This window comes from Erythrolamprus reginae, chromosome 10 (genome assembly GCF_031021105.1).
Source record: "Erythrolamprus reginae isolate rEryReg1 chromosome 10, rEryReg1.hap1, whole genome shotgun sequence".
NCBI lineage: Eukaryota > Metazoa > Chordata > Lepidosauria > Squamata > Dipsadidae > Erythrolamprus > Erythrolamprus reginae.
Genome location: NC_091959.1, coordinates 695,781 through 835,712, shown reverse-complemented (window position 1 = coordinate 835,712; position 139,932 = coordinate 695,781). Strand labels below are relative to the sequence as shown.

The 139,932-nt window shown below is 51.3% G+C and overlaps 3 protein-coding genes across 4 annotated transcripts in view; 1 reads left to right on the top strand and 2 right to left on the bottom strand.

Annotated features, from left to right (window-relative positions):
• Window positions 1-26,439, bottom strand: part of VPS13C (vacuolar protein sorting 13 homolog C) — a 63,541-nt gene extending 37,102 nt beyond the window's left edge. The window contains 29 exon segments of the mRNA XM_070762754.1: window positions 131-287; window positions 1,587-1,646; window positions 2,366-2,442; window positions 2,704-2,857; window positions 2,989-3,134; window positions 4,064-4,142; window positions 4,356-4,485; window positions 5,453-5,570; window positions 5,831-5,954; window positions 6,520-6,656; window positions 7,594-7,708; window positions 7,830-8,022; window positions 10,340-10,482; window positions 11,037-11,131; window positions 11,997-12,129; window positions 12,552-12,614; window positions 12,737-12,908; window positions 13,249-13,355; window positions 13,997-14,124; window positions 15,064-15,121; window positions 15,812-15,892; window positions 16,881-16,940; window positions 17,239-17,298; window positions 17,736-17,845; window positions 19,617-19,718; window positions 21,481-21,576; window positions 21,885-21,927; window positions 23,286-23,329; window positions 26,256-26,439. Of these exon segments, the coding sequence (XP_070618855.1) occupies window positions 131-287; window positions 1,587-1,646; window positions 2,366-2,442; window positions 2,704-2,857; window positions 2,989-3,134; window positions 4,064-4,142; window positions 4,356-4,485; window positions 5,453-5,570; window positions 5,831-5,954; window positions 6,520-6,656; window positions 7,594-7,708; window positions 7,830-8,022; window positions 10,340-10,482; window positions 11,037-11,131; window positions 11,997-12,129; window positions 12,552-12,614; window positions 12,737-12,908; window positions 13,249-13,355; window positions 13,997-14,124; window positions 15,064-15,121; window positions 15,812-15,892; window positions 16,881-16,940; window positions 17,239-17,298; window positions 17,736-17,845; window positions 19,617-19,718; window positions 21,481-21,576; window positions 21,885-21,927; window positions 23,286-23,329; window positions 26,256-26,355 (3,085 nt within the window). The 5' untranslated portion in view covers window positions 26,356-26,439.
• A 20,270-nt stretch (window positions 26,440-46,709) lies between these two features.
• Window positions 46,710-48,670, bottom strand: LOC139172743 (C2 calcium-dependent domain-containing protein 4C-like). The gene is made up of 2 exons (XM_070761965.1): window positions 48,591-48,670; window positions 46,710-48,096 (listed from the first exon to the last, which is right to left on the bottom strand). Exon 2 carries the CDS (start codon window positions 48,069-48,071, stop codon window positions 46,800-46,802), a length of 1,272 nt encoding a protein of 423 aa, XP_070618066.1. The 5' UTR covers window positions 48,072-48,096; window positions 48,591-48,670; the 3' UTR covers window positions 46,710-46,799.
• Window positions 48,671-54,354: 5,684 nt separating this feature from the next.
• Window positions 54,355-126,148, top strand: TLN2 (talin 2). 2 transcript variants are annotated; one of them, XM_070763571.1, is made up of 57 exons: window positions 54,355-54,460; window positions 79,837-80,005; window positions 80,498-80,595; window positions 81,631-81,760; window positions 83,330-83,482; window positions 84,941-85,083; window positions 85,859-85,986; window positions 86,851-86,914; window positions 89,984-90,088; window positions 92,573-92,728; window positions 92,824-92,925; window positions 93,744-93,820; window positions 94,187-94,325; window positions 94,469-94,582; window positions 95,533-95,641; window positions 95,922-96,130; window positions 96,306-96,404; window positions 96,500-96,667; window positions 96,867-97,161; window positions 97,506-97,672; window positions 97,810-97,938; window positions 98,762-98,875; window positions 99,719-99,832; window positions 99,920-100,054; window positions 100,199-100,327; window positions 101,094-101,196; window positions 101,786-101,994; window positions 102,503-102,622; window positions 102,948-103,145; window positions 104,387-104,526; window positions 105,042-105,135; window positions 105,465-105,554; window positions 105,714-105,836; window positions 106,362-106,505; window positions 107,386-107,547; window positions 109,339-109,479; window positions 109,613-109,794; window positions 110,031-110,163; window positions 111,208-111,309; window positions 111,572-111,742; window positions 113,569-113,715; window positions 114,619-114,720; window positions 114,994-115,113; window positions 115,922-116,068; window positions 116,169-116,335; window positions 117,524-117,707; window positions 118,238-118,363; window positions 118,626-118,742; window positions 118,986-119,171; window positions 120,672-120,779; window positions 120,976-121,081; window positions 121,644-121,768; window positions 122,907-123,032; window positions 123,954-124,016; window positions 124,201-124,383; window positions 124,511-124,636; window positions 125,357-126,148. In XM_070763571.1, exons 2-57 carry the CDS (start codon window positions 79,870-79,872, stop codon window positions 125,483-125,485), a joined length of 7,587 nt encoding a protein of 2,528 aa, XP_070619672.1. In that variant the 5' UTR covers window positions 54,355-54,460; window positions 79,837-79,869; the 3' UTR covers window positions 125,486-126,148. The 2 variants fall into 2 exon arrangements, with proteins under 2 accessions (XP_070619672.1, XP_070619671.1); XM_070763570.1 differs by having other exon boundaries at window positions 94,187-94,367.
• The last annotated feature ends 13,784 nt before the right edge of the window (window positions 126,149-139,932 follow it).

Here is a 139,932-nt window from a genome sequence, read left to right as displayed (position 1 = left end):
CCAGGCCTCCTGAATGGGGGAGAAAAGGGCACCCAAATATTTATTTATTCTATTCGTTTATTGGATTTATAGGTCGCCCGTCTGTCTACTCACGGACTCAACGCGGCCTATAAATAGGGCTGCCCGTTACCTTCCTTCCACGCAGACCCCGTCGCCTTCTGGGCCTCTTGTCTCCTTTGCAGGGCTGTCGTTGGCTTCTCCCTTGCTGGCACCACAGCCATGAGATAGGCCAGGGCCGAGAGAAGGGCCTGGGTGTGGAGGACCACTCGGAGGGAGGAGAAGGTCACCTGCGGGGTTTGGGGGAGAGCGGGGGGCAAAGGCACCTCTTCAACAGCAGGATCCAACCCATTCACCCCACCAGAGTCGCTTCCTTGATGCCCAGGGATGGCAGTGTTGGTTCGGGGGGAGGGGGGAGATAGGGCACCCCTGATATCTCATCAATTTATGTATTAATTTATTTATTAGTTGGAGTCCCCTGTCCTATTGCTCTCCTATATCTCCTATACCTTTCTTCTATTCCTCTATCTCTTCTTCTATTCTTTCATTGATATGTTCTATTACTATATCTTCTTTTCTATTCTTTCTTAGATATATTTTACTATGAGTATCTCCTCTATAACCTTCGTCATGTATTTTACTATGTGTATACAGATATATACCCACTAAAACCCTCATTGTGTATTGGAATAAATAAATAAATAAACAAACAAACAAATAAAATAAACCATTTTCTTCAGTGTAATTTGGGTTCTCTATTCCTAGACTTCCTGTCAAATGTCTTCTGACACCTCAAGATGAATAAACGGGACTCAAGGCCCCTTCTTCCCCTGACTTAGTAGGCAGGCTAATTTAATTTAATTTACTGGATTTATATAATTAATAATAATAATAATAATTTATTAGATTTGTATGCCGCCCCTCTCCGTGGACTCACAACAAAATAACACAGTATAACAAATCTAATATTAAAAAACATTTAAAACCCAACCTTAAAACCATGCAACACAATCACTCCATGCATAAACTATATATGCCTGGGGGTATCTTAGTTCCCCCATGCCTGGCGACATAGGTGGGTCTTTAGCAATTTATGAAAGGCAAGGAGGGTGGGGGTGGTTCTAATCTCCAGGAGGAGTTGATTCCAAAGGGTTGGGGCCGCCACAGAGAAGGCTCTTCCCCTGGGGCCCGCCAGCCGACATTGTTTAGTCAACAGGACCCCGAGAAGGCCGACTCTGTGGGACCTAATTGGTCGCTGGGATTCGTGTGGCAGAAGACGGTTCCAGAGGTATTCTGGTCCGATACCATGTAGGGCGATGCCACCCAATCCCGTAGGACGCAGGACACAGCAGGCGATTTCAAAATGAAGGAGGACCAGAGGGAGGGCAGCACCTTCCCGACATGGCCAAGAGCAGCAACACAAAACAAGGGTTGACCAAAAGTCCGGCACTGGTCAAAAACCTGCCTAGTCTTTTCTGTCCAACCAACCCACTCTCTTGGTAGGGAGTTAAGGGGTCTCCCTTCGGAACAAACCCAGCAGCATTATTTACAATTAAGGTGAGGAAGAGTTTTCTTTAAATTTTCCTTACCTCCATTCTTTGTTCGGTATTGTCAAAAACTGTCTGAAATTTTGGACCATTTTTATCAGCCTAAAGAGAAATATAATCAATATGTGACCAAAAATTGAAACACAATTTTCATATAATTTATTTATTAGAAATATTTTTCTATCTATCTATCTATCTATCTATCGATCGATCGATCTATCGATCTATTTATTAGAAAGCTTGGAAGTGTAATAAATAACTAAATAAACAAACACAATTTTCATATAATTTATTTATTAGAAATATTTTTCTATCTATCTATCGATCGATCGATCGATCTATCGATCTATTTATTAGAAAGCTTGGAAGTGTAATAAATAACTAAATAAACAAACACAATTTTCATATTGTACAAAAATAATTGCAAAAGCCATTATCATAGAAACATAGAAGACTGATGGCAGAAAAAGACCTCATGGTCCATTTAGTCTGCCCTTATACTATTTCCTGTATTTTATCTTACAATGGATATATGTTTATCCCAGGCATGTTTAAATTCGGTTACTGTGGATTTACCAACCACGTCTGCTGGAAGTTTGTTCCAAGGATCTACTACTCTTTCAGTAAAATAATATTTTCTCATGTTGCTTTTGATCTTTCCCCCAACTAACTTCAGATTGTGTCCCCTTGTTCTTGTGTTCACTTTCCTGTTAAAAACACTTCCCTCCTGAACCCTATTTAACCCTTTAACATATTTAAATGTTATCTGCCCCTGCAGTCCAGTAGGTATGATTTGGTAACTTCATTTTAAAAGTCTTTACCTTGGTATATTTTACTTTCAAAAGGTCTAATCCGGAGACATCCGATGAAGTAATCAAATGAACTTGCTGCCGTTTACCTACAAAAATATGGGATATCTAAGAAATGACAGATTACCGTAGGTAAAGTCCGCATGGTTTTTTTTAATCTAAGCCTGAGCTCTTTTAAGCAAAATCTATAAAAAATTTGCTTCTTTTTTTTAAAGACTAAAACTTTAGACTTCTGGGGTAGAAAGTTTTCTTCTATCAAAAACACAAATCAAATTATTATTATTTCTCTCTCATCCTCCCCCTGCCCAAAAGTACATTTTTGTAGCTGCTTAACTTATTAACCAAACTACCTTGAATTTCATGATAATTCAGGCTGATCTTTCTCAAGTAAGTCTCCGCTCTCAGGTCGAAGGTTCTAGCGACGGCTTCCATCCCAAGCTGTTGCACGTTGAACACAAGGATTGTTTCTTCCCTCTGCAGCTGCTTGGTCAGTTCCAAAATCACCTAAATTAAGAGACGCTTGTTGAATTTTGAAAACCAGGCATCTTCAAATACAGGCAGCCCTCAATTTATGTCCACATGGGAACCAAACCTCAGTCGCTGAGTGATGCAGCAAAAAACCCCAAACCACTTGCCTCCTTAATTTCAAATTTTAACTGCAGGTCTGTCAGCTCTTCCTGAAGAGCTTTGGCCTCTTTCTTTAGCTTTTTGGCTGGGGAAGAAGCCCCGTTCGCTGGTTGCTGGGGATGGTCCTCAGAATCAAAATATTCATCCTCAGATTCTAAGGAAGAAAGGGAGCATTGATTATTAGGATATTCTGTGGGCATCAAAGCATTCACTTTGGAATGGGCTCATTCATCAATGTTAGCCGCCCCGAGTTTTCGGAGAGGGGCGGCATAGAAATCCAATAAAACTTGAAACTTGAAATAAAATTGAGTCTGTACAAGTCATTTGCGGGAGGGGCGGGGGGGGGGGGTTCCACTTACCATAATTTGATTTTTATTTTATTTTATTTATTTATTTATTTATTTGTCCAATACACAAATACATAGGAAGAAAAATAGACATGTGATAATATAAAAGAGGGTAAAAGTGAACTTAGAGGAGAGGATATATGAGAGGAAGAGTATATATGATAAGTGAGAGAAAGGAAAGACAATTGGACAGGGGATGAAAGGCACACTAGTGCACTTATGTACGCCCCTTACTGGCCTCTTAGGAACCTGGAGAGGTCAATCATGGAGAGTCTAAGGGAGAAATGTTGGGGGTTAGGGACACTATTGAGTCCGGTAATGAGTTCTACGCTTCGATAACTCGATTGTTGAAATCATATTTTTTACAGTCAAGTGTGGAGCGGTTCGTATTAAGTTTGAATCTGTTGCGTGCTCTTGTGTTGTTGCAGATGAAGCTGAAGTAGTCATTGACCGGTAGGACGTTGCAGCATATGATCTTGTGGGTAATACTCAAATCATGTTTTAGGCGCCGTAGTTCTAGGCTTTCTAGGCCCAGGATTGTTTGTCTATTTTTTAATTGTCCCATTTAAAGATTTTAACGCAAAGTTGTCTGAGCCACAAGTGTGCCTTCTAAAATACTCCAATGCAGCCACCCCGAGTCTATGGAGAAGGGCGGCATAGAAATCCAAACAAATCAACAAAACAAATAAAGTGCCTTGGATTTGCCATAATTTTGGCTTCTTGTTCTTCTTTTTACCTGATTCTAATTCTTCCAGCAACAGCGTGGCCCCCAGGAAGTCTTTCCGTCCACCGGAAACCACAGGAATGGCAGGCGCCTGCAAAAGAATGCGAGGCAGTGAGAAACCACTGGATTATGTATTTTCATATTAATCAACACACAACACTTTGGGCTGGAATGTTCCCACAGCAGTGCCAAGCTGGCATGAGTGCTCCACTGGCATTTATTACACTTTTGACCTTTCGGTGTCTCGGAAATGCCAACAATTGTGGTGACTGTACTTTCCCCAAACGTACAAAGACTTTGATACCTTTGCACTTGAAACGGAAACACTGGACTTCTGTGGGAGGGGGATGCTGTCAATGATCTCAAAAATCCCTTTGATCTTCTGGTCAGAAATCCTCAGGTGGACCAAAGGAAGCTCCCCGGACACTTTGAACCTGAGGGTATAAAACAGGGAGGAGAAACAGAACAAGGCTGCCAATCATTCTGCTACACTCTTGATCTAGACAGGGAAAGCTCACACACATATACACCCACACAGACGAAAACCCAGCAGCACTGTGAAATTGGCACAGGAGAAACCATCAAAGGTAGCACAATTAACACCTTGTTTTTACAAACCAACGCACTGGCCTCTGGCTACAAGGATTATGAAGTGAACCATCAGCTCACAGCTTTCTTTCAATTGGGCCTGAATTAACGATTTTGAGAAACAGCCAAGAAAGCTTTTTAAAAGACCATTAGATGGTCTCCAGGGAAACTGCCCAGCTACTTTGTCCTGAGAAGATTTGGGTAAGTAAATTGCATGGCCTTGACCAGTGTGCCAAAGGCCCCGATTAAAAATAACTCTTCCAAAGAAAACCAAAATGGAAAAACCAGCCACTCCTGCCCCTCGTTATTTTATTTATTTATTTATTGGATTTGTATGCCGCCCCTCTCCGCAGACTCGGGGCGGCTAACAAGAGTGAAACATCATATAACAAATCTAATAATTAAAATAATTTAAAAGACCCTAATTTAAAAGACAACCAAACATACACACAAACACACCATGCATAAATTGTATAGGCCTAGGGGGAAGGGAATATCTCAGTTCCCCCATGCCTGACGACAGAGGTGGGTTTTCAGTAGCTTGCGAAAGGCGAGGAGGGTGGGGGCAATTCTGATCTCTGGGGGGAGTTGGTTCCAGAGGGTTGGGGCCGCCACAGAGAAGGCTCTTCCCCTGGGTCCCGCCAAATGACATTGTTTAGTCGACGGGACCCGGAGAAGGCCAACTCTGTGGGACCTAACTGGTCGCTGGGATTCGTGCGGCAGGGGTCAGTCCCTCTACCAACATCAGTAGCAGCAACAAGCCCCCATGACCCAACTGAACCACGTTTACAGCTTTTAGAATTGCTACGTTACTTTGCCATTCTGACGTCTTTCTCCACCATTGATTTGGCCACTTGGACACGCATGTCCATGGGACGCAATATGTGCAGCAGGGATGCGGGCTCAGAGCGGGCTTTCTTCCAATCTTCCCCTAAAATACAATTAAAGAGTTGCTTGTATTTTGGTAAATTCTAGCATGATAATAAATAACATTGATGCATAAAAGTCTACTAAGCCCTTGCGATGCCACAAAAACTATGTATGAAAGATTCAGTAGGCGCACCTCCGGAAGGCCAGAGGAATAAATAGATTCAAATTTCAAAGCCTAGAGAGCTGAGACTGCGCCATTTCTGCCAACTGCTTTCAACTTGACGTGCAGTCAGGAATGTTATGGGTTCAGGGGCCTCCTACCTGATCTGCCAAACAACAGCTGCACGTTCTTGATTTCTACATCGAATCTGTCGTAGGCCTTGTCCATGATCTCTTCCAAGGAGCTGCTCGAGTTCTGGTGGTGATCTTGGCTGATGCTCTTCAGCTGTTGAATGAGAAGTTTCTCCACTGCTTAACGTGCAACTGTCACATCACTGTCACAAATGTATCTGTAAACACAACTGGCCCACGGCTGCATTCATCAGCCCTTGACGGGACAAGGTTACACCTGAGAGGTTGACTCAGCCTTCCATCCTTTCCAAGGTGGATAAAATGAGAACCCCGATTGTTGGGGGCAAAAGAGGCTGACTCTGCAAACCGCTTAGAGAGGGCTATGAAGCGGTATACGTATAAGTAAGGGCTATTGCTATTGCTATTCTCATTTATTTATTCATTCATTCATTCATTCATTCATTCATTCGTCCAATACACAAATACATAGGAAGAAAAATAGACATGTAGTAATATATATAAGGTTAAAGTGAACTTAGAGGAGAGGATATATGAAAGGAAGAGAATATATATATGATAGGTGAAAGAAAGGAAAGACAATTGGACAGGGGACGAAAGGCATTCCGCCAAGCTTTAATTTATTCAATTTATTTATTATTAATTTATTTAATTTATTAATTTATTGCCTTCAATCTTTAAGAAAGGTCATCTTGACATACCTGGAAAGTACCTAGGTCCAAAATGAGTAAGTTTGACTTTTCATGGTGGAAGCCGGTTTGTGGGACCAGAAGATAGGAAGGTTTCAGGTTAATCCTGAGGTCCAGGACTTTTCGTGTTTCGATGATATGCATGAGCCCTAAGACAGGGAACAGAACGGAGCTGAGATGGGCCCCTTCCCCTGATGGAACAGAATTCTGCTTAAAATGCAACACTACACACACACCCAGGGTGGGAGCAATGGGAAACCCCTCTGCACCTGGATGTTTGCCCCCAGGGCCAAAAAGGGCTATTTATATTTTTAAAAATACCAAAAAAATATGACTAAATTTCTAATGCAGTTACGATTTAAATTTCTACTCCACAAATCCATTGAAGATCATAAGTCAAGATTTTATAATACGATAGAGCATAGCAGTAGGATAGAACCTTTTTAACCACGATATCAAAACCAAACATCAATGCCGTACATTAGTATATTTGAATAGAAAAATAGTATATAGTAGAACTGTAAAACAATGCATACAATGAATTATAGAGGCTGTGTGACAGGATAGTCAACAGAGAGGTTGACATGTCTTTGAAATACACTGCTCAAAAAATAAAGGGAACCCTCAAAGAACCCACCCTAGATCTGAATGAATGACATATTCTCATTGAATACTTTCTTCTGTACAAAGTTGAATGTGCACAACAGCAGGTGAAATGGATGGTCAATCCGTGTTGCTTCCTAAGTGGACAGTTTGATTTCACAGAAGATTGATTTACTTGGAGTTATATTCTATTGTTTAAGTGTTCCATTTATTTATTTATTTTTGAGCAGTGTAGATTGATGTATATATTATTTATTTATTTTTATGTCTTTATGTTTTTCTCTTTTTTTTCCCTTTTCCTTCCTTCTTTCTTGATACTTTTTAGGTAAGAGACTCAATGCAAAAATTACATATCTGTATTGTCTATATGTTTCTCTTTTTTAACTTTTCCTAGTTTTGTATTTACTTTCAAAAAAGATATTTTTTTTAAAGGGAGGGGGCTATTTAATCCTCTGGGGTTGACCCGAGATGTCCAAAACAGACCTGTGGCGGTCCTCTCTTTAATTTCTTCCAGTTTCGACAAGGTAGCCGTGGTCAGCCGTTCAAGGTCCATTCCCCGGCTGGTTTGGAAGAATTCAGCCAGGGCATTGATGGTTCTCTGAGAAAGAGAGTTATCGGTTGTTTCTCTTTTGCCCCCCCATCACGGAACAACTGCCCACACAAAAACAGGACAGAGAGACGTTGGGGACGGAGAAGCATCTCATGCCGATCTCACTCACCGCGTCGTAGATGATTTCCACGGGCTGCGACTGGACAAAGAGGCTCTGGTCAGCCACGCTGTCCTCCGGGTTGGTCTCAAACTTGATCTCAAGCAGAGACGACTCAGCTGCCCCAATGGAGGCCACGAGGGAAGGCACAACGTCCTCCTGCCTCAAGCCCGTCATGTACCAGTGTTGGAGCTTTGCCTCTATCCTGCAAATGTATTTATTGTTAATGTATTGTTTGCTTTATTAATTAGATTTCTATACCACCCTTCTCAGGTGACTCAGGGCGGCTTGCAACAGAATAAACACAATTAGAAACATAGAAACCTAGAAGATTGACGCCAGAAAAAGACCTCCTGGTCCATCTAGTCTGCCCTTATACTATCACTTGTATCTTATCACCCATAACCACAACATCTCCCTTTACTGCCGTTTGGGTAATTTCATCCACCATATTGTTGTCATATTTATTTATTTATTTATTCATTCATGTGTCCAATACACAATACATATGGAAGAGAATAGACATGAAGTAATATATATAAAGATAATATGTAAAAATAGAGGAGAAGATATATGAAAGGAAGAAAATATATATGATATATGAGATAAAGGAAAGACAATTGGACAGGGGACGAAAGGCACACTAGTGCACTTATGTACGTCCCTTACTGACCACTTAGAAACCTGGAGAGGTCAATCGTGGATAGTCTAAGGGAGAAATGTTGGGGGTTAGGGGTTGACACTACTGAGTCCGGTAATGAGTTCCACGCTTCGACAACTTGATTGTTAAAGTCACATTTTTTACAGTCAAGTTTGGAGCGGTTAATATTAAGTTTGAATCTGTTGCGTGCTCTTGTGTTGTTGCGGTTGAAGCTGAAGTAGTCATTGACCGGTAGGACGTTGCAGCATATGATCTTGTGGGCAATACTTAAATCATGTTTTAATATTCCTCAGATTGTCCTGGAGGCCTATAGATCTCCCCAAATCTAATGACAGAACCTTCTTTATTTTGCATGCAAACCCAGAGAGTCTCCAGATCTTTACATGTATTTTGAATTAGTGTGGTTTTTAGACTTTCCTTAACATAAATGGCTACTCCACCTCTCCTTCTCTCTATTCTATCCTTCCTATAAAATGTATATCGTGGTATGGATATTTCCCATTCATTAGAATCCTTAAACCATGTCTCAGTTATGGCCACCAGATCCAAATTATCTCTAGATATTATGGCCATTAACTCACAGAGCTCGTTGCTCAAGCTTCAAGCAATCGTGCACATTACCTGAAGAACATTATTATTATTATTTGTTTGCCCCTTATTCTCAACAACTACATCTAATATTAAAAAACTAAAAATTTAAAACCCCATTTTTCCTAAAAACACAACCATCCCCATTCATCCAACTGGATTCAGCCATTCATAACGTCGGCTGGGGTTAGTTCGTAACATTCACAGCCTCTTGTGCCTGCCAGCAAAGAGGGGTTTTCGGAGCTTTGCAAAAGGCCAAGGCAGAAGGGGTGGTATGAATCTCCAGGGGGAGTTCATTCCAAAGGGCCGGAGCCACCCCAGAGAAGGCTCTTCCCCTAGGGCCGGCCAGAAATTGCCTGGCTGACGGGCCCTGGAGAAGGCCGGCCCTGTGGGACCTGACTGGTTGCTGGGATACAGGAGGCAGAAGACGGTCCCAGAGGTCATCTGGTGCTAAGCCATTAACAGGCAATTGGTTTCTCCTCCCCATACGATGAGGAAGCGGTTGTGCGAGGTTCTGTCTTAAGGAGGAGAAAATGATTATGATCCCGCTGTAGAGAGTGCTGGTGAGACCACATTTGGGATAATACTGTGTTCAGTTCTGGAGACCTCACCTACAAAAAGAGATTGACAAAATTGAACGGGTCCAAAGACGGGCTACAAGAATGGTGGAAGGTCTTAAGCATAAAACGTATCAGGAAAGACTTCATGGACTCCATCTGTATAGTCTGGAGGACAGAAGGAAAAGGGGGGACATGATCGAAACATTTAAATATGTTAAAGGGTTAAATAAGGTCCAGGAGGGAAGTGTTTTTAATAGGAAAGTGAACACAAGAACAAGGGGACACAATCTGAAGTTAGTTGGGGGAAAGATCAAAAGCAACGTGAGAAAATATTATTTTACTGAAAGAGTAGTAGATGCTTGGAACAAACTTTCAGCAGACGTGGTTGGTAAATCCACAGTGACTGAATTTAAACATGCCTGGGATAAACATAGATCCATCCTAAGATAAAATACAGGAAATAGTATAAGGGCAGACTAGATGGACCATGAGGTCTTTTTCTGCCATTAGACTTCTATGTTTCTATGTTTCTATGTCTGTACAATTAAGGAAAAATAAACGGAAAGGCTGGATCCCAACTGATGCAGGAGTAGGAAGAGGGGCCCAAACTTGAACCCAAGCCACGAGATTCTGCTCTTGCTCTGCCAAACCAGGATGCCAGAGAAGCCCAGATTCACACAACGCACGTGAATGAAATTGGTACGGTCACTTACTTCAGGGCTTGTGCGCCCGGCCTCTGCGAGAGTTTAGTGCTTAAATCGATGATCTGAATTTTCAGAGTGTCCGGGACACCCCTGTCCTCTCTTATCGTAAAGGAAGTGCTGAGGAGCTTCAGGGACACCACGTGGGCCACGTACTAAGCGGGAGACAAAAGGGGGCATGGCGGAGCATTAGTCGTCTCAGGGAAGGGGCCGTTTTTATTACAAATCTCAGGAGGCCCCCTCCCCTTCCCAACACAGGGTGGGGAAAGACAGGGTGTCCAGGGCGAAAGCATTTTGAAATTGCCCGATATTTCCCCAACATTTCCCTGTAACTTGAGATCTGGGGTCATAGATGACATCATCCCAAACGGCCAAGCCCTGGAGAAATACCGGTAGCCAAGGAAGCAAGATCTTGCCACAGTTATGCTCATTTTTGCTTGACTCTGCCAGGCAGCATGATCCATTGTTTTTTTGTTTTTTACATGATTTTCCCCTGACTTTTAAACATTTTAATACATTGGCTTTTCCCCCCTGATTTATTCTGTTTTTTTCCACGAATTCCCTGATAATTCCCTGATATTTCCCGAACTGCCGATTTCCCTGATAATTCCCTGATTGCTGGACCCCCTGGAGATGAATTACAGCCCACTTGTAAGTTTCACCCATGAAAAACGGGAGCTGCTCATTTTCTCCTGTGAGGCCCCGTTACCTTTTTGGGCAAAGTGAGGTTGTGGGAACTGTCGCTGTACCCGATGGCGGTGAAGAGCTTGGCCTTCTCTTCAGGGGTCATCAGGTCATCGATCGCTGCAGAAAGGGTGGAAGGAAGGTGTTACCTTGGGGGACCCTCCGAGCAGGAGGAAGGGACGGCATTTTGCCCCCCAGGTGGGCTGGAGGCTGAGCTGCTGGTAACAGGGTTCATTTGCCTAGAGCCGGGGTGGCACAGTGATTAGAGTGCAGCCCTGCAGGCAACATCAGCTAGCTGTAGTTCAGCAGTTCAAATCTCACCGCCGGCTCCAGGTGGACTCATCCTTCTATCCTTCCAAGGTGGGTCAAATGAGGACCCAGATTGTTGGGGGCAAGAGGCTGATCTGTAAACCGCTTAGAGAGGGTCGGAAAAGCACTAGGAAGCGGTATAGAAGTCTACGGAGAGGGGTGGCATACAAATCTAATTATTAATAATAATAATAATAATAATAATAATAATAATAATAATAATAATAAATGTGATTGCTATTGCTACTCCCTTCAGCTGTTTCCATTCCGTTTTGTATAGTGGTTCTCCACCTGGGGGTTGGGACCCCTTTGGGGGTTGAAGGACCGTTTCACAGGGGTCTCCCAAGACACAGGAAAAGACTTATTTCCTATGGTGTTAGGAACTAAAGCTTCTATTCCGGCGCCTGGGAATATATTTTTACAATCCAACCAATCAGGCATTTACAGTGGCGGTATCCCTCTGACCTTCCTGCCAATCAGCTTCAAGCTCTGTTGGGAGAATTGGAGCTAGACTTATGGTTGGGGGCCACCACAACATGGGGAACTGCATTAAGGGGTCGCAGCATTAGGGAGGTTGAGAACCACGGGCATGGCAGCTCCATTCCATGGCCGGAATTCCTGGCTTAGTGCTCAGTCACTCTGTGGTCTCGGGGCTGCTGGGCAGACTCAGACTCACTTTCAGGGACCGACTTGTCCTCTTCGTCGTCCTTCTTCTTGGACTCCTTCCTGCCCCAAAAGCCAGAGAACCAGCCACTTCTCTTCTCCCCATCTGAGGACTTCTTGGAGAGTTTTTGTCCCGACCTCACAACCTACAAATCGGAGACGAAGGTTCACAGGTTCTGCCCTTTCACCAGCACTCAAGCTCAGCTCACAGAAAGACATTTGATCTTTATACAAGCTAAAAAAAATCCCCCAAATACTAAAACGTTATGAAAAATAATCAAAAACGGCCATTTTGCAAATGTTGAGTCTGTATGTTACTAGTTAGTTTATGATCACTGCTGAAGAAATGAAATGGCCAGATTCCTTCGAAGGAAATCGTTTGCAAAGGGCCCAAAGTTGTGTTATTAAAAGCAGCTTCTCCACTCCATTGTCAACACTTTTGTTGACAATGGAAGTATTTCTATCCATGGTCAGCACAGACATTTCTAGAGCAGGTGTATAAAACTGACTGTTTTAAAATCCTTATAAAAGGAACATGGGGGGGGTAGAGGGGTCAGACGGGACCTACCTCGGTTTGTGCTTGTTGCCTTGCTAAAACGATGTTGAAAACGTCAAGGGCCTTCTCCAAGTCCTGTGGAGCAAAGGCAGAGAGGGAGTTCCTATGACCTTCCTCCGACCCTCCTCCTCTTCCTCCTCCTCTGACTAAGGCTCTGGGCCTGCAGGGTCCAGCCCTTCTGGCCTTGGGTCAGTTACCTGGATTTGTTTCTGATTTTCCTCTGACAATTTAGTTTGCGTCAGTTTAACTTTGTAAACGTTTTTGTAACTTTTCAGAAGTTGCCTGTGGCTCTTTATATGGTCCCACGACCACATCTGGGTGTATCGCTTGATGTGAAGGTCGAGAATGCAATTCCCTGCGTACTTCCACCTGTCAGGAAAACAATCACATTATTGAGCCCTGGGAAATAAACAAGAAACTGTTCGAACTAACGGGAACAAGACCTGGGGCAGGCAATAATTTCTAAGCCTAGCATTTCTTCAACTGAAGGAGTTTGTCTTCCCAGATGTTCCTCTGCAAAAACCTTCTCTTAGTTTCTGTGGCCAAAGCAGGCAAAATAATTCTCCCTTCAATATTTGAAAATACTTTTGAAAACGTCGCTTGCTTAGAGGGACTTTTCCGCCCCTCCCCTTTGGGCTCCAACAGAGGCTGCCCACTGCAAGACCCTTGCAACCAGATCAGAAGCAACACAGAACTATCTGGAGCTCACCATCGTTTGCCATTCCCGTGCAGAGGTACTCCGGGTCTGTACTTTCTATACGGGGCATTTCGGACCATGTAATCAACGGATTCCAAGAGGTCAATCATGCTAAGGTACTAAATGAAGGGGGGGAAAGCACAAGAGGAATTATTATTATTATTATTATTATTATTATTATTATTATTATTTATTGGATTTGTATGCCGCCCCTCTCCGCAGACTCGGGGCGGCTAACAACAATGATAAAAACAACATGTAACAATCCAATTTAATAAAACAACTAAAAACCCTTATTATAAAAACCAAACATATACACAAACATACCATGCATAACTTGTAATGGCCTAGGGGGAAGGAATATCTTAACTCCCCCATGCCTGGTGACAAAGGTGGGTCTTGAGTAGTTTGCGAAAGACAAGGAGGGTGGGGGCAGTTCTAATCTCCGGGGGGAGTTGATTCCAGAGGGCCGGGGCCACCACAGAGAAGGCTCTTCCCCTGGAGCCCGCCAAATGACATTGTTTGGTCGACGGGACCCGGAGAAGACCCACTCTGTGGGACCTTATCGGCCGCTGGGATTTGTGCGGTAGAAGGCGGAATCTCAACAAGAGGCACACAATTTTGAACATTGCCGAGGAAGATGCATCGAATGTTTCTAACAACTGAAATCTGCCCAGGGCCCCTGGAAACACCCGCCCTCCACCCAGGAGAGTTTACCGAAGTCGCCACCTGCCTTTGTGGGGGACATGCACCCCCTTACCTGAGGCTTGGTCAGCTCAACGGCGATGCTCTGGATTTCCATGGCCCAGTCAACCTTGGGCGTCTCCAGTTTTTCTTCGGCGTGAGGGTTAAGGAAGAGTTTTGCAGAGGCCGATACAGGCTTGAATACTTTCAAGAGAGAGAGAGAGAAATTAGGAACTAGTCTCTTTAAAAATCAAAGTAAAACCATGGCTGAAATTTGCTGAATTAAAATATGCTATTCTACTCATTGCTAGTTGGGTTTATGCTAGTAATGCTACGGCTTTGGCACAGGATGCCTCTCATGCTCTACCATAAAACCTGGCTTATGAATCACAATTCCCAGAGGTGAGCTCAGAGAGCACGATGGTGCCAGAAGGGCTCACCTGCGCACGAACTCTCTCTGACCTCTTTGTTTCATCAGAGCCTCCCCTCCTGTTTCTATTGCTATCCGAATATTAGACTCCCTGGCCAAATACTCCGTGGCCACAGGAGCCTTAACCGGCCCACCCCCATTTTCTTCGACCGATGGTGAAGCCCCTACACAAACCACACACCCTTTGTGTAAGCCCCAGCTCCATCGTCACAGGTCAGGGATGGCAAACCTTTTTTTCCTCGGGTGCCATAAGAACACATGCGCGAGTGTCCATACCCATAATTCAATGGCTGGGGAGGGCGACAACAGCCTCCCTAGCCCCCCAGAGGCTGGAAACGGCCTGTTTCCCAACTTCTGGTGCGCCCAGTAGGCTCATGTTTCGCCCTCCCCAGGCTCCAAAGGAATCCCTGGAGCCTGGGGAGGGTAAAAACGCCCTCCCCCGTCCCTCTGGAGGGTTCTCTGGAAGCCAAAAACACCTTCCCAGAGCCTCTGTGTGAGCCAAAAATCAGCTGGCCGGCACACCCATGCCCCTTGGGGCTGATCTAGGGCAACAGCTCGTGTGCCAGCAGATATGGCTCCGCATGCCACCTGTGGCACCCATGTCATAGGTTCACATCACTGTCATAGGGGGACTGAGGTTTGCCCAGCCTTCCAGCCCCTGGACCATCTGCCATTCTGGCCATCGGCGCCTCCCGTTCTGCCGTCTCACTTACTGTATTGATAGTCAGGAAGTTCTTGGTTCATAGAAGGGACTCCTTTTTTCAACCGCCCCTGTACACAGCAAGAAACCAAGTGTATTTCAGGCATAAAACGCGTAGGACAACAGAGTCTGGATGACCATTTGTTTGTTTGTTATTGGATTTCTATGCCAACCCCTCCAAAGTCTCAGGGCGGTTGACAACATATAAAAAACAGCAAGTTACAATAAAAACCAATCCAATTAATTTAAAAATTACATAACTATTTTCAAATTCTTAGCTATATTAAAATCGACCACGCCCATTCGTACAGCAGTCATACCATCATCTGTTGGCCAGGGGCTGAAATCTAATCGGCCCAAGCCACAGAAAAGGCCCTGCCCTGTGGTCCCGCCCACCTACATTGTTTAGTCCAGTGTTTCCCAACCTTGGCAACCTGAAGATATTTGGACTTCAACTCCCAGAATTCCCCATCCAGCATCCAAATATCTTCAAGTTGCCATGGTTGGGAGACACTGGTTTAGTCAACCGGGACCCGGAGAATTATTTATTTTATGCATTTTATTTCATTCGACTTCTATGCCCCCCCATCCGGAAGGGCTCAGGGCCCATTCTGTGCGATCTGATGGGGGTCTGGGTGGGAGGTGGCTGTCCTTGGCTGATGGCCAACCTCACCCTGTATTGCGGCCCTATCAACCTTATCAGTGAAAAGACAGGAAGAAGCCGGTTCACAAGCATAAAAGTACCATAAGATTTGAATTACCAAGATTTGCTCCCGGGAAGAGCGGTAATACATCTCGCTATCCACGTTCCAGTAGACGGTGAGGGAATCTAGGCTCATAAGCTGAAAGGAGAGAAGTGCAATGGGTGAGGGGCTGCCACGGAAGGGGCCAACCCAGAGGAGCCTCTGCAGGAGCGCATCAAAAGACAAGACATCTACCGAGGCAGATGCAAACCCAGCCAGAACAGTTTTGCTTTGAGGGGAACATTGCCTTGATCTAGACAAGCTGCCAAAAGCCCTTCTGGGGCTGGCAGCCAATCAAGGGGCTGCTCCTGCTTGCCGGAGGGAGCATCAAAACATGCTTTCAAAAGACCGAAGCACAAGCCAGCTTTCAAAAACCGGCACCTGAGCTTTTGGGGAAGCGAAGAAGAAACGTAGAAACATAGAAACACAGAAACATAGAAGACTGACAGCAGAAAAAGACCTCCTGGTCTATCCAGTCTGCCCTTATACTATTTCCTGTATTTTATCTTAGGATGGATCTATGTTTATCCCAGGCAGGTTTACATTCAGTGACTGTGGATTTACCAACCACCTCTGCTGGAAGTTTGTTCCAAGCGTCTACAACTCTTTTAGTCAAATAATATTTTCTCCCGTTGCTTCTGATCTTTCCCCCAACTGACCTCAGATTGTGACCCCTTGTTCTTGTGTTCACTTTCCTATTAAAAACACTTCCCTCCTGGACCTTATTTAACCCTTTAACATATTTAAATGTTTCGATCAGGTCCCCCCTTTTTCCTTCTGTCCTCCAGACTCTACAGATGGAGTCCATGAAGTCTTTCCTGATAGGTTTTTTGCTTAAGACCTTCCAACATTCTTGTAGCCTGTCTTTGGACCCCTTCAATTTCATCCATCTCTTTTTGTGGGTGAAGGTCTCCAGAAGAAGCACCCAGAATCCCCCATTCGCAGGGTAAGAGATCAAAAGCCCAACCGCGGTGGGTCCAGCCCTTCAGGCTCATGCCTGAGCATGCTGGCCATTAACATCCACCCCAGGAGCCTCTAGAAGCTGCTAAAGAGCCAGGGCCGGGCTTGGGCCCCAGGACAGCTGTACCTTGTAGATGACCTTCGCAGCCTCGTTTAGAATACAAGGGGTCCAGTTTTCATTGGTGGTCTGGAAATAAAAAGAAGGCATTCAGGTGATCCTGCCAGCTTCACACTTCCTTTAGGTGTCTAGCATTTCTCGCAGCTGGAAGGGAATTCATTTACTCAAAGTCTCACAGCTGGAAATGTCTCTTGAACGTCCCCACTAATTCCTCACTTGTTAATAAAGCTGCAATGGGGGTTCCGTGGTAATTAAGCAACATTTGTCTTTAAGAATGGCTTCCAGTGTGAACATAAACACAGCCTAAAATAAACTGCCACTCTTTTATCAGGCCACCAAGACATTTAAAACCCTTTTTTCCCGTTACCTGTAAGCTGAGCTCTGCCAGAGTCATTCCTAAAGAAATCGGTCTCTTGGGATCTGTGATCTACAAGCACAGAAAACCATAAGGAAAGTTAAATACCTTGGCATAAATGCATTTGCAGTTCAGTTGCACGTTAAAAAAAAAAATCCAAAATGGGTGCTGGCAAATAAAATAACCGACTTATTTGCACATTTATTTTCACATATTTTGAAGCAAAAACAACCTTCTGTACATTTTGCACAGGAAAGTTGCCAGCCTCTTCAAGAAACAATGTATTTTATATTTTATTTACTTTTTAAGCCTCTTCAAGAAACAATGTACAGTATTTTATATTTTATTTACTTTTTAAGCCTCTTCAAGAAACAATGTACAGTATTTTATATTTTATTTACTTTTTAAGCCATCGTTTACGAAAACTATTGTGCTGATCCTTAGATAAGCAGCCCAACCCTTCGTATAAGAGGCTGTGGTCAGTTTTGCAGAGGCTCCAGGCCACTTACATCATCCTCGTACTTGATGTGGATTCCCGTGATTTTGACTTGTACGTTTTTGATGACCTGGGTTGCAAGCTTTTCCAAGAAAGTATCTTTCTTCTGTTCTTTTGGTTTATCTAAACAACAATTTGTAAGTTATGTTTCCTTCTCATTCCTTCAATTATCATCTTAAACATCATCTGTTTACTTTTCATCCTTTCTAAGCATTCCTCTTGTTTTTCCTCTTCTTTGCTACACAGCAAAGTCTAAAGAAGGTCTTAGATCTTAACCTAACTTATTAAATCATACAACACACTCCATAGAGAGGTTAAACCTTTTATATTTTTTGAGAAATAGCCAACATGGAAAATATCAAACAGAACACACAACTGAATTGTGTATTAATTAAACAATTTTCTCCACAGTGCTATGAGGACATTTTTTTTCCAAATGTGCAGGCCTCTTTTCAACATCATGTACAACATGAAAAAGCTTTGTTAGTTTTCCTTTTGTTTCTCTCTCTTTATATTCATTTGTTATTAGAACGACACTGGCAATGATAAAGTCACACATATTACTGCAGAATTATTAAAATCAATTTTTATTTATTTATTTATTTATTTATTTATTTATTCCAATACATAGTACACATTGAAGAGAATAGATATTTAGTAATATAACTAAAGAAACAAATAGAAGAAAAGATATAAAAGTATAGTTTTATGGAAAACAGAAGCAGCAAGCAGAAATATTCAGCAAACACCTACCTTTTGAGTGCTCACGAACTTTAAACGGTTTCTTAAAATGTTTTTTAGCCTTTTTAGACTTACGTCCTTCATAATGTAAGCAATTTTACAGAAAAAGGATAAATTAAAGTTAGGAAAGTCTTATAAAGCAAGCAACAGAAATAAAGAGGGGGAAATTAAGGAAGTAATTGAGGAAGATATCATTTTTTATCAGAACTGCTAAATTAAATTTCCACAAGTGCCAGCAATAAAAAATTCATTGCAACGTTTATTGGAGTTTCTACATCTTTCGTGTAAGTGCAAATAAAATGAAATAGAGTAAGTTGGTAAGATTAATTTTCTAGCTAACGAATTCTGAAACATTAGTGTATTTTTAAACAATTTCAATCTGCATTGAGAGGGTATTTGACTAGCATTGCTTTTTCCCAAATGTCCATCTAAAGAAAGATTTTGTCACCAGAAACGGAGAGAGGCCCAGGGCAGGCTGGAGAATTCTGGGGGCTGAAGTCCAGAAGCCTTAAAGAGACCCATTTCCCTAGTGGAGACTGCTGATCTGCAATCCAGCCCTTCCACCCACCACCTGCCCTCCAACTGCTTGACTAGAGTGGTCAAGGCATGCATACCCACCGGGTGAGTGGACCATGTTCTCCAGGCCAGGTAGGAGATCTGAAGGAGCCCCTTCATCCACACGGCAGCGTAATCAAAGAGCACACATTTAAAAGCAGAAAAGCAACTCTTCAAGCGGAACGAAAACATGTTTTTGAGCATTGAGACAAGAGAGCCACTAAGGCAGTTCAAGAAACGCAACTGTGTCCCACCACCTTGTGTGTCGCTGAAAGCTTCAAACTTTACAGGGAGGTCCCATGCTCTGAGGGAGCAGACCCTCGAACACATCTGGCTTTTAATTACGCAAGGCAAGGAAGGGGCTTCTATCTGAAGGCGACGTAAAGGAGGAAAATGAAAGCCTAACATTCCCCGAATGGTGATATTTCTAGAGCATGGAGAATTGAGATTTTCAGGCCCTTCTCTCTCTCTCGTCTGTAAAATTAATAAAAGCGCAGTTATTTTGCCTTTGGGGGTTTTCCAGGGCTGCTCGGCTTCACTAGGACTTTGAAGCAGCTTTGAACACATCAGTCACGCGCAACTCTTAAAAACAATCTACCTTTTTCCGCTGATTTTTGTAAGGCCTCTTCAATTCTTGACAACTCCTTTTGCTTATTATCTTGTAGGTATTTTTCTTCTTTTTCTGCATCATATTTAATGCCTGCAAGGGAAAAAAAACAATAAAGGAATCATATACTGCTCAAAGAAATAAAGGAAACACTCCAAGAACCCATCCTAGATCTGAATGAATGAAATATTCTCATGGAATTCTCTTTGTTCTGTACAAAGTTGAATGTGCACAACAGCAGGTGAAATTGATTGTCAATCAGTGTTGCTTTATAAATGGACACTTTGATTTCACAGACGTTTGATTGACTTGGAGTTATATTGTGTTGTTTAAGTGTTCCCTTTATTTTTTGAGCAGTGTATTTTATTCAATATTGCATCCTTAAGATAACATCTTGATCAAACCATCATCCTGCTCTTTTCATATAAACCGACGCATATAAATCTTTCCTGTGATTATGAGTTCCATAATTATAATTATCAGAATCTTTAGAGAACAGAAATTAAGAATCGTATTTTTGTGGCAAGCTCAGGATCTTAGCGTCCAACTGTGATTGGATATTCCTGATCTTCTACTTACAAGTCTCTTCACCCAAACCACACACTTAAGACCAATGACATAATGGTAACCATAACCCGCTGGAAGGATGTTTTATGTAAGATTACCGGACAAAGGAAGGCAAACAATGTTATTCTACGCAGATTCACCTAGCAGGAAGGTTCCACATACACGCAGGGCTTAATCCTAGGAAGTCCTGGACTGTGGTGACAAACCCAGGTATCTTACTTCAACTAACATTTGACCATGCCTGGAAAGTTTGTAGAAGACACCAGGAACGCAAGGTTGAAAAATGTTTAATTTCAAATTACCGGAGGTTTTTTTGGACTACAAGATGCACCTGTGTATAAGATGCACCAAGATTTCGAAGAGCTAAGTAAGAAATGTTTTTTTTCTTCCTGGCCCCCAGGAGCAGAACACAAGCCACCCAAACCCTTTGCGGGCCCCGTTTTTTGTATAAACAGTTCAGGCAGAGGGTTTGGGAGGCCTGCAGAAGGCTTCTGGGGGTTGGAGGAAGGCAAAAAAACACCTTCGTTTTTGAAAAAAAAAAACCAAAAGGCCCCATATTTTGCCCATTTATCCCCCCCCCCAGCTCCCAGAAGCCCCCTGCAGGCCTCCAAACCATCTGTACCCCATTTTTTCAAAAAAAACCAGCACCCATTTTTCATAAAAATGGGATTTGGGGGCAGGGCTTCTGGCGGCCAAAAATGGCTGTGTTTGGTGTGTAAAATGCAGCAACATTTCCACCCCTTTGGGGGGGGGGGGGAATTGCTTCTTATACTCTAAAATATACAGTAGTTCCAAGTGTGATATTTCATTCATTTTTCTCTTCTGAGTTCAAGACAGCTGTACAAAGCAAAGCATTTTGAGACGGTTTCAAACCACAAGGACTTCGCAGTAATTCAAAGACATTCTGTGCTCAAGGCAGCCGAGGGCTTTGTGCTTTGCACATCGCTCCTCTATGGGGAGATTGGCAGGGCCACTGAGCAATGTAAATTATTTGTTTTTATTTGTTTATTTATTTTGTCCAATACACAATAATAGACCGTGAAGGTTCTAGAGGATATAGTAGAGAAGATATAGGAGATATAGGAGAGACTATAGGACAGGGGATGGAAGGCACCCTAGTGCGCTTATGCACGCCCCTTACAGACCTCTTGGGAATCTGGAGAGGTCAACCATGGGCAGTCTAAGGGTAAAATGTTGGGGGTTAGGGGATGATACTACGGAGTCTGGTAATGAGTTCCATGCTTCAACAACAATTGACAACAATTGTCAATTACCCCCAGAAACTTACTTGCCCCGGGGACAACAAGGAGATATAAGCCTTCTAGGGATGCGACGACTGCTTCGCCGTACAAATTCTTCCAAGGAATCTTCAGAGTCAGCTTATCTGAAAACAAGATAATTTAGCTAACGCATTAAATGAGCTGCAAGCAGAGAGCGACCTCTGGCTTCTGCCTGTAAGGACAATATTCAAAGGCGACTTATTGCTTATTCCATGATTCAGACTTGGTCTGTGCCTGGAAACAAAACCAACAATAGTGAAATTGTTGCGTCCCTGACTGAAGCTAAGTCTACAAAGCCCGTTTTGCGAAATGGGGGGGGGGGGGCTCTTGAATGTGGGCTGGCTTCACTCTCCAGGTATTTTTCCAAAGTGCCCAGAACCATCTAAAAATCAAGAGCGAAGGAAGAACTTACCTATTTGACCAGCCTTCACTCTAAACGGTACGTCCAATTCACTCTAATCAAGAAAAAAGAAGATACTTTCTTTTAGCATTGACCCATAGTACAAGTTACTGGTCAAGTGAAGCCCTTGTCCCAGCAGGAAACACAGAAACATAGAAGATTGAGGGCAGAAAAAGACCTCCTGGTCCATCTAGTCTGACCTTATACTATTCCCTGTATTTTATCTTAGGATGGATCTATGTTTAAATTCAATTCCTGTGGATTTACCAACCACGTCTGCTGGAAGTTTGTTCCAAGCATCTACAACTCTTTCAGTCAAATAATATTTTCTCATGTTGCTTCTGATCTTTCCCCCAACTGACCTCAGATTGTGCCCCCTTGTTCTTGGGTTCACTTTCCTATTCAAAACACTTCCCTCCTGGACCTTATTTAACCCTTTCACGTATTTAAATGTTTCGATCCTGTCCCCCCTTTCCCTTCTGTCCTCCAGACTCGACAGATGGAGTTCATGAAGTCTTTCCTGATCAGTTTTATGCTTGAGACCTCCCACCATTTTTGTAGCCCGTCTTTGGACCCCTTCAATTTTACCCATATCTTTTTGTAGCTGAGGTCTCACTTCCACTTCCAGCTGCCTTATTAAAGCTATGGGTGCTTTGCAACCCCTGGTAAGGAAAGTGAGCCCTGAGGTTTGGACACTGGTTTTTTCCTTCCTATTCATGCAAGAGTGGAGAGAGGGAAGTGGGGTGTGGTGGACAAGGGAGCGGGGGTATGACTCACATAGTTTTTCCATAAGAACGAACGAAATCTGCTCCTTACAGATGAGAGATCAATGAGGCCAGGGGGAGGAGGGGGCATGACCCCCAAAGTGGCAAACTGCCAACATCCAGGATTCTTAAAGCAACCCAAACTACACTACACTACACTACACTTATTAATATAAACAAATAAAAGCCAAGCATTTGCCCCCCCCCTCGCCTTTCGCAAGACCCTTAAGCCCCATCTATGTCGCCAGGCATGCCCCCCCCCTTCTGACTCTTAAATGTTATGTATGGATAGGATTGTGGAATGTTGACTGTGTCTTAAGATAATGGGATTTTAGTCATAGTTTTAATTATTAGATTTGTACATATATTGTTTTGTATTGTATGTTGTGAGCCGCCCCGGGTCTCCAGAGAGGGGCGGCATACAAGTCTAATAAAATAATAATAATAATAATAATAATAATAATAATAATAGAATAGCACATTTTTGGCAGTAATTCCTTTAGGAAGAGCTCCAGCACAAATCCGAAAGCTCGGAAAAACTGAAGTTTCTGGTCCTGGTGAACTGACCCTGATTGGCTCTTATCAAGATTGTATATCATAGTTTGTATATCCATGGAGTTAATGAAAAGAAGGTTCCCAGGTTGCTTACCAGAGCGTTTTCCTTGATTAGGAGGTTATCAAGGGCCACATTGCCTGTAAAAGAAAACAGGACCTCTTTGAGCCACATTCCCACCGTATCTGCCTAATCACAAAAGCTGATGCTTACACAACCCACAGTGACAACATCCACAAATAAAAGCAAGGCATTTTTTTAAAAAAATGTCACAGGAGGGGAATGCCTCCCCAGCTAAGCATTGAGCACATTTAGTGGCTGTGGAGTATGGTCTTCCTTTTGCATTTGTCAATATTGGTCGCCTGCTCTCTTCTTGTCAGCCTTAGGAGACAACGTAAGAACTAAAACACTAAAAAGGGTTGCAACAGAAAATGCAAAGGGAATGAAACAGGCAGAGCTGGGCACATTTGAATTCCAGCCTTGTTCATTCTTGTTATAAAACCATGAAAGGAACAAAGCTGTTTTTATCATTGTTGTTAGCCGCCTCGAGTCTACGGAGAGGGGCGGCATACAAATCCAATAAACAATAATAACAAAAAAAATAACAAGGCAATGTAAGAACTGTGTAAACTTTCTCATGCTAATTTCAACAGCAGCAACACTAACAAAATTTGGGAGGCAGCAGTGACAAATAAATAATTCACCCAGAGGAAAAACAGTAGCGTTAATCAGTTACTTAGTTTTTAATCTTTTCGAGAAAATGCAGGCACATAGGCAAAAAGAAAGTTATGTCAACCACGAATAGAATTGTCTTGGTTACGTTGAAAACTTCCCTAATCTGAGCAGGAAAGGAATAATTTTTGCAATATTTGACTCGGAGCCAAGCTCTACAAACGCACGTTCCAGCTGCAACTTCCTACCACACACCGCATGGGCTTGGAAGTAAAAAAAGAGCAACGCAATGTTTAAACTTAGTTACAAGGTAGTCACAAGGGTAGGGCCTTGCAACCAAACGGCTGCATTCTCAAAATACTTTCTTTTTCCCCCGGCTGAAGCTGCAACCGAAGGGCCTTTTCACGAACTTTTCCATTTTACGGGAGAGCCCCTCATTCTGACCGCCTGAATCAGTGGAAGACCCCTCCATCTCTCCCCATATCAGTGATCCCTAACCAGAAGAAGGCTTTCCATGGGTTTTGGTGAGGCAAGAAGCCAGGGAACGGATGTTAGCTAAATCATGGCTACAGCCACAAAGAGCAGAGAAAACTGTCGGCCGCTTATCTTGATTGAATACAGGATGAACTTTTTGGAGGGGGAAACTATATATGATGATTAATCACAATGACAGTTAGTGAAGCTACCAGGAAAGGGCAAACTCTGCAGCCCTCTCTCCTTGCGCTGTGCATTTAGCTCTTATCGCAAACCCACAGGAAGAATTCAGAGGATGCCTCACTCCTGAAAAACTGCCATGTTGCGAGAGAACACACCCGACATTTCTGAAACCATTTCCTAACACCCAGGGCAAAGCAAAAGCGAAACGCCCCCAGGAAAACCTCCAGCCAACCTTGATAGGAGCCTTGGAGGAATCCCTTGTGATTCCAAGCCTGCAACGTCCCTATCGTTTCATAACTCTGCTATCTCGTGGTTTACACATCCCATGATCTGCAAGCTTGCACACACAGTTGCTCTTAGTTGCCACAGGCCAGACGTTTTTTCAAGACAGCCCTCCATTCTCTCCTGCCCTTTTTCCTGCCCCTCCCCTGCTCTGGCTCCAACCCAACTGAGGTTTTCAACAGACCTTCTGCAACGCTGACTTGGCAAAAGCCAGGGGGGTTTGTTTTTACAAGAAGCTCAGATTAGATGCAACCTAAGGAAACTTGCAGGGACTTTTCTTTAGGAGTCTGTTTCCAAAAGTGGACAGATGCCTGGCCTGATTTTCAGAACGGATGTAAATACCGTACAACTGAATTCCACGTTGCGGGTATAAGTGTCCGAACTGGAAGCTTTCCAATGCAAACAATCGCAAAACAACCCTGTGGTTTGCGAAGAAAACATTTCCGATTATATTGCAACTGGGAAAACTGGATTGTCCAGTCACTGAAAAATTTGTCTCAGCCAAAGCAACGACTTCTGTGTTAAGTTCCGCAAATGCCCAAAGTCTTCCTCCTCCTGAGGCTCCTCTGACTAACACAAATGTCATTAAAATGTCCCTTCTTGTTTGAGTCCAATGCAAATGTTGTGATCATGTTCTTTTAACTTTTAAGCCCGGGTGTTTAAGAAAGAAGTCTAGCATGAGAGCCAAACACTGACCCACATCTGTTTCCAAAAGCAAAACTACGTCAGTCAGCCTTCCCACAGAGCAGAACGTAACCGACCGTCCAAAGGACACACAGACCAAGGGGGGAAAGGGGCCGAGGAACCAGGAACATGGCGTAAGAGCTTGTGTACTGTACTATATTTACTACCATGGCTCGAGTGGGAGGAACCAACCTTTGAAGCCAAGTGGATGGGCCACCAAAACACAAAGGGCCAAACTGCCCTCCGGGAAAAGGAAACCGAGTCCTGCAGGCTGGGTCCTTGCCACACGCCCAGCAGTCACACACACGAGTCTCTTTTGCTTCGGGCCACAAAAGGGAACTTGGCCACCTGATTGGGGGGGGGCAGTCCAAAGACTTGCAAAAGGTTTATTCTCCGCCTGAGTTTTTTGGCTGGTTTTGTTTTTAATTTTATTTTCATTTATTTGTTTTATTTGGTTGATTTTATTTAATTTATTATTTATATTTGTATCTAAATTTAAATTACTATAAAAAAAGCATATGCAAATTACTAACAAATACACCATGCGCATTCACCCATTTCAGTCACACACGGGGCTCATAGAAATACACACACACACGCAGAGACTCCCCTGAAGTTGGGGGTGGGGGCAATAAATGGAAATAAATGAAAAATAAAACGACATAAAATAAGAGGGAGCCTCCCGCGGGCTCCTTCTGCAGAGGGGGGGGAGCAGGGAGGGGGGTCCCTTGCAAGCCCCGCCCACTCCCCTCACCCCCGGGCGCCGCTTACCCCCCCAGATGCCCAGCTTGAGCTGGGACTTGTTCAGGTTCTCCACGTAGCAGCCCAGGAAGCGGTTGAGCAGGTCGGCCACCACCGACTCCAGCACCATGGCGGCGGCGGCGGCGGGGGCAGCGACGGGCCTTCCTCGCAGGGCGGGACGGAGGGAAAGGCCAGCTGGGCGCGCGCCCGAGGAGGCTCCGGGGGGGAGATGAGGGGGAGGCGCGCGCCCGCCACGCCGCTCCGCCCCTCAGACCGCGGCCGCGGTGGTTCTGCGCAGGCGCGCTCGGGTCAAGCGGCGGCGGCGGCTTTCCCTCCCTTTTCTCTCCCGCGCTCTCGAGGCGGGTGGGGGGAGAGAGGAGGGGGCGGCTTTGACAGAGCGCCTGAGGGGGGCGAACAAGGGGGGGGAGCCGCGCGCTGGGCGTGGCCTGTCCGTCTGGCCGCCTCCTATTCCAGAGGTCCCCAACCGCCGGTCCGCGGACCGGGACCGGGCCGTTGGAGCTTTTCAGCCGGTCCGCGGCGCCAGGGCCCCCTCGGCCTTTCCGCATCACCAGCGGCGCTCCCCCCGCCAGCCAGCCAAGCCCCGCGCCCGCCGGAACCGGCTCCTCGCTCTCCCCCCGCCGCCCGCCGCGTTTGCAGGAGGTGGGGAGGGTTGGGCGGCCCGCCAAGGCCAGGAGGGACGCCGCTGCCCCCCCCCTCCTTCCCTCTCTCCGCCCGCCGCTGCGCCTCCTTGACAACGAGAGGAAATGCCGGCAAAGGCTTTCCTCAGCGGAGGCCGGCGAAGGTGATATTGAATGTCGGGGGAGAACGGGTATTTGCACGCGCTCCCTATCTCCCTGCTAGCCCACTCGGAATATTCAAAATAAGAAAAACCTTTGCCGGCGAAGGCTTTTCTTATTTTGAATATTCCGAGTGGGCTAGGAGGGGGATAGGGAGCGCTTGCAGCCGCCCGTTCTCCCCCGACATTCAATATCACCTTCGCCGGCCCCGCCTCTCCTCCAAACCCCCTTGCTGAGAGCCCGGGGCGAAAGTGCTCTCGCAAAGGTGAGGCGGGCAGGGCGTGCGCGCGTCATCGCTGAGAAGAATGGAGAGAGAACGAGAGTGAGTGAGAGCAACAGACAGCAAGATAGAGAGAAAGTGAGAAAGAGAGAGTGAGAAAGGGGGGGGGGAGAGAAAGAGATAGCAAGAGAGAGAACAAGAGAGAGAAAGAGCGTGAGAAAGAAAACAAGAAAGAGTGAGAGAGAGAGAAAGCAAAAGAGACAGAAAGAAAACAAGAGAGAGAAAGTGAGAAGAAGAGAGAGAAAGAGGGGGAGAGAGAGAGAAAGAGAGAGGGGGGAGAGAGAGAAAGAGAGGGAGAGGGAGAAAGAGAGAGGGAGAGGGGGGAGAGATAGCAAGAGAGGGAGAGAGGGAAAGGGGGAGAGAGGGGGAGAGAAAGAGAGAGGGAGAGAGAGAGGAGATAAAGGAAGAGGAGAGAGAGAAAGGAAGAGAAAGAAAGAAAGAGGGATAGAAAGAGAGAGAGAGTGAGAGATGCTCAGTGAGCCTTTCTTTGAAGTTGCCTTTCTTTCTTTCTCTTTCTTGCTTTCTTTCTTGCTCTTTTTCTTTCTCTCTTTTACCTTCCCTTCCTCTATTTCTTCTTTTCTTTCTCCTTCCTACCTTCTTCCCTTACTCTCCCCTTTCATAAGTTTCCTTGATTCCTTCCTCTGTTCCTGTCCCTTCCCCCTTTCTTTCTTTCATTCTTTCTTTCCTTCCTTTCCTCCCTCCATTTCTTGCTTTCCTTTTCCTTCCTCCCTTCCTTCCTCCCTCATTCCCTTCTTTCACTCCTTCCTCTCTTACTCTCCCCTTTCACACCTTTCCTTGCTTCCTTTGCACCCTTCTTTTGTTCCTGTCCCTTCCCTCTTTCCTTCCTTCCTTCCCACCCTCCGTCCATTCATTCACCCATTCCTCTCTTGATCGCCCCTTTTACGGCGCCGCTGACATCCCCCCCCCCCCACCGGGCCATGGAAAACTGGTCTAGCTTAAAGCCGGTCCCTGGTGCAAAAAAGGTTGGGGACCTCTGTCCTATTCGACCGCGAGGGCGGCGCGCGACCCTTCCCCCGCGCCCTCATTGGCCGGGGCTCGCAGGCCGCGCTGAGGGAGACGCGCGTCGTGTGAACGCGCCGACTCTCCTGGAGTCTCAGCTGAGGAGGCGGCTGTCAACGCAGTGGGGGGCGCGCTGGACTTTGGGGGTCAGCCTCGGAAGAGCCCAAGAGGGGGACGGCCACGAAAACGCAGCCCGGCGGCCCTGAGAAGGCGGTCAAGCCGCCGCGTCCCCACGTGCAGGGCTGCCCCCGAACCCCAGCGGGTGGAGCAGAAGCCGAAGCAGCAGCCCGGCCCTTCCCAGCCCGGCTGGCCCGGCCCCTCCTGGGAACCCAGCGTGCCCGACGTGGCCTGGCCAGAGCAGCCGAGCCAGGCAGCCTCCCCACCTGCAGGGCCCTTCACGTGTCTGGCTGCCGCGTGCAGCCACCTTTGGCATTCAAAAAGGGAGGAAAGCCCATTGACGTCGTGAGGCTATTTTTACTTCAGAGCCACTTTTGTTTTCAAACACGGGTGGCTGGAGTGGCGTGCGGGCAGCTGGCCTCTCCGGTGTTTGGCAGCAGCTCACCTGCAAGTCAACACGCCACACACACACACACACACACACCCTCCACTGACTGCCAGTGATTCTGCCTATAGGAGAAATGAGGCAACAAAGAGACGGTCCCAAAGTTGGGGGCCTTGCACTGGTCCCGGGTGGCCCCCGAACCCTGGTCCACACAGAGGAGCCGTTGCTCCATGAATGACGCTTCTGAATGCATCCACCCACCCATCCAAAATTCTCCTTGGTTATGGTCATCGTTGCCCTTTGCGCCTTGGGGCAGACTAGAGTTTTTGCAGCAGATACAGAGACATGAAAGGCTCTGGTGAGACCTTGACTTGGTTGAATCAATTCGTTGGGTGGATTATGGTCCCGCTCGGAGGGAAGGCATGGCCCCCTGAGGGACAAGGATGACCTGTGCAAATGAACTGGCTGGGGATGGAGAGAAACCCTGGTTAAAAAAGCAAAGTGTCTTTGTATCCGGAGCTGCACGATGGCTGAACATCTCGTGTGAACGCAGCCCACAGGCTAAGTAAGACCTTTCGCCAGGCTCCTAAACTCCTGCTGTCCCAGGATGTTGGGTTCAAGAAATACCATTGGGGTTTGTGAGCCACGATAAATATCTAGAATGACCACATAGACTTGTCTGCAATGATAAATATATGAATGATCACATAGACTTGTATTGCCCATCAAAATACACAGGAATCCTAATTATGCTGTTACTCAAAAATGAATCCATTCCATTTGAATTTATTTGGAATTTCTGCTCTGGAAATCGGGAATTTGAACAAACACCATCCAATTTTTAAGGGATGACTCTTAACAGATTTTAACAGAATTGGAAGGGACCTTAGAAGCATAGAAGATTGACAGCAGAAAATGACCTCCTGGTCCATCTCGTCTGCCCTTATACTATTTCCTGTATTTTATCCTAAGGTGGATCTGTGTTTATCCCACACATGTATAAATTCAGTTCCTGTGGATTTACCAACCACGTCTGTTGGAAGTATGTTCCAAGCATCTACTACTCTTTCAGTCAAATAATATTTTCTCACATTGCTTCTGATCTTTTCCCAAACTAACCTCAGATTGTGCCTCCTTCCTCCTATTAAAAACACTTCCCTCCTGAACCTTATTGAACCCTTTCACATATTTCAATGTCTCAATCATGTCCTCCTTTTCCCTTCTGGCCTCCAGACTGTACAGGTCATCTAGCCCAACCCCCTGCCCAAGCAGGATTCCCTACACCTGCTTCTACCTGGGATGGACAAGGGGGAGATTTCCTTTCTAAACGGCTGTGTTTCTGCAGGTTTCCTTTCCCCGTCGTTGCTGGTGACGCCGGAGAGAACGTCCTGCTGGCCTTCCTTTCCCGGCTGCCGCTGGAGGGTGAGTTGCCTGCTTTTAACGGCGTCCGAAGCAACCAGTCTGTCCGTCCCCAGCACAGGCCGTGGCCTCCCTGGGAGCCACACTGAACAGACTGCTTGTTTCTAGAGAAGCCCGTTTGGGAAACTCAGGGAAATATGAGGTGGCAGTTGCTCAAGCAGAGATGAGTGGACACATGTTTTCATTCCAGCTGTGATGATGCTCGGAGGGCTCTGTGCCCCCCACCTCCCTGAGCTCCTTTCCAGAAGTAATAAATGCTTCTGCCTGTTCGAAAGAGATGTGAAGGGCATCGTTTTATGCCTTTTGGCAAAGCTGGCCCGTTGCTCAATAGCAATAAATTAGGGACAGGTTGTCTCTGGAGCTAAATGTTGCCGCTTATTCCCTCCTGCCCCAGAGATGAAGTGGAAATTGGTATAATGGGCAAACACGGCCACTGTGGTCTATGAAACATGATTCATGCCTCATCACATGGAGTGGTTTATTTGCACGGAGGATGAAATAATTCAAACCAGATCATTTATTAGTTACATTCATCATGTTTCTCCTAATCTTTGTACAAATGTTCTGGGTAGAAATCTTGAGTGTGAAAACTTTGTTTTCGGTTCATCTTTCTTGATACTAAGTCTAGTTTTGATCTTTTTTTCTCTCTCTCTTTAATGTAAAAGCAAATGCACAAACCCCCGTGGGCCTCCACAGCACTCAGTCGGAGGGTCCGTTTGGGGTCTGGGGTCCCATTCCTTGACCGGCGGTCCCAGAGGGTGGCCATCCCAGAGGATTGATGGGGTCTCCTGGGGAAAACGCTTGCAAGTGCTGCCCATGCAGTGAGAATGGTGCTGTCTCCAGAGGAGCAGGAAGGGGCTTTTAAACCCTCTGCCTGCCCCCCCCATTCATTCCTGTCCCGCGGCCACTGTCCTGCTTCCGGTCTCCTGCTTGCCCACTTGCAGGCTCAGGGAGACGCCTGTCCAAAGCCACCTCGTCAAATGACGGCTCATCGATCTGATCTAAATGTAGTTTGTAAAATCATCTGCCACAATGTCCTACCGGTCAATGAATACTTCAGCTTCAACCGCAACAACACACGTGCACAAAATAGATTCAAACTCAAAGGAAACGGCTCCAAACTCGACTGCAGAAAATACGACTTCAGCCACAGAGGGGTCAACACCTGGAAGGCACTGCCTGATTCTGTGGTTTCTTCCCCAAAACCTTTAACCTTGGACTGTCTACAGTCAACCTCTCCCCATTCCTAAGGTCTGTAGGGGGGGTGCAGAAGCAGACCATCCTGCCTACCATCCCTGTCCTACTGTCCAAATTTACCTGTACCTACTTTGCTTTTGTGTATGTTTATATTATACCTATTATATTGTACACGTTTTGATGGATGGATGGATGGAGATACTATATATATAGTAGATTGTTCTGAGTTCAGGTTTTGTCCCGTGTAATATTTTGAGTGTCTATGCCTGATGATGGTGAGGCACAGAAATAATAAATAAACAAACAAACAAAACAAAAAAACCCTCACCCTGTTTTGCCTCAGAGAATTTCAAAATAAAATACTGTACTGTGTGTCTATAACAGTGAGCTCATCATAGGGCAACTCTATCAATATCAAAATGCTACTTATATAGTTGAGCTAGTTTCAAACTAGATTTTGATTTTCTTTCTCCCTTACTCCCATTCTTTTTCTTTCTCTTTTCCTTCCTCTCTTTTTTCTATCTGTTTCTCTCTCTTCCTCTCTTCCTCTCTCTCTCCTTCCCTCTCACTCTTTCCCTCTCGACTTCTGGGCAGGTTTGGAAAACTCTGAGTTGATGGTGATTTTTAAGTGAGCGATTGCTCACTGCTCAGCTTAGAGGGAACTATGGCTGAAGGGATTGGATACTGTAGCCTAGAGGATAATTCTCTGCCTTACAAAGCAAAGGTTGCAGGTTCAAGTCCCAGTGGGTATGGCTAGCTGATGAGGCCAAAATAAGGCCGAAATAGATCTTTTCAAATTCAGCAAAAAAACATGTGACATATATGTATATAGAGAGGGGGGGGGATTCAATTCAATTCAATTTATTAGATTTGTATACCGCCACTCTCCGAAGACTCGGGGCGGCTCACAACAATAATAAAACAATGGATGGATAGCTAGATAAAGAGAGAGAGAGAGAGATACTGCAGATAGATAGATATATGTCACTTTTTTTTTTGGCTGAATTTGAAAATTAAGGGAGACTAGGATAGATCTATTTCGGCCTTATTTTGGCCTCATCAGCTAGCCATACCCACTGGGACTTGAACCTGCAACCTTTGCCTTGTAAGGCAGAGAATTATCCTCTAGGCTACAGTATCCAATCCCTTCAGCTATATGTATATATATATATATACAGAGAAAGAGAGAGAGGGATGAATGGATAGATAGACAGATAGATTTTGTCCACTCTCTGCCTCCCCCCCCCCCCCCGCTCATCCACAGGGGTTGGAGGGTCCGAGTTCTGCTGATGGAGATGCAAAAGGTCACTCCTGGCTGGTCCTCGAACGCAGCTCCATCTGTTCACCGTTCAGTGGCAGGAATTGCTTTGGCTTCCAAAGACGGGAAACATCTGTTTCAACATGCATGTTTTGAAAGGGGCTGCCCTCTACGGTAAACATCACCGCTCAGGGGAAAAACACTCACAGGCCAGCGCTGGGGGTGAGAAGAAGCCGTGCGCCAGTCACACACACACACGCACAGAGAGAGAGAGAAAACAGACGAGAGCTGCACAACCAAAATGCTGATTAAACCCAGGAAGAAGGGCCCCCGATTGCCTCTTCCTGCCTGTCACCTGGCGAAGGGGCTTTTCATCTGAGGCTAACGCAGCGATCTTTGTAACACCAAGACAAATAAGTTGTGGGTCCGAAAACACGTGGGGAATGTGCTTCCCTGCCAGAAACACAGGTTCGTCAACAAATCTTTCAATTAAATAGCTAATTAAAACATGGATAAGTGTCACTAAATGATTATTATTCAGTGTCAATGTTGAATTAGATAGATTAAGCCTGGTTCACATAATGTACCGGTCATAAGGTGTGGGTTTTTTTAATGAAAATTTGACATTGTGGTTTTTAAGCCATAGTTGAAGTCTTTATTTTCTTTAATATATTTTTATATCAACTTTCAAGGTTAAAAACTTTTCAAAATAGTATGTATCAAATGTCATTCAAGCCAAAAAAAAAAGTTATGCCAATCCTATTTATTAAATAATCTAGGTTAGCAAGACATGTCTTTGCAACATGTGTGAATTCTATCAAAATCATGCTTTGTCACCCCCAAAGTAAGCATGAATTGATGTGATTATTGCTAAAAACCACCTAATTTTGACAAATTACGTCATACATTATGCTAACATGTAGTTATAGTTAGTTAGTTATAGTTTATTAGATTTGTATGCCGCCCCTCTCCAAAGACTCGGGGCGGCTCACAGCATAGCAGTAATACAATACATTACAAATCTAATAATAAAAAATTAAATTCATTTAGAAAGACATTAATAACATAATAAAACACCTAACTATGCAGTCACACACGTTCAACTTAATCTATCATACAGAAAGGCCAAAGACATAATAAAAAGGGGGAAAGATGGTAATTATCCCCACACCTGGCGACAAAAGTGGGTCTCCAGCATTTTACGGGAGGCGGGGAGGGAGGGGGCTATTTGAAACTCTGGAGGGAGTTGATTCCAGAGAGCCGGGGCCGCCAAAGAGAAGGCTCTTCCCCTGGGTCCCACCAGCCGACATTGTTTGGTCAACGGGACCCAGAGAAGGCCAACTCTGTGGGACCTAATCGGCCGCTGGGATTTGTGCGTCAGGAGGCATGTAAATTTCATGATAGCTCCAGATCGTAGATTCCCTAAACTCTAGTTCCATCATTAGGGTTTTTTGAACCACAAAAAAAAGAGATTTATAAGGGTGGAAGCTGCGAATTTGAATTTCCCATGCTCCTTTGATCTTCTCCCGACAGCCGGTAGAAAAAGCGACATTCTTTTCTTGGCCAAAATTTCCGAGAAGAGCATTTTCTGGGGAGTGTTTTTCCCAGGGGCGAGGGCTGTGCAAACGCTAAATAAGAGACTTGGAACACGGAGTTCAGTTCAGATACGATTGGCTTTGGGATATGAAGAATCGTGACTGTACCGCCGAGTTTCCAAGATCGCGTTATTTCCTCTTATGCCCGCGTCACCATTTTTCATATCCGATGGAGCATTGACACTGATCCTGCCCTTCTATTTAGACAGCAGGGGTTGCTAAGGGGTTGCATTGAATCAATATTTGACAATGGAAGCCTGGATTAAGCAGGAAATATTTCTCTCTCTCTCTCTCTCTCTCTCTCTCTCTCTCTCTCTCTCATTCAGAAGCGATGCGCCTGCCAAAGACTGAGAGCAGCCCAGCCTTCCCCTGTCTCCTTCCTGCTCCTGACACTTGGGACGGTCGGAACCCAAAATGCAGTGAAATTACCCTAAAATCAGTGGCTCTCCACCTTTCGAATGCCACAACCTCTTAATACACTTCCTCATGTTGTGGTGACCCCCAACCATAAGCCTAGCACCAATTCTCCCAACAGAGATTGAAGCTGATTGGCAGGAAGGTCAAAGGGACAGCCCCACTGTAAACGCCTGATTGGCCGGATTGTAAAAATAGGTTCCAAGGCGCCAGAATAGAAGCTTTAGATCCTAACACCATGGGAAATTTGTCTTTTCCATCGTCTTAGGCGACCCCTGTGAAACTCATTTATTTATTTATTTAATTTCTGTGCCGCCCTTCTTTGAGGACTCGTGGCGGCTTACGACATATAAAAAACAGCAGGTTACAATAAAATTAAATCCAATTAAATTAAAAATACGTAACATCCCTAGTTATGTTAAAATCAATTATAACCATTCATACAGCAACCCTACAATCATTCGTTGGCCAGGGCTAAGGTCTAATTGGCCCAAATGCTACAGCAGATGGTAGTCCAACCCCCAAAGGGGTTCTGACCCCCCTACCCCCACCCCTCGGTTGAGAAGCCCTGCCCTAAAGCTTTCTCTGCCCAGTTACATTTCTTGGGAAATAAAGCCGAACTTGGGCTGCCAAAGCATCACGTAGCGTAGTCTTGGACCAGGCCATGTTCAGCATCCAGAGTCCCTTCTCTGAGGAATCTGACTGAGATATTTAACCCCTTCCACTTCTCTTGCGTCATGTAATATGGGAAGGGGGGGAATGTCTTCTGTTTCTCGTTCCGTCCTCTCTTACGGTGACCCCCTAGTTCTCCCCTGAAGGAATGTCTGGACAGGCAGAGTTCCTGGGAAACCTTCCCCAGGATTCCTCATTTCTCTGCCACGTGTCCATCACTCTTGCGCCTACAGTTCGACTACAAAAGGCAGGATCAACAGCCGAGGCTGGCAAGACGGCCCAGGACCATGGACAGCGCCTGCCACTTAGGTGTCCCCTTCTGCTCGGAGGCCTCTTGCCTGCCCCTGAGCATCTCTGGGAGGCCCCTCCCTCCCTATCCCATAATAGACTTCCCACCCCTAGAGTCAAGACGCGGAACATACGGCATTAGCCCCTAGAGGGGCTGCTGGTGCGGATCTGGCCTAGCACAAAGCCTGAAACTGCCGTCGTTGTTATTGTTGTTATTATTATTATTATTATTATTGTCAGTACAATACAGCAAATGAGATCACTATGCTGGATTTATTATTATTATTATTATTATTATTATTATTACTATTATTATTATTATTATTATTATTATTGTCAGTACAATACAGCAAACAAGATCACTATGCTGGATTTATTATTATTATTACTATTATTATTATTATTATTGTTATTATTATTATTGTCAGTACAATACAGCAAACAAGATCACTATGCTGGATTTATTATTATTATTATTATTATTATTATTATTATTATTATTATTATTATTATATTTATATGCCGCCCCTCTCCAAGAACTCGGTGTGGCTTACAACATATAAAAAAGATAGTATACATCAAGATATAATTAATTTAAATTAAAAGTTACATTTAAAAACTAAATAACCTATTACCTGTAAAATACACCCCTGTCCATTCAAACAAACCCAATATACATTCATTGGCCGGCGGGGGCAGAATCTAATTACCCCAAGCTTGGAGGCCTAGGTGAGTCTTTAGACTTTCGAAAGGCAAGGAGGGTGGGGGCAATACCAATCTCTGGGGGGAGCTGTTCCCAGAGGGCCCGGGGCCCCCACAGAGAAGGCTCTTCCCCTGGGCCCTGCCAAGTGACATTGTCTGGTTGATGGGACCTGGAGAAGGCCGACTCTGTGGGACCTGACCGGATGCTGGGATTCGTGCGGCATTACATGGTGTATGGCCAAACCGGGATTAAAAGCAAATCGCTACAAAATGAGTGTGTAAATTGCCTTGAAGGATTCCGGATCACCAAGTGGAGTTCAAGCAATTCAGCTAAATATTCAAATGGATGGATGGGATTAACGGCATCATAAAATGTCATTTGAGTCTGAAACGAAATATCGGTGTGATCCTCTCAGATTCAGGAGGTGGTTTGCAGAAAGCGATTGAGCGTATTTACAAAAGGTTGGAGGAGGCAGAGATGAAACGGGGCTAAACTCGGTTCTTGAAGGCAGGCGGCAGACAAGCGAGGCCCGTGAGCCTCTGGCAACAGGTCCAGCCTCTCCCACCGGCTGCCCTTCCCATCCATTGGAGGCTCATAATCCCACCCAGGAGATGAACAGGCCGCGGTGGGTGGAGGTGCAGAGCGAGATTAAACGAGAGAGGCTGAGAGAAGCAAAATCAAAATAAATCAAAAACTTTAAAAAGACTATTATTATTTAATACAACACATGATTACTGCCATTAGAATTACAATAGCACAAAATTGGAAGAAAGAAGAGACACCATCAGAAAGAGAAATGATAAAAAAATATACAATTGTGCAGAAATGGACAGATTAACCCAAAAACTTAAAAATAAAGAAGAATCAAAATGCTATGAAATTTGGAAAAAAAATTATGACTGGGTCGAGACAGGAAAAGAAAAAAATAATGGTAGTAAATAAACTAGATGTTCTTAAAATCAATCCGAGACACAAAATTAAGATCAAACCAATCTGGCTTTAGATTAATTGTGTGATAGAACAAATGTATGACAACCGCTGATGCCATAAGCTGCATATTGAGATCAAAAGGGGGAAATAGAACTGTGGGGAGGGAGGGGGAACCAGGGGCAGCTGTGTATAAGGTATTTCAGAATTTAAGTACAACAACTATACAAATAATAATTATACTGTGAAATGATACATTATGTACAACACTATATGCCTCCTCTTTTTAATCTTTGTATTGTAATAAAAAATTATTTAAAAAAAAAAGAGAGAGAGGCTGAGAGAAGCAAATGGGGTATAAATGCACACCGCCACGTTAGCCCTTGTGTATTTTTATAGCTATCGGAGTATCTGGCATGAGCCGGACTATTGTGGAACACACGCGGAGGGTGCCAGCCCAGTGTTTATTTACCAATCCTATTGATTGGGGTGGTCACGGGCCCTGTTTCCCAAGATCAATGGCATTCACCTTTGCAGGCTTGGTCGGTTGGCATTGATAAATGAATAGGCTGGTAGACACACAGTCTACAGAGGAATTGTAAACATGAGGTCAGATATGGAGAACATAAATACTTCCAATAATGTCCCCCTTGCTGCACCTGCAGTCAAATTTGTCTCTGAGTCGCGATAAGGGAGTCGTGCACGGAGCCATTCCTATCAGGTCCTCAGCAACTCTCTTTCTCCTCGTTGACCTCTATACTTTGACCATGGTTAAATGTCCAGCCTGGCAGTTATGAGTGCCAGTTCTCACCATCATTAAAGTCTGATTATTTCCCAGAGCCTGGTGCCTGCATGTACGTTTTCTGCTCTCCCTGCCATGTGCTCCTTGGGTCCATAGCTGGTGCTGAGCCAGCAGTTGTACCAAGATGTGTCCGATTCCACCTCAAGCTGAGCCTTGACTTTGGCTTAGCCAGGTTGTCTTTCAAAACAGCCCCTGAGATTTGCCCAACATGTTCAATCACCAATTGTGGATAACAGTGGCCAGGCTCTCAGGGTGCAACAAATTATAGTTCATTGCCTACAGATCCAAATGCTGAGTCTTTATGCAAACAAGGAAACAGGTTGAACCCAAACAACCCTGGAGACCAGACCATGTGCCCCCTGTGAAATCTGGGGGGCAGAGAGAGGCTTATCAGGAGGAAAGACAAGAGCATTGATGGAGATGAGCAGCAACTGGCTAGAGTGGAAATGGCGAAACTTTTTTGGTTCACATGCCAAAACGGGGGAGTGCAGGGGGCGCGCAGGTGCATGCCTGCACCCATAAATCCATGCGCGCCCCTTGTGCATGCATGTGTGACATACACCCCAGCGGTGGATTGCACATGCCTTCAAACCGATGCGGTGCGCACGCATCCTCTTGATTCAGATGTGTGGAAGCAAAAAAAACCACTGAAACCTCCCATGCGCGAGTGTCCCCTTGCAAGAGTTTGCCTCTGCACATGTGCAGGAAGCAAAAAGCCCTGAACAATTCAAGAAAAAGGATGGTGCTTCCTGACAGATGAGCACCAGAGCGGTTGCACGCAAATTGCGCAATCTGGTGGCCACTACTGGAACAGAGTTTCCTACCAAACTGGTAGGAACCTACCACTCTCCCCCCCCTGCACATGATGGCATGCCCAGTTTTTGCTCTCCCCAGGCTTCAGAGCCTTCCTAGGAGCCTGGGGAGGGCGAAAGCGGCCTTCCCCAACCCTCTGGAGGCCCCCGGGGGCCAGAAATGGCCCAGGTCAAGTTGGGAAACAGGCCATTTCTGGCCTCCCGAGGCTGCCCGAAAGGCTCTGGAGATTGGGGAGAGCAAAAACCGGGCCTTCTCTGTCCCCTCCAGAAGTTGGAACAGTCTGTCCCCCAACTCCCAGAACAGTGAAGGGCTACCAAAGTTTTTACTACCACACTGTGGCTTAGGCAGGACGTGCTGCATTTTCTTTCAACCGCTTTCAGTGCCCATCGGGTGCTCTGGGTGGAGCTCCCCTTTCACTACCCCACTGCGTTCCCCCCCTCTCCCGGTGCCCCCCCGTCCTGGCCCAGAAGGCCCACCGGACCTGAGCTTGAGTGCCCACTGATACGGCTCCACATGCCACTTGTGCCACGTGTCCCCTAGATTGGCCCTCACGGAGCTAGAGAGAGGTGGGAATTGTCTCGCAATTGGAACTTATCAGATGAAGCGAAGCAGATCCTCCCACCGCCCAGGGATACACAGGCCCTGGTCTGGTTTATTGCAGCCACAAGTGGGTCAGTTGGACAGCCAGGGGGCTTTTCCCGGGAATCTGCTCTTTTGGAAGGTCGCAGGAGAGAGCTTGCTTTTAAAGTATTCCTCTGACTAAGAAAAGGTGGCGGGGGGGGTCTTGGTTAGTGGGAGCACACGGACATTTAACGGATGGTCCTGCCCTGGGAAAGACCCGGTGCTCTAGGGCTCCAGAGTGTGAGCTGACCTCCTCCTTTGAACCTTGGAGAGGAGAAAGGTGGTGCATGGGCACTGGTCCCAGCCAGGGATCAGCTCCGGTGTTTGCCTTCCAGGGTTTAATCCTGAGAATATTTTCCATTCAGGAGTCCAAGCGCCTTCCCTCTTGACTTGCTGAGCCTGGTGGCTCCTCAGTTCCTAGAAAACAGGGGCTGGAACACGTGAGGGAGGCCTGGCCACCTGGATCCCTCCCATTGTTGGGCAGCAAGCAGGAATTTGGCTTAAAAGACTTAGAAGATAAGGTACTATAATGCAAATATTAACCGGTATTTCCAAAGGATCTTAGTGGTATCTCTCTACATGAACCGGCATCTCGGGAGGGCAGCTGATAACTCTGCCATTCAAAAACCCCTTTAATCAAGAGTCCAGTCCTCAAACACAAACCTCGGCCACGTGCTTAGAGAGAGAGAGACCTGTACGAAGGTGGTGTTTGTTTACAGCCAGAACATTTAGTGGAAATATAAATAAGGAGTCTTGGTGCGCTCAGCATTCCATTATTGGGTTGGTCCTTTATCAAGCACGGCAGCCGCTGCCCCCAAAGCAGAATTCCCTCCTGCAGGTGGTTACGGTTGGTTGAAGGGCTGAAACGGAGCCTTGGATGACTCCACGGGCAGCTGAACCGAGAGCTCCAAGGGCAGCCGTTGGTCAAGGTTGAAGGATAAAGCCCAAGGCTGGACTTAAGCTCAAGAAGCACACCAAGCTCAAGAATGAGGCAATGGCCCGAGAAGCCCTCCAACGCTCCTTAGACAAGGGTCCCCCTCACCCGTTTCTTCTGGCCTGGCTCTCTACAGGCCACTTCATTGGAAATGTCTGAGAATCGGGAGCGTCTCCTGAAGTCCTCCTTTTATGACTTCCATGCGGGCAGTTATGGCCCTCGTGGACCTCAAATCATGGCCAACCTGCAGGAGGAAGGACCAGGGAGCCTGTCTGGTTTCTAACTGAGCACCTTTGAATAGAATAGAATTCGTTACTGGCCAAGTGTGGTGGACACACAAGGAATTTGTCTTTGGTGCAGATGCTCTCAGTGGACATAAAAGAAAAAGAGACATTTGTCAAGAACCATGAGGCACAAGACTTAAGGATTGTCATAGGGGTCAAATAAGAAATCAGGAAAAAATATTAATATAAATCATAAGGATACAAGCAACAAGTGACAGTCATAAGTGGGAGGAGATGGGTGATAGGAAGGATGAGAAAAAATAGTAGTAAAAGTGATGACATTGTTGAGGGTGTTATTTGTTTAGCAGAGTGATGGCATTTGGGGGGGGGGGGAAATGACCTTGTGTCTAGTTGTCTTGGTGTGCACTGCTCTGTAGTGATGTTTTGAGGGTAGGAGTTGAAACAGTTTGTGTCCAGGATGCGAGGGGTCAGTCAATATTTTCCACGCCCTCTTTTTGACTAGTGCAGTCTACTGGTCCCCCATGGAAGGCAGGTTGGCAGCAGTTGTTTTTCTGCAGTTCTGATTCTCCTCTGAAGTCTGTGTCGGTCCTGTTGGGTTGCAGAACCGAACCAGACAGTGATGGAGGTGCAGATGACAGACTCAGTGATTCCTCTGTAGAACTGGGTCAGCAGCTCCTGGGGCAGTTTGAGCTTCCTGAGTTGGCGCAGAAAGAACATCCTTTGTTGTGCTTTTTTGATGTTGTTTTTGATGTTAGGGGACCATTTCAGGTCTTGAGATGTGATAGAACCCAGAAACCCCTGAGAATCCTTGCTGGCTGGGCTCTGTAGAATCGGACGGGTCTGCAAGGCAGCAGCTGCAGAGGGAGTTGTAGGAAGTGGAAACGGATCGTGCCCACCTGGCGTTTCCGACTTCATCTGTTTCGGATGAACCCGTGAACCCAGTGGTGTTGCAACGTCTCTCTGCCAGTGAGGTAGTCAGCAGCAGGGCCCAGAGGCCGGAGTAATTAGATTTCTGCCAGAGATACGTGCGGGATTAGCATAAGCCACTGCAGCCATTGTGACTGGGCCCACGAGCGCGGCCCCCGTCTTATCTCGGTGTTCCGCCTGCCAGGCTCCGGGCCACAGCAGCGCCTGGCATAATTATATTAAGTGGAAACACAAAGAATCAAGCGAGATTAGGCCTCCTCGGACCGTTCGCAGGCAGGTCTCTCGGGCAACCTGGGAGGAGGAGGTGGGGGGGTTTCCACCTGGATCTTATCAGCCGAGCTCTCCATTTATTTAATATATCCGTGTTATGAGTTCATTATTGAGAAATGCAAATGTCCACTTCTGGAAAGACCGTCCTGTTTCCCTTCCTCCCCCGCCTGGCTGAAATTTAATAAGGATCCGAGGCTGGGAAGGAGCCCTGGGACTTTCCCCCCTGGGAGATATCGGCCAATGGGGAGGGTGGTTTCCGGGAAGCTCTGCCAAGGGGGGGGGGGGAAAAAGGGGGCTGGGCCAACGTTGCTTGGAGAAAGAAGGGGGCCTCTTTTGAGTGCCTAAAGCACGCCCCCCCCCTGTGGGGCTTCCCCTGGCCAGGAAGGACACCCACGCAGAGCAAGAGATTGGGAGGGAGAACAGGGGGCTGCCACCTGCATAAACAGCAACTCTGACTGCCCCTTTCTTGCTCAATGGAAGGACGGGTGTGAGCGTTGTGGGGCAGGGGCTATTCCCCGACCCACCAGGAGGGAATCCCAGCCGGTACACGAGGGGTTCTGAAGTAGAGCCCACCGTCTGGGCCTGGAGCTCTTTCCAGATTTGTGAGGGAAGAGTCTTGCTTCATGTGCCACAAAGGGAGCGAGGGCCGTCCTGTTTAATTCCATCACAACTAAATCATCCGAGTGGGGCGCCTGCTACCTCAAACTCTGGTCAACAGCTGAGCCCACCCCAGACAGGACACTCGTGGACGTTTCTCCAAGCAGATTTACTCAGTGCCCAGAGTTGTTGGAGCCCAGAGCAGAGAGGGAGCTGCCTGTTTTCCAGGGATCAATTTTCTGGGGATCAATCAGAAGCTCTTTTATGTTGGTGGGTGGGTTTATATCTCTAGGCTGCCTCCTCCAGCAGACTCACGGTGGCCTACAAGGTAGAACAGATACAAATGCAAAATTCTAAAACCCCAAACATTGAAACCATCCATCCAGTTCATCCAATAAGGGCCCTGCATAAATGCCCCAGTGTGCCTTCCGTCCCCTGTCCAATTGTCTCTCCTTATCTCATTTATCTTTTCTTCCTTTCATATCTGTTCTCCTATACTTTTATATCTTTTCTTCTATCCTTTTCTTTATTTATATTACTACATATCTATTCTCTTCAATGTGTATTATGTATTGGACAAAACAAATAAATAAAAAAATAATAAATAATATCAGCCGGAGCAGAATGACAACACTCAACGGCCGCTTGGGCAAGCCGGTTTGGTAGCTATTGTTGTCCCTGGAGAGCCATGAAGGAAAACCTGGGTGAACTTCATAATCATTCTTGGTCCAAAAAAAGCCGAGGTGAGATTTGTGCCAGCCACCTGCTTACAAGCTTTCCTGCTATCAGCGAAATGACCGAAAACTTTGCCCAGTTCCAGGAAGGTCACCGAAAGCCCATAACGCCTGCAGCCCCATGGGAACTGGTTTGAAGTAGAAAATTAATTGGGTTGCTGACATTCCTGGATCTCCATCCGCTTCCTCTCCATTAACGTTGCTAGTGGGAATTGGGTGAGGATTTTTCCTTGGAAAGAATTGCTTCATTTTGAAGCAGCTGCCAAAAAAATACACTGCTCAAAAAAAATAAAGGGAACCCTTAAACAACACAATATAACTCCAAGTCAATCCAACTTCTGTGAAATCAAACTGTCCACTTAGGAAGCAACACAGATGGACCATCAATTTCACAGGCTGTTGTGCACACTCAGCTTTGTACAGAACAAAAGATTCAGTGAGAATATTTCATTCATTCAGATCCAGGATGGGTTCTTTGAGGGGTCCCTTTATTTTTGGGGGGCAGTGTGTATCTGACATTAGAAAGGAAGCAGAGAAGCTGAAAGGCAGCAGGTTTAGGAGAGGGTCTGAAGAGGGGGGGGCTGAGCCCCTCAGGCCACCTCTTCCCAGGGTTTGTCAGCTGGGGCTATAAAGCTGGGATGCTGGAAATCGAGGCTTCCCAACGTCTGCTAGGAAGTGGGTCTGCAAAGGCTGTTGGGTGGGCCCCGCGGGACCTCCCCCCCCAGAGAGGAAGGAGCTGCTCCTTGGCTGTGTCCGTGCCCTTCCCCTTCTTCTTCCCAGGCAGGATTGATCTTGGCTCCCCCAACACACACACACACACACACACCTTCTCCCTCTCCGGCTAGGGTGTAATTAGTAGCCTGGCAACCGCCTGCCTGAGCTTTCCTAGACCGGAGTCTTTATTTGTCAAGCTGCCCTTTTCCAGAGGGTTTTTTTTCTAGGAAAGGTTGCAAGAACCCAGAGAAATAAAGACGGTGGACGGGGCGGGAGTTGAAAGGCCCTGAGCTCCGTTTCCCTTCAAGACCCCCCGAGGTTCCTGCTGGGCAGCTCAGAGCTGATTTAGAGTAAAATTCAGGAGTAGAGTTGGAAGGGACCCTGGAGGCCTTCTAGTCCACCCCACCCCACTTAGGCAGGAAACCCCCCACTACTTCAGACAGAGGGTTAGATGACCTCTTCTTTAAAACTTCCAGTGTTGGATTACCCACAACTTCTGGTGGCAAGCTGTTCCACTGATCAGCCATTCTGACTGTCAGGAAATTCCTCCTTAGCTCTAAGTTGCTTCCCTCCTTGCTTAGTTTCCACCCATGGCTTCTTGTTCCAGCCTCAGGTGCTTTGGAGAATAGCTTGACTTCTTCTTCTTTGTGGCAACCCCTGAGATATTGGAAGGCTGCTATCATGTCTCCCCTGGTCCTTCTTTTCATTAAACTAGCCCTGCCCAGTTCCTGCAACCGTTCTTCATATGTTTCAGCCTCCAGTCCCCTCATCCTCTTTGTCGCTCTTCTCTGCACACTTTCTAGAGTCTCCACATCCTTTTGGCATCGTGGTGACCAAAACTGAACGCCATATTTAATGCAAAACTGAAATCTTTATACTTCATATAACTCCTTAGCTCTGAGGAGTCGGTCAGCTGGATTGGACCAACGCCTTCCCCATCCCGAAGGACCTGACCATTGGCCTCTCCTTCCCCACAACCAGATCCTCAGGGACACCTCAGGATCTGGCCATTTACGATGCCCTCTGGGGCCAGCCAGGCCCTCACTTTTCCAACCTCAACTTTGCATCCTCCCATCTGCACATCTGGCTGCTGTTTATCAACCGAATGCCCCCCCCACCAGTCAGTCTTACCTCTTCTGATCCCCACGTAGCTCCCCCTGGATGCAACCTCCGCCCCCCCCCCCAAGAGCTATGAAGAGCTGCATGGGTGAAACAGGGGGAGATGGAGAAAGAAGGAAGAATAAGAAGAGGGGCAGAATGGATAAGGAAGAAAAATGAATGAGAAGCGGATCCTGGAAATCATGGATTAAATTGTACAACTATATGTTTGTAATATTGAAAAGTAAATACAGTACATGGGAATCTGTTTGTGTGAAGGTGGAGAAAAATAAAACTTTTTGGAAAGAAAAAAAAAGGAATCCACCCCGCAGGGCTGATGTTCCCAGAAACCCCCAGGATCTTGCCCAGGGCCACTGGCACGATGCCGAAAGCCAGCTGGCCCAGGGAGACGGGCAGGGACCTGGGCAGGAGCCCTCTGGGGAAGCTTCCTTCTCCCCCAACCAGCCAGCCTGCCTGCGTGGGGCAAAGGGGATGGAGCCCAGGAGGATCTCAGTGGATCTCCATCTAGGGATCTCGGCCCTTTGGCAGCTCTTTCTGTGGGGCTTCCTGAGTGGTGGGCTCAGGCCCAGCCATTGAGCGCCTCTTACTTTCTTCAAGGGTGGGGGGATTCTCCACCGGGTGAACTCCATCCATTTATTTATTTATTGGATTTATTTGCTGCCCCTCTCTGAAGACTCGGGGCAGCTTACAACATATAATAAAAACAATAAAATACAATGGCAAATCCCATTAATTAAACTAAATAATTAGCCTAAGTCTGTGCTCTCTTTCAGATTTTTGTCCACCTGGGGGGGGTGTCTGGAAGGCCTCGGGCTTCCTCATTTTGGGGGTGCTCTGGGGCTTTCCCGGACAAGGAGCCTGTGTGTCCAAGCACTGCACCTGGGGCATTCGAGGGGCTTCCCTGGAATGACCGGCTGCCTCCCAGAGCTGCTCTTAGGGGGCTGGGAAGAGCCCCCTCCCTTTGGCCAAGCCGTTCAGGAAGAAGAGTTTCCTCCACTGAGAAGGGCCGGAGGAGCGCGCCTGTCTCCCCCAGGGAGCCACAGAGAACAAGGCTATATTGACTATTCGGAAGACAGATTTATGCCTCGCCCCCACCCCCCCATCCCGCTCCGGAAGTCTGCGGTCTCCTTCACTGATGGATTACTTCCTCCGCTCAGTTTCACTTGCTCTTTGAGGCCTTCGAAGGTTCTTTCATTGGTGTGTATATACAGTATATAGACACTGTCTTATGCATTGTTCTTGTCTATCGGAAGCCGGCCAGAGTCCTTCGGGAGTGGGGCAGGATATAAGTATTATTAATAAATAATAAATCAACTTGGAGGAAACCTGGAGGCCTCCTTCCGCTCGCAGGATGAGGCCACTCAGAGACCCCCTTAAGAGGGGTTGAGGCTGGGGAACCCCCCCTCCCCAGGGTCTGCTCCCTCAACAGGCCTGAAGGGGCAACAGCTGGTGGCTTTGTTAGCGTGAGCAGATGCGCCCAAACCCCCCACTCTAAGACTAGGTGAACAATTCCACGTTCTTATGTTGGGGAGTCTCAGCTCCACTGGTGGGTGTGAACTCTGGATTCAGCCAAGCGTCCTGGTTGGAGGGGCGGATTCTCCTCTGGGATGTAGGAACCAAAGGACAGATGTGCGTATTTAGATAAAACTCCACTTTATTAAAAAAAACCACAGAATAAATAAATAAATAAATAGATCTGGGGGGAGGGGGCTTGTCCGTGGGTTTCTCAGGCGGCTAAGATCCGCACCAGGGGCACTTCGCTCTCCCCCAGAACCAGGTCCCGCTTCATGTTGCCCCCCTTGTTGGAGGCCTTGGCCCGCAGGGAGAGTCGGGGCAGGAGGTTCTCGGAGACGCCCAGGAAGAAAAAGTCCTCGTTGAAGATGGGGTTGCGGCTCCTCTTGATGACGGTGCTGCGCTGCTTCTGGACCTTCCCCGGCAGGAGGGAGAAGGTGATGCAGCAATTGATGCTCTTGGGCTCCAGGGGGCCCTCCCGGTAGAGGCCCTCCACACTGATCAGCCGGACGCGCAGGCGCTGGTTGGCCGGGCAGTGCTCGGAGGAGAGGCGCAGCAGCCCGCCCTTGCCCAGCGCCACCGTGCTTTCCCGGCCCAGCCTCTCCGGCCCGCAGGGGTAGTCCAGGGGGAAGGCCCTCAGGGGCAGGAGGCCGGAGGTGCCCGGATGCAGGGGACTCTCCGAAGAGCGCCGGACGGGCCCGGGGCTGCTGTCGGTGGAACTGCCCTCGTCCAAGGAGCCGGCCCGGGAGGTGCCGGACAGCCTCCGGGCTCTCCAGCAGGGCCTGCCCAGCAGCCGCTCCTGGCTCCGGGCTTTGAGGAGGAGGCCGCCGGGCTGCCGCGTGGGGGACCGGCCCAACAGCGGGGAGCCGAAGGGCGAGGACTCGCTGGAGGAGGCGGTGTCGCTGTCCCAGGCGCCGTGCCGGCCGAAGGGGGGCCGGCGGATGGTCACGGGGCTGGAGGCCGGCTCCCTGCCGCCGTAGCTGCCGGACCGGGAGCGGGGCAAGGCCAGGGAGCTGCCGGGGCCCTCGGCGTGGAAGATGGACTCCTTCCTGCGGGTGTGGGGGCTCTCCAGCAGCACGCAGAAGCCGTAGGAGGTGCGGCTCCGGGGCACGTGGGGCAGCGAGAGGGCGGCCTGCGAGCGGGGGTCCGCGTTGGTGCCGCCTTCCTCGGGCTCCGGCAGCTCCTCCGCGCTCTCCACCTGGATGAGGTGCGGCGGGAAGAGGCCGGGGGAGGCCGCCTCCTGCAAGGCCGGCTCGGTCAGGCTGCGGCGGGGCTGGAAGGCTGGGCCGGGGCTCTTGGCCGGCGGCGGGCTGCTCAGCCGCGGCGGGATGCAGAACTCCGGGATGCGGTCGGGCGTCAAGATGTTGGGGAAGGCGAGGGCTGCCGTGGCCGCCGCCGGGCCCTTCTCGGAGGGCAGCGCCAGGAACAGGGGGCCCAGCAGGCCGGCTTCTCCCGGGGACGCCCGCATCTTCTCCAGGAACCACATCGGGGGTCCCGCGAAACGCTGCTGCCTGCGGGGAGAAGGAGGCGAGGGTTAAGCGCCTTGCGCGGAGAGCTCCGGTGCGATGCCCGACTCCCGCGTATGAAGCCCTTCCGACCCGGCTGGGATTCCCCGGAACCCCTCGACTGCAGAGCCCCCCGCCCCAGAAGCCTCTCCCGGATCCTCGACATTGGGAGGACGGCTGCCGCGGGGGTCCAGGCCGAGGGCGCGGGTGGATGGGGCGCAGAGGGGCAGACGCGCTTTTGCTCGGATTCCCCCCAAGAGTCCGGAGGGTCCCGGCCAGAGGAGGGCTACTGAGGTGGACCGGGGACCTGTGCTCGCCCCCGGGGCTCTGAGGGCTGGCGGCGTCCGGCGCAATTCTGCTGCGGCACCTGGGCAGGTGGCGGAATCGCGCGCGGACAAGCAGGGGCGCCGGACTCCGCCAGCCCTCAGAGCCACCGAGCCCGCTCCACTTAGCAGCCCACCCATCGTCCCGGCGCAGCAGGAGAGATCAGAAGCGCCTACCTGGCGCGGCGCAGCTCCGCTCGTTCTCTGCTCGCTGGGGCTCCGAGACGCTGCGCCTTCCTCGGGGCTGCGGGCGCTTCTGCAGTGGCTTCCCCCGCCGCGGGCTCGCCCTTTTATGCCCGGCCGCCCAATCCCAGGGCCGGGAGGGAGCGGAGACGCCGCCCACTGGCTCGGAGACGCGCGCGGCGGCGGGGGAGCTAGAGCGCGTCCGCGGCGGCTGAGATGTTGCGCGGCGGTCCACTGGCGTCGGGCGCCCTCTGGCGAAGCGCTCCCGGGTCCCCTCCTGTTGCGCGACCTCCTCTTTGGGGGCGGCCTCCCCCCTTCGCCCGCTCCGGCCTGGCGTGGCCAAAGGCTGGAGGGAAGCTCTCGGATGGGGAGAGGGGGCCACCCTTTTGTCAGCAGCTCCGTTCCCTGGGCAAGGGGTCTGCTGCCTGGGACAGCCCCAAGAAGCCGGAGAAGCCCCTGCCACTTTCAATAGGGGCGGCTGGCAGCAGACCCACATAAGGCACAGGGAGAAGGCCCGTTTCGGGCATCTCAGATGGGCTGGTTTTATCTCCCGCTGGCTCCTTCAGAAGAGGGCTGAGATGTCTGGCCAGGAGAGGCATCTTAGCAACAGAGGAGATGCCTTGGAAAAGCCTTACAAGTGGTGTCTTCTTCTTCTTCTCCTCTTTTGTGGCAAAAGCAGACAGCAGGCAAGAATGGGGCAGAGCTTTGCTTGGGTCAACAGCTCCCCCTGCTGGCAGCTGTAGAAAAAGGCCATTTAGTGTGCAAACACCTTCAAGTGAGACTCAGAGGGACCACCTGCAAGGCATCTCGGCAGAACACAGGCACAGACAGAGAAAACCAATGTGACTATGCCGAGCATCCTGTCAAGCCAGGGCAACCACAACGTCATGAATTACCTGGCCTTTGTAATTCCTAAGAAGGAAACTCCTGCACATGGCCACAAATGCAGAACTCTGCTTACAGAAATGCCAGGTGTGGTTTTGCCCCCTAGCTGAAGAACCAAAAAGTGGGGGGGGCTGCTTGAAGCCACATGGCTCACTAGGCTGGGTGCCCATTGGAGCCCCCTGCCTGCCCCACCTAAAGAAGGCGGGTGCGCTAAGCAGGCAGCAGCACTACCTCCAGGGAGCACAACCCCCCCCCCCGCCATCTTAAACCTGCCAAGGTGGAGGAGCACCAGAGCTGCCCATTGGGGCTGAAAAAGCAGGGGAGCATCGTCCGCCTTCATTCAGTTCTCCCCCTCTTTCGCGTTTTTTGGTCTCTCCTCAAAAGGAGAATCTGACTTTCAGTCTCTGGAGCCTGGAGATTTGGGGAGGGAAACTGGAGAAGAACTGCTGGGTGTTTCCAGGAAGCCCATTCCCTGCTTGAGAGGCCAGGGCTGGACCTGGGATCCTTGACCCGCAGGAATCCCATCCAAACAGAGCTTGGAAAGGCCCCAAGTTGGAACCGGCAGCAGCCCCCTCTCCATGCCTGGTGTGTTTCGTAATGGGGATGGCCGGATTCCAGCTGTGCTCATTCACAGCATTGGACCAAAAATTGCAGGCATATAAAATGGATTCATCCTCCCTCTCAGTTATAGATAGGGGTGAATTTCCACTCTGGAATCCCCTCCAAGGAGCGCTGTGGCTTTAATGACTTTAACAGCCACAGGGAGCAGGACGTGGCCGGGCTGAGTCTGAGTCGTGGCACTGGGCTCCTCAGAAGGAAGTGGTGAGAGCACAGAAAGAGGAACCGTCTCCACGGGGTGTAAAGAAGTTCACGGGGGACGAGGGGAGCTTTGGTGTTGGGAAAGACTCCTGTGGGCAGCCAAGCAAACCAGCAAACTGACCACTGAGCAAGTCAACCCAGAATCCTCCCTCAAGGCCTGGAGGAGCAGGCTCAGGTCATCTCAACACCTTGTGGGAAAGGCAGAAGGAAAGGGAAGAAGAGGCTGAGCACCAACAAGTCATGACGAGGGGTGCCCTGTTGGGGGACCTGAAGACAGGGGTGGACTGCTGCCCGGACGGTGGGTGGGGAGGCAGTGGGGTAGCGAAAATGGAGCTCCACCCCAGAGCACCCAATGTCCACTGAAAGAGGTGGAAAGAAAATGCATAAGCAACGCCCACAGTGGGGTGGTAAAAATTTTGGTAGCCCTTCACTGCCTGAAGACCCTATTGGAGACAAACCCTCCTGAAGAACATCTGTCTCTGCGGCCACTAAGAGCCACCGTCAACCTGATGACACGGAATCAGCCCATGTGGAGCTCTGGCTTCTTTGAGACGTTTATAATGCTGGAGAAACAGAAGGAGAGCGGAGAAGAGAATGACGGCCAATCACTCCCAGGCACTGACCACTGAGGAAGCCACCGAGAGTTCACTCCTGCTGAACCTGGTTGTCCATTGCATTCTTTCCAAAAGAGACTTTCTCTTCCTTCCTTTGGTCCTGTGGCCGGTCTGTCCCGAGAGGCAGAAATAAGACCCACGGAATTCCAAGCCAAGGGGTAGAAGTTTTATTTATTTTATTTATTTATTCGATTTTTATGCCGCCCTTCTCCTTAGACTCTGGGCGGCTTACAACATGTTAGCCATAGCACTTTATAACAGAGCCAGCCTATCACCCCCGCAATCCGGGTCCTCATTTGACCCACCTCAGAAGGATGGAAGACTGAGTCAACCTTGAACCGGTGATGAGATTTGAACCGCTGACCTTCAGATCTACAGTCAGCTTCAGTGGCCTGCAGTACAGCACTCTACCTGCTGTGCCACCCCAACTCAAGTTGGAGTTGACAGCCATGAGTTGCACACCAGTTGAGGCGGGAGCCCGTGGTGTGGAGCTGGGCAGAGAGATGGGAAGTGACAGCCCCTTTGGAGAGAGGACGCCAGTGGAACACTTTTAACCAGATGTTCAAACTTGTGAGCATGGAAGATTAAAAGCTAAAAACATTCTGCATGGAACATTCAGAACAATTGGAGAAGAAAGGCGGGGGCATCCTTTGAAGGGCATTTGTAGTGAGTGGACAGAAAGCATAACACCGGTCAGCGTGCACGGCTGGGCTATCAGGAATATTTACCCATCGCCTTGGAGGAGCTAAAGCCGAAGGTGGGGGGCTTCTGAAGACAGCCCCCACCCGAGGCTCCGTGCCTGGGGTTCAGCCCTTCTCCAGATGAAACACAAGCCGTGTTGCCCCCTTTGTAAATAAAGTTGGCATTGCAATAAGGAAGGTTCGGAGGCCGCCATGATCCCTTCTGGGCTTTAGGCAGAGGGTTTAATTTGTTTTCCCACAATAATAAATGAAGTCATGTCAGCCTGTGTAAACCGAATCGTATCCCCTCCTGCACATAACTGCAGGATCAGCCAGAACGTGCGAGGTTTGTGCAAAGAGCGGGCAAGGCTGGGGCCTCCTCGGCCATCGTGGAAGCAGATGTTCCAAGTTTATTAAAGTGAGCGCTACAAGGAGACCAATCATAATGGACTTTGCTGGGGAAACCAATGAGCTTCTGGCAGCGCTCCCAGACAGGAAACACACTTTGGGGACTGCGAGAGTCTCCTTCGCGGCTCCTCCTCAGGATCTCGGCATTCAGAGCGTGTGATAGTGTGTGTGTGATTGTGTGTGTGTGTGTGTCCAGCCCAGGGCGGCCGCTGCCACCATTTGTCTTGCCAAGACTTCAAAGGCACACGGAGGTGTGAATCTCAAGTAGGAGCCGCAGAGGAAAATGCGAATAAAACTGCAGGACAAAAGGCCCCTCCCCCCCTACAGATGTTGGCACCATCACCAGGTCTCTGCAGCCCTTTCTCTGAAGTCAGTTCACAGGCTGCCCGTTCAAATGCCAGGGGATCGGGGTGGGCAACTATGGGGACCTCCGAGTTCCATCTCCGTGCTGAGAGTCAAAGTCCGCAAGTCTCGAAGGCCCCAGATATGCAGGGCTGGCTGGGGGATTCTGGGAGTTGAAGTCCATAGGTCTTAAAGTTGCCAAGGTTGGACATCCCTAGTCTAGATTGTTCGGATCCAATTTTAATTTAATTAATTTGACTTGACCAATCCCAGTGGGCCTCAGGGCGGCTTACAACAACAGATAATACAGTATAATATAACAAAAGGTCAAATGTTAGTCAATAAAAAGAATAAAGCCCCATTATAAAACCCTGACGAACTATCCAACCACTCACACATACACACATACAGAATCGGTCACAATTCACAAATGTCTATTTTGGATCCTGTGCAACACCAGGAACCTCTGCTTGGATTTTCTGCAGTTGATCTATTAGCTGATTACACTGGATGTAGGTTTTGCAGTGCCAAGGGCTGCAGCTGGGCCCTTTCTGGCTCAATGGAAGGGCCGGGGAGGCTTAGGACCAGAGGAGCAGCTGCCTTTTAAGGGTCTAAAGGCTTTGTGAGTAAAAACGCTGCCTCCTCCGGGGCGCCCCCTCCCCCCCTCCCATTGTTCTGGGCAGCGCCCACCACCGCTCCAAGCATGGCCTTATCGCAGGTAAAGACGACACTGGTTTTTCCTGACCACTGGATGCCCTCAAAAGCCCCCCACTCATTCTCTCTCTCTCCGCTTCCTGCTTGGAAAAGTCTGTGTGATGCAATTTCGTTGCAACTTTTTCTTTGCAAGGACACTTTTGTTGTGTACGTATAGATGTTTATTGTTTAAATAAATAACCATTTTTGAAAAGAAACAGTAGGACACGTATAAAGTCCCAGGAGACACAGAGGACCTTTTGCCAGGCCTGTAACTTCCTTAGGGGAACCCAGAGCCCTTGACCGAAAGGGCTGCAGAGGTCATTGCAGGGTGGCTGGACGTGCTCCGTAGCTGAGAGGCCGGTCTGGGGGCAACTCTGCCGTTGAATTTGTACTATGGCATTATTTTTCATTGTTGAAAGCCGCCCTGAGTCCTAGGGAATTGGGTGGCGTAGAAGTCAAATAAATGGAATGGATTGTATTAAAAGGCACTTAAGAAACGAGGCTCTCAGGTAGTGCGGATTTTTTTTTTTACCATAAACCAGGATTCACCAAGCTGGGCAAAAATTCTCGGAGTTGAAGCCAATGAAGTTGATGTGTGAATAAAACCTAGTTTGAACCAACCAACCAAGCCTCCATGAAGAAAGCTGCTAGTCCTTATGAGAGCAGATGCTTCAGCCACCCCCCTACCCCCTCAGGTGGGCTGAGCACAGAGAGAGAGAGACCTGTGGAGGTCTAGTGAGGGGGAAGGAGGGAGGATGGATGGATGGAGGGTCAGCTGAGGGTCCCTTCTTCCCTGACCAGGAGCCCGTCTCCCCTTCCTTTCCCTGCCAGCAGGGGGCAGCCTCGCCTTATTTTCCATCCCTCTCCCAGGGAAAGCGCCGCCTGGCGAAGGGAAGCGCAGCTCTCGCACCCAGGGCCCGGTACAGAGCAGGACTGCCGGGGCTCCAAGGGGTGGAAGCGGCCCGGCTTCATCGAGCAACAGGCCCGACCCCAAAGACGGAGCTCCTGCAGGGCGTCGGCCGGGGACTTTGGCCTGCGGGGCTTCGAGCCCGCTTTTCTTCCCACCGCCGCGGCTACCCGGGACTGCGCTGCCAGGCGGCCGCTGGGTTCGCCGGTCCGGCTCTCCTGCCGGCCACTTGGGCTCGGCGCCTCTCCCGCCCCCAGCCCTCCCCCGGCCGGCCCGGCCTCAGCCCCCCCCCCCCCCGCCCAGGGAGATGGAGGGGGAGCGCGCGGACTAGCGCCTTGACACTCGGGAAGGCAACGCCCCCCCCCCCCGGGCCCGGCCCTCAAATTGCTTCCAGCTGAGCCTGCCGCGCACCGCCGGGTCTGCGCGCGGCCTCCCTGGGCGGCCGCCTCGCCTCGCCTCGCTTCAGCCCCCGCCTGGCCGCCGGACGCCGCGCAGGAGAGCCGCCGATGCCCGGTAAGGAGGAGGGTTCGGGCATCCCTGCCGCCGGGCGCAATGGGGCTCCGGCCTCCCCGCGGGTGCAGCGCTCGCCGCCTCAGGGCGCCCGGGGGCCGTGGCCGGGGTGGGGGGGCCCGGGGAGGGCGGGGGGGCAGTGCGGAGGGGGGGTTCGGCCGGGGGAGGGGAGCTGGGCCCGGGCTGATGACGCGCTTCCTGCTCTCGGGCCGGGGGCGCCGCTGCCGACCGACCCACTCCCCCCGCCCCGCCGCCGCGCGCCGGCTGCCAGTGGCGCGCGAGCCGGCCGCGAAAGAGGCGGCGGGCGGCGGCGCGGAGAGACGAGGAGGGGAGAGGCGAGGCTCCGTCCGGGTTCGCCCTGGCCGGTGAGGCTGCGGGGGCGGCGAGGGGGGCGGCGGGGCGGCCGGGACTCCAGCGCGCCAGGAGACACCTGCCTCGGGCACCGCCGCCATCCCCGCGGCCTCCGGGCGCTCCGCTCTGGCGTGGGCGACGGGCCGGAGCCGCGGCGAGTCCCCGGGGGTCAAGCGGGCTGGGGCTGGGGCCGGGCCGAGCTTCTCGGCGGGGCGGGTGGGGTCTACTCCGGGGGCAGCCGCGCCCCTCGCCGCCCTCGCTCGCTCTCGGTTGGGCCGAACCTCGCCGTGTCCCCTCCCCGGGATGGAGCCCTCGCCGCCGCCCCTCAGGCTCCCCCCGTGCGTCCCCGGGAGCGGCTGCAGGGGAGGGCGGCGTCTTGGGACCCCCGTCCCCCAAATCCCCCTGCTGGGCCTGGAGGTGCTGGGGGGGGAGGGAGGAAGGGAGGGGATCCCAATAAGGGGGGGCTGGGGCCGGGCCCTTCTCTGGGGGTCTGGGTGGGAGGCCGGATGGAAGGGGTCCCAGGGTGGGATGCCTCTGGGGGCCCAAGGGCTGCACACCCCTTCCACCCAGAGGGGGCTGCTGAGGTGGGACAGGGACGTGGTTTCACCAACTTGGCTCTGAGGGCTAGTGGAGTCCAGCGCAGTTCTGCACCTGGGCCTGTGGCCCCCCTGCATGTCCATGCGCGATTTCCCTCCCTGTGATTGCGCTGGACTCCACTAGCACTCAGAGCTACGTCCCCGTCCCACCTTCGCAGCCCCCCTCGGCTTCCGCCCTCCTTCTGGGGGAGGCCTGGGGCTGTGGCCAATGCCATCTGTTGGCAGGTAGCAGCTGTTCTCCACCCATGTGGGGGGCCGCGTGGGCACCCCGATCTGGGTGAGCCTCAAGCAGAGGAAGCCGTTTCGTTGGCTCTTCCATGCGCTCGGCCGCGTGCCTGGCTTCATTATTCCAGCCCAAGAGAGCGGACGGTCTTGGCACCGGGAGGACCAGCCAGGCCAGCCGGACGTCTGTTCTCCCTCACGCACGGATGTTCCTGTGCATGTCTTGAATTCTTCAGGTCCACTAAGGGGGTTCAAGAGAGGGGTTTTGCTAGATTAAAGGGGCTGTTGTGAGTTGATGTAAGGATTTTAATTGGGGGGTTCATCCAAGTTGAATACCTGTTGAGGATGGAGCAGGAGTCTCTGGAAGACATTTTCCTCCTCCTCCTCCTCCCCCCTTAAAAGGCAGGCAGGACCCCTGGTCCAACTAAGCCCCCCCACCCCCCAAGGGTCCTACCTTCTCCTTCATAGCTGAGCCTCCCCACCTGCCCTCCTGCCGTCCAGAGGTTCAGCCTGGAGTAGCTCCATGGCTTCGGTGGAGGCCTCCAAGGATGCTCCGTTTGGTGGTGGTTGTTGTTGTTGTTGTTGTTGTTGTTATTATTATTATTATTATTATTATTATTATTATTATTAATTAGAATTGTATGCCGCCCCTCTCCGAGGTTATCCTAGCCTCCCTTGCTTGTGCTCTTGGTGGTGTCTGTGAAGATCTGATTTGGGGGGGGGGGTGGCAGCTCTGTAAGGCTTGGCAGCTGCCAGTCACTTTCTGTATCCCGGATTTTCATTTAATCGCCCCTGGGGAATATCAGTTCACATCTTGTTAACTGTGTCTTGACTTAATTGGCTTGGTGCTCCCGGCCTGACAATAAGCCACGATGATGCTTTGCTTAGACTGGGATTTGCCCACGTGGTGATGGTCCAGTGGGCAGGCTTTGCCTCCAGTAGGGGCTCCCCATGGATCTGACCGGGCTGGGGCTGGGCTTCCCGTCTCCAGAGAAAGAGAAAGAGGCTCCAAAACTCTCGGCCCATTTCTCTTCGGGAGACCCACTTGGGCTGGTTCGCATGATGGTGTCCCAAATGTTTTCCATGTGGCTTTCCAATGCAGTTCAAGCCCAGCGCTTTTCTGCTGTGAAGTGTGACCGGTGGGCTGGTGACTCTGGTGCCTGCACGTGCAGATGCTTTGGGTAAGGACTTTTAATGGGTGGGGGGCAGGTTGCCCCCCTGCCTTGCAGCCCAGAGCAGCTGAAGCCAGAACGGCCGCCCAGCATCGATCTCGCACAAGGAGACACTTTCCCTCCTAATCAGATAATGCCTGGTAATTAAGTGGAGGCTTTCAGCCAATGTATGAATAGGCATCAGAGCGCATGGAAAAAACAGAGGGACCGAAGGCCGTTTGGTTGGCAGGGGGAGTCGAGCACGGGCATCTTTCTTGGGGAGTGTTGGGGGGGGCAGGGCTGGTGTCCCTGCAGGAATATTCATGGCTTTTGAGCTGAAATAGAATTGGACATTTCACGTTACCCAAAGACACTACTGTGTTCAGTTCTGGAGACCTCACCTAACAGTCAGGCGGTAGGGAAAGCAAGTAGGATGCTTGGCTGCATAGCTAGAGGTATCACAAGCAGGAAGAGGGAGATTGTGATCCCCTTATATAGAGCGCTGGTGAGACCACATTTGGAATAATACTGTGTTCAGTTCTGAAGACCTCACCCACAAAAAGAGATGGATAGAATTGAACGGGTCCAAAGACGGGCTACAAGAATGGTGGAAGGTCTTAAGCATAAAACGTATCAAGAAAGACTGAATGAACTCAACCTGTATAGTCTGGAGGACAGAAGGAAAAGGGGGGACAGGATCGAAACATTTAAATATGTTAAAGGGTTAAATAAGGTTCAGGAGGGAAGTGTTTTTCATAGGAAAGTGAACACAAGAACAAGGGGACACAATCTGAGGTGAGTTGGAGGAAAGATCAGAAGCAACGGGAGAAAATATTTGACTTGAAAGAGTAGTAGATGCTTGGAACAAACTTCCAGCAGACGTGGTTGGTAAATCCACAGTAACTGAATGTAACCATGCCTGGGATAAACATCCATCCATCCTCAGATAAAATACAGGAAAGAGTACAAGGGCAGACTAGATGGACCAGGAGGTCTTTTTCTGCCGTCCATCTTCTAGGTTTCTATGACACCCGGTGTGGCCTCTTTGGCCCACTCTGCTAAGTCATTCAGTGGTTGGTTTCTGCCAGTTGGGGGTCAAACGCTGGATGTAAACCAGGCCTCCTGGGGGCTGTGCCCACCCCTCCCCTCCTAACGGGCTGTGCTGGCATTTCAGGGAGGGCTGGACTGTCCCTCTGCCCTGGCACCGAGCTGCCCTACCCAGCCAGATGCAGCGTGATAGTGGGAAGGGGGCTGCCCTCCGACCTGGGGGCTTGCAATGGAGGCGCCTCCCCTGGCCGGCCTTGGGCATTTCGGAGGGGGCCTGGCAGATGTATTTTTATCTCATTCTTCGCTGCCAGTTGTCAGCCGACATATCACAGCTATTTTCACACCGGTTATAAATGACTCGAGGGCCCCGATCCCCTTATTAGGCCCGACTGCTTGGTGATCTTTCAGACTTGAGCTCCACGCCCCTCATTCTCGGTTGCGGGTTGAGGATGCTGGGGCTTGTAGTCCAGCAGATCTGCAGGGAAGTTAGATTGGGCCAGTGGTTCATTTCTTGGGCCATTAAGCCGCAGCCTTTCCTCCACATCCGGTTGCATCTGGTTCCTTTTAGGCAGGAGCCGCCTGACCTGGGTTGTGTCCATTTGTGGGGCTTCGGCTACCCCTCCCTGTGTGTGTGTCAGTCGGGGGGGGGGGAGTCCTCCCGTCGGCCTTTTTTATTTGGTATAGAAATTATTTTGGTCCCAAGTTGGAACATGAGGAGGAAGATGGAGGCAAACCCAGGGACCCACTGGGACCAATCGATCCCTTTGGAAATGGATCCCTTTGTTTTATCCATTCCCTCCGTCCCAGCAGGAGAGGGTGAACTGCAGAATGAGATGTGATGGGCAAGACGCCAGCTTTGATCCCATCGCCCCAGCTGCCATCTTGACTTTTTTGACCCAATACATTGGAATGGTCTGAGTGGCCTCCTTGAGCAAAGCCAGCTGACTTTTCTATCTCCATGAGTTTGTGGGGGGTGGGGGAGTTGCCAGTGGAATCCTCTTGTTCTCCCCCTGCCCCCCTTGGCTGCCCCCTCGATTGGGGTGACCTCCAGACTGCCCTTTAGGATGACTATTTTGGGGGGGCTTGCCTAGAGAAGCTGCCCCCCCTTCACCGCATTGATCTTGAGATGCTGGGGGGGGAAGGCAGGAGGCCCCCAGGTGGGTTGATAAATATTTCCCCTACTGCTTGACAAGCAAACAGCTTTTGTTTCTCTGAGGGGGGGGGCATTAATCCCTACCACTCCACCCCATCCTCTTGCCCCCCCATGCTTTGCTTCCCCCCCCCTGGCTAGGGAACCCCCAGGCTGCAGGCTGCAACCAAGCCCCAGCAGCCTCCCCACTTGTAATTTGGGTCTGTGCGGTGGCAATTGTGGCCTCTTAATTATGGAGAGGGAAGATTGCGGAGGAGGTCGGCGGCTTCTCCCTGGAGTTTGGCTTTGCCCCCTGGGAGCCCGTGGAGTGGCAGGATTTGTCCCTGCGTAATTGCGCTTTTCATACCCATGTTGTCATGTTTTTGTCAGGATAATTAGCTCCTGAATAGCCTGGTGGGTTGTAATTGGAAGACAAAGCACCTCCCCTCGTCTGGGTGGGCAAAGACCCCTCCCTTTGGGTCTGCTTGGCACGTCGGCCGGGGTTGGTTCTTTCTGGGCACAAGGGCAGAAGCTGTGGCAGAAGCTGTGGCCGCTTGTGGTTCAGCCATGCGGGAGGCATGGATGGCCCCCTCGTGGGAAGGACTCCCCCCCTGTACCCTCCAGCCACATGGGTGCGCAGGGACCGGGCTGGGACAGGCCCTCTTTCGCCCTCTGCTTGTCCTCCCTTATCCAGTTCTGCAGGTTGGCCCAGCCGGTTATTTTGCCCACCTGCCTGGATCTGTCAGCCATCACTTCACGTGGAAAACCCAGTTTTTTCAGAATGTGAAAATCCACCCACGAGACCCACTTGCTCGTTCAGTTGGGCTGCACCCGAACCATCGCTTCTCTTGGAGGACTTGGAAGCAGTTAGGAGCAATTCCGCCACTCTCTCCCGGCAGGTCCAGAAAGGCTCCGTGGCCCCGGAAGGTTGGTTTCAATCAGTGTTTCTCAAATAGTGCCCCCCCAGGGGGGGGTGACCCCGGGAACATGCTTTTTTTGCCGCAGGGAGTAGGGGATTTTTTGCACCAAACAGTAGCACAGAGTAAGAGAGATGAAATGCACATAACAAACCCTTAAGAGACACCCTGGAAAAACATTTAACAGGGATGAAAAGAAAGGAGGAGAGAGACGGAGACAAAGAGACAAACGGAAGTCTCCCAAAAGCTGAGATGAGGAAGTAGGATGACGAAGCGTAGGTAGCGCTTGGCTTCTCTGTGACTACGGTGGGGGACGAGGAAACACCGGGATGTTTACTGGGTCTAAAAACCCTGGCAGCAGACCGCACAAAGCCAAATAAATTAAGCCGTCATTTGAACACATTTCTCCCCAATCACGCTGATCAGCCGCTTGAGTTTTTTCAATGGAAACATGCTGAATATTGCAAACAATCGTCCCGGTGGAGAGTTGGCGGGGCATGAAAAGTTTCCTTCTTCCTGGGGTGGGCGCAACAGGAAACAATTGAGACGCACTGATTTAAATCAAGATGGGCTCTAAATGCTGCCTTGTGGATTAAGAAGGAGCAGAATCCCGGAGTCTTGGCTCGCTCATCTCGCCCAGCCTCTCTACCTGCCCTCCAAGTCTTTTGGGACTACACTTCCCAACATCCCCAGTCTGCATGGCCCATGCTGTGCCGCCCAGGACATCTGGGGGTGATTGCATGAAAGCAGCTGGACCAGTTCCAGGGTCTGGTTTAAATTGCTGGATGCAGGGAGCGAGAGGCCCTCCAAACAGCCCCATAGATTTGCCTCAAGACTGATGCACTGATCTTATATGGAGGCCACACACGCTGGCGGCTGGATCCTCCTCTCCATCTCTGCCGAAGGAGAAGGACGGACGCTCCCGAGTCTGGCTTAAGGGTGGGCCTGGTTTTTTTTAAAGGGTCTTCATCCGAATCCTTCCAAGCCACTGAAACAAACTGGTGTGGGATCCCTTTAATCGGGTTTTAAACCACCCAAAGAAATTCCCCTTGGGAACCAGCTGCCATATTGGGAGGGGGCTCAGGTTCAGTTAAGAACATAAGAAGAGCCCTGCTGAATGGGGACAAAGCCCATCAAGTCCAGAGTGGCCCCCCAATTGTCCATGGGGATCTTGAGCAGAAAGAGAAGGCAAAACCCTCCCTTTCCCTGGACCCCCAACAAATAGGACCCAAGGGAACCCTGCCTGCCTCAACCAGCCTAGAGGCAGCACATGGACATAACCACATATGATACACTTGGCATCCCTGAATCTGTCTAATCCTGTCTTGAAGCTCTGCAGGATGACAGCTGTCACGGCCTCTTCTGGAAGGGAATCCCATCAACCAAGGACCCTCTGGGTGAAGAAATATTTCCCTTGCTTTGTCCTCACTTTCTCACCTGTGAGCTTTAGGGAGGGGCCCCTTGTCCTACTATCTCTGTCTACCTTTCCTATCCCGTGCGTAACCTATTCCAGTCGAATAGGAAAACAAGAGCAACTGTTGAGTACCAGGAAAGGCTGTGACTCAGGTGACCAGTGGAGGCTTTTTTAACCATAGTTTGGTGAACTAGCTGCCCTTGGAGAGGCACTGTACACACAACCTTTGGAGACACGCTGTCAGCCATCAGGATGGTCAAATTCCTAGGCTGTTCAATGCAAACCTCACACAAACGGGCCCTGGAGTTGTTGCCTAACTGGGGAGTGAAACTTCTGCAAGGCAACAGCCCAGCTCAGAGAAGGGCCAAGGGGCTCCGAGAAGGGCCAAGGGGCTCCGAGAAGGGCCAAGGGGCTCCGAGAAGGGCCAAGGGGCTCCGAGAAGGGCCAAGGGGCTCCGAGAAGGGCCAAGGGGCTCCGAGAAGGGCCAAGGGGCTCAGAGAAGGGCCAAGGGGCTCAGAGAAGGGCCAAGGGGCTCCGAGAAGGGCCAAGGGGCTCCGAGAAGGGCCAAGGGGCTCAGAGAAGGGCCAAGGGGCTCAGAGAAGGGCCAAGGGGCTCAGAGAAGGGCCAAGGGGCTCAGAGAAGGGCCAAGGGGCTCAGAGAAGGGCCAAGGGGCTCAGAGAAGGGCCAAGGGGCTCAGAGAAGGGCCAAGGGGCTCAGAGAAGGGCCAAGGGGCTCAGAGAAGGGCCAAGGGGCTCAGAGAAGGGCCAAGGGGCTCAGAGAAGAGCCGGGTGGCGCAGTGGTTAGAGGGCAGCACTGCAGGCTCCTTCAGCCAACTGCTAGCTGGAGTTCAGCGGTTCAAATCCCACCACCGGCTCCAGGTTGACTCAGCCTTCCGTCCTTCCGAGGGGGGTCAAATGAGGACCCAGATTGTTGTGGGCAAGAGGCTGACTCTGTAAACCGCTTAGAGGGGGCTGGGAAAGTACTAGGAAGCGGCATATAAGTCTAAGTGCTATTGCTGTTGCTAAGTTCACCCGCTAAGCCTTGCTTCCCTCCTCCCCCTCCCCCTCCTTCTTTGGAGAGGCTCCCCCTCCCCTTTTCCTCCTTTCTTGCGCAACGGAGCCTGCAAAGAGAGATGCCCTGTTGGGGGGGGTTGGGGGAGCCAGGACATTTCTCTCTGTGCAGATAAGGAGGGAGATGCTCTCATCCACTTTGCCATCTGACCGGCTCTCTTCTCCGGCTGCCTCCGGCCAATCTGGAACCATTAAGATCAGAGGCTGCGACAAGGGGGGGGGCAGGCAGCCCAGACACAGAGTTTGATCCCTCTCACTCACCCACGGAGGGGGGAGGGCACGGGGGCGGGGGAAGGTTCACAGCCACCAGGTCCCTTGTGTGCAAATCTACAGACAACATTTCTAGCAGCCGGTCGAAGTGTATAAAACCATGCAATCCTTCTCTCCATCACACAATCCTAGGACGAGGGGCCCCTCCTGAAGCTCACAGGTGAGAGAGCGAGGACAGACAGAGGGAGATATTTCTCCACCCAGAGGGTCCTTGGTTGATGGGATTCACTTCCAGAAGAGGTCGTGACAGCTGTCAGCTTGGAGAGCTTCAAGGCAGGATGAGACAGATTCATGGATGCCAAGGGTATCATAGGTGGTTATTGAAATGGATAGAATAGAACAGAATAGAATAGAATTCTGTATTGGCTGAGTGTGATTGCACACACAAGGAATTTGTCTTTGGTGCATATGCTCAGTGTACATAAAAGAAAAGGATCCATTTGTCATTTGGATGTCCAAGTGCCGCCTCGGTGGGTTGAGGCAGGGAGGGTTCCCTTGGGTCCCATTTGTTGGGGGTCAAGGGAAAGGGAGAATCTTGCCTTCTCCTTCTGCTCAAGATTCACATGGACAATTGGTGAGCCAATTCTGTGGGACACAGAATACTGGACTCGATGGACTTTGGCCCGATTCAGCAGGGCTCCTCTTAGGCTCTTAGCAGTAGCTCCTCCTCAGCTCTGGTGTGAATCACAAGCTTTGTGGCCCCGTTATCCTGTCCCAAGCCATGGCGAGTGAGCGCAGATCCAGTGTGAAGGGTTGGGGTGGCAGTCCCTCCACCGGGCTGGTTGAGGGAGTCCCAGATGCAACACATCTGGGAAAGGCCATCCCAAATCGACCGCACAGAAGGAATCTGTGCCCTTCCTGTTGTCTCTGCCCGCTCCTTGGCCAGAGAGCCAAACGGAGGCTGGGAGAGACCACGAGCCTTGGGAAATTCACCAAGAGCTTCAACAGCTGCTGAACTTCACGGGCCTCTTCGTGCTCGGGGGACTCGGGAAGCTGATGGCCGTTGAGGATGGATGACACGCGCCTGACATTGGGAGGCAGCTGCGCTTCCTCAGAGGGGCTTCAGATGTTCTTAGTTGCCACCACCCGCTTGTCCAGGAAGACCACGTTGAGGGATTCACTCTGGCCAGGGGACGTGTCTGGTCATGCCAAGGAAGTCCAAGCCTCCCCCCCCCCGAGGAATTGGGGAGATGGGTGCCCAGGGGGAAGGGCCCATCACCAAGAAGACCTCCTTGGGTGTGAGTGGAAGACCTCCACTTCTGCCTTCCCCCCAACGAGGCTGCTCTTCACTTGTCAATCTTCTCTGACGGCTTTCTAGTGGCGCATCCTCAGGTGGTACAACATATTAAAGCATAAACCGTGATTGACAGATGCTAACTGTTGATGCGTGCATGCAGAATCCTACACCGAAATTAAACCGTTGAGGTTTGGCTTGAGTGCAATATATGATCCAGTTTTTAATAAGACAAGATCCAGATCCATCCGTGTTTGCCTCTTCGTACATTTATGAGGATTCAGGGTCCTGGTTTTCTGTTTGTGGGGCCTGTCTTTCTTCACTGGAGCTTAAAATGGGTTTATAGGGGCTTTCCACCCAGATTGGCCAACTCCAGCCCTCTTCTGTGCAAAGTGGACATTGAATGTAGGTTGACCGTCGGATGTGTTCCTTCGGGGGCAATTGTCATTTTTAGCATCTAGATTTCAATTAGCTGAAAGAATCTTGTCTCCAGAAGCAGAGACTCTTGTTATGTGTCAATGGGAGGGGGTGGGTGGGGGTGATTTTATTGCCTCCTCCAAGCTTCATTCTGCTCCAGCCTTCTCCCCCCGCTCCCTGGCTGAGGTTGGGGTCACCGGCTAATGTATACAAAGGGCCTATAGAAGCTTGTTAAACTTACTCTTAAAGCAGAGGCACAAGGCTGCTTAAGCAAGATTGCCTTTTATGGAGGAAACCTTTGTGGCACAGCTGGGAGCGTGTTCAGCGAGTGTGTGCGAGGGGGAACAAAGCTGGGCTCCATCTGCATTTTTGGAACTGTTCATTGTCCATTAAAGAAAAGAGTTATTCATATTCCTCTGTCCACTTGGTTGCTTCGCTGAAATAAATGCCTCTCTCGGTCGGATGGCTACCTGACCAGTGAACAAGGTGGGTTTCCTGTTGAGCACGGGGCAAGGTCCATATTGGTCCACGGTGGCTGATTTTAAGGGTGTCTTTCATGTAATTTAGGCTTATTTTCAGCAGAAGAGAAACCTTTGCCACTCCAGGTTGAACTGTGGCACACTCGGTACTCGGTTTCCTTGCCGGCGTTTCCTTCCCCGACTAGGACTGATGCTCTCAAGATGCTGCCCAGTTTGGTAAGGAAACATCGGCAAGCAAATAACCAAGTCCTGGAAGCACCGAAGACTTTGCCTTGTTCTGGGTTCTGTTTCTTCAGTTGCAGAACGGCCTCTCCGAAAGCGATTGACCCGCGTAGAATTTGGTAGGCATACTCCTGCCACAGTTCTCCAGTTCAAGTTCAAACTTGCATTGAACCTCATGGGAGATAGAAACAAAGTCGCATTGTTCCCATATTGAATTATTTAATTGGGCACCAAATTATTCTAGCGACAGTTCTTTATGCTCTAACTGGATCTGCCGCACACTGCCCTGGCCGGGATGCCTCGGCACGCAGACCCCACACGCCTCGTGGGTCCCATCAGAGAGAGGGGCTCGGATGACGTCCGCAGGTGGTGCCTTGGCCGCTGCCTTCGTTGCTTTCTCCGAGAAACGTGCCCCCGACTCCCTTGTCCAAAGGCGCACAATGCACAAAGCCCTCTCTGTGACACTTGGAGGGGAGCGTTATGGAAATGGAAAGAGAGATAACATTGTTGGCATTCCGGAAAGCCGCACATGGGCTGCTCGAGGCATGGCAGGACGCATCCTCGGGCGCAGTCCTTAAGTCAACAATGGCCTGCTTGTGCAGCGTGGGGTCCCTCTGGCCACAGCAGCTGGCCGGGATGAGACCGATTCTTCATGGGGACATTCCATTCCGCGTTCATCTGGACGCCGGCAGAGACTCGGATCCGGGCAGAGGGCGCACGTCTTTGCTGCCAGGAGGAATGGAGTGCAAAGAGGAACATTTCCCAGGAGCAAGGAAGTACAGCGGCGGGAGTGGTGGGGCAGAGATTTGAGGGGGTCTCATTGATGATGGAGTTTTCACACTCCTGTTTAGATCTCATTATCCTATGGGGTGACAACAGACCACAGATCCTCTGCGTTGAGCATAGAGCGCTTCTTGGCTATGGGGTGGTGTTTTCTTGCACTCCTTAGTACAGTGGAACCTCTACCTAAGAACGCCTCTACTTACGAACTTTTCTAGATAAGAACCGGGTGTTCAAGATTTTTTTGCCTCTTCTCAAGAACCATTTTCCACTTACAAACCCCAGCCTCCGAAACTGTAACCAGAAAAGGCAGGGGGAAGCCTCCGTGAGGCCTCTCTAGGAATCTCCTGGGAGGAAACAGGGCTGGAAAAGGCGGGGAGAAGCCTCCGTGGGGCCTCTCTAGGAATCTCCTGGGAGGAAACAGGACCTCCACCCTCCCTGTGGTTTCCCCAATCGCACGCCTTCTTTGCTTTTCCATTGATTCCTATGGGAAAAATTGCTTCTTCTATTTAAGAAACTAATCACGGAAGGCATTAAGGGCGTAAGTAGAAGGACCCCTGTAGTTTCATTCCACCTTCCTTCCTCAGGGCTGGTGCAGAATCCTCTCCAATGGGCAATAAAAAAAGCACTGTCCATTTGTTCTTCACCAGAGTCTCCCAAGGCCTTTGCCTCCTGGCCTGGTGCTTTTGTAGGACTGTGGAATTGGAGAAGCTGCCAGGCGGACAGGCTCTGCCTCTGAAGCGATGGGCCAAGTTATTCTTTTCATTAAAAAAAAGTTTTCAGAATTAGCAGATCAATCTGCTCAAGAGCAGGAAGTTGGAGCAACTTGGCTCAGATGACTTGCTAATTGAAGGGGGGGAGGCTTTGGGAGAGGGTTTTTTTTAATTCCCCACCTTCCTGTTAATGTGCGAATTGCCTCCTCCCTTTGCTTGAGTGGCCAAGCTGCCTTTCCTGGGCTGGTGGGACCTCCAGTCACTCTCCTGCTTCCTTACTGGTCTTGAGCTTCCTGGCTTCTTCCCTTCCTCTCCGCTGTCGTTGCCAGAAGACCTCTCAGGCTTTTGCCGTCTGCTCCCACCCTCCCTGCTCCTGGGGCAGCCCCTTCGGGCTTCCTCTCTCGGTGGAGAGTGGCCGTGGAGGGCTGGAGGAAGAGGGCCGGTGGGGAGAGGGCAGTGGCCACGTGGGAGGTGCAATGGGCTTCTCTGCCTGGGCTTTGTCAACCGTCACCTGCAGCCCAGGAGCGGAGCAACCTTCTCAAAACTGGGCTTCTATTTTTGAACCCCCATGACACACGGCTGTGGGAATTCTTCAGGGGAGTTCGTGGAAGTCTCAATTGTTCAGCCAAAAGAACTGAACGAAATCCCTTGTCTACAGCAGCCTCCCCCCCCCAAGGGAGTTTCCTCCAGGCTGCACTGTACCCAGCTTGTGCAGTTGTGGGCCCCAGTGCGCCAGTGGGGAATTGCACCAGTGTGCAGTACAGTCAGTGGGTGGGTTGCATCTGTTTAATTAATTGATTGATTGGATTTATATGCCACCCCTCTCCGAAGGCTCAGGGCGGCTTACAACCCATAACAAAGAACAGTACAATATAGTCCTCTAGACCCAATTAATTTAAAACTAAGTGTACTAACCTACAAAACCCAGTATTATTTTTTTTTTAAACCCAATCCTACCCACTCACACAACAATCATACATAACACTCATGGGCCTGGGGGCTAGAGTCCAATCGGCCCAAGCCTGGCAACATAGATGAGTCTTTCTCTTGCAGAAGGCAAAGAGGGTGGGGGCAGTACGGATCTCTGGGTGGAGCCAACTGCAGAGGGCCGGGGCCCCCACAGAGAAGGCCCTTCCCCACCAAGCGACATTGTCTGGTTGACAGGACCTGGAGAAGGCTGACTCTGTGGGACCTGACCGGTCGCTGGGATTCTTCCTACTGGAGGGGTCTCTTTTCCAATTTGGGCAGCTGTAATGGCGAGACTCTGTTGGCAGAAGAAGCGCCAGGGAGAATGCAGACCCCGGGTGCCTTCCGATGCTGGGCAGAACCCGTTTTATTCTTGGCCGTCTCCACCCAGGTTTATTTCCAGCTGCAGCCAAGTTCTTCTGATGCCTCCTCATTTGAAACGCGCCTTGAGTTACCCAGGAATCGAATTCTGGGCGACCAAGCACGGAGCCTCTTCACCTTATTGCCAATTCTTGCCCAAAAGGAGGAGCTCCGGCAGTAGAGGAGCCGGGGGTGGGAGACCACAGGGAGGGTCTGGGAGAAGAGGCGAGGAGGCCGGCCAAGGGTGTTGAGGGCCCTTCTTAACAAAAGAGCTGGGTTGGAAATTGCAGGCAAAGAAGGAGGGATCGCCAGTCTTGAAGGTCCTTTGAATCAACAGCCAGGGCTACCCAAAGTTCAAATGTCACAATGTGGTTCAGGCTAATGTCCTTAGAACCACATTTGTGTGCAAAGAGGTCTTGGGGAGTAGAGAGTGTCGGTGGGCTGCTTATCCTCCCCCCCCCCTGTCGCAATTGCGTGTTCTACACAAGAGCCGTTCCGAGTTCCTGCATTGCTGAGCAGACATTAATAGCCCTGCAACCCGAAACCTCCCCTGCCTGGGCCTGCATTGTGGCAGCAAAGTCTTCCTCTGCAGCAGCAGGACTGAGACCCCCTGAGACTAAACGAGGGGCTCCCTCTGCAGCCCCAGAGCCATCGGAGGGAAGATGCTCTGAGCCTTTGCCTCCCGCAGACACCCGCTCCAGGAGGCCGCGGGCAAAGATTGGGGCGTGAACTGACCCCGCCAATGGCTTGGCCATCTTCTGAGATGGGGCTGAGTTCCTTTGCTCCCCTTGGAGGGAGTTCCAGAGCCCCAGAGGTAGGTGCTGAGAGTCCGAGGAGGGAAAACGCAACCCTGCTAAGCAGGCAATTGAGGCCTTGGAGAGAAGGGGGTTTGGGGGGGGCAGAAATACCGCCCAAGGCCTGGATGGCCTGTGTTGCAAACTACAGAATCTCCTTTCTAATTTATGGATTCCGCAAAGACCTTAAGTTGAAGTGTGTCTGCAGATCTATTAAGGAAGAAGGCAACCTGCCCTCTGGTGTTTTGTTTTAATACTAATTAAGGTTAAAGCAACTCAAAGGCGCCAAAATAATTTTTTTAAGCCCCCAGCTCTCCATTCCTGGTTCCTCCAGGGTCGTTGTGGGTCTGTCTTCCTTCTCCCCTTTTATCTTTTCAAGCTTTGAAGTTTTCCCTTTGAAAGCCTGGAGGTCACTGATCTGATCAGTAGATAAGTTGAAGACTGGTGTCCATCAGCCACAGAAGAAAGGCGGTGGGGGGAGGGGCAGCGTCCTGATTCAAGGGGGGTTACAGGCAACGGGATCTTGGAGGGACCTGATTCCAGGGAGAGGATCTTCTGCTGAAGCCCCATCAGAAGCACAAGAGGCGGTCAAGGAGCTGCTTGTAGAAGCACTTGGATTTTCTCCCGTTGGCTGCTAACAAGGCCTCCTCGGCCTGCTCTGTGCTGGGATTAGAGCAGCGGTTGGCATTCCGAGCAGAATTGCGAAGCCCTTCGGGGTCATTTCAAGCTGTTTGGGCCTGAGAATTCAAGCGGGAGGCTGACCAGAACCTTCAGCGCCATCCCAGTGCCTCCTCTTAAGCACAGAAACTGCCCCTGCCCATCGAGTCTAGCCAACCAGCTGCCCAAGGGAGGCCACGGATCTCCCAACAGCCCCACTGCCATCGTGGCTAAGGGATGTTGAGCCCCAGAACTTCCATGAATTGATCCAACCTGGTAGTGAAGCCAAAGGACCCCCCCAACCCCTGCATACAAAATCAACCGCATGGTTTAAGGTAGGGGTAGGCCAAGTTGGCTCTTCTATGACATATGGACTTCAACTCCCAGAATTCCTGGGCTAGCATGATTGGCATAGGAATTCTGGGAGTTGAAGTCCACAAGTCATAGAAGATCCAACTTGGCCTACCCATGGTTTAAGCAGTCGCCCTGAACATCTGGAATTCTTGAGATGCTCAGGTCCTCCTGAGAAGCTTCCACTTTGCCACAGGCTGCTCCGAAGCTTCAGGCAGGAAATCAGCCCAGTCCTGGGGGGGGGGAGGTCCTGTTGTAGCCAGCAAACCCTCCCCCACCCTCCGCTCAGCATGTGATGGAATGCAGTTGCCCAGAAATCACATCCCTCCACCTCTTCCAAGGCAGTGGAGTCCTTGGGTTGCCTGAGACCGTGAATGTTGCCTTCAGAGGGTCAATTCAGGCAGCGGAGAGACTCCCATCCACCCCCAGGTGACTCACCTGCACCTATGCGGAGCAGAGGCCTCCACACCACTGACCCTACTGGTCAGCCCCCAGTGTGGACCATTGTTGCCATGGGGAACCGATCCTTTGTGGAAAACAGAAGAAATGGCAGCACCCCATCCCCTCAATTGCAGGGGAAAGTGTTTAGATCAGAGAGAGAGAAAGGGGGGGTCCCCTTGCCTCCCCCCCCCCAGGCCTCTCTGTCCAAACCGCCAAGTGAGGCCTGGGGCATTTATCTTCTGTTGCTGCAGGGGGCCAACAATAATTAAATTATGGGAAAGGAGACCATAGAGAAAGTCCTTCCTGGAAGTTGGTCTTCCTTTTGAGCTCCTAAATCCAGAGTGAGGCCTTTCAGAAGGACGTGGTTGTTTACGGGGAGTTTATTCTCTGCCCCCTCCCCCCTTTCATTCTCTCGTCCGTCCACCCGAGAACCTCTACTGCCCTTAGACCAGCTGCATAGTCCATGCTGGGTGCCCACCAGCCCTTCTTTGGTGTCTCTCTTTCAGACTCTTGGCTTGGCTCGACCCCCCAACCCTGCCCTCCAAGGGTGGGTCTGCTTGGTGGAAGGCAGCCCTGATAAAGGCCACGCTGCCGCCTCACCTCCGTGGCCTCCGCTCCGTTCCCAGCCGCTTCCCACTGCAGACTCATTATTCCCAAGAGACCGATGGGGAGTTAATGTTCTGCTCTCTGGCTTTGGTTTAGCGGGAGTAATTATCACGTTTCCAGAGTGGATGGCGGTGACTTGTCCTCGGCTACAGTGTTTTTTGGAAATGGTCTTTGTCTTCTGGGCCTCCTGGGAAGACGCTCCGTGTTTCTTGTTGCGTTTTCGGAGCTGTGTTCCAAGATTTGGTGTCTGTCAAACTTTTCCTCCTTGTGGCGTGTGTGTGCGTGCGTGAAGGCCTCGTGCCAGATTCTTCTCCAAACCATAAATGCCTCTCGCGCTCTCGTAAACTTTGATATACCTATTCTGTGGGGCTTTTCATGGAAGGATGAACGAGGTGCAGAGTTAAATTTCTTGACCTCTGGTAGGTCCAGTAGCCCATTTTTGGCCCTCCCCAGGCTGCAGAGGCTTTCTTGGAGCTTGGGGAGGGCAAGAATGCCCTCCTGGGCCACCCTGGAGGCTGTTTGGAGGCTGAAAACATCCTCCCAGAGCCTCCACGTGAGACAAAAATCATCTGGCTGCTGTGCACATGGATGTTGGAGCTGAGCTAGGGTAGCGGCTCATGTGCCAGCAGATATGGTTCTGCCTGCCACCTGTGGCCCCCGTGCCAGAGGTTCCCCCTCACAGCTCTAGGTCAAAATACAGCCTGCTATTTTTGTGGCTAAGTGCTTCACTCCAATATGTAGCCTTCGTGTGCCAAAAGGGGACCGAGGGTCGGCCTTGTTAATTTTTCCACAAGACTCAGGGAACCAGAAAACTTGGAAAGAAGGCGTTTGAATTGCACACTGAGGGTCTTCCTTCATTCTCCACCTCAAACCGACCAGCCTTGCCGCAGACCCCCCCGGCCACAAAATACAAAACCACGAGAGAAACTTGAGGACTTTCCGTTATTCATGTGGCCCAAACCAGGAAGCAGAATCCCTGCACATCTGGGCTTAGGGGGCCGGAGGAACAGGTCCTACCAGCTGCCCCCTTGCAGTCTTTCATTCCCACGGAGATTAGTTTTTAACTTGGCATCGGGTCGCCAGGTGCCCAAATAGGTGTAAAACCTGCTGAAATTCATCCTGGGCGTTAAATGGGGGGGGGTCCCTTGGCTTGAAGCTAGTTTGCTTGGCTGACTTTGAGTTAAAAGTGAAGGTGGCATCTTAGGAGTTTCCTGGCGCCTTCTACATTCTCCAGTTTTCCTTTACACGAAGCCTCCAGATGGAGAAGGACCAGCTCCGTCTCGTGTCTCCCAATCCTGATTTTGGGCAAAGAATAAATATTTTTTATACGTCGGCAGCAGTTTCTTCTGTTCGTCCTTAAAACGAGCCTCCACACCGTTTTTTCACAAAAGATCCAAGGAAGCGGATCAAAAGGCCCAGGAAGGTTTCGTAAAATAAATCACTGTTTTGGTCGTTGTGTTGTTTGCTCCCCACCCTACTGGAGCTGACAGAAATATAATTTTTGAAATCCTAACGGGGTTTTTGTGTGTGTGTGTGTTTAGGCAAAACCCAAGCTGTTTCCATTTATTAGTTGAAATATCCCTATTCCAGAAAACACGCCCGAAACATAATTGATTTGTTTGCCTGCAGTGACCATAATGACTGTGATATGTAATGCATCCAGCCCCCTCCCCCCCCCCTTTGCTTCCTCTGGAACAAAAGCAAAAGAAAACCTAGGATTGTCTCTGGGGCTTTTATATTTGCATTTATATTTTTATTATCTTGGTAAGGAAGCACAAAGAAAAGGAAAGCATCGTAGGCTACGTTGCGTGGTGAGGAAGTTGGTATCTGGGGCAGGATAGGGGATTCTCAGCCCCTTGAAGACGGGTGGATTGGAACTCCCAGAATTCCCCAGCTAAGCTGAGAGTCGAAGTCCACCCATTTTCAAGTGGCTAAGGTTGAGCAACACGGCTCTGGTCAGGCGGCACCGCACAATGCTTCAAGGTCACATTTTGTGTGCCTCCCCTTGCGCTGTCTACACAATGCTCTTGCGGGGCCTGTTTTGCAGCCTCAGCAGCATCTGGAAGTCTTCCGGAGCAGCCTGGGTCAGCTGCAGCTGTCAGACCTGGTTTGAAAAGGCTCCTTCAACTCTTCCAATGGCTGAGCTGTTTTCTCAGCCGCCACATCTGTAAGGCCATCGGTTTAAAACCTCATCTACCACCAGGTTGTTTGGGGTTCATTTAGCCTGCGGGCATGGATGTAGGGGGATTTTTGGGGGGGGGGGGAACGGGCTCTGGATGCTTTTCCTTCTCAAGTGGGCTGCCTGCCCGTGTCAGGGCGATCTGGGTCTTCTGAAAAGGCTTTGCCACCTCCTGCAACTCATCCGAGGGAAGGGACATGGAATATTTACCGGTTCTTCCCTTTCCAGGGCAAGGAAAGCGGCAGTGATTTTAATCCTGATTTTCAAGGCAGCTGCTTAATTTTCTGGCTGAAAGAAGCCTTGATTTTCTTCATTCTTGAGCTTGCAGAAGGCGGAATGCTGAAGGAAGGTGGAAATACAGTGATCCCCCGATTATCGCGAGGGTTCCGTTCCAAGACCCCTCGCGATAATCAATATTTCGGGATGTAGTGGTGCGGAAGTAAAAACACCATCTGCGCATGCGCGCCCCTTTTTCCATGGCCGCACATGCGCAGATGGTGGAGTTTGCGTGTGGGCAGCGGGGAAGACCCGGGGAAGACCCAGGGAAGGTTCCTTCGGCCGCCCAACAGCTGATCTGCTCCGCAGCGCGGCAGCAGCGAGGAGCCGAAGATGGGGTTTCCCCGTTGCCTGGAAACCCCATCTTCGGCTCCTCGCTGCTGCCGCGCTGCAGAGCAGATCAGCTGTTGGGCGGCCGAAGGAACCTTCCCTGGGTCTTCCCGCCGCCCAGGCAAAGGGGAAACCCCAAGATCGCTTGCCACTTGCCACTTGCCCGTCACCCGCTCGCCCGGCCGCTCGCTTGCCGCTTGCCCGTTCGCCCGCCCGCCCGGCTGCTCGCTTGCCGCTCGAGAGCAAGAGGGGGAAAGATAGAGAAAGAGAGAGAAGGAAAGAAAGAGATGAGAGAGGGAGGAACAGAGTGTGAGAGAGGAAGAAGCAAGATAGAGAAAGAGAGAGAGAAAGAAAGATGAGAAAGGAAGGGAGTGACGTCATCGGGTGGAAAAATCACGATATAGCGTTTCGCAATGATCGGGATCGCGAAACTCGGGGGATCACTGTAATAGAAACACAGAAACCTAGAAGATTGACGGCAGAAAAATACCTCCTGGTCCATCTAGTCTTCCCTTATGCTACTTCCTGTATTTTATCTCAGGATGGATCTATGTTTATCCCAGGCATATTTCAATTCAGTCCCTGTGGATTTACCAACCACGTCTGCTGGGAGTTTGTTCCAAGCATCTACAGCTCTTTCAGTCACGTGGCTTCTGATCTTTCCCCCAACTAACTTCAGATTGTGTCCCCTTGTTCTTGTGTTCACTTTCCTATTAAAAACACTTCCCTCCTGGACCTTATTTAACCCTTTAATATATTTAAATGTTTCGATCCTGTCCCCCCTTTTCCTTCTGTCCTCCAGACTATACAGATTGAGTTCATGAAGTCTTTCCTGATACGTTTTATGCTTAAGACCTTCCACCATTCCTGTAGCCCTTCTTTGGACCTGTTCAATTTTGTCCATCTCTTTTTGTAGGTGAGGTCTCCAGAACTGAACACAGTATTATTCCAAATGTGGCCTCACTAGCGCGCTATACAGCAGGATCACAATCTCCCTCTTCCTGCTTGTTATACCTCTAGCTATGCAGCCAAGCATTCTACTTGCTTTCCGTACCGCCTGACTGCACTGTTCACCCATTCTGGGGCCTTCAGATTCTGTGGCACGAGGCGGTGCCTCAGCTCACGCAGAACAGACTCAAGAAGTGGGGTTAGCCCTGACCCACAATTCCTGGGAGTTTGTTTCCTTCCAACTGGGGCTGGGCCCATCCTTTGGGCCACCGCTCCCCTCCCAGCTATGCTGAGCATCTTCCGATGGAATTCCCTCCTTCCCTTCGGTGAAACTCATTCTTCCCTTCCTGGACTGGAAAGCAAGCGGCCTTGGTTCGGGTTCAGGTCACTCCCGGTGCCTGAAATGTTTCCTAGTGTGGGATGCAAACTCTGCTAGCGTTGAAGTGTCGAGTGGTTAATATTTAAGAGCGGAGACGTCTGTTGCTGTGAAAATTGGGGAAGATCACCAAGTCTGAGCTCATGGTGCAAAATGTAGAAAGTGGTCCCAGGTGGGCAGTTTGTCATTTCCTTCAGAGGGAGGAGAACAACTTGGAGAGAGGCGATTATTCATTCCAGCCATGGCTGTTTTTCCTTTAAGTGAAAGGGTGTGGAAGAGGCTTACCAAAGAATGGGGTTTGTGCAAAGGAGGTGCCCAAAATATGGGAAATCTTTATGAATAAGGGATGTGCGTAGGGAGATGTGATGTACACTTGCACATCGGCTAACAAAGTCACATGAGACCTTTCTTGCACCATATGCAGAATTCATGTATTTGCATGTTTATGAGCCAGAGAGTTTGGGCCAAATCTGGTGGTTGGAATTCCGTCTGCTTTTGGCGAGAAACCACTTTGGCTTTGGGTAAAACCCCAAAGTGGACGTTTTCCTTTCTCCCCAAAAGACATTTTGCGCTTTGCAGAGTGAAGGGGGTCTGCTTGGAGAAGGGGGCCTTTAGCTCTAATGAATAAAATAAAGAAATAACCCTGTGCTTGGCCCTTCCCTGTGCCCATCCTGTCCCGAGTGGTGATCCTTCGGACAGCAAAGATCTGGCTCAAGAAAGCAGCTGGCAGGCTGGAAAGATTAAATATCATCCGTTGAGAATCCAGAGTTGTGAGGAGGGTGGATTTATGAGCATCTTCGCTGTTGCCTTTGTGCCTCCTTCAAAAGGAGATCACTGCCCTACGTTGTCCAGGGATGTCATTGATTTCCATCGAGTCACCGTCTTCAGATGCTCCGAGCGTAGTTTGCAATGTTTGGGGGGGGGGATGGGGATAACATCCTTGCAAGGGGACATGAAGTCTGGAGCATTGATTGATCATGTTCCTATTTATCCACAAAGCAGCCGTGCGTCTGTGCCTCCTTGGCTTCCTGGCCGTTCAGAGATCAGTGATTGAGTCTTATTCATTCAGCTTCCTCTGCATTGAGATGCCTCACAAGATCTCAAGGAGCCCAAACCCTTGACAAAGACAAGCTGACATCACTTCCCTGTTGCAGAGGGAAGTTTGACAAGAGGGAGAGATTTGCATTTTCAAGTTCTCCCGTGGGGGCAACATCTGCTGAAGCCTCAATCCAAACGGACTCTTCACTCGGCCATAAATTGACCGGCTGAAAGAGCGGCAGTTTTTTGGCAACCGAAGCAGGACCTGTACGATGACGTATCCTCAGGTGCTCCCCTGCTCAGGGACCCTTGAAATCACCTTCCCTGGGATGCCAGCAGGAGCTCAGGGCGCTGTCTGTCAAACGGCAATTAAATCGACTCCCCGGGGACCTCACAGGCCTAGAACAAAGTGGGGGGAGGGGTGCAGACGGTTGCTTTGTTTAAAATTCTGAAGAAGGAGGAGGACGGGGAGTGGGGTTTGTGGTGGGAATCTTGAAGGCCCCCGTCTGACTACCCAGAGAGCATCTGAGCGTGGCCCTGTTGGCTCCAGAAGATGGCTTGGGCTGCCTTCAAGCTGACCAGCTCACCCCTTGCTTCCAATTCTCCTGGCTTTGGGCTCCGACGTTTAGCTAAAGTTTGCCAGGCTGCGTTTATTTATTTATATATTGTTTGGATTCTAGGCTGCCCTTCTCTGTAGACTCTGTAGGTGACTTGCAACAAGAATAAATACAAATAAACATGCTAGAAAACCAAACTTAAAAATCTAATCCCCCCCCCCCAATTCATCCACATTGATTCATTGGTATCATACATTGGTCTGGAGCAAGATGCCAGTGCTCAACGGCCCCCAGGCCTGCCAGCAAAGGGGAGTTTTTAAAACCTTGCAAAAGGCCAGGAAGGTGGGGGCTGTACAAAACTCTGGAGGGAGTTAATTCCAAAGGGCCGGGGCTGCCGCAGAGAAGGCCCTTCCCCTAGGTTCTGCCAGCCGGCATTGCTTAGCTGACGACCTGGAGAAGGCCAGCTCTGTGGGACCTGACTGGTCACTGGGATTCATGAGGTAGGAGATGGTCCTCATTGTTTGATCAACCCACCCACGTCTAGTCCTGTTTGCCCTCCCCCTGTGGTCAGAGGGAAGAGGTCTGAGACGGAAGGATTCTGGAAAGAGGCCAGAAGAGGCTGTGAACTCTGCCCCCTCGGCCTGGCCTGGGAGCTCCTGGGTCTTTGGGGGGTGCAAACGGCTGGTTCATCGGAGGACAAGGAGGTTCTTCCTGACGAACTCCCCGCTATGCAAACCCCAGGGACCCCGAAGGCCCAGTGGGGCAGCCCTGGGATGGAGAAGCGGCTGGTCTTGATTACGAGGCTGGGTTGTGCCAGAATTCCAGATGTTCAGATGTCACTTTTGGATGAACTTCATCTTTAGCAGAACGTCAGTTTAATGGGATGAGACGGTTCTGGTTTGGATCGTTTCAGGGATTTTGGAGAAGGGGAGATTTCACAGCTTCCCCTTTTGGGGGGGGTTGGCTGCACTTGTCCCCTCTAATTTGGGGGGGAGGAAAAGAGGCTTATTTTGCAAAATGTTTATTCACACACACACACACACACACACACACGTTGCTTGGCTGGGCTCCACCCAGCATGAGCTGCTGCAGAGAGAGGACCAGACGTCCTCCAAGTGTGACTGGCAGGTTTCCAGTTCAAGCGTCCAGTTCGCTAGTGCAGGGGTCTCCAAACTTAGGAAGTTTAGGACTTGTGGACTTCAACTCCCAGAATCCCCCAGCCAGTGCATGCTGGCTGGGGAATTCTGGGAGTTGGTCCACAAGTCATAAAAGTTGCCCAGTTTGGAGACCCCAAGTCAAGTGAGAATGACCCCGCAGCCTGGAACTGCCCTCCCTCCCTTGTCGTCCGGTGGCAAAGGCCCTTCGTTGCCCCAAAGGCTTTGGGGTTGAGAGCAGCCTGTGATATTCTTTCGCCACTGTTTTGCGGGAGGTTTTTCAAGAGCTCCGAAATGAGAACTGTAACTTTTCCATCGCTTTTTGCCCAGTGGAGTCTCTGAGACTAGAAAAAGAAAAAGAAGAATCTACCTGTAGTGGGTGGAAATAGTTGGGAGAGTTGGTGAGATGCAGAATAAGTGGTAAAGGGAGCGTGGCCTGGTTGGAAGGAGCCTTCTTCGGTTTTGCTGATGAAAAAGCTGCTGGTGGCTGGAGGGTCGCCCTGTGGTGGCCTGTTGCGCAACTGTGTCCCCCATTATTATTATTGTTGTTGTTGTTGTTATTGCTATTGTTGTTATTATTGTTGTTGTTGATTGGACATATGCCGCCCTTCTCCAAGGACTCGGGGGGGGGGGGGGCTCACAACATTTAGCCTTTTGCCAGCGCATGGGGAGATGCCACCGGGCACTCCCACCCTCCGTCTGCCTTGTCCATCGGCTGCAGCCTCTTGGAGACCAGGGTGATATCACCGCTTAGCCTGATCCCACCCCCCTGCTGGGTGGGGGCTGTTGCCCCTTCCTCTGCGGGAAGCGCATCCTTCTCCCGGGAGGCCCTCTCTAGCCCCTCTTCTGTCTGGGTGGGAGGAAGGTTGTGCTCTGGCCCCCTTCCCTCTCTAGGACCAGGCGGTGGGGGCTGCCCACCCTGGGATCAGCTGCTGGAAAGAGTGAAGCCCATCTCCAGCGAAGGGCGGGCAGCCTTGAGAGTAATCAGCTCCAGCTTCCAGAAGCTGCTTAAGGAACAGGCTGCCTGAGTCATGTCCCTAAGGGGGAGGGGGGCTTTTGGCTCTCTCTAACCTTAGGAGAAGGTGGGGCTCGGTTTTGGACCCTGCCTCCAACTGGGCCCTCTTGGGGCTGTAGGACAGTGTTTCCCAACCTTGGCAACTTGAAGATATTTGGACTTCAACTCCCAGAATTCCCCAGCCAGTGAATGCTGGGAGTTGAAGTCCAGATATCTCCAAGTTGCCAAGGTTGGGAAACACTGCTGTCGGAGGCTTCTAGGCCCTGGTGCTGTTGGCTGAAGACTTATTTTGGATGACTTAAGAGCCGAAGATGCTCCTCTAGTCCTAGACCTCCCCCTTCCTCTCCCCCCTCCCCAGTTCAGGAAGAAGAAAGCCCCAAACCTGCTTGGGGACCTTTCATTGCTGGGGCTTCAGGTCAATCCTAGAGTAAGACTGAAAGCAAACCCAGGCGTCTCCGTAGGGTTCCAACTATTTGTAATCTGGACCATCTCCGCTACTGCTTGGCATGGAGTTTGACATTTTAGACAGAGAGAATGGATCATTCCAGCGGTGGATCCACAGCGTAAGATCAAGAGCGATTATGGTGGAAGTGAAGCTCAGTGGCAGAACATTGGCTTCTCCTGCAAAAGATCCCACATTGCAAGCTCGGTGTTGAGATCAAAATACGCTGAATAGCAGATGGGGAGAAAAATTGAGCTGGACGTTTTCCACTCGGCTGCTGCTGCTGGTCACAACAGGCATCATTGGCTCGAGGGGCAAATGACGGTGACGCCATCTAAGTCAGTGATGGGGAACCTTTTTTTCCTCGGGGGCCAAAAAGCACGCATGCGCCAGTGCCCACACCCATAATTCAATGTATTAGGAGGGCGAAAACAGCTTCCCCTGCCCTCCCGGAGGCCCTCTGGAGGCCGGAAATGGCCTGTTTCCCAACTTCTGGTGGGCCCAGGAGGCTTGTGTTTCACCCTCCCCAGGCTCCAAAGGCTTCCCTGGAGAAAGGGAAGGCTGAAAATGCCCTCCCCCATCCCTCTGGAGGCTCTCTGGAAGCCAAAAACGCCCTCCCAGAGCCTCTGTGTGAGCCAAAATTCAGCTGGCCAGCACACCCATGCACACTGGAGCTGAGCTAGGGCAATGGCTTGCGTGCCAGCAGATATGGCTCCATGTGCCACCCGTGCCATAGGTTCTCGCTGATCTAAGTCAACGTCCAGAGTGCGGAATGGTGGTGGTAGCAGAGGGGGAAGAAAGTGTCCGGGGAAGGAGACGGTCTGGCGCTTGTGAGTCCTTCCTCGGGGCTCATATCCCGTGTCTTCTTCCTTTGAAGGGGAGATAAAAGCCCCCCGAGGGATCCAGCACCATGGTAGCCTTGTCGCTGAAGATCTGTGTCCGGCAATGCAACGTGGTCAAGACGATGCAGTTCGAGCCCTCCACTGCAGTCTACGATGCCTGCCGGGTGATCCGTGAGAGGGTCCCCGAGGCCCAGGCGGGGCAAGGTCAGTCTCGGACAAACCTGGGTCCCTTCAACCAGTGTTTCCCAACCATGGCAACTTGGAGATATTCGCATTCGCTGGCTGGGGAATTCTGGGAGTTGAAGTCCAAATATCTTCAAGTTGTCAAGGTTGGGAAACACTGCCTTAAACCATGGCTTGCCTATCAGTGCTGTAACAAGCAGGGATGTTTGCAGGACAGAAGGGAAAGGGGGGACATGATCGAAACATTTAAATATGTTAAAGGGTTAAATAAGGTCCAGGAGGGAAGTGTTTTTAATAGGAAAGTGAACACAAGAACAAGGGGACACAATCTGAAGTTAGTTGGGGGAAAGATCCGAAGCCACGTGAGAAAATATGGTTTGACTGAAAGAGGAGTAGAGGCTAAAGAATGAAGCTTAGGGCCCAGGCAAAAGTTCTCTGCTTGACCGGAAGGGGGACATCTACCAGGAGAAGACCGCGCTGCTTCTTCACCAACTCTTCCGCCTTCTTTCACAGCCTCTGACTATGGGTTGTTCCTGTCCGATGAAGACCCGCGGAAAGGCATTTGGCTGGAGGCCGGCAGGACCCTGGATTACTACATGCTGCGGAATGGGGTAAGGCTTCTATGGGGAGGACAGCTGAGCCCTCCCCCTTCTTGCAGCTGCAGAACGCCTTGGGCTGCAGGGGTCAAGCAGGACCCGTTAGGCCTATTCATGGAACTGTGGTTCAGAGTAGCCGTTATTCTAACTGCCTTCTGCAGCATAACGGTAAAATCTCATTGAGTCTGTTAGTACTATGTACATAACTAGTTGGGTTTGGCAATATATAAAATAAATCAACGATGCATGCTTCCATGTATTAGAACACTATTGCTTTAAGAGCTAGTGCTACGGATGGCCACAAGAGGGCGCCAGAAGCATGATTCTCTCTCTCTCTGCTATTTGTTTTGTCTTTGGGCCTATGCTATAGTAAGAACTGTGTGTTCAAATGATGGTTTATGTATTTGTAAGCTGGACAAGTAAGCGTCTAGTATTGCATATGTATTGTTATTGACTGGTTTAACTGTATATGACTAGGATGGTTCTTTACTTAAGATACTTGTTACAGTAAATAATGTTGTATACACTAAATGTATCTGGACTGTATTACTGGATTATCAGCCGTATCTCTGGGCTATCAGGTGGGTATCTGCAAGACTTCCACGTTTCCTCTGTGTAGGTGTATCTTTGACCACTCAGAGATAACTCTGCACACTCCTTAAGAGAGTCCACCTTGACTCCAGGTGACCTCATGGCCAAAGTGCCCTGACAAGAGTCCTTTCAATTCCCCTCTGGTGGAACAGTGACGTGTCCTCGCCCACGTGGCTCTGAGTGCTAGCGGAGTCCAGCGCAATTATGCTACTGCACCTGGGTGAGTGATTTTGCTACCTGCCCAGGTGCAGTAGTGTAATTGTGCTGGACTCCACTAGCACTCAGAGCCATGGGGGCGAGCACACGTCACCCATCCACTTTAGCAGCCCACGTCTGCCTGGGCAACCCTGGAGGTGCATCCTTGACTCCCTCTTGCTCAGGTGTGGTCAGGGTCAAAGAAGCCACCAACTCCCAGGTTCGTCTCTGCTGTGAAATATCCCGGTGGTTTTTACTCCCCAGGATGTCTTGGAATACAAAAAGAAGCAGAGGCCCCAGAAAATCAGGATGCTGGATGGCTCCGTGAAGACGGTGATGGTGGACGACTCTAAAACCGTCGGAGAACTGCTGGTGACCATCTGCAGCCGGATAGGTAGGATGGAGGGGGGCCCCCCCGGCAGTTTGGCCCCGTTCCCCATAGAAGAGCAATGACAACGTGGTCCGAGGGGCCCAAACCCCCCACGTGAAGGGTGGGAAGTCTGTGCAGTAGGCAGTCCACTGTAATCACCCATCAAGAGGGGCTTCCAAAAGTGGCATTCCAGGAAATATTGGGGGTGGGTGGGTGGGTGTTAAACCAGGCTGTAGTTAGCTGGCCTCCAAAAGGGTCTTTTTGGGGATTGAGAACTTGTGCTAGGAATCTCTTGCTGTGCGTTGGCAGCTGCCCATTAGTTGGGTCTGTAGTGCAATAACTTGGTCATCATCTAGAGCAGTGGTTCTCAACCTGGGGGTCGGGACCCCTTTGGGGGTCAAAGGACCATTTTACAGGGGTCACCTGAAACCCTGGGAAAAGACAAATTTCCCCTGGTGTTAGGAACTAAAGCTTCTATTTATCTTCAATAAAGATTATATTTTCTTTTTTTTAAAAGGAACTAAGGCTTCTATTCTGGCCCCTTGGAACCTATTTTTGCAATCTGACCAATCAGGCGTTGACAGTGGGTGTGTCCCTCTGGCCTTCCTGCCAATCAGCTTCAAGCTCTGTTGGGAGAATTGGCGCTAGGCTTATGGTTGGGGGTCACCACTACATGAGGAACTGTATTAAGGGGTCGTGGCATTAGGAAGGTTGGGAACCACTGACCTAGAAGGTGGGGGGCCCTTGATGTGGATCGAAGGAGGAGGGTCTGCCTCTCTTAGGTCTTCCTTGATTTATTTATTTCATTTATTTATTTATTGGATTTGTATGCCGCCCCTCTCCGTAGACTTGAAAGAGGGCTGAAGGGCTGAAGGGTGACCTTGGTGCAGCCTATTTTCCTGGAGCTCCCAGCCAGGATGTCGCCCTCTTAATTAAATGTGATGCTTCAAATTCTCTGCCAGAATAAAATGTCTTCTTCTTTTTTTTGCTGCTAAATGGGTGAAGCCCTTGTGCCTGTCCTCTGCTGCTGAGCTCTGCTGTTTGCTGGATGGCAGTTAATGGCAGGGAAGAGGCTTCACCAGGGGGGTTCTGACCACAGACTTCACCTCTGTTAGAATGTCTAGGTAACATAATAAACCTTCGGAGAGGGGCGGCATACAAATCTAATAAATTATTATTATTATTATTATTATTATTCCACAAATTTAAGTAGAGTTAATGTAGCGATGTGGGTTAGTCAGTCAATGAAGCAGACTTAGTACAAAATAGAACAATATTATTATATACAGATAGGCAAATAAACTATATTAATTACACAGTCCAATATCCTACACATATAATCCTAATAATGGTTTACGAACCAGGTTATCACACACAGCAAATATAAATCTCTCTAGTATAAACTCCCCCGAGAGGAACATCGTTGGCTCCCTCTTGTGGCGAACCAGCAAATGACTCTTAAAGGTACAGTCTTAAACTTACCTTGTTTGCTTCTGTATTGCAACACCCAGCATATTTACATACAGTATAACAACCCCGAAACATGCCAGTTCTTACAACTCAGGAAAATTAAATTTTTTTTGGCATTTTTAGGCATCACCAACTACGAAGAGTACTCCTTAATCCAAGAAGGCATTGAGGAGAAGAAGGAAGACGGCACGGGGACCCTGAAGAAGGATCGGACGCTGCTGCGAGATGAAAAAAAGATGGAGAAATTAAAAGCCAAGCTGCACACTGACGACGACTGTGAGTGGCTCCCTCGGGTAGCGAGTCTTTTCCGGGGACGAAGAACTTGTATGCAATCACCTCGAAAAGGGGAGTGGTTTGGCAGTAGCCCTGCTTCAGTAGGAACCTCTTAGATTGGCACGTAATCTTAAAGTGGATGCAGGTGCCTTGAAATGCCCACACACTAAATCTAGGCTTCAAATGTAAACTGCTTAAAAAAAAATAAAGGGAACCCTTAAACAACACAATATAACTCCAAGTCAATCAAACTTCTGTGAAATCAAACTGTCCACTTAGGAAGCAACACTGATTGACAGTCAATTTCAGATGCTGTTGTGCACATTCAACTTTGTACAGAACAAAGAGAATTCAATGAGAATATTTTTATTTTTATTTTATTAACACATTGGAATTTTATGCACAACATCCAGAAAAACAAATGGCATTGGTATTTTTGGATGCAAAGAAAGCTTTTGATAACGTCCACTGGATTTTTATGAAATCACAATTAAATAAAATGCAATTTGGCACTAAATTTATTAATTTAATTGATGCTATATATTCAAATCAAACAGCCAAAATTATATTAAATAATGATCAAAGAGGTGTTAGACAAGGTTGTCCCCTTTCACCGTTGTTATTTATTTTAACACTGGAAAACTTATTAATAAAAATAAAGGCAAATAATAATATTGAAGGATTAGAGATTAGAAAAGAATCCTATAAACTCTAGGCTTTTGCTGATGACATTGTTTTTATCATAGAAAATCCTTTGACTTTGGTACCAAAATGAGAATATTTCATTCATTCGCATCTAGGAGGTGTTATTTGAGTGTTCCCTTAATTTTTTTTCAGCAGTATATTTTTAAGAAGGAGTTGGAGATCTCCAAGATAAAAGGAAGCTGTATATAGTTAGAGTACGTATGTTAAATAGCTATAGGATTGTATTGTTAAGAAAGTAAATAAGTGTTTGTAAAGGAGGATAATTAAAAGAAGTAAGATGATATAAATAAAGTTGTTTTTAAAAAGGATAATATGAATGGCATTTGTGACATAGGTCTTATATAAAAGCTGAATGCGAACGGTGGGTACCTAGCACCATATGATAAACCGAGAGTGAGTTGGTTGGGTCAAGATAGACAACATAACATGTCTGCCTTTTGCTTTTTGCTTTTTTGTTGAGATGCGTTAGGTGTTATTACGTCTATGTTTTACAATTATCGATTGCGTGATGTTTTTTTAAAAATGTATATAAATTTAATAATAACTATTAAAAAAAAAAAGGAGATCTCCAAAATGAACCACAGCTCGTTCTAATTGTTTAAACGCAGCCCTAAGTAAAGAGGTTCCTTGACCAGAGTGCAGGAGTTTCAGGCCCGTAGGGAATGATGGGAGCTGCAGTCCAGTGACCTGAAGGAGGCCAAGGGGAGGGACAGCTGTGATATGATCTGCCTCCTTCTCCCCCCCCCCCCCCCCCAGTGAACTGGCTGGATCACAGCCGGACGTTTCGGGAACAAGGGGTGGACGAGAACGAGACGCTGCTGCTGAGACGGAAGTTCTTCTACTCTGACCAGAACGTGGACTCCAGAGACCCCGTCCAGCTCAACCTACTCTATGTCCAGGTGTGCTGGGGGGGGGGATAGGTGACCCTCTTGCTAAGGCACCAGCTGGTCAAAGGCAGTTTGACCCTTTTTGATTCAGCAATGCCACACATCTGCACATCCTATTAAACATGACCTTTGGGTGTGAAGCCCAGGACAAGGGGGTCCTAACCCCCAAAACACTAGACCAGTGATGGCAAACCTATGGCACAGGTGCTACAGGTGGCACGCGGAGCCATATCTGCTGGCACGCGAGCAGTTGCCCTAACTCTGCTCCAATGTGCCTGTGTGTGCCGGCCAGCTGATTTTTGGCTCACACAGAGCTTCCAGGGGGTGGGGGGGTGTCTTTACCTTTGGAGCCTGGGGAGGGCAAAACACGAGCCTACTGGGCCCAGCAGAAGTTGGGAAAGTGGCCATTTCCAGCCTCCAGAGGGCCTCCAGGAGGACGGGGAAGCAGGTTCCGCCCTCCCCAGGCATTGAATTGTGAGCGTGTGCACACTCTTTTGGCACCCAAAGGAAAAAAGGTTTTGCCATCACTGCACTGGATCCTTGCAAAGTGAGTCAGGGGCTTAGTTTGTGGAATATTGGAGTCTGAAATTGGGTATTTTAGCCCCGTTTATTAGTCAGTCCGCTAAGGGGAGGATGCTGCTTTGGGTGACCCCCTGGAGGCCTCCCCCCTTCTCTGTTGCTTTGCGAGGAAGGGAGGGGATGAGTTTCATGGAAAACGTGGGGGCTGGCAAAGGGAGGGTCCTTGGGCCTGAGAGAGACTCTCCCCCCCCACCCGTTGGCTTTCTAGGCCCGCGATGACATTCTGAACGGTTCCCACCCGGTTTCCTTCGAGAAGGCCTGTGAATTTGGCGCTTTCCAGGCCCAGATCCAGTTCGGGCCTCACGTGGAGCACAAGCACAAGCCTGGATTCTTAGAGTAAGCGAGACTCTTCCCTGGGGGTGGGGGGGCTGGCTGGAGCTGGGCAGCTGCCTGCACAATTGCTATAGCCCGGGGGGGGAGGTCTTTGGGGACCTTCCCACCCCCTCACTCCCACCCACCCACCCACCCCCCTGCCCAAGGTAATTCCAGCATTTGTTGCTGAGAAGGGTGGGGCGACATCTGGTTCTGGTGTCCAGCCTCTTGCCTCAAAGCACCAAAGGGCCGAGTGGGACCTCTTTGCCCAGGCTTCCCACATTGGAATTGGAAATGCACGGCCATCTCAGTGGTCAAGCTGCAAATTGCAATAGCCCTTAGACTTAATCTACCGCTTCACAGTGCTTGACCATTTACGGAGTCATTGTCTTGCCCCCAACAATTTTGGGTCTTCATTTTACCCACCCCGGAAGGACGGAAGGCCGAGTCAATCTTTGGAAGGTCCCTTGAAGGGCTCCGGGTGCTGCTGGTGTTGAAGGAAGAGGGTGGGGTTCATGGGGTTTGGCTAAAGCAGCTCCAGGGGATTTAAATCATGTGGTTTAACCGTCATCTGGAGGTTTACATCTGGCCCGGGAACAGGAGAGTTCACCCTGCTCAGAGTTCAGATTCAGAAGGCTCAATTGGGGGGTGAGACCCCCCTCCCGGAGGCCCTTGCTCCCACCATTTGCCCCAAGGGAGAATTCCTGCAGACCCACATCCAGGCATGTGAATAATGGAGTAGTCACCACTGGCCCGCTGCTGGACTTCCATTCCCAGAATGCCCCAGCCAGCCAGCCTGACTCTGTGGATCTGCAGCTGGACGTTTTCCAATCAAAAGGAAGACACCCCCCCCCCCCCCCGGTTAATTCTGACTCCTTGTCCCTACAGCCTGAAAGAATTCCTGCCCAAAGAATACCTCAAGCAAAGAGGGGCCGAGAAGAGGATATTCCAGGTAATGAGAAAAGGAGCCTCCTGCCCCAGTGGCCCTTCTCTCTCTCCCTCTCTCTCCCTCTCTCTCCCTCTGGGTGTGTGTGTGTGGTTTGTGCAACCTCACAAGTTGGCTTTGTGTCCTTCGGTCAAGTGTAAAGGAAGCAGGTGTCCTTTCTTCCTCCCTTTTGCTCCTTCTGGCAAACTTCCTGCCCTAAATTATAGTTCTGTGCCTGTCTGGGAGACTGGATCGCTTCTCAGTGCCTTCTCTTCCAGAAAGGGTGCATCTTCATTCATGTATCTTTGTATTACTGTATTGATGTATCTTTATTATATATTTTTTATCTCCACGTCCATATGAAGGGATTGGATACTGTAGCCTAGAGGATAATTCTCTGCCTTACAAGGCAAAGGTTGCAGGTTCAAGTCCCAGTGGGTATGGCTAGCTGATGAGGTCAAAATAAGACTGAAATAGATCTATCCTGGTCTCCCTTAATTTTCAAATTCAGCAAAAAACATGTGACATATATATATATATGTGTGTTAAATTCATATACCTTAAAAACAAAAGTATCCATAACATATATAATTTCGTAATTCCCTCTAATCTCTTATATTGCCCTAATTACACCCACATCATATTAATAATTTATCAGTCTGTGTTTCTATTTTCCCTTCTCATTCTCTCTCTTCCTCTCTCTCCCATCTACCTTCCTTCCTTCCCTCCTTCCTTCTTTCCTTCCTCTCACCTCCCCACCTCTTCCTCTCTCCAAATACTTTTTCTTTCGCCTTCTGAACCTTCCCTTGCGATTTCTATTTCTAGTAACTCTTACATTGAACAGACTGATTATTACTAAATAATTATATTCTTGTGGTGTCTCTTCTCCCTTTTTAAAATGTTACTTAAGATATTTATTGCCATTATCCTTCAATTCTAGGTATACACTTTAAAATCAACCTCCTTACTCTAGTTCTATCATCTGGGTTATTCCATTTTTTATAAATCACTCCTAAACTTTTACTTCTATAGTCCCTCTACTTCAATTAATCGAACTCCCTCTGATATCAATGTCTAACTCGCAGTGCAGAAAGCAAAGGAGGGCCAGGCTTCCTAAGGAGGAGGGGAGAGGGGCTTTCTGAGGGGGGGGGCTGGATCACAGGTTTTAGGGGTTTGGGGTTCTGCTCAGATTTGTCCCCAAGAGGGCAAGGAACCCTGGGTGCTGCCGAAGCGTCTTTCTCATCCAGAGCCCTCCAGATGTGTGGAGCCAGAATTTCCCATCATTCCCAGTCAGGGTGAACAGTGGGGAGTGGAAGTTGTGGACCAGCATCTGGTGGGGAAACAGCTGGCAAAGAGCAGGGGGCTTCGTCTGCTCAGTCAGGATCTGCCGCCTTCCCCAGGGTGATGTGTTCCAGATGTTTTCGGTCTCGATTCCCACCACACCCTGGCAGCATCTGGCGGGCAACAGACAAAGGCAAAGGCTGATGCCGACTGGAACTCTGTCGGGCTTGGGAATGAGAACTATACCTGTTGTAGCCAATTGAGGGCTCTTTTCTCAAGCCATGGTCTGCTTGGGTCTTGGTTCTCAAAAGACAAAATGCTCTTAAGGCCCCTTCAACGATTCCTGTCACATGGAGCAGAGTAGGAGCGGCTAAGATGCCGGTCTCAGATCGGTTGGAAACAGACAAAATAACTTTTAGTCCAGGCTTCACTATTTGTGGCTAAGTTTTACGAGATTCACTGTTTAGGGAGGGGAGGTTCCAGATGGCAACTTTCAACATCTGGTTTGCAAACTGATTGGCACAGGGAGCAGCGGCCTCCTCCGGTTGGCTCTAAACACAAGAGGCAAATCTCCTGGCGCTGAAGGCAAAGCTTATGATTGGCTGGAGTGGAAAGTATAAAGAGATTTATTTATTTGTTTATTCATTAGATTTGTATGCCGGCCCTCTCCGTAGACTCGGGGCGGCTAACAACAGTAATAAGCAGCATGTAACAAATCTAATGTTTAAAATAATTAAATAAACCCTTATTAAAACCAAACAGACACACAAACATACCGTGCATAAATTGCATAGGCCTAGGGGGAAAAGGGTAGTTCAGTTCCCCCAGGCCTGACGACAGAAGTGGGTTTTAAGGAGCTTACGAAAGGCAAGGAGGGTGGGTGCAATCCTAATCTCCGGGGGGAGCTGGTTCCAGAGGGTCGGGGCCGCCACAAAGAAGGCTCTTCCCTTGGGTCCCGCCAGACGGCATTGTTTAGGCAACGGGACCTGGAGAAGGCCAACTGTGTGGGACCTAATCGGTCGCTGGGATTTGTGCAGCAGAAGGCGGTCCCGGATATATTGTGGTCCGATGCCATGAAGGGCTTTATAGGTGATGACCAACACTTTGAATTGTGACCGGAAACTGACCGGCAACCAATGCAGACTGCGGAGTGTTGGTGTAACATGGGCGTATTTGGGAAAGCCCATGATTGCTCTCGCAGCTGCATTCTGCACGATCTGAAGTTTCCGAACACTTTTCTGCAAACATCCAGGTCAGCCTGAAAAATCCCCATTTTCTGCTCTTGATAGCCCAGACATTGGCCGCCCATATAGGGCATCTCCTGCAAGATGCCAAGGGTCAAAAATGTGGTGCAAAACTCTTTCCACGAGGCCTGTGGAGGCAAGATGACACTGGAGGAAACATCTTTCCATGCGTGAATTTCACATCCTTAAAATATCACCGGCACCTCCGAGGTTAATGAAAGCTGACCTGAGCTGCATAAAACAAGAGACCCTTGGCTGACTCTCTCTCGGACGCCAGGCTGAGAAAGGAAGGGTGTGGGCCGTGGGCAAGGATGATAGAGAAGAAGGGAGCGTGGCTGAGAAAGGAAGGCCAGGCCATGAGGAGGCGGCCAGTTTCACCTCCTGCCTTTGCCCAGCTGGGGCTGGACTGTTGAGACAGGTCAGAGGATGGGTCTTGATAAGTGAACAAATTAGAAAGTTCAGAGGTGACTCTCTCTTCCTAGCAGCACCTTGGAAGTCTGCCTGTTCCACAACGGGGGAGGCCTTCTCCTAGGAGGCTTCAGGGTGGCAACCATAGTCCTCTTCTCCACAGGAACACAAGAATTGCGGAGAGATGACAGAAATAGAGGCGAAAGTAAAGTACGTTAAGTTGGCCCGGTCTCTGAGGACCTACGGAGTCTCCTTTTTCCTGGTGAAGGTAGGATTGGGACTTGAATTAAACTTACTCAATGAGATTCAATGGTTGGTGCTTGCAACTGGGAAGACTGTGATTTATAAGACCTCTTGAAAGAGTTGACACCTTTTCCAACTCAAAAGGTTTAGAGGGAAGAACTGAAATACTTCCTCACTTGGTCTTGGCCAAAATCCATTCCTGATCTGGACCTGTACATCTGATTGAGTGGACCAGGCTTGTCATCATGTAGCCAGAAGCCAAGGGGCCATTATCAGAAAGCCAAATCGGAGTTTCCTTGTCCCAACACAGAGTAGACCTAGAGCAGGGGTCAGAAACCATGGTGACTTTAGGACCTGTGGACTTCAGCTCCCAGAATCCTTCACGCTGGCTCAGGAATTCTGGAAGTTGAGGTCCACAGGTCCTAAAGTCACCCCCCTCTGACTTAGAGAAATCACAACGCTGCCAGGTTTGATTGACATTCTGGCACCTCTTCATAAAGCCCGATGAGAGCGAAGGAGACACATCCCTCTTCACCCTGACATTAAACTGGGCCAAATTTGAATTTGCAGTGTGGACTTGGCTGATAATTCGTGTCCTTGGACCACACTGAAAAATTACTAGCGGAGTTCTGCGTTGGCTGAACCATCCCAGCCTTGTGTTTTCAGGAGATCTCCCCTCTGCCGGTTGAGAACGGGGCCTTTTCTGGTGGAGGGGGACTTTGTGGTTAGCCATTTCCTTTCCGGTGAATTGGTTACCTTGCAAAGGAGGAATTTGTATATCAATGATTCTTCCCAAAATGCTGCCACACAAGGCAGATTTTATCTCCTTCATAGTAACCTAGAAGATGGACGGCAGAGAAAGACCTCGTGGTCCATCTAGTCTGCCCTTATACTATTTCCTGTATTTTATCTTAGGACGGATCTATGTTTATCCCAGGCATGTTTACATTCAGTGACTGTGGATTCTTCCTTCTTTCTTTCTTTCTCTTCCTTCCTTTCTTCTCTGTCTTTCCTTCCTTCTTTCTTTCTCTTCCTTCTTTCTCTTCTTTCCTTTCTTCTCTTTCTTTCCATCCTCATTCATAGTAACCTAGAAGATGGAGGGCAGAGAAAGGCCTCCTGGTCCATCTCACCTGCCCTTATTCTATTTCCTATATTTTATCTTAGGATGGATCTATGTTTATCCCAGGCAGGTTTCAATTCGGTCCGATGTTCTCCTAAAGGAGACTTCCCAGGGGCTCCAGAGGGAGGCAACAATTCGGATAATTATTTGAGAGCAGTGATAGGCTGGGCTTCCTTCAGTTAAAAACACATGGTCCCTTCCTTGAACCTTTCCTTTTTTCTTCTTCTCAGGGCTGAGTGAAGGAAACGGCAATTAAGTGATTTTGGGAACAGCCGTGGGAAATGTCTGGCTGTGATCGATTGAGGAGGGAGGAAAGCAGCCTATGTAAAAACCTGAGCTGTTTAACGGATGTTTCATCCACTCGGCTCCGAATGAATGATTGTCACTTGGGGAGGGGAAAGGAGCGACAACAGCAGGACCCTGGGGTTCTCTCTTTTTACACCTGTGTTTTACTGAAGGTCAGCCACTTGCATTTCCTAAAAATTGAGCTGCTGGACCGTTAATGTTCTGAGGAGGGCAGCCAGGATCAGAGTCCACATCTCAATGAACTTATTTTTAACTTTCCTTTATTTATTTTATTTTATTTTATTTTATTTTATTTTATTTTATTTTATTTTATTTTATTTTATTTTATTTATTCATTCATTCATTCATTCATTCATTTATTTATTTATTTATTTATTTATTAGATTTGTATGCCGCCCCTCTCCATAGACTCGGGGCGGCTCACAACACAATAAAACAGTTCATAACAAATCTAATAATTTACAATTTGAAATATTTTAAAAAACCCATTATTAAGCAGACATACGTACAAACATACCATACATAAATTGTACATGCCCGGGGGAGATGTCTCAGTTTCCCCATGCCTGACGACAAACGTGGGCTTTGAGGAGTTTACGAAAGGCAAGGAGGGTGGGGGCAGTTCTAATCTCTGGGGGGAGCTGGTTCCAGAGAGTCGGGGCCGCCACAGAGAAGGCTCTTCCCCTGGGGCCCACCAACCGACATTGTTTAGTTGACGGGACCCGGAGAAGGCCCACTCTGTGGGATCTAATTGGTCGCTGGGATTCGTGCAGCAGAAGGCGGTCCTGGAGATGTTCTACTTACTAAAACATGAGCTGGGATTTCCCCAGGAGACCCTTTCCTGGAGCCAAAGTGAAGCCTGCCTATGAGGCACAAAAGAGCCCTCCATCGAACTCGGGACTCAAGCGGTGGGTGGGCCATGGAGGGAAACCTGTGCATTTTCTGTTGGGTGGAATTGTGCGGCCGCCTCTTGTTGAGCTCCTTGGGGCCCCCTGCTTGGCTTCCCAGGGAGACCAAGGCTCCGCGAGATGGGGCTTCCGCTGGATCCATCCTTGGGAGTCTTCTGACCTTCTCTCTTCGCAGGAGAAAATGAAAGGAAAGAACAAACTGGTCCCCCGCCTGCTGGGCATCACCAAGGAGTCTGTGATGCGCGTGGACGAAAGGACCAAGGAGGTCTTGCAGGAGTGGCCCCTGACCACCGTGAAACGCTGGGCGGCCTCCCCCAAAAGCTTCACCCTGGTAATTCGTGAGAGGGGAACCGAAGGAAAAGCCCCCCCCCCCCAACCTGGGTGTCCCAACCCGGATGCAAATAGCGCTGTGTCGTCTTCCCTTAGGATTTTGGGGAGTACCAAGAGAGCTACTACTCGGTCCAGACCACGGAAGGGGAGCAGATCTCCCAGCTGATCGCCGGCTACATCGACATCATCCTCAAGAAGGTAGCAACCCTTCCTGCCCCCCCCCCTTACCTTGAGTGTGGAGGAGGAGGAGGAGGAGGGCCAGCTTTGAACTCTGCACCCAGGCAGCCATCCCAGCCGCCTGTGCCCAAACTGCCAAGCAGTGGAGAGTGGGAGGCACTGGGTTGGGGGAGCCAGAGGGGGCCTCCCTCGGGGGCTTCCATTCCTTCCTTCCTTCCTTCTTTATTTATTTACTTATTTACTTATTTACTTATTTACTTACTTACTTACTTACTTATTTATTGGATTTATTTATTGGATTTATTGGATTTATATGCCACCCCTCTCTGCAGACTCGGGGCGGCTAACAACAGTAATAAAACAGCATATAATAATAATCATAGCACTGTGAAGGTAAAGGGGAGAATCCATTTTTGTTCCCAAGACCCTTTGCAGTGTCTTCCCTGGAGCCTCTGACGGACGGGGCCATTGTTTGGGTGCTGGGGGGGGGGGGGGAATTGATGGTTTATGGCTTAAGATTTAATTGGATTTGTATGCTGCCCCTCTCTGAGGACTCGGGGCAACTCACAACACATACAAGAACAATAATAAAACAATCCAATTAATATACATTAAAAAAGCATTAAAAAATTGCCCCAACCATGAGCTAAGCCTTACGACAACCAGCCAGCAACATATCTGGTAAGCCAAGGGGGGCCCTGTGATTAGAGCCCCAGGGGGGGGAGGCCCTGGAGAGTCTAGAATGGGCTGGGGGGTGTTCAGGCCCCTTGGCAAAAAAAGGGGGATGGATTCACAAGACCCAGGCAGGGACCCGAAATTTCTCTGGGCCTTTTCTGCAGAAGCAAAGCAAAGACCGTTTTGGGCTGGAAGGAGACGAGGAATCGACCATGCTGGAGGAATCCGTCTCCCCCAAAAAGTAGGTGGAAGCAGGGCTGGGGCTTTCCCCCCCCCTCCCTGGCCAGGCCTTCAGGGCAAAGCCCCCCCCTCAACCCGAGCTCTCATGCGCCTTCATGCTGGGCTCACTTCCTCTTCAGGGAAGATGCTCCCCACCTCCCTGGGCTTCCTTCCGTTTTGCAGTTTGCATCTCTCAAATACGGCCCTCTTTGTTGGGGGGTGTCACATAGGAAGTCCCCAAGGGGTTACAAGCCTTTGGGGGGGGGCAGAACAGCTGTTTCCAGTGCTGGGGGGCAGCATTGGGTTGTGCCCCAATTGCCCCCGCCCGCGGGAAGGAGGGGGGCCCAGGAGCTCCCTTCCCAGCCGGCTTCTGCTCTTCCTTTGGCAGGTCGACCATTTTGCAGCAGCAGTTCAACCGCACCGGCAAGGTGGAGCATGGCTCAGTGGCGCTTCCGGCCGTCATGCGCTCGGGCTCCACGGGCCCAGAGACCTTCAACATGGGCAGCATGCCCTCCCCACAGCAGCAGGTGACGGTCGGGCAGATGCACCAGGCCCACATGCCCCCTCTGGTGAGCCCTTCCCCTCCCCCTCTGAGCAAAGGAGGAGGGGGTCCCTGGTGGCAGAGCCCCCTGCAGGAGGAGCTCTGCTGACCCCGGTGGACTTTCCCCAGACCTCCGCCCAGCAGGCCCTGATGGGCACCATCAACACCAGCATGCAGGCCGTCCAGCAGACCCAGGCTGACCTCACCCAAGTGGACGACCTCCCGCCTTTAGGAAACGACATGGTCAGTTGGCTTCTGGGGAGGGAGGGGGCGCAAGGGGAAGACTCCCCCTCTCTCTTTCATTAATTTAAATATTTCTTTATTTCTTTATTTATACACACACGAGACATTTAAAAACATTGGACGTTGTGATGTGTCTGTTTTACATTTCTTGTTGTGCTCAATCTCTATCACATAACCATTATTATAGATATTATATACAGTTTCTATACACATTGATCTTCCCTTGGTCTCTCTCCCCTCTTGTTTTCTCTTTCTCACCGACCCTCTTACTTTTAATCCCCCGTTTTCTATCCTCCATTTGACTAGGTATCTTCACGTTTTCCTTTTTTACAGCCAACAATCATAATATTCTGAATCATCCTTGTTTTTTAATCCCATTGTTAATGTGGGGAAGACCCTCCCTCCAAAACTGACCCTGGCCTGGCCTTTCTGTTCTTTCTCCACCTTCAGGCTCTTTTGGGAGCCCTTCCATGTTTCAAAATGCTTTTGTGCCTCTGAGCCTGTAGGAAAGTCCTTGGTTATCCATGTGTGAATTGTACCTCCTCCAGGTCTGATAGTCCTTCTCTTCCCCCCCCCCCGGCCCCAGGAAGGACAGGCCTGACTCAGGGAAAGGGTGTGAAGTGATTGTCCTCGTCTGTCCTTGTCTGAGGACAAGGCCATGTCAGATGCCAGAGTGGGAAGAACAATGTCCAAGCAAGAGTGTTTAAGAGAGAAAGGGTCTTGGCATTAGTAGCTCTATGGAACACTTGGCCACGCCTGGTCCCTATATAAGTAACAGGCTTGTTACTAATCCCAGTTCCTGTCCAGTGAAGTTTTTCCTGAGCTGCTGCTCTCCTGATGTGTGAAACTCTGATGGCCACCCAGTTGGAGAAAGTTGTCCAAGGATTAGTTAGAAGATGTCCCACCTTCTTCTCAGTTGAAGAAGAACTCGGTCTGCTTTTTTTCTCCAGGCTTCCAGAGTTTGGGTCCAGAACAAAGTGGACGAGTCGAAACATGAAATACACTCCCAGGTCGATGCAATCACGGCAGGGACGGCTTCCGTGGTGAACCTGACAGCAGGTAAGGAGGCCGCGTGCTCTGTAACAGCCCTGGGAAGCTGGTGAGAGTACGGTGTGTCTCTCCAAAGAGTTTGGTCAGTGTTCCGTTTCAGAGGGGCATTCAGGAATAACCCAGTGGCTTGCAATAAACCCCAAGGATGCTCTGGGCCAAAGCGGAAGATGCTTTGGGAACAGTAAACGGCAACAAAAGCCCAACAACAGCCAGACCCACAAAGTCCAAGTCTGTGAAGGGTGGGCCTGTGCAGTGCCTGTAGACGTTGGGCATCTGCTTTGCTTGTCAGGGGACCCGGTCGACACAGACTACACAGCGGTGGGCTGTGCCATCACCACCATCTCCTCCAACCTTACGGAGATGTCCAAGGGGGTCAAGCTGTTGGCAGCCCTCATGGACGATGAGGTCGGAAGTGGGGAGGACCTGCTGAAGGCTGCTCGGACCCTGGCGGGGGCCGTCTCCAACCTACTCAAAGCGGTGGAACCGACATCAGGAGAGGTGAGACCATCAGGGGCAGAAGGGGCCCGTGGGTCACTCTGGTTGCCCCCTGCAAGGAAAGAGATCCTGGTCATGGTTGCTCCTATCTGGATTGTCCACGGAAAGGACTTTGCTTTGGTGGGAGGGAAACAGCCGGGAGAATTCCCCTCACCTTTCCCACTTTCTTTCCTTTCAGCCGCGCCAGACTGTTCTGACGGCAGCCGGCAGCATCGGCCAAGCCAGCGGGGAGCTGCTCCGGCAGATCGGGGAGAACGAGACCGACGAGCGTTTCCAGGTAAAGCCCCCCCGGGACCCCCGTTGGAGATTCGCAGGGGATCCGAGCCTCTTCTCTCACGGTTCGGCCCTCGTCCCCTCCTTCCTCTCCCCCAGGATGTCTTGATGAGCCTGGCCAAAGCGGTGGCCAATGCCGCTGCCATGTTGGTGCTGAAAGCCAAGAACGTGGCCCAGGTGGCCGAAGACACCGTCCTGCAGAACAGGGTGATCGCGGCTGCCACGCAGTGCGCCCTCTCCACCTCGCAGCTGGTGGCTTGTGCAAAGGTGTGTCCAGAGAGGGGTGGACAGGCCAGCGTGGACAAGATAGATCCAGCTTCCTTGATGCTGCCCGGCTGTGGAGAGCTGGACGGACATCAGTGGTCTGTTGGTCAGCTGGTGGTGGGGTCGGAAGAGGCCTTCACAGGGCAGGGGGCCTCTCCCGGCTGCTCACCTCTCCCGGCTGGATGTGGTCTGCCTGCTGCAGGTGGTGAGTCCCACCATCAGCTCCCCGGTGTGCCAGGAGCAGCTGATCGAAGCCGGGAAGCTGGTGGACCGCTCCGTGGAGAACTGTGTGCGGGCGTGCCAGGCTGCCACAGATGACACCGAACTGCTCAAGCAAGTCAGCGCGGCCGCCAGCGTGGTCAGCCAGGCCCTGAATGACCTCCTGCAGCACGTCCGCCAGTTTGCCAGCCGGGGGGAGCCCATCGGGCGCTACGATCAGGCTACCGACACCATCATGTACGTCACCGAGAGCATCTTCAGCTCCATGGGCGATGCCGGTAAGCGTCTCGGCATTTTTTTGGCACCTTCGGCTACTTTCCCTGGAAGAAGCAAAGCTGCCCACTCAGCCTCTTGGTCAACCAGCTGGAACGGCTGCTAGATGAGTCCCTTCCTCACCTGGTAGGGCCAGAAATTGAACCTGGTGCTCCTGCAGGCGAGAGAAGGCCTCTGGCCTGCGCCCCATAGACGGGGGTCCCGGTCTCTCTGGCATTTGGAAGACCTGAGTACGTTCCCCAGGGCTATTTCTCTCCACGCCAATCCCTCCGAGGTCTTGATTGGAGACCATCAGTTTAGGGGCCCGGGAGAGATTTAAAAAAGCAAACTCTTGATGATGCCATTGCAGGGGAAATGGTGCGGCAGGCCAGGGTGTTGGCGCAGGCCACTTCAGATCTGGTGAACGCCATGCGCTCAGACGCCGAGGCAGAAATTGACATGGAGAACTCGAAGAAGCTCCTGGCAGCTGCCAAACTTCTGGCCGATTCCACAGCCCGGATGGTAGAAGCTGCAAAGGTGCCAGAGAGGCCGCAAGCGCAGCAGCAGGAGGGTCCCAGCTAGGGCTTAATTTGGGGATGGGGGGTGTCCCTGTGGCAGGCTGAGATGCGCCTGGCCCCTCCCCACTTTTCTCTTTGTGGCTGCTGTCCCCCCAGGGAGCTGCTGCCAACCCCGACAATGAAGACCAGCAGCAGAGGCTGAGGGAAGCGGCCGAGGGGCTCCGTGTGGCCACCAACGCAGCCGCCCAGAACGCCATTAAGAAGAAGATAGTCAACCGACTGGAGGTGAGTCTTTCCTCCTCTTCCTCCTTGGCTGGGTGGTTGCGCCGAGCGTAGACCCAGCATTTCAGGCCACGGCGTTCTGCCCCGTCCTCTGGATCGGTGGCCTTAAAACAGCTGGGGAAGAGAATGCCCGTCTCACCCTTCCGGTCATCCTGGGCTGACCACCCTGCAAAAGGCAAGCGGATGAGAGATGTTAAGGAGTATGCAGAGTTAACAAGGATGCCCACGCTCAAAGGAATACGTGGATTCCCAGCAGGTAGTCAGGAGACACGAGTAATGGCTCAGTCACACAAACCACATACACTAAAGTGTATAAAACAGTGTTTACTTTAGCAAATGTCAGAGTCACGTTAAACAGTTCAGTCACGCACAGTCAAATCAGTCAATAACTCTCAATACTACAAGCCTTACTTGTATATCTTACAAATGCAGAAACTATCATCAAACACACAGTGCAGCAATATCAGAGAGAGTCATGCTTCTGGCTCCCCCTTGTGGCCATCTCCAACACTAACCCTTAAAGCCATAGTGCTTCAACACATACAAGCATTCATGGTTAGCTTGTTTGTATATTGCCAAACCGTTATGTACATAGTACTACAAGAGCCAATGTCTGCAATGTGTGTATGGGTTTGTAAAGAGAGAGGAAGATTTTCTTTCAAGGTTCCAGAAGGGAGGAAATTCCGGCCGCCTTGCCTTCTTGGCAGTTCTTCCAAAGTCTTCCAACCTGGTGGTCCTGTCCCCTCCCCACCGGTTCTCTTCTGCTGGCCAGGCCCCCCCTTTCTCTCTTGCCCCTCCAAGACTTCCCAGAGCCTCCTCCTTGCAGGTGGCAGCGAAACAGGCAGCCGCAGCGGCCACGCAAACCATCGCGGCCTCGCAGAATGCGGCCATTTCAAACAAGAACACGGCAGCCCACCAGCAGCTGGTCCAGAGCTGCAAGGTAAGTCCGCTCGGACTGGGAAGAAGTTAAGAGAGTGAAGGGCAGCCTCCTCGTGTCTCTAATGGGTCCATAACAGGGTTTGGATCCCGAGAGAACATGCTCAGAGGCCTCCTGGACAGCCAGACCTTCACGGGTTGGAAGCTGCTCCAAGCCCAGATGTCCAATCTGGACGAACTGCTTTCCTTCCTTCAACACTCTGAGGCCCTGTTCAAACAACCTCTTTGACTAGTGTATAATATTCATAAGAAAAAACTATACAGTGTAAATGTGGTGGTAGTAGATAGCCAGCCAATAACCCAGACCAATCCAATTTAAGTATAAATATTATTTATATATATCCAATATATCCATATATCACAGAGACATCAGTCAATCATATCATATCAAACAAACAAACAAACAGATACAAACCAAGATCAGAACACACAGTTCTCTACACAGCGATTCTACAATAATTCTCCCCTGAGAAGAAATGCTGCTGGCTCCCTCTTATGGCCAATGGAATCATTACACCTAAAGAAACATTATCAAACATACATTGTTGGTTCATTACATATTGTAGCACCCCACTAGTTATACTCATAGTATTAACAACTGGGTCCCAGAGGGGTGAAGGCAAAGCATCTTCTGAAACCTCCACACTGGAATTCAATGACCAGCTACTCAACCCTGACCTGGCTACTCTTGTCCAAGGCCCAGTTTCTGGCCTATCAAGCGACTCCTCCCACGTTGTGCCCACTCTGCCCCATTGTCCACTCTGTGACAGGAGGGATGGCTGGGCTCTGCCTTGAGCTGCCCTGTCGGAGAGCCAAGCGTTGCCTCCCTTCTTTCTCCTCTGGCCAGAACGTGGCTGACCACATCCCGCAGCTGGTGCAAGGCGTGCGAGGAAGCCAAGCGCAGGTGGAGGACTTGGGCGCCCAACTCTCCTTGATCAACTCCAGCCAGAATTTCCTCCAGGTACGAGAGTTGTGGGGGGGAGGGGCCTTGCTCTGCGAGATGGAGGAGCCACCGAGGCCAACCGTAGTCGGTCTCTTTTTTCCACAGCCAGGGAGCAAAATGGTGGCTTCGGCCAAAGCGGCAGTGCCCACCGTGACTGACCAGGCGGCGGCCATGCAGTTGAGCCAGTGTGCCAAGAACCTGGCCACCAGCCTGGCGGAGCTGAGGACGGCCTCTCAGAAGGTGGGCAAAAGAAGGGGAGAACCTCCCCCCCCCCTCGATTCCTTCCCCATCGGTTTCCCCTCCTCCTCCTCTGAAGGGGCTTTGTGCTGGTGGGGAGAGAGGGTGTGTGAGGACGATGTGCTTGTCCACCCCTCCTGCGCTTAGGCACACGAAGCCTGTGGTCCCATGGAGATCGACTCCGCCTTGAACACCGTCCAGACGCTGAAAAATGAACTGCAGGACGCAAAGATGGCGGCTCTCGAGGGACAGTTGAAACCCCTTCCGGGGGAGACGGTAAACGGAGAACAGCAAGCGAGGCTTATACGGCGGGTGCGGGGGTAACATATTGTTGCTGATAATGAAAAGGAAGGAATATATATATATATATATATTTAGAGTTCCAGGTATATTTATAAGTGAAGAGGCAACAGCCAACACGATCTCTGGAACATTAAGATTTATTTAAAACTCCTGAAATTACTCAGCTTTTGTTAAAATCCCCATTGAAGACACAGTTGACCCAGCAGCATTATATAAGATCAGCTGTGTCTTCAATGGGGATTTTAATACTCTGACGCAGTTAGTGGAGGACTAACAAAAGCTAAGTAATTTCAGGAGTTTCAAATACATTTTAACATTCCAGAGATATGGCAAATAAATCGTTGTGCTCAGGTCGGATGGCTTGAGTGGACCGGGAAGTTTAAGCTTTTCCCAACAGTCCAAATAATTTTATGGCCATTTTAACCAAAGAGGTTTATGAGTTTTGCTCAAGCAGGATGGAAAAACCTCTGGAAAACCTGCTGTGTTTAAACAGCAGAATTGAATTCAGAGGAAAGAGGCACAAAATTGCCCTTCGTTCCATCCGAGTGTTGCGCAAGAAGCTGCCCTTTGGTCAAGTCCTGCTGCGACTGGCGAGAGGGACGCGTGGAGAAGACGCCCTCTTCTGGGGCAGAGCGGAAATATTGGGGGTGGGAAGGAAAAATCTGTGCCAGGCGCAGAGGGCGCCACCAGTGGGCAGAGCGTTGGGGGGGTTCATCACAGGGTCGTTTCTCTCCCACAGCTCGAAAAATGCGCCCAGGACTTGGGGAGCACCTCCAAGGCGGTGGGTTCCTCCATGGCCCAGCTGTTGACCTGTGCCGCCCAGGGCAATGAAGACTACACAGGTACGAGGGCTCTCGGCCCTTTCAGCCAGGCTGCCCCAGGTGAGGTCAGGGGTGGGGAGGAATCACTGCCTTGCCCAGTGGACTCTTGCCCACAGCCAAAGACTTGCAAAGAGAGTGAGAGCAATTCATAGAAGTTGGCAAAGATGAGTCTGGGGGCACTCGGTAAGCGGGGGAGGGCAGAGCAGCTATAATTCTTTATTCCTAATCTGCTTGTTCTATGTGCAACCCTATTGTAGCCAATTCTTGGCAGGTCACATACATAAAAGCAGCTGCTCCAGGAAATACAGAAAGGCAGCCGTGGGCCTCCTGCCTTGAAAGTGCCCTGCAAACCTTGTCAAAGGCTTTCTGAAGAAGGCCGTCCAATCTTGAGGCAGAGAAGAGGTTCCCATGGAGGGGGGGGAGCTCCTTCTCGCCTCCCATCTCACGATTTGGGGTCCAGCAGAGCCTCCCCTCGAATCTCTGGCTGCATGTCCGACCGGCAACCCCCAAGATGCCCGCTGGCCACTGGGCTCGCCTAAGTGTCTTCTCCTTGGGACAGGCGGGACAGCCTGGAGGCTGCTGACCGACCTCCCCTGCCTTCTTCCTCCAGGGGTGGCTGCCCGGGAAACGGCCCAGGCGCTGAAGACCTTGGCGCAAGCAGCGCGTGGCGTGGCCGCATCCACGGGAGACCCCGCCGGGGCCCGTGCGATGCTGGACTCGGCGTGGGATGTGATGGAGGGCTCCGCTCTGCTCATCGAGGAGGCCAAGCAGGCCCTGGTGTGTCCGGGGGATGCCGAGAGCCAGCAGAGGCTGGCCCAGGTGGGTGCGGAGCAGCCGGGAGGAGGGGTGGGTTGTCTCCCACCCTGCCCCTCCCAACGGCCACCCCCACCTGAGCCACCCCTGGCCAAAGGGGGTCATGTGGCTGCGGCCGCTCGGACTGTCCCCCTCCTCTGCTCTAGATGGGCCAGCCAGGATGGAGCCCTTGAAGCTCCTCTTCCTCCTCCGATAGTTTCCGCGGGTTCAGGTGCCATCTTGAGATTTGTAGTGCCCCCCACCCCAAGCAAGACACACACACACACACACACACATGCCAGAGTCCCTGGAATTCTCCTTCCATCTGTAACCACATGGCCCTCCCCCTGCATAACGCAGTCTGCTCCCTGGTTGTCCGTGGCTTCGGAGACCCTGGCTCCCTCCAGCGGCCTCGGGCCAGGATTCAGCCAAGGGTCTTCGACTGTTGTCAGAGCCTTGGGAGAGGCGGTTGGGGATCTCGGGGCTGCCTCCCTCCGTGTTAAGCCCCCCTTGCCTGGCGGTGTGCCTCGTGTAGGTGGCGAAAGCTGTGTCCCATTCGCTCAACAACTGCGTCAACTGCCTCCCTGGCCAGAAGGACGTGGACGTGGCCCTCAAGAGCATCGGGGAATCCAGCAAGAAGCTGCTGGTGGAATCGGTGAGCTGCGGGGCCCACGGCAATAGCAATGGCATTGGGACCTATATACAGCGCTCCCTAAGCGGGCTGGAAGTGTTTCAGGAGGCCAAGGGGCTCAGGGCAAGCGGTGGGTCCCCGAAGGGCTTGAGGTGGGTGCGCCAGGCCTTCCAAAACGGGTGGAAGAAAGCCGAGTGGTGAGCTTCCGGTCCTTGAAGCAGAACCCGCTGGTCCTTCCCCTGTGTCCACCTGTGGCCTGGTGGAGGGCGAGCGCGCAGGGCGAGACCTGGATGCTTGGGGAGGTGGCAGGGCCCAGCCAGGGCGGCCTAACCCCACCCTCGCCCTGCAGCTGCCCGCCAGCTCCAAGTCCTTCCAGGAAGCACAGAGTGAGCTCAACCAGGCAGCGGCCGACCTGAACCAGGCGGCGGGAGAGGTGGTGCACTCCACGCGGGGCCAGAGCGGGGAGTTGGCGGCCGCCTCGGGGAAGTTCAGCGAGGACTTTGATGAGTTTCTGGACGCGGGGATTGAAATGGCCGGCCAGGCTCAGGTAGGTGCTTTTCCCCGCCCCCTTCCGGACAGAATGACCCCAGGCAGCAGAGTGGCTCCTCTTGGCTGGTCCAGCGAGAGTCTCTGAGAAGAGGGGGAGGGGCCTCCCAGGCAAACTCTCTGTGCGCCCGTGCAACTGTCTATGGCACACGGTGGCTTATCTGCCATTGTGGGGTTTCCTAGCGGGAATCATGTTCAGAATAGAATGGAATGGAATGGAATGGAATAATGACCATTGAAGGATGGGATGGGATAGGGAATGGAATGGAATAAAAGAGAAGAGAAGAGAAAATAGAAGAGAAAATAGAAGAGAATAGATCAGAAAGGCTCATGTGCAAATTGCGCAATCTGGCAGCCGCCACTAGTGCAGAGTTGCCTACCACACCAGTAGCAACCCACCCCTGGATTGGGCCCCCAAGGAATCTATGCTTGGTGTAGATGCTCTCAGTGTAGTAAGGAGTCAGTGACGCATTCACCAAGAATGAAAAGATGCGACACTTACGGATAAGCCATCAAACCCTACTGGGGGGCCAATGGAAACCCCCTCATTGAAAGGCACAAGCCACACTGTTGTAGCCATAAGGGGGAAGAGATGGACGCTAGGAAGCAAGAGAAGAATAAGGGTCACACAGTCTTTGTAAATTATTGGACAGTGTTGTGGGGATGTTGAGCAGAGGGACGTGTCTACTTGCTTTGGTGTGCAGTGCTCAAGAGCATCTTTTTCAGGGTAGAGGTTGAAACCATTCATGTCCAGGATGGGACATGGACCTCCTGCTGAGGGTCCAGGGCGACATGCCGGACCGTAGGGCTCTGGGAGGGTCTCTGTGTTGTCCGCCCCCCCCAATCTGCCCTGGCCCCCTTCAGCATCCCCACCGTCTCTCGGCCCCCTCCCCAGGAGGCTCCCTGCAGCCGAAGGCCCCCGTCCTTTCTGCCCAGGAGGGGTTGGCTGGGCAGGGCAGCTGCTGGACCAGCTGTGGAGGCTTTGTGCCAGGCAGGGACGGGGCTATACGCAGGCTGGGGGGCTCTGCCCTCTGGGATGGATTCCCCGGTCAAGGCCTGATTGTGGGAGCATCGTCGGCTCAGCCAGGGAGGCCTGCAGGCAGTGGTGATCGGGGTCCCCCTCTGTACCGCCCCAGCCAAGTGAAGCCCCCACCCACCCCGAACCCCAATGCTGCTGGGGCAGGAGCAGAGTTGGGGGACTCAGGGAGCTGCTGCTGTGGGGGGCCCTCCTCTGCTTCACAGACCAAAGAGGACCAGATCCAGGTCATCGGGAACCTCAAGAACATCTCCATGGCGTCCAGCAAGCTGCTTCTGGCGGCCAAGTCTCTGTCGGTGGACCCTGGGGCTCCCAACGCCAAGAACCTCCTAGCGGCTGCTGCCAGGTGAGGGATGCGGGGGGGGGGCTGGAGCAGCAGGGCAGGGAGGTGGCAACTGCTTTGTGTATGTGGGGGGGTTCGTTTCTTGGCTGGCCTCCAATGAAGGAAGGAAAGAAAGAAGGAAAGAAAGAAGGTAGGTAGGAAAGGAGCAGGGAGGGAGGAAGGAAGGAAAGGAAGGAAGGAAGGAAGGAAGGAAGGCGGGAGGGGGAGGACAGAGGGAAGGGAGGAAGGGAGGAAAGAAAGAAGTAAGGAAGGAGGGAGGGAGGGAGGAAGGAAGGAAGGAAAGGAAGGAAGGAAGGCGGGAGGGGGAGGACAGAGGGAAGGGAGGGAGGAAGGGAGGAAAGAAAGAAGTAAGGAAGGAGAGAGGGAGGGAGGGAGGAAAGAAGGAAGGAAGGAAGGAAGGAAGGAAGGGCAGACGCTGTGAGGAGCATCTGGGACGGCAGGGCTGGGAGGCGACTGGAAGGATCAGCGGATGAGGTCTGGAGGGTCTTCAGCCTCTGCCCTCCCCCCTTTGTCCCCAGGGCCGTCACGGAGAGCATCAACCAGCTGATCACCTTGTGCACCCAGCAGGCGCCTGGCCAGAAGGAGTGTGACAACGCTCTCCGGGAACTGGAGGTCTGTCCTGGGCTCGCCCCTCTCTCCTCCTGGGCCATTTGGTGGGCTCCGGGAGTGCAGTCTGTGGGGCTGTGGCCCCTGGGCTCCCCCCTCCCCCCCAAAAAAGAAAGAGGTTTGGTCTTGCGAGTGTGGCTTCCTTCTAGTGAGCAAAGCCCCTCTGAGCCATTGGATGCTTGGGGGATTCTTGTCCCTCCAGCCTCATCAGCTGGGGGGGGGCAGAATCGGGGGGAGGGGTCTCTGGGCTCGTTCATCAATCAAGAAGACCGACTGGGGGTCAGCTGGAAGTCCTGGCACTGATCTTGGGGAGGGGGGGGCTGCTCTCTTTTCAGACTGTGAAGGAGATGCTGGAGAATCCCAGTGAGCCCGTGAGTGACCAGTCGTACTTTGACTGCATTGAGGGCGTCATGGAGAACTCCAAGGTAGCTCTTCCCACCTGGGGGGGGCATTAGGGGAGGGGAGGGGAGGGCTGGGCAGCTCTTCTGGAGACTAGCAGCCTCTCCCCCAAGGAAAGGGGCCGGGCGGTGGTCTCCAGGCAGAGTCCCCGGGATGGCGTCCTCACCTGGGCTCTTTCCTCGAAGGTGCTGGGGGAGGCGATGGCCGGCATCTCCCAGAACGCCAAGACGGGCGACCTGCCCGTCTTTGGGGAGTGCGTGGGGGTGGCTTCCAAGGCTCTTTGCGGTCTCACCGAAGCAGCAGCTCAGGTGGGTTGGATCTGCGCTGGGACCCCCCAATTCCCTTCCATCCTTTTGGGGGGCACTTTGCAGGAGTTGGGGTCCGGTGGGTGATTGCTGGGGGGGGGGGCAATTGGGGAGCCTGCGGGCTTTATTCCAGCCTGTCTCCCTTGGGAAGTAGCCCCAGTCAGCCCAAGGTGCCAGCTTCACAGTTGGGCAGCAAATGCCAACCTTGAACCCCCCCCCCCCCCCCCCGAAATATATGGGATTTGGCACGGGAGCAGCTCTGCCAATGGGCTGGAGGGAGCCACGCTTTGCATTTCACCCTTTGGGGGTCCTGGACGTCTGTTTCGCCTCTGAATGTGTTCTAATAATAATAATAATTTATTATATTTGTATGCCCCCCCCTCTGAAGACTCGGAGCGGCATACAAACCCCAGTGCTGCTTCCATTTGGCCTCATGCCCCCCCCAAAAGGGGCTGCTTGGCGAATGGCCTGTTTCACGCAGTTTGCTGAAGCCCCCTCCCTCCCCCCCCCTCCCCGATTGTCTCTTAGGCCGCCTACCTGGTGGGCATCTCAGACCCCAACAGCCAGGCTGGTCAGCAGGGCCTCGTGGATCCCATCCAGTTTGCCCGAGCCAACCAGGCCATCCAGATGGCGTGCCAGAACCTGGTGGATCCAGCCAGCAGCCCCTCCCAGGTAAGGCTCCCTTTGGGGCAGGGAGAGCAGCAGTGGGTCAGCAACACACACACACACACGCACGACTGTTAATCCTGCCAAGGTGGTTTAAGAAAGAGAAGAATTGCAGAAGGTTAAGAGGGAGCGTCTACTGGGCCTTGGCCTGGGTCTCTTCCCCCCCCCCTTTGGCATCATTTTTTTAAAGTGTTGTGCAATCTCTGAGTAGTCAAATATACATATACACAGAGGAAACGTGGAGGTGGCACTAGTAATAATTCAGTAATATATTCCAGATACATTCAGTATATGAAATATTATTTACTTTGGCAAATATCTTAGTCCAGAACCATCCTAGTCGTACACAGTTACATCAGCCAATAGCTCTCAACGCATATACAATGCTACAAGCTTACTTGTTCAGCTTGCAAACACACAAACCATCATTTGAGCACCCAACAGCATAGTCACAAAGACAAACTAGCAGAGAGCAGCTAAGGAAGAGAAAGAGAGACCTCTGGCTCCCTCTAGTGGCTAACTGCAACACTAGCACTTAAAGTAATGTGTAAGCATACATTATTGGTTTGTATTATATATTGCCAAACTGAACCAGTTATGTACACAGTACTAACAGCTTTCCTTGCGACCAGCAGAGGGGATGCCCCATGACCACAGAGGGCCTGGGGGAGGACAGGCGTGATCTTTCCTAGGGCGGGGGCCTTGGTCCCTCCTTTGGCCTCCTCTGACCCACAGCTGCCCTGTGTTGCCTCAAGTAGAGAGAGCCCCTTCCTGCCCCTGGACCCTGGAAGAAGATGGACCTTTGTCTGGGGGGGGGTCACTCCCAGGATTCCGGGTACGCAAAGCCCTGAGTCCGCCCCCCCCCCTTCCCCTCTGCCTGTTTCAGGTCTTGTCGGCGGCCACCATCGTGGCCAAACACACCTCCGCCCTCTGCAACGCCTGCCGCATCGCCTCCTCCAAAACGGCCAACCCCGTGGCCAAGAGGCACTTCGTCCAGTCGGCCAAGGAGGTGGCCAACAGCACGGCCAACCTGGTGAAGACCATCAAGGTGGGAGAGCCACTCTACCTGTCTTTGAGAGCCCTCCAACAGGGACGGAATAGGGGGCTGTGAAAGGAAACCCCTCCCTGCTTCCGTGTCTGCAAGGGGGGGGGGGGCAGCAGAGGGCAGGGAGGGGAAGCCCCTGGCCGTGAAGTGGACGCTTTCTGGCCACCAGTGGCTTCCGGTTCTCCTGTTACAGGAAAGAGAGGCTGGTGCTTTGGGGGAAGCTGGAAAGTGGGCAGGGTGGAAACAGCGTCCTTGGCAGGATTTGTTTTAAAAATTCTTCCTTTATCCTGAGATTTCTTTCAGGCGCCTTATTGGGGCGGGGGTTTCCCCATTGTTCTGCAGTCAGTTTGTCATCATTTAATGCCAACCACTTTCTGAGTGAGGTCTGCATCGAATCCTAAACAAATCCTAAGATCCCAAGTTAGTCTTCAACGACGATTTAAAGTAAGCTGAAACAAGCCAAATCTAAACATTTTAAAGAACAGGAAAGAGAATGCAGATAAGGAGCCGGTGGGGTGTATGTGGGGTGTATGTGCCCCTTGCTGCTTGCTCTTGACCAGAAAGATGGACACCAGACGGAAGTTCAAGGAGGAAGAAGCTGCCCACTGAGAAATCTCTGCCAATGCTCAGGAGGAAACGTCCTTTCCTTTAAAATTTAAATCCTAGATGCAGACGGATTTGGTTTCCGGTCTGCCAAAATTATGCTGGCAATTAGATTAATGAGTCTGCACTTTTTAAAGTGGGCCACTGATTCCACGTAATGAAATAGGCTTTTGTATTTTCTGCCTGCTGGAGCCTGGTCTCCTTAATGAGGACTGGGAAAGCGATGGTCCTAGTGGCTGGTTTTTCATTTCCTTTTCAAGCAAAAATCTGGTGACTCACTTTTCCCTCTTCTGGACTTGCTCAGGACTCATTTCCAGAGGGTGTGTCCAGGAAAGTAGGGAAAGGGACACTGGCTTCCGGATTCTATAGGGCTGTGTTTCTCAATCATGCTGACTGGGGAATTTTGGGAGTTGGAGTCCACACATCTTCAAGTGGCCAAGTTTGAGAAAAACGCGGCTACAGGAGGTCTGGATCCAGAGCTGGTCACCATCCCAAAGTTTAAGTCTGGCATCAATGTGATGTATTTAGATAGATAGATAGATAGATAGATAGATAGATAGATAGATAGATAGATAGATAGATAGATAGATGATAGATAGATAGATAGATAGATAATAGATAGATAGATAGATAGATAGATAGATAGATAGATAGATAGATAGATAGATAGATAGATGATAGATAGATAGATAGATAGATAGATAGATAGATAGATAGATAGATAGATAATAGATAGATAATAGATAGATAGATAGATAGATAGATAGATAGATAGATAGATAGATAGATAGATAGATAGATAGATAGATAGATAGATATAAAGATTAGATGGATGGATGGATGGATGGATGGATGGATGGATGGATGGATGGATGGATGGATAAAGATAGATGAGATGGATAGATGATAGAGATAGATAGGTAGATGAAATATAGATAAAAAGAGAGAGAGAGAGATGTCCCAATAGAAAAATATCCCAGAATGAGTCTGATGGACTTCAAAACTAAGGGGAGCATTTCAACCCCCCTTTTATCCAGTTCCTTCCCCAGCCCCAAGCGACCCATGGAAGGAGGGGGCTCAGCACCCCCCGTGGCTGTTTAGGGTTCGCAGTGGAGCTCTTTGGCTTGATCAGACCGGCTTTTTCGCTCTCCCTTGTTTAAGCTCTAAGCGGCACCTGCTTCTCCTCGACAGGCTTTGGATGGAGACTTTTCAGAGGACAACCGCGGCAAGTGCCGGACGGCAGCTGCTCCGCTCATCGAAGCCGTGGAAAACCTGACGGCCTTTGCCTCCAATCCGGAGTTTGCCAGCATTCCTGCTCAGATCAGTGCTGAGGTGAGTGCTGAGATACAGGGCCGGCTGTGATCTGCCCCCACCCGAACAAGCCCTTAATGCAGCGTTGACGGACAGGGAGGGGGAAGCCCCCGGACCCTGGACATGCCTTGCTCATCGGACCGCCTCTTTCCAGGGTTCTCGCGCGCAGGAGCCCCTCCTGGCTTCGGCCCGGACTATGCTGGAGAGCTCGTCTTTCTTGATCAAAACCGCCCGCTCCCTGGCCATCAACCCCAAGGACCCCAACACCTGGTCTGTCCTGGCTGGACATTCGCACACCGTCTCCGAGTCCATCAAGAGCCTGATCACTTCCATCAGGTGGGGCTCCCTCCCTCCCTCCCTCTCCTGCATGGTTGACTCTGTGTTGGCCCCTGCGGCCCTGAGCCTCTGGAGGGACCCGGGGCCCTAGCGGGTGTGTAAAGCAGGAAGCCAGGCACGGTGGTAGGAGAGGAACCGAGAAGGCTACATGCTGACTTGGGTGCCAGTTCCCACGCCGGAAGTCTTTGCCGCAGGCCCAGTTCAGGAGGGGTGGGGGCTGCGCTTCTTTTCTGCAGGGACAAAGCTCCGGGCCAGCGGGAGTGCGACCACGCCATTGACGGCATCAACCGCTGCATCAGAGACATCGAGCAGGCCTCCCTCGCCGCCGTTAGCCAGAACCTGGCCACCAGGGATGACATTTCTGTGGAGGTGAGGGACCCTGGATCTTCTCCATGAAGGAAATGAACTCAATCTGTCTAGTCTGGAGGACAGAAGGAAAAGGGGGACACGATCGAAACATTTAAATATGTTAAAGGGTTAAAGATTCAGGAGAGAAGAGTTTTTAATAGGAAAGTGAACATGAGAACAAGGGGACACAATCTGAAGTTAGTTGGGGGAAAGATCAGAAGCAACGTGAGAAAATATTATTTCACTGAAAGAGTAGTAGATCCTTGGAACAAACTTCCAGCAGACGTGGTTGGTAAATAGACAGGAACTGAATTTAAACATGCCTGGGATAAACATAGATCCATCGTAAGATAAAATACAGGAAATAGTATCAGGGCAGACGAGATGGACCATGAAGACTTTTATGTTTCTAACTAACTCCGCACTGGATGTGGGTGGGTGGGTGGGTGGATTCCCCCTTCAGATGCAATCTGAATGGAGGAGGCAGCGCTGTGGTGGGTCCAAACCAGCCTCCCCCAACCTCTAACGGGTACCGGTCCAAGGTCCAGGTCTAGGGTAAATAGCCTAGAAGAATTTCCCTCGACTCCGTGCTCGCTGAAGGTGAGCAGACCTGGCCCAGGTGAGGTACAGAAACCTTGGTGGTCTGCAAACGGAGGAAGGAAGAGGTTCCTCCAGGGCTCAGCTACTGAGTTCACCTTTTGGTGGGCTGCCCACGGAGGAGCCAGGAAGCCAAAATCTTCACCAACAGGGCTGCTTTTATCAGCTTTCTAATCAGGCATGAATAGAATAGAATAGAATAGAATTATAGAATTCTTCATTGGCCAAGTGTGGTTGGACACACAAGGGATTTGTCTTTGGTGCAGAGGATCTCAGTGTGCATAAAAGAAAAAGAGCCATTTGCCATGAATCACGAGGTTACGACCCTTAAGGGCTGTCATAGGGGTCAAATAAGCGATCAGGAACAATCAATATTAATAAAAACCTTAAGGACCCAAGCAGCAAGTCACAGTCCCACAGTCCTGAGTGGACAGAAGAGGATCATCTCCCTTGTTGTCTGTCTCTCAGGCCTTGCAAGAGCAGCTGACCTCCGTCGTCCAGGAAATTGGCCATCTCATCGACCCCATTGCGACCGCAGCCCGAGGGGAGGCTGCTCAGCTTGGGCACAAGGTAGGGGCTCAAGAGGTGGCTGCGGTCTCTTCTCGGGGTCTTCTGGACTGTAGAAGTGGCAGAGTTTCTCGACCTCGGCAAGTCTGAGATGTGCGTAAGGTTTCGACTCCCAGGACCCCCAACCCAGCCTTCATGCTTGGAGTCATCATGGTTGAAAAGCACCTGGCACAGCTGGTTTTGGGGCAGGGGGTGGAATCCTTGCACCCCCTCTTAGAGAGGGCCCCCCAGTGTGCCTGACTCTGTGGTTTCCTGGCCTGCTCAGGTGACGCAGCTGTCCAGCTACTTTGAGCCCCTGGTCCTAGCAGCCGTGGGCGTCGTCTCCAAGTTGATGAATCACCAGCAACAAATGAACCTGCTGGATCAGACCAAGACCTTGGCGGAATCGGCCCTGCAGATGCTCTACGCGGCCAAGGAAGGGGGCGGGAACCCAAAGGTGGGTCACTCGGGGGCGCTGGGGGAGGGGGTCGGCCTCCTTTTAAGCAGGTTCGCTTTTTGGGGGACACGGTGGGAGTCCCTCAGAGTGGTGGGGTGGGCTCTTGAGATGCCCAGGGGGGGAGCTGAGCTTTGGAACCTGGCTCCTCAGAAGAAGAAAGAGCAGTGAGGACATTATTATTTTTTAAAGAAATGGGCAGATTAGGGAGGTCAGCTCCGAGCAGCTGTTGTGTTTGCAGGAAGTTTTTAAAACACTTCAGGATATTCTGGATGGTTTTTTTCACAAGTGGTCCTCAAGGTATATGGCCGTAATGGAAACTGCCCTTCATGCTCGTAATGGTCGTAAGTCCAGGGCTATCTGTGTCCTCCTTCCTTTGCACGGTATCCTCAACCGAGTCTTCTCTTGCGCACAAAGGGGGGGCTACACAAAGCCCCTCTTCTTCTCATGCCGAGATTCTTAGCCTTAAGATGCGGGGACTCCCACTCCCCAAATTCCCAGCCAGCCTGGGCTCACTCAGGATGATGGGAGGTTTAATCTGGCGTGTGTGGAGGGCAGCCAGACGGAGGTCTCGTGTGTCAGAAGGAAATTTCAGCAAGAAAACATGATTTGCCTGTTACAACTCTAAAAATACCGCTCCTTGGGAGCCACCACATTTCAGGCGCCGGGACATGACGAGTGCTCTGGAGAATTCCCTCGCTGCCTCTCCGGCAGAGGGGCCTTTGATTAAAGACACAGCCTTCGGTGCAATCCACTCCCTCTGACCAGGGTCTTCCGCAAGGGGCTCGGGCAGGAAATCTTCTCTTTGCCTTGGGTTTTTTAAAAAAGGGGATGCTCAGAATAAACTTTGGAGAAATTGGATATTGGGAAAGGGATGGAAAACTTTTTCAAGAGCTGCTTTTGCCTTGGATGTTCTTGGGGGTGGGGGGCAATTCCAAACATCACCAAGAGTTTGACTCTGGAAGCCGTGACCCAGAGTGGGGGTGGGTGGGTCCCCCCAATTTGGATTCCTGCTTTGGGCAAGATTTAGGTTGCGTGATCTTTTTGAACTGTCTTTCCGTATAGTTTTTATTTTAATCCTTTCTTTCTTTCTTTCTTTCACTTCCTTCTTTCTTTCTTTCTTTCACTTCCTTCTTTCTTTCTTTCTCTTTCTTTCTTTCTCTTTTTCTCTTTCTTTTTCTTTCTTTCTTTCTTTCTCTTTCTTTCTTTCACTTCCTTCTTTCTTTCTTTCTTTCTTTCTCTTTCTTTCTTTCTTCCTCTTTCTTTCTTTCTTTCTTTCTCTTTCTTTCTTTCTTTCTACCAATTATAAAAGTTCTCCCATATTTTATAGTAGCCCGAATCCTCCTTCCCTTCTAGGTTTCTGGACAGCATGTCCATCTCTGCACAATCCACCACCTTTTTAATGACCATCCCTTCTCCCAGTATTTTTTCACTTTTCCAACGCTGGGCATATAGGGTCCTTGCCCCTGTCAGGATACGGATAATGATCCTTTTCCATTGTCTCCTTCTCAGAAGCCTCTTGCTCCGGAAGGGAGGGGTCCTCTTCTTCTCCCTTGCAGCTTCCGTGCTCTGCTCCTAGAGCTCAGGGTCAGCCACGTTGGCCCTTCCATGACATGTGGACTTCAACTCCCAGAATTCCTGAGCTAGCATGATTGGCTCAGGAATTCTGGGAGTTGAAGTCCACAAGTCACACAAGGGCCAGCTTTGCCTCCTACCCCTGTCCTAGAGGAACCCGGAGATGCCACGTCTGTGCCCCCCACCCACCCCATAGGACGTGGCTGCCTTTGCAAAGGGTGGGGAGGCTGATGGGTCCCCGTTCTCCCTCCCAGGCCTGCCACACCCACGATGCCATCCTGGAAGCAGCCCAGCTCATGAAGGAAGCCGTGGACGACATCATGGTGACCTTGAATGAGGCGGCCAGCGAGGTTGGCATGGTGGGCAACATGGTGGATTCCATCGCGGAGGCTATGAGCAAGGTGGGTGAAGGGCCCTCTCGATCCACCCGGGCAGCTTTCTCAGGGGATCCACCCACCCACCCATCCACCCATCCCTTCTTCACTTGAGTGCTATGAAAACCTCCTTTTCTCGGGAGCTTTACTGTTATTACGTTGAAACAGAGGGGGAGGGGATTGGGGGAAAATGCCCCCTGGCCCCGTCCTTCTCCCAGGCAGGTGGACATTGGGCTATCCAAAGCAATGTGGTTGCCTCAACTGTTTCTTGCATCTTGGTCATTCTCAGCCAGATCTTCAAGGTCCGTGATGGTGAACCTATGGGGTGCATGCCACATCTAGGGGCACATCAGGCGTTGCCCTATGTCGCACTGACCAGCTGATATTCGGCTTCTTGGGGCCTGGGGAAGCCAAAAAAGGCCCAGTGACTCAACCAGACATTGGCTTCTGAACTGGTGGTAGACCCGTTGGGTCTGTTTTTCACCATCCACAGAGGGTCTCCTGAAGCCTGGGCAGGGCGAAAATGGCCTCGTTTCCGAGCTTCTGGTTGGGCAGCTGGGCCGTTCTCCGGCCTCCCCAGGCTTCAGGAGTCTTTCTTGAACGGGACTCCCAGAGGTCTGGAGGCTTCAGTGAGCTCTGCGCACATGCGCAGGGGGGCAGCATGAAGGTTGCCTGCGGGGAAAAGGGCATTGTATTATTGGTGTGTGCGTGTGTACACCTGCTGCTGTTGTGTGCGCGCACACCCTGTTGGCACCTGAGCAAAAAAAAGATTCGCCATCATCTAGGGGATGGTCAGTGGTGCTGAACCTCAGCTCCCATACCTTGAAGCTGGTGGCTGGGCCGATTGTGAATTATGGGATGTGTAGTCCCCAGGTTCAGGTCTTCTGGTCTCCCTTGCTGAGAATCTTCCCTGTCTTTCCCGCCACACAGCTGGACGAAGGGACACCGTCGGACCCCAAGGGGTCCTTTGTCGACTACCAGACCACCGTTGTCAAGTACTGCAGGGCCATCGCAGTCACAGCCCAGGAGATGGTAAGCGGGGCCACGTGGGCTGGCCGGACCTCGCTTGTCATTCAAGGCAGATCAGTCTCTTTGGCCAACGCCCAGAAACAGGGACAGAGCAGAAAAGCTCAAAGGGACGGTTGGAACAAATCCGAACCGAACCGTCAAACTGCAAGAGAACCCCTCCGTACAATGGGCCTCCTGGAGGAGAGAGAGGGGACAGTGAAATGGGGGGTGGGGTCTTCAAAAGCCCCCATCGGGTCTTCCAGCCGGCGTTGCTCATCCTTCTTGCCCTCCTTTCAGATGACCAAGGCGGTCACTAATCCAGAGGAACTGGGAGGACTCGCCTCGCAGATGACCACCGACTACGGACACCTGGCTTCCCAGGGCCGGATGGCAGCGGGCACCGCGGAGCCAGAGGAGGTCGGCCACCCTTCTCTCCCCTTAAGTACACGACCCACCCCATGGGGCTGTGGGAAAGAAGATGCTGCCCACTGGGGGGCTGGAGGGGGGCGGTCACCCTTCTCTCCCTTTTCCTTCTTCTGATCTATTTCCTCCCCGTTGTGCAGAGAGGCTGCGAGTCCTGCTTTCACTTTGCTTTGCCTTCTACAACAGCCACAGACATTGTGATAACAGACAGTTGTATAATGTTGGTTCCATATTTGTTAGAATGCCTAGATAATAAACCTTCAACAAACTTTAAGTAGAGTTAATGTGGCAGTGTGGGTTAGTCGGTCAAGGAATCGGACTTAGTACAAAATAGAACAATATTATTATAGAAATCCAATAAATAAATAAATAAATAGGCAAATAAACAATAGTAGTTACACAGTCCAAATATCACACACATTTAATCCTAATAATGGTTTACAAACCAGGTTAATGCACACAGCAAAATATACACACAGCAAATATAAATCTCTCTAGTATAAACTCCCCTGAGAGAAACATCGCTGGCTCCCTCTTGTGGCCAACCAGGAAATGACTCTTAAAGGTAGAGTTTTAAACTTGCCATGTTAGCTTCTGTATTGCAACAGCCAACATAGTTACATACAGTATACTAACGATATTAAAGGAGACCAGAGGGTTGTTTTTTAGCATTTCTCCAGCTTGTCTGAAGCCCATCCGAGGCCTCGTTCTCCCAGGGGCTGATGGGCTTTCCCTGCAGCCCTTTAGCCGCAGGACCCTTTCCATCACCTGTTCCTTCCTCCGCCAACTTTTGGCTCCACAGATCGGCTTCCAGATCAGAACCCGGGTTCAGGAACTTGGACACAGCTGCATCTTCCTGGTCCAAAAAGCCGGGGCCCTGCAGATATGCCCAACCGACGGCTACACGAAGCGGGAGTTGATCGAATGCACCCGGACGGTCAGCGAAAAGGTGGGTGCTTGTCCCGGTGGAAGGCCCGTCCCCACCCTTGCCCTCCTCCTTCCTCCGATGGGCTGTCCCTGAATCCCCCTCGGTCCCTTCTCTTGGGCAGGTGTCCCTGGTGCTGTCGGCTCTCCAGGCGGGGAACAAGGGCACCCAGGCGTGCATCACGGCTGCCAGCGCCGTCTCCGGCATTATCGCTGACCTGGACACCACCATCTTGTTTGCTGCGGCCGGAACGCTAAACGCCGAGAACAATGAATCCTTCGCTGATCACAGGTGAGGCTGGGGGGGGGAAGGGAGGGAGGGGAAACAGGTTTACTCTGAAATAGTTTGGGGGTTTGGAAAGAAGCAACACTCGGGGTGTCAAGCAAGCCTGGAAAACAGGGAAATCAGGGAAATCGGTTCAGGAAATATCAGGGAATTCGTGGAAAAAATGGAATAAATCAGGGGGGAAAACAAACTGTATTAAAATGTTTAAAAGTCAGGGGGAAATCGTGTTTTAAAAAAACGGATCGCGCTGCCTGGCAGAGTCAAGCAAAAATGAGCCCAACTGTGGCAACTTCCGATATTTCTCCACGGCTTAGCCGTTTGGTATGACGTCATCCCTGACCCTGCCTTCACTAGATCGCAAGTTACAGGGAAATATCAGGGAATTTCAAAATGCTTTTCTCCCCTGGACACCCCGAACAATGTAGAGGTTCATAAAGAAAGGGCACTCCATTGCTGGTTTAACTAGTAGCAACAGCACTTAGACGTATACCATTTTTCAGTGTTTCACAGCCCTCTCTGAGCAGGTTACAACCACCTGGACCCTCATTTTACCCACCTCCGAAGGACAGAAGGCTAAGTCCACCTGTGGAACTGCGGGCAGTAACCCCTGGGCCTCTATTACCATTAGTAGCATTAATGTGATGTTTTTCAATACCCCAAATTCAAATGAACGGCATTATTGCATTTCAGCTAGGATTCTTTGGGCTGCAGAGAACCTGTGTCTCGAATAATTTTAATAATTTGTGGTCTCAGAAATAATTTTAATTTCCTTTGGCCTAAATGGCAGCAGACACCTTGGTAAAGATAAATTCTTTGTCTGTAAAGATAAATCTTAAGAAAGACAAACCATCCCAAAACCCAACCCCCGGAGCTAAGAAATAAGATGTTGGTCTTGTGTCCACTTTTTAGAATTCATTTCAAAGTTAGTTTTTGGAAATACTGCAGTCGTGGTTGTAGGTGAGCGTGTCAGAAGCCCTGGTTTATTTTTAAAGTTCGTATCAGCTCTGCAGTCTGATTAGAGCTACAAGGGAGGATTCGGGTGCGAGAGGCAAATAAGACACAAATGCCCTAATAAAAACGGCATAAACAGCCGTGACTCCTCGTCGCCTGTTTATGCCAAGAACGGGAAGGGGCTGACGGGTTTGGGCCCCTGCCTACTTGCCCTGCCCCCTCCCACCCTCTTCCTTTCCCCAGGGAAAATATTCTGAAGACCGCAAAGGTTTTGGTCGAAGACACCAAGCTGCTGGTCTCGGGAGCCGCCTCCAGCCAGGAGAAGTTGGCCCAGGCTGCCCACTCTTCGGCCAGCACCATCACGCAACTGGCCGAGGTGGTGAAGCTGGGAGCAGCCAGCCTGGGCTCAGACGACCCCGAGACGCAGGTGAGTGGGGGGGGGAGGGGGGCTGGGTCATCCCCAAATCGTCCAGAATCCTCGGCCTTCGATTGGGCTTCTGTGTGAGCTGTGGCTCAATGGGATTTGTTCTATTTTAAATAGATATAGATATATAATAATTTATACTATTTTAGGATAATATAGTATAGTACAGTACAGAGTATTGTATCATATTGGTATGTATTATATTATTGTATATTATTTTACATTATACTAGAATATTTTATTTATTATACATATATATATATATTATATTCATAGTTTATATGTTATATATTATTGTCCATTTGATTCTTTTTTATTTATTTTATTGTTCCAAATGAGGTTTTTATATTCCGTAAGCTGCCTTGAGTCGCCCTGGGCAAACAGGCCGCCATCTAAATCCCACAAACCAACCCACGAGGGGCTGTTGACATGCCCCCCAGTGCCCTATAAGCCAAAACCCCTTTTCCCCAGAGGCCCCAGGACAGGGCTAGTGGAGGACGTCCAGAGCCGCTAACAGGCCCCGTCTTTGACAGGTGGTGCTCATCAATGCCATCAAGGACGTAGCCAAGGCCTTGTCTGACCTCATCGGGGCCACCAAAGGAGCCGCCAGCAAGCCGGCAGACGACCCGTCCATGTACCAGCTCAAGGGGGCTGCCAAGGTGCGTGGGAAGGAATTGGCTCTCCTTGCCAAGCCTCACCTGGGATGCCCAGAGGACCCAGGCCGCCTGCCCCACATGCCACCTTTGGCCCTGCCTTTACCCATAAGGACCTAAGAGGAGCCCTGCTGAATGGGGCTGAAGCCCGTCGAGTCCAGCCTTCTGTGTCCCGGGAAAGACCCTCCTGCCTTGCCGAGGGGGCTTCCTTGGCCACCCTGCCGTGGGGTGACGCGCTTTTCTCCCTCCCTCCCTCCCTCCCTCCCAGGTGATGGTGACCAACGTCACCTCCCTCCTGAAGACCGTGAAGGCAGTGGAGGACGAGGCCACGCGTGGGACGAGGGCGCTGGAGGCCACCATCGAGTACATCAAGCAGGAGCTCACGGTAGCCCCCCAAGACCCAGCCAGGGCCGTTCCCGTGCAGCCTTGAAAGACTGAGATGGGGGGGGAGAAAGGGGCCATAATCCTGCCCTCCCCCGGCTTCTTTGAGAGGGAGGGTCTCCGTTCTCCCCTGCCAGCTCCAGGCTCATTTTTTTCAACCGGGATGGACCCACCCCCGTCCCTCCGCTGCTTCCCGACGTTTCCATGGCAACGGCCCTTTCTCCCCCCCCCCCTTCCACCTCTCCAGGTGTTCCAGTCCAGGGATGCTCCGGAGAAGAGCTGCTCCCCAGAAGAATCCATCCGGATGACGAAAGGCATCACCATGGCAACGGCCAAAGCCGTGGCAGCCGGGAACTCCTGCCGGCAAGAGGATGTGATCGCCACGGCCAACCTCAGCCGCAAAGCCGTGGCCGACATGTTGGCCGCCTGCAAGGTAAAACTCCCTCCCTCCCTCCCTCTCTCGGCTGGGCCGGTCTCCGGAATTATCTCCTGGAAGGGCTGGAGGAGCCCTTGGGAAGTGGTGTGTGTGTGTATTTATTTGATTGATGGGTTGATTGATTCGACTTCTATGCCGCCCAATCATCCCAAAGGGCTCAGGGTGACTTACAACAATAATAAGAATACGATATAAATAGACACAACGCAATAAAAAAGAAGTTGGACAATGTCTAAAACTCAAACATTCCCAGTGTTGCCTTGAAGATCTTGGCTTGTCTTCCCCCCCCCCCAGTGGTTGTGTTTTGAAACAAACACGGGGGGGGGCATAGTTCCCTCTAAGCTGAGCAGTGAGCAATCGCTCACTTAAAAATCATCATCAACTCAGAGTTTTCCAAACCTGCCCAGAAGCCGAGAGGGAAATTTTATTATTATTTCTGTGTCGCTCAGACACTATACTTTTCCGCCCACCCCAAAAAGAATTTAGGGAGAACACTGGGGGGGGGTCTTTTCAAAGGGGCCAGAGGGATTCCCAGAGACGGAGGGGCTGGGGGGGGGGGGAGACGTTGTCCGTGTTTGTGGGTTCGAGGCTCCCCCCTCCCCCCCTGGGCTGGTCTTTGGGAGCCAGGGCAGCAGAGAAGCCTGTGGAGGGTTTTCAGAAGGAAGCAAAGGTGATTTTTGGGGGGGGGGGCGACCAGGCTGCCCAGCAATTCAAAGGCTGCTTGTGTGCGTAGGTAAGTGTGTGTTTGTGCTTGAGGGTGAGAGTATGCAGAATCTCACTGCTTGGAGCTGCAGAGCCCGGGCGGCTGTTTCTGGGGGCTTCCCAAAGACCTCAAGAGTCTTGTTTGAGGAAGGGAGAGTGAAAGACACACACACACAAACACACACACAGGCTCCCGGAAGAAGCCCCAGCCCTGGGAACTGCTCTGCCCCATCCTGGCCAGGAGATGGCGAGTGTGAGCTCAGATCCCAAGTCAAGACTCACCAGCTGATCGGCTGCTTCTGGTCCAGCTTTGACCTCTGGGGAAGGGGGGGTGAATCAGGGGAGAGGGCGTCTCCTCTTGCGGCCCCCAGGCACAGAGCATCCCTGTCGGCTGAGGGGCTCCGCTCTCCCCCTGGGCAGAGCTTGACTGGCAACCTGAGCAGGGGGTGAAAGGTCTCGGATTCTTCGGTTCTCAAGGCTTCTTCCAGCAAACGAGGCCCCCACGGAAGGCAGCTCTTGGGCAGCTGGGGGGGGGGATGCCTCAGCGAGGGGGGCACTGAAAGGGGAAGGCTGATTTCTTGGGGAAAGCTCTCCCCCCCCCCAAATCAATTGAACAGGAGGGGCAAGTCACAGACCCTGGGGGAAAGTGGCTCCTGAGCCTTTTCTGCACCAAAGGCTGTGCAAAGACCCAACTTCGTGGGAAAAGGGGGGCCTTTCCTTGTGGTTTCCCCACCTTCCCTGCCAGGAGCTTTGCCGCCCCCCCCCCCCAAAAGGTCTCCTTGCTCTGCCCCACAGCAAGCCTCCTACCATCCCGATATCAGTGAAGACGTGCGGAGGAGAGCCCTGCATTATGGGACGGAGTGCACCTTGGCTTACCTGCAGCTCTTGGAACACGTCCTGATGGTAAAGAGAGCCCCCCCCCTGACTCCCCCTTGCCCCTTCCCAACAAGAACGCTGCTCTGCCGTGGTGTGAAAGGGGGGGGTGTTTCGTGCCTGCTGCGCCAGGCCTGGTTTTGGCCAGCCAGGTCGAGAGAGAAGTTTTAGAGGGGAGAAAGGGGGGAGATGCTACCGAAGCCCCCCCCCCCTTCCCTGCACGCAGATCCTGCAGAGGCCGAGTGCCGAGCTGAAGCACCTGCTGGCCGTCTTGTCCAAAGGGGTCGCGGGGGCCGTGACAGAGCTCATCCAGTCGGCCGAAGCCATGAAAGGTTCGTTTCCTGCAGAGACTTTGCTGGTGACTGGGAGGGGGAGAGCGAGCCCCCCCCCCAAAGAAAGGGCTGCGTAGGTAGTTGAGGGAGGGGCCCTGCTGCTGCAGGAGTCGCAGGACGACTGACCCCCTGGGGCTCCAGACTCAGAGCTCAGTCTTAGGGGAGGCCAGAATGTGTGGCAAGGAAATTTATTTCTTCCCTTCCAATCCCACATGCTGCCAATCTTGAAATACATCAATCAGTTTTTTAAAATTCGGTATTCATAATCCATCCGATGCTGCCTGCTTTACGTTTGACCTCTGGACAAGGAGAGTGTACCACCTTCCCTGGTCCCTTGTGTCCAGGTGTGGCCTCTCTTCAAGGTGAAATGTTTTACGTACCAAAGGTCAATGGGCAGACACTACAGCCAACAGAAGTCCAGTGGCGCCAGTACCAACGGACAAAATCCGAGATGCCAAGGGATCAACAAGATAATCTGCCTCCCAGCTGAGGAAACCCAAGGGTGGTTCGTTCAATTATAAACCAGACTCCAATCCCCTGTCGTGTTGTCCACCACCTCCAGGTACCGAATGGGTCAACCCTGAGGACCCCACCGTGATTGCTGAGACGGAGTTACTCGGAGCCGCTGCTTCTATTGAAGCAGCGGCCAAAAAGCTGGAGCAGCTGAAGCCCAGAGCCAAGCCCAAGGTGAGCGCGGGAAGGGGGGCTGCAGTCTGGAGACCCTCTCTGGGGAAGGCCCCCTGGCAGGCAGGCAGGCAGGGGGCCCAAGCAGAACCCCTCCCCTCTCCAGAAGCCCTGGGCAGATGCAGGGGCTGCTCCTGGCTGAAGGGGGTGGAGAAACCCCGGTGGTCTTGGAGCCCCCAAAGAGCTGCGGAGGGGTCTGGCCAGAGTCTGCACGGCTGGGCGGAGGCAGGGAGACCTTGGGGCCTCAAGAGGTGCCCATGGTGAGGCAGCTTCAGCAGGGCCTGGTTTGTGGTTGCCACCTGAGGCCTCCCTGAAGCCCTCTGGCCAAAGCGGCCAGATCAGAAGAGGCCACGCCCACTCCCTCTCTCTCCCCCACGCGCAGATGGTGGGTCACCCTGGGAGGCTCCTTCCTTCCGAGATGCTTCCCAATATATTGAGCACCTTGATGGGAATAATAATAATAATAATAATAATAATAATAATAATAATAATTTATTCGATTTGTATGCCGCCCCTCTCCAAAGAAAGACTCGGGGCGGCTCACAGCCCCATTTGGTGGGATAGGAACCTTTTGGCCGTGTTCAGCCGAGGGGCTGTTGGGGGCAGCAGGAGACCCCACCTGCAGCCTTCCTGGAAAGGGTGGGTGGGCAGGAGGGACCCCCAGGACTTCTTCTTCTCCCCCCCCTCTTGAGCATGGCTCTCCTCCTCCTCCGCTTGACCCCCCACCCCCACCCGAGGGCCTTTTAGTCCTGCCAGACTCTGTGTGATATGTTTGATATATTAGGTTGTAATTTAGCCCAACTATATATCAAACATTCCTACAGTGTCTGGCTTTGTCTCCGGGGGGCCCTTGTTTTCCACAGATTCCACGGAGGGGGGAGTTTTTGCAGGTTCTTCTCTCTCCCCCCCCTCTGCGGGCTGGTTGCACAGGGGGTGGGTGGGTGGGGAGGGGGAGAGATGAGGCCGGGCGCTTGGTTTAATATTTACCTGTTGGCTTTGGTTCCTCTGCTGCTCTGTGCCAAGGGGCTGGGCCTCCGTAAGGGGGTCTCACCTGCTGGGGTGTGTTGCCGGGGGTGGCCAGGCGCTGCGTGGTGGGGAGGCCAGGCGCGTCCAGCCTGATGGACTCCGTCTCCGATTGTAGCAGGCGGACGAGACCCTCGACTTTGAGGAGCAGATTCTCGAAGCGGCCAAGTCCATCGCTGCCGCCACCAGCGCCCTGGTCAAGTCGGCCTCTGCTGCCCAGCGGGAGCTGGTCGCCCAAGGCAAGGTGCGTGACTGAGACTCCCACCCCACCCCCACCTCTGGGGGGCCCCCTGGGTCGAGGTGGTGCAGGGGTTGGGGGTGAATCAACGGCTTGCCAGACTCTCTCTATGGAAGGCCTGAGGTTGGTGGGATCTTCACACGGGAGCAGAGGCAGCCACAAAGCCTCCTTTCTTTGAGGGGTCCAAGGTCATCCTAGGCCCACCCACCTGGGCGGAAGCGGAAGGAGGACTGGCCACACGGGCATAATCTGAGTGGGCAACGTGAGAAGTCTGAGGGGGGGGGACAAGGGAGGTGAACTTTGAACTGGGTGGGAAGCTCAGATTCCGGTTCCAGCAATAAATTGGGACTTTGAGGAGCACTTGGAGTCGGACTCTGGTTTAGTTCAGATGCTACCTGGACCCTTGACCCCCTGGGTCTGTCCATCTGCCCCACGTCCTGAGCCCTTTCCCGTTCTCTATCGAGCCCTTTCTGCCCAACGTGTATTTCTACGTCCTCACGTTTCCCAGCTCTGACCTTGAAATCATTGGCCTGGCTGGGTTCCTGCAGGAGGCTGACTCCCAAGGGCAGAGCTGCAGTGGGAACTTCAGGGGGTCAGTGAACCCAGATCCAGAGAAGCACAGGGGGGTGGGGGTGGGCCTTGGAGGGCGCCATCTCCTTGTGGCTGGGGAGGGTCCGAGTGGGCGGTTTGATCCTCTCTGGGAGACAAAGGATTCTTTGGGGCAGCTTGAAGATGGGTGGACTTCAGTGCCCAGAATGGGGGACACTGCTGTGGTGGACTTCCACCCACCTCCAGTTGGCCAAGCGTGAGAGACGCAGCTTTAGGAAGAGCCAAGAGGCCAAAGCCAAAAAGCCCACTCCCATTGTCTTTCCTGAAACTCACACACTTGGAAATGTGTTGAAGGGCTTTTTCGATTCTGGCTTCCAGGTGGGGGCCATTCCTGCCAACGCTGCCGATGATGGTCAGTGGTCTCAGGGGCTGATTTCCGCGGTGAGTCTCTTCTGAGATCCCCATTCATTTTTGAAGCTCTGGGGATCCTTTTGGGGGGCTGGATAAAGAAACCTCCACGGAGAGCTGAGCAGAGCCCCAGGAGAGGGGGGGAGCTGCCCTCCTTCGAGGGGACCTGAGTTCCATGCTCAGGTGGGGCCTGGCCCTCTCCGGATCTCCTCGGCAGGCCCGGATGGTGGCGGCCGCAACCAGCAACCTGTGCGAGGCGGCCAACGCCTCCGTCCAAGGCCACGCCAGCGAGGAGAAGCTCATCTCCTCGGCCAAGCAAGTGGCGGCTTCCACGGCTCAGCTGCTGGTGGCCTGCAAAGTGAAGGCTGACCAGGACTCGGAGGCCATGAGGAGGCTGCAGGTGAGTGGGCCCCACAGGGAGGGGGGAGAGGGATGGACGGGAGGCTGGAATCCGCCCTGTCCCTCACTGGCTGCCCATCCTCGGATTCCACCCAGCCTTGAGTACTGTGCCTGCCCTCCGTCCACAGGTGGCGGGCAATGCCGTGAAGCGGGCGTCGGACAACCTGGTCCGGGCGGCCCAGAAGGCGGCCTTTGGGAAGGCGGATGACGACGACGTGGTGGTGAAGACCAAGTTTGTGGGGGGCATCGCACAGGTGGGTCTCCTCCCTCTGCAGACAGAGGCTCCCCTGCTGGCCCCCCGCCCCGTTTCTTCTGGGGTGGAGGGTGGGTGGAGTCTGTGGGAGGAGCAGTGGGCAGCGTGAAGGAGGGGGCGGAGTCATCTCTGGGTGGTCCACAGAGGAAACGTGGAGGTCTTGCAGATGCCCAGCTGGTAGCCCAGAGATACGAGCAATAATCCAGTAATACAGTCCAGATACATTTAGTGTATAAAATATTATTTACTGTAACAAATATCTTAAGTCAAGAACCATCCCAGTCATTCACAGTTAAACCAGTCAATAACAATACATATACAATACTATAAGCTTACTTGTCCAGCTTACAAATACATAAACCATCATTTGAACCACAGTTCTTACTTCAGCATAAAGAGCCATAGAAACAGCAGAGAGGGGAGAGAATCACGCCTCTGGCTCCCTCTTGTGGCCATCTGTAGCACTAGCTCTCAAAGCAGCACTGTTCTAATACTTGTAAGCATAGCCAACTTACATGTAAGCACCCAACCAGTTATGTACATATAGTGCTGGACCCGAGAGAGAGCAGCTCCTCCTACCCAGGTCGCCCCTTCTCTGCCCGGGACGAGGGATAAAAAAGTAGAGGGTGGTGGGTAGGGCGGGATCAGAGGTCCCATGCCCCCTGGCCTGGACTCGTCCTTGTGCAGGGAGCTTGACCAACTGGTGCCTTTGCTTCCGCAGATCATCGCGGCCCAGGAGGAGATGCTGAGGAAAGAGCGGGAACTGGAGGAAGCCCGGAAGAAGTTGGCCCAGATCCGCCAGCAGCAGTACAAGTTCCTCCCGAGCGAACTGCGGGAAGAGGAAGGCTAAATGCCCACGGGGGTCTCTCTCTCTCTCTCTCTCTCTCTCTCTCTCTCTGTCTCTGGGAAGAAAGTGAGCTGAGCATGGGGTGGGGGGGCAGGGGGGAGGGCAGGGGGAGGGGCCAAACCCTTGCCAAACTCGGGGGGGTTGGGAGAAGAGCCGATGCTCCGGCCGCAGCCTCTTGGCAAGCCCGCCCCCCATGGTGCAGTGTTAGGGTCCCCCTGTGCCCCCACCCACCCCCCATTCCCCGGCCTTTTATTTCTTGTATCTCAGGAGAAAAGGATCTGGCCTCCCACCACCGCCGAGATCCAAGTCAGTATTATAACCTATCCTGAAGTTTCGATCTATTTATTGTCCTCTCTGACCTGCGTGAAGGACTTTGCTCTCGTGTGGGGAAGCAGACTGGAGGGGCCTTGGACCCAGAGGAAAGCTGCCCCCTGGGAGTTGGGGGGCAGCAGCAGCGGGGGGTGTCTCTGCCAGTGTTACGAGGCGGCTTCACAAACGGTGGATCCTTTTCCACAAGGGGCCTTTTGCACTACAAGTACTCGACTCAGCACATTGCGGAGAGCAGCCCCTCCTGTGCCCCCCCCCGGAATTAGAATGACCCCCTTTTCCTCTGGAGCAGAGGGCACCACACACAACGTCTCTGCATTAAACACAACCGTTTTCCTCTCTTGTTTCTCTGGAGACTTTCTTTTGGGGAGGGGTCTGGCCCAGCCCTATTTCTAAATATTTCACTGCTGCGAACCAGACCGGTCCAAGAGGTGGAGTTGGACCTGGGATTGTGTCACTTGAAGCTGCTCTTGCGCTGGATGGATGGGCCCCTGAGGACTAGTCACATGCAGATTGGTCTTTTTTCTCTTGTTGTTTCTTGTTTCCCAAGTCTTGCTAAGGGCGTCAGAGGTATTAGGAATTGCAAAGACCACATCTACATAACATCTGAACAATAAAACCAGACCGTATTTTTCCAGTAGATGATCAGTGACCCACTCTCTGAACTGAATCATTTTAGGGGGAAAAAACCATCTGAGGGAGAAGCTGCAGTTTCAAAGATTTTTCCTTTAATGTGACATAACTTCTTAGCTAAGGTAAAATTGTCCTTCGTGCTTCTTATTGCAAACTGCAACGTGACTGAAAACAGGGCCATTCCTCAACACGTTCTGGCTGAGCCGTCTCACCCAACCAAACTCTGGGCTGGCAGGAATTCCCAGAAGGGGGGTTGCAATTTGCCTGCTTTCTCAAACCACCCTGAACACCCCCGAGGGTCTCTTCAGCATCGTTTCTCACCTGGGAACCAGCCACTCCGCTCCAGCCCTTGCGGAAGCACTAGACGGGATGCAGGCAGAGTCTTCCCAGCCTTCACATCCCCCAAGGGCTGGGCAGAGGGCTCGGGGTGGGGGCTGGAGACCCTCCGCAGGTTCGCTTCGGGTGGGTCATGCTGTAGAATCGGGGGCAAAATCTTCTTGTGGACTTTGCCCTCCAGCCTATTTATGGTCCGTGTGGATAGAAAGTCCAATCTCCATGAAGTGTGTCACCAGCCGGCCCAAAATAAGAAAATGGCTGTTTCTGCCCTGCGAGACCCCCTTGCTGCAGGGAGGAATGTCCTGGTTTCACCAGCTTTTTCTAGATTGATCTGTTTTGTGTTCAGCTTTTGACAACTCTTCCACCCCCCAATTGTAAAACTCACACCGAATGTGGAGACGTTTAGGGCCACATGGTGCAGGCAGCAAGGCTTGAGGCTGGGGGCTCAGAGGCCGAGGGGACCCAGCAAGGCCCAAGGCTGGAGCGAGAGAGACTCGGATGGGGCCCATTCCGGAGGCCGTCGATGTTTCCTCCAGCTAAACAGCCCTGGCTGGCCAAGAGCTTCAAACTGCTGGCGGGTTGAATCTGTGCTGCTTCGGTCCAAAAGGGGACTGGATCTTGAAGGGCGGCTATGCCCCCCCCCCCCCACTCTTGTCTTGAAATATGGTCTAAACTTCCGTTATCATTCATGGGCAAAATTGCTTTAATAAAAACGAACGTGTTACCTAAAATAATATTTTTATTTCAAACTCCTCCAATTAAACTAAATAAAAGATTCTTTGATACTCTAAATAAAACAATTCATAAATTCATTTGGACCAAAAAAAAGTGAGGATTAAACTCAAATAGTATATGGAGGATCAGAGAACGAGGGGAGGATTGGGCCCACGAGGCTGTTTTGGAATCGACCCTGAATAAACTTTTGAACCAAGTCGCTCTTTCCTTCTTCGTTGCTTTCATGAGCCCCCCAACAATTCTGCCTGTCGCAGCTGCTCAGGGGCTGTTCTCTGAAATGATGGGCAGCTCACTTGAGTGCAGCATCCTTGGACCGTCATGGACCACTCGCCTTGCACAGGAGCAGGACAGGGGCCACCTAGTGGAGAACCTTGGAACTGGTTGCCTTTGTGTCCATTTGCGTAATGGTGCTGAGGGTACCAGCGGTGATCCCCCGTCCTGGCCAGAGGCTCCTTTGTGTTACTTTGGGCTACTACAGCGTGTTCAAATATGGGCGGCCCTTGAAGAATGAGGTTAGGCGGTTTCTGAGCCGATCCCCAGATCCTTTATTTAGAGGAACGTAAATCCAGCAGGCAGCCAGCAGTGTGAGAGCTGTGGACAAGGTCGAAGCATCACCAGTGAGTTTGTGTATGCACAGAGACATTGATGCACCCCAGAAGCTAATTCTTGGCCCTGGAGAAGAATTCATCAGAGGATGAGGGGTAGGAACCAAGCCAGGTGAGCAGAATAGATTAGAATAGAATATATTCTTCTTTTTAAAAATATATATTTTAATTGTATTTTTTAAAAAGACAAACAAAGACGTACAACATTAAACACGCAAGGAGCTGCCATTGCTCCGCTTATCTTAGAAGTCCAACTACTACAAAAAATAAAAACCTAACTCTAATCAGATCAATACAGAAATAGCACACATTTATATTAGATACTTGTTAAATTTAACTCTAAATTCTTATGTTAATTAATATATAGAATATATTCTTTATTGGCCAAGGGTCCTTGGGCACACAAACAGAATTTGCCTGTGCTCTCAGGAGGGGACAAGGTCAACATTTGGGGCAATGGTTCTTTTAAGCTCTTTGGAGGAGGAAAAAGGCTCCAACTGCCCAGCACAGGAAAAGTGAGCAAGCGGCCTCGGTTGCCATCCAACCTTCCGAGCTCAGGAATTCAGAAATGCTCGGCATTTTTGTGGCTGGCCGAGGGGCATTCCTGAGCCGAGTTGTCACCATCTGTGGTGCTCCAGGTTGGGCAGATTTGAAAAAAAAGGGGAAGGGGGGGGGGTCTTTTGTCTGGCACGTCATCTCACTGGTTCATTCACAAGAGTTCACTTCACTTCCAGTTCATTTCCAGGCTCAGTGCCAAACTCTCGGCCTTAGGGCTGACCATTGGCAGGACCACGCTGGTTTTGTGCTGGCAGGAGGCAGCTGTCCATCCTCCTTGTTCTTCATCCTGGAAGCGTCGCAGGAGCCAGAAAAAAGGGGTCTCCCCACGCAGCCAGGCTGGAGGATGGGGCATTGGGTGCGTTGTGTGAATGGTGTGTGTGTGTGTAACTGTGGGTCAGCAGCTGGTCCTCCCCAAGGCGAAGAGACCTGGCTGCCTTGCGCTGGGTTGACCTGTTGGGTGAAGCAGCCATTGCGGCTTAGAGCGGTGCTTCTCAACCCAGGCCTCTTTCAACTGGTGGATTCCAAGTCCCAGGATTATGGGAGTTGGAGTCCACCTCTCTTTAAGGACCCAAGTTGAGAAGCCCTGGCGTAGAGTTGCAAATGGAATCAACCTTCCATGTGGCACCAGGTTCAGCCATAGGGGTCAGTTAGGGTACCCAGTGCCTCCCTGAAGCAAAGGCTGGGTGGGGAGGATGGGAGATGTCCCTCCAGCAGATTGGGAGGGTGGGCTGCCTTGACCCCACTCGCATCTTCCCTCGTGCCCTCCAAGGGCTCCACTCTGTCCTCTGGAATTGAGAGTACAGAACACGCTCACGTCATGCCCATAAATCTCCCCCATCCCTCGTAAGAGAGTGTCCAGAGGGCCAGAAAATGCTCCCTCCCCCCCCCCGTTCCTTTTCAAAATGAAAATTGATCTCCCTTGTGATAAAAGTGACCGGTGGCTTTCTGCAGCCGACCAGCATCCTCCTGGTCCAGCCTGTCACAGCCCAGCTAAGAAGCCCCCCCCCCCAGGATATGGGGCCAGCCCAGCCCTCTCTGGGAGCAGGAAGGGGGCGGGGTCTAATTCCTTCTCAAAGCCCCCCTGGATTAGCGGCTTGGGCCAGGAGGGGGGTTGGGGGCCAGAATCCCACCCTTCAGTTTCCAAATAAGGCTCCTCTCTTAAAAGATGGGAAGGGAAATACATGCTTTGGAGCCCCCCCCCCTCCCCAAGCTCTCCTGGAGCTGACCATGCCCAGAGTTGGCCCCGACTGGCACCACCCGGGAACTGCTCCCCCCCCAACCTGGCTGCCTCTCTTGGTGGGGGGGAGGCGGTTGTGTTTACTGAATGCAAAGGAAGCTTGGCAAGGGGTACAAAGTCTCCCCCCCCTGCAGTAGTCAAGACACAAAACAGAGGCTACAGAGGGGGGAGGGGGGGCAGCCTGATCAGCTCCATATTCGGGAATTTTGCTCCGGCCTCTCTCCGGATGGGGAGTCTTCGCCTCAGGCCCACATTCCAGAGGGAGGCACAGCGGAGGTCCTGCCTTCCATCTTCTGCAGCGGCTGCTGTTCAAAGGGGCAGCTCCCCCGTCCAGTCCTTCAGGGGCTCAGGAAAGCTGTTTTTTAACCTGGGGGGAAGGAAGGCCAAGCAACTAACTGACATGAAGTCCCTTCCTTCCTTCCTTCCTTCCTTCCTTCCTTCCTTCCTTCCTTCCCTCCTTCCTTCCTTCCTTTCCTCTGGTGCAGAGATGGGGCAGAATTCAAGGCAGCCCTTCCTCCCTGCAAAGGGGCAGCGGGGAGACCAGCCGTGGGGCCTCTCCATCCAGGCCCCCAGGGTCCCCCTCCCCCCCAAGTGGCCAGCTGCAGCCCTGGGAAAAGCAGAAGGCGTCAGACGGGCCTGAGCACATTTCCCAAGGATGACGGCATTCCCCGTCATTCATTCATTCGCCCTTGTCAAAACCTGGAAGTCCCCGGAGTGGGAAGACCGGACCTCCTCCCTTCAGCCTTTCTTCCCAAACCACAAAATCCAGACAGGTGCCGGCCTGCCTGCCTCCTTCGCTGCCCCCCAGCCCCAGGGCCCTACGCTTCCCCCGAGAAACTCCCCACCTGCTCACTGCCCACCCCCCGCATGCATGGCAACACCCAGGAGCAGAGGGGGAAGAGAAGTCATTAATTTAAATAATAATAATAATAATAATATTAATAATATTAATAATAATAATTTATTAGATTTGCATGCTGCCCCTCTCCGCAAACTCGGGGCGGCTTGGATTGTTTGGGTTTCCTTTCTTGGTGCTCCCCCCATTCCAAAGGGGGACACCCCCCCTTCCTTCCTTGTGCAACCTTTGGCCTCGAAGAAAGGGGAGGCTGAAACTTTCACCATGGGGCAGTGGGGGGGGGACTAGACCCTCTTCTCTCCCTCTTTTTTCACCATCTCTTCCACCTGAGGCCTGGGACAATCTCTGCAGCTTTATTCTATGCTTGGGGGACCATAATTGGCCCCCAAATAATGGCCAGCAAGGAAAAGGCAGAAGTTTAAGGAAAAAGCCCCACTTCCTGCTTTTGAACCCCCCCCCCCCTCTTGCTTCCCCCCCCTCCTGGGGCCTGCCTGCTGCTGAGGCCTCCTCCGTGCCCAGCTATGTCCATCTAAGGCAGTTTGGAGGTGGCTGCAGGTAGAATGACATCATCCAGTTCATGGCAGGGTTTTTCTCCTGGGGGGGGGAGGAGACGCACGGATGATCTCATGGGCAGCTCTTGCATAAGGCAACTTGGCTGAACGATTTGGTGGTTTTGCCTGGGGGGCTGTTTGTATTTTTGCAGGTTTGGATCAACAGAAAGACAAGGGAAGGGGACGGATGATGGGGAATGGAATCCGGGCTTGGCTTGATCCGCTTGGGCCAGCTGGGGAACATCTGTTGGGATCTTCGGTTCCCAGGTGGGCATCAAAGGCCAGAGGGAGAAGCCCCCCCCCCAGAAGAGAGGAAGCAGGGGGCGGGACCCCCCACCCAACCCATTCCTGCAGCCCCAGAGGGTCTGGCTTTTGCCCCCTGGGGGAGAGAGACCCTCAGCAGCTCTCAGCCTTTCTTGCCACATGGCCTGAGGATGGTCAGCTGGTGGAAGCAGCTCCCTGAGGTTCTCTCTGTCCATGGATGGACTTCATTTTACTCCGGCCCTGGGTGTGAATTCTGCCGTGGTCGCTTATAAATCCAGGAGAATTGCTCCCAGTGACCTATGTGAGGCTTCTTCAACCGCCCGTTCAGAAAACCAATCCTGGCTTAGTGTGACGTCTGAATTTAGCCTGGAAGTGAGGCGGGAAGACGCAGCTTCCACCCAACCTCCCTTGGCGGCATTCTGTGTCCCACGTCCCCACTGTTAACGCCACAAGCACTCGCCCAAAACCACCAGGGTTCTGTGTGGGCATTGCCAGCGGGGCCTTAACGTGGCTGCACAAGAGGGTTTGCGCAGCTCCCCCAGCTTATATCGCAGCTGCCTGAACCCTCCCAGACAAGTCCCTTCTTTCAAAACCTTCAATGATGAGGCACCCGCAACTTCTGGAGGCCAGTTGTTCCACTGGTCAATTGTCCTGACTGTTAGGGAGTGAGTTAGGGAGATTTTCCTTCTCACCGTGAGTCCCGGGTGGGGAAGAGAAGCCACAAGGCCTGGCTGCTTAGCCAGCACACCTCCCCTCTTACCTGTGGGGTCCCTTTGGGAGTCCAGCCAGGCCTGAGCACCAGACGTTGCCCAAAGGGTCTGCCTCCAGGGAGTCTGTTTCCCCAAAGAGGTGTGTTGGCACCCCTGGCCTCTGAGGCTACGGGGACCTTGGGCATTATCTTTCTGCTCCAGCAGAGGGCGCCCTCAAGCCCAGAGTGGATATGCCCAAGGGCAACTCAGGTTTCCGGGTTATTTTATTTATGTATTTACTTTATTTGTCAAGTACCTATTGGTAGTATACAAGGATACTAGTATGAATAATAGAGAAACATTCGGACAGGGGGGGTAGGCACGCTGGTACACTTAGGGACACCCCCCTCCTTAAGTTCTGTCCAGGCCTGGAGAAGACCAGGGGGCCCCTTGGATGACTTTTAGGGAAGCTTGGGGGGGGGGGCTTCGGCAGAAATCCTGTGGACCCCAAAAAGGCCCCATTCTGCTGAAGAGGCCGGGTCTTCTGCGTCTCCCCTGGGACAGCTGGGCTCTTGGAAAGCTCGGTCTCCCCTCCTCCCGCCACAGCAGAGTCCAGGGGTCCTCAGTCAGCACCAGCCCACCCTTTCAGATCCTCTCTGCCTGGGCAGGGGGCTGCCCCTCACCCCCTGCTCTGGACCCAGCTCAGTGGAGGCTTCCCCAACTGGCAGCCCCAGGGGGAGAGAGGGCAACTCCCACCCACGCAGAGGGCAGGGCCCAATGCTCTGACACCACCTTCAGCCAGGGCTTCTCAATTATTTTCTGTTATGCCCCCCCCCCCAGGAAGAAGTGGCCGCCCCCGCCTGACTTGCCACCCCCAAATTGGACCCCACCGCAAGATGCGCCTCCCAGCTGACCCTGGTGCCGGCACCTCCGTCGCGTTGCTCAGCACTGTGTCCAGGGCAGAAAACATCTCGCAAGTTCATGAAGTTTGATCGAACTCTTTTAGAACGAGCTGCCCTGGACACAGCGCTGGGGAACAGGACGGAGGTACAGGCTCAAGAGTCAGGTAGGACGTGCGCCCTTCTCCCTGCGTCAAAAAATAGCACATTCTCTGGGATCACCCCCACCCCGGCATCACTCTGCACCCCCCCAGGGGGGCCCACCCCACCATTTGAGGAACACTGCCTTAGGCCTTGATTTATTGAGTCGGCCGTAATCGCCTAGGCTCACGCATGGCATGTTGTAGCCCTGGCAAATGGCAGGCGGGCGTAGTCAGAAGCCAAGCGAGAGAGCCGTGGGATGTGATGGCTTAGGGAGCTGTGTGAACCCAGGATGACAGCAGCCCAGCAGATCTGGGGGGGGGGGCTGTCTCAGGGCAGATGGGGGGGGCTGGGAGGCGAGCCCTGACGGCCTGACTCCCCTCTCATCCTGCTCTTGCTGGGCCTTCTGCCTCGGTTGCCCTGACCATCCCAACGTGGGCTCAGAGTTCCTTCCCAAACCAGAGCTCAGTTCTTTGCACAGACTTTATTTTGGGCTCCTCTTGACATCCGATCCAGCTGGTGCATTCTAAGGAATGACGCCTTGACGCTGCTCTCCCTGGTAAGGTGGCCGCTTTTGCCAACGGAGCCTCCGTGGGCAAGAGAGGCCGAGCATCTCAGGGTCTGCAGCAGAGGAGGCAACTTCTCCGCCGAAAGGCTCTCAGAGCGGAAGTCTTCGTCCACTGCTTGGAACCATCGGCTGAAGGGAAGACCGTCAGGGCTTTTCAACTGCAGGGGCTTTGCCCAACGTGGCTGGCTGGGGAATTCTGGGAGCTGAAGTCCCCCCTTGGCTGAGGTTGAGAAACCCCCTGAAGACCCCCCGGCCGTCCCTCAAGGGCTCCTGGCCTGCTGGATGTCTTGAGCAATGAAGCAAAGCTTTGCAAAAAAGGTGATTCCCACCCGTCTCCAGCAGGACCGATTGCAAGTCAGCAGATGCCTGAAAGTTCACGGGAGGAAGTGATGAGGTCGCCGCCGTTTTCACTCTGCTTTCCGGTGAGTCAACCTGGCTGCTCCCCCTGAAGGGATGAACCCCCGTCACTGATGGTGGAGGAAAGGCTGCGTTGGATGGAGGCGGATTTGGCAATCGGGGGCTTGAAGAACAGAAGACGTGAAATGCCTTCAAGCCCGGCCTCGGAGCGGATGTGGCCGCCAATCACAGAACCTGCCGGTCGTGGTGTTCTGCTGTTGTGTGGGTGTCTTCTTAGTTGTCTGCTTGAAGTGAGGGGCCCCAGAGCAGCCCTGTTGGCTCAGGCAAGGCGTATATTCACCAAGTTAGCAATAGCAACAGCGCCTAGTGCTTTCCCAGCCCCCTCTAAGCGGTTGATAAATCAGCCTCTTGCCCCCTACAATCTGGGTTCTCATTAGAGTCAGGAAGGAGGGCTGAATCAACCGTGAGCCAGTGGTGAGATTTGAACTGCTGAGCTACAGCTAGCATTCAGCAGAAGCAGCTTGCAGTACTGCACTCTAACCACTGTGCCACTAAGGTTCAGTTCACTGGTGATTCCTCCAAACCAGGGGTCGGCAACCGTAGACACTCAAAGAGCCATTTGGACCCATTTCCCACACAAAAGAAAACACCGGGAGTCACAAAACCCTTACGGTGTCTGACTATTTCCTAAGCGGCCTATGTAGTTGAATTAGATGTTCTGTTTTTTTCTGAAACTTTCCTTGGATTTATCCATGGTTGACTTGGAGGGAGCTGCCCCCAACTCAGAGGGTGGGTGGGGCGCAAGATGCCTCAAGAGCCCCCACCTTCGGGAAGGCCCCCACCGCCACGACTCGGGTGAAAGGATTCCAGGATATTTGGAACACTTTGGTCGCAGCCAGTCATATTTAACATTTTTCCTCCTGCCATCTCCCCCTTTTCTTCGCCCTCATCATTTTCTTCACGGGCGTCTTTCATGGGTGTCCTTGACATTCTCCTCGGTTGTTCCCCAGCAGCTGGTTTTTTATCGCTCAAAAATGTTCCCTGTCTGCTAGGAAGGACAGAATTATGAAAACAAGACTGGAAGCCAACAGCTGGAGCGCTGACCTGAAACGTCGTATATTCCTTAGCAAAAGGTCTCTCGGCAACAATCAGGGTCCCTCTGCTTCTCTCCCAACATCACCCGACCCTCAGCCTCTCTTAAAAAGAGTGACTGGTCCTTAACTTTGCACCAACACTACGCGAGCTGCAATGGCTCCCAATCGGTCTCCGATTGCAATTTAAGATGTTGGTTATCACCGATAAAGCCCTACATGACCCCTCTTCTGCCACATAGCTCCCAGTGACCAATAAGGGCCCACAGGGTTGGCCTTCTCCAGGTCCCATCAGCTGGACAGTGTCGGTTGGCAAGGTCGCATGGCAGGGCCTTCTCTGTGGTGGCTCCGGCTTTCTGGAACCAACTATTATTTTCAATCGACTCATAAAATTTCCCCCAAATTTTATAAAAGCCTCATTCTAAGTGGCCTCTTTTGGAGTGGTTCCGTTTCTGTGCTTCTTGCCCAGGATTCAGGGAAGGGGCGCGATCCCCCCTTTTTTTTTCTCCTTTGTCTCTCCAAACCAGACTTGAATTCTTGCTTGAGCAACGACTGGACTCTGCCTGACCTCCCATCCTCATCCTCATCGTCACCGTCACTGGTCGGTCATGGCCCTTACAGACTGACACCTCCAAAGTGTAGCTTGATTCTTTATAACACCTTGATCCGCCCACCCAGTTCAAGCCCTGCAGGCAACTGGTTTTGTCTGGAAAACGCAGCCCGAGTTTCCCCATGGCCTTCGGTCCTGGATTCCGGCTTCTTCAGCGACCTGCGGCCTGACCTGAAGGAGAGTCCACTGACATCATCCTGACTCATGTGCCAGACCAAGATCCATTGTTTACTCGGCTCATTGTCCTGCAGGGTCAATGGAGGCTGAAGCAGATGGGGATGAAACGGACCTGCTGTCCAACTTCCAGCTGCCACGGTCAGTTATCTGGCAGCGCTGAAGCCCCGTCCTCCCACCGCCTGCTTCCCTTGGCAGAGCCCCCCCCCCATTAGGTCTGTTGGTGTTAAACCTTTGGATGCACAACAATTACTCTCCCGGGTGCCGCCAACCCTGCTTGACCAGCCCCACGGTGGCTCTGTTGACGGCCCCTGTTAGAAGCTCAAGGGGGGGAGATGGCGGCAAGAGCTCCCGGGACCAATTCATTACTCAGAATGTCAGATTTGGAAACCTGAAATGCGCCAGGCCCCATTCTTTCCGTCAGAAGTAAAACACTCAAAATATCCCCAAGGCTGACGGATAGTCTATTAGTGGCCAGAAGTCAACGCCACAATTATTTATTTGATTGATTGATCGATTTCTAGGCCGCCCTTCTCCTTGGACACAGGGCGGCTCATGGCAAAGGTAAATACAAAAAACATGTAGGAAACTAAACTTAAAGATACCCTAAAACCCCCAATTTTAAAACCAAGCATCCACATTCATCCTGCCCGGCATATAAATCCCGACCAGGATATTCTGACCCTCCCCCTTCGGGTTAAAGGAGGGAAGGGAAGGGAAGGCTCCGAGGGGAAGCCTTCAGGGCAGGAACCCTCTGGGTCGGCTGCTAACAGCAAATAAACAATCGTGGTCAACATCTCCAAATTATTTAATTTCGTTTGGATTGTCCGTTTTGCTACATGCAGCACAGAGTTTGAGAGAAGTGGTCTCCCTCCCTCTTATTCCAACCAGCCCAAATAGAGATGATGCAACTTCAGTGGAGGGCCACCAACATTTTTACTACCACCACTGAAACTGGATATGTTTTATATGTTGTCTAAGTTTATATGCTCATTTGTCCGTCCATTTTCTTTCTTTAATATTGTTTTTCTTTTCTTTCTATTTTTATATGTAGAAACTTAATAAAGAATTTTTTTTAAAAGAAAGTCAAGTTTTGGGGTGCTTCGTGTGTCATTCGGGGCTCCTGTCTCTGGGTGGCACCGGCCCAGCTGACTCCCCCCTCCAGCCTGGAGAAGGGGCCCTGGGCGTCCAGCCAGGAGTCTTCCCAGGGGGACATCTGGAGTTCCTGGCCCTCTTTAGATGCTTGCAACGTGAGCCCTTCCTCTGAGCTGGAGGGCAGAAGCGGCAGGAGAGATCAAGCGAAATTGTTCCAGGCTTTGCCTGGGGGGGAGACCAGGACCTCTTGCCCAGGAGGCCTTTGTGCTGCTGGGCGGAAGATCGGAGACCCCCCAGCAGCTCCCCTTTCAGGCCAAAGGAAAGGGCCTCGGTGAGGAGGGCACCCGCTGGTTCCGGGACCTGACTGGGTGGCGTGCGGCTGCTCTCCACTGGCCTTGGCATCCGAGCCGCCCTCTTGAGTTACAGCCTTGGGCAGGTGCATCCAGCTGGGCTATAAATATCCCCAAGAAACAGAACAGGCCAGGAGGAGGCGTCTTTGGGGAAGAGGCTGCCTGCACGAGGGCCGGCTTGCCAGTTTGCCCAGAGCTTAAGGCCAGAGAGCTTCTACAGAGCCCTTGGCTAGGTTGCTTGGGGACAGAGAAAGCCTCCAGGATGGCCCTCCAGGTGCTCTCCAGCAGAGCCTGGGAGGGAGGCCTCTGCCCCCCCTGCCCCCTTGCCCTCTGGGCCCCTCTCTGCCTTCCCAGACGTCTGCCCAGCTTTCCTCTGCCCAGTCACACAAGGTCTCCTCATGGAAGCAGCTCACAATCCAAGTTTTAAAAAACCAGTCGCAGACCAAGACCAGCACAAAATGCTTCCCCAGTGGGAGAAGCCTTGGCCCGGAACTGGTGGGACCTGCCCATCCCATCAGCAGCAGCAGCAGCAGGACGTCTATGCTGCACCACCTGGAAACTACAAGACGGGCGAGGGGCAGAGCCACCTGCCTCCCAGGGCTCCACAGGAGGGGATGTTCCCAAGGGAAGGGGGATAAAAGGGCCCCGGAACCGGACTTTGGACGCCACGAACAGCTGAGCTGTGGGTCCCATACAGGGAGGGGCCCCTGTCCAGCCAAGAGAGGGAGCAGCTGCCTGGGTTTCCTGGCCCCATCTTTTGGAGGGCAAGCCCCAATTTTAACCTTTGTGGAGCAACAGCAAGAAGCCGGAGCTGCCCTGGGGGAGAGGGGTGCAGCCGGGGGCCTTCGGAGCACACCCCCCCCCAGACCCAGCTGAGCCCCGGTTTGTCCCCGGCTGCAGAGCAGGAGGGGAGGGAGGCCAAACCGGATGCAGCTTCCGCAGGCTGCCAAACCTGCCTTTTCGCCCAGGAGCCTCCGAGGGAGGGAGGGAGGGAGGGGGGCTGCTTGGCTGCAGCAATTGTTGGTTTTGGAGGAGGCCAGAGAGGGGCCCCTCCCACCCAGCACTGGGCTTTGAAAGACAGCGCTGAGCCCGGCCCGGTGGAAGGAAGCCCCCAGGGGCCAGAGGCTCCGTGCGCTGCTTTTGGGAGGCACTGGGCACACTTCCCTCTCCAGGGCTTTTCCATGGAAGCTTTGCATAAAGAGCACAGAGGCTCAGGGCCTGGTCCTGCCACAGGAAGGGGCCACGGGAGACCCACCAGCTGGCTTAGGGTCCGGGGGAGGGGGCGGATCCCACCCTACTGCTGCACCGCTTTGGTGGTGAACGTTTCTCTGGACCGAATCACCCCTGGGATCAGCTCCCCTTGTCCCATCTTGAGTGACACACCCGAGGCTGCCTCTGGCACAGCTGGAATTGCAGGGGGGAGCAAAGTATAACTCAACAAAGCCTGTTTTCTTCTGCTCCCTGGACCTCCCCCCCCAATCCTTGCCCACTGCTGTGCGGTCACCCTCATCTCCCTCCCCCACCCTCCCAAAGAGATCCCTCTGTCCGTCCCTTCCCCCACGGAGATCCCTCCAGGTAGACTGAGGCTGGATTGGGCTGCCCGCTTGCCGGAAGGGAAACACAAACACACACACACACAGGGTTGAGCTTGCCCTGCTCCCCATGAGTCATAGATGCGTCCAATTCACTTTGGCAACATCCTGGAAGTCACCAGGTGCTCCTTTCGTGGGATGTTTGTTTGGGGTTCTCAACCTGCTTTGCAGGCTCTGGATCTCCTGGTGGTCCACCATCCCGATTACCCCTTCTGTATTTTGCACAGCTGGAAGCAGGTGCAATGGCGGAGATGCTCATGGTCAGCAGGGTAAATGCTCCAGGGGGATCCCAGGGCAAATGCGGAGTCTCACCCCTTCTCATGCGCTGGGGCCCAACCTGGAAGACTGCCCCAAGGGGTCTGGCAGCCCCCCCCCCTGACCAGGCTGCCAATATTTGATCCCAGGGACAGAGGGGATGGCTGCAGGGACCCAAACAGGGAATGGCCCCTCTGCCTCGGGGCTTCCTAAGTCTACGTTGACACACACACTCTATTATGGAAGGTATAATTTAGTCCGTGTCTGACAAACACAAATTCCCCTGGATCCTCAATGCAGATCCAGCCAGTTGTTCTCGGAGGAGACTTCCTGTTGCAACCCAGTGTGAGTAAATATTTTGGCCCTTTTGCCTTCGGGGCAGGTTGGATGCCTGCAAAATCATTAGCTGGGAAGATAATTAAGTCCTCGGAGGATGAAGCTTACAACAAACCGTCTTCCGGGTTGAGAGCAATTTGTGAAAGTTCCTCTGACTCTGCAGGAGAACACGGGGGGGGGGGCAATGGGGA

What these genes read in the sequence shown, in the direction of transcription:
- LOC139172743 (XM_070761965.1), bottom strand. Translation starts at nt 48,071, where the DNA reads ATGTGGTTCCTGGAGAAGATGCGGGCGTCCCCGGGAGAAGCCGGCCTG.
- TLN2 (XM_070763570.1), top strand. Translation starts at nt 79,870, where the DNA reads ATGGTAGCCTTGTCGCTGAAGATCTGTGTCCGGCAATGCAACGTGGTC. An exon ending in CACAAGCCTGGATTCTTAGA is followed by an intron (nt 85,987 to 86,850) that starts GTAAGCGAGACT and finishes TTGTCCCTACAG; the next exon opens with CCTGAAAGAATTCCTGCCCA. An exon ending in CGCCTTTAGGAAACGACATG is followed by an intron (nt 94,583 to 95,532) that starts GTCAGTTGGCTT and finishes TTTTTTCTCCAG; the next exon opens with GCTTCCAGAGTTTGGGTCCA.